The sequence below is a fragment of the Pelobates fuscus genome, chromosome 2 (assembly GCF_036172605.1).
Source record: "Pelobates fuscus isolate aPelFus1 chromosome 2, aPelFus1.pri, whole genome shotgun sequence".
Classification (NCBI taxonomy): Eukaryota; Metazoa; Chordata; class Amphibia; order Anura; family Pelobatidae; genus Pelobates; species Pelobates fuscus.
In genome coordinates, this window is record NC_086318.1 from 408,386,114 (window position 1) to 408,530,292 (window position 144,179).

Sequence of the window (144,179 nt, forward strand, 5' to 3'; positions counted from 1 at the left end):
ACTTCGGAACTTCGGCAACTTCGGAAATTCGGCACTTCAGAAATTCGTCAGTTTCGGAACTTCGGCATTTCAGCACTTCGGAACTTCGGCACTTCGGAACTTCGGAATTTCGGGACTTCTGCACTTCTATTGCAGCCGCTTAGTATTAGTAAACTTTGCCCCTACTCGCTATACCGCGAGTAGGGGCATGTATAGTAAACAGTGAGCAGCCTGTGGCTGATCACTGTTTTGAAAAAAAAAAAAAAATAGGCCCCCCCAGCGGGTGGGGGACCTTAAGTAAAATGATGTAGGGGGACCTATTGTCCTCCCCCCCGGCCCCCACCCCTGAGCGGTGGGTGGGCACCATAAATACTAATAAGGGGGGCCTAATGTCCTCCCCCCTGGCCCCCACCCCTGAGCGGTGGGTGGGGGCCCTAAATACTAATAAGGGGGGACCTAATGTCCTCCCCCCTGGCACCCACCCCTGAGCGGTGGGTGGGCGCTCTAAATACTAATAAGGGGGGGAACCTATTGTCCTCCCCCGGCCCCCACCCCTGAGCGGCGGGTGGGGGCCCTAAATTGGTATAAGGGGGTCCTAATGTCCTCCCCCAGGCCCCCACCCCTGAGCGGCAGGTGGGGGCCCTAAATACTATTCAGGGGGGACCTAATGTCCTCCCCCCTGAGCAGTGGGTGGGGGCCCTAAATTGGAATAAGGGGAGGACCTAATTTACTCCCCCCTGGCCCCCACCCCTGAGCGGTGGGTGGGGGCCCTAAATACTAATAAGGGGGGGACCTAATGTCCTCCCCCCTGGCCCCCACCCCTGAGCTATGGGTGAAAGCCCTAAATTATAATAAGGGGGGGACCTAATGCCCTCCTCCCTGGCCCCCACCTCTGAGCAGTGGGTGGGGGCCCTAAATACTAATAAGGGGGGGGACCTAATGTCCTCCCCCCTGGCCCCCACCCCTGAGCGGTGGGTGGGGGCCCTACAGTAAAATAAGGGGGGGCTAATGTCCTCCCCCTGGCCCCCACCCCTGAACGGTGGGTGGGGGCCCTAAATACTAATAAAGGGGGACCTAATGTCCTCCCCCCTGGCCCCCACCCCTGAGCGGTGGGTGGGGGCCCTATATACCAATAGGGGGGGACCTATTGTCCTCCCCCCGGCCCCCACCCCTGAGCCCTAAAAAAATGTGTCCCCCCCAGGTGACTAGGGGTCCCCAAACCCCTAGTCACCCCCTCCCCCCCAAAAAAAATGATCCCCCTACCTATCACCCTCACCCTAAAAATAATGAGGGGGGACCTTTACTTAACTAAGAACCTGTAAAAAATAAATAATATATAATATACTTAATAATATATAATAACTTACCATTCGATGTTTTCTTTCTTCTAAAATCTTCTTTTTCCAGCCCCAAAAAAGGCCAAATAAAAACCCATAATAACCGACGCAATAAAAATTTTTTTTAAAAACGAGCGCAAAAAAAAATAATCCTTCTTCACCCGTCGAGGGTTTTCTGCGCAGACTGAGCTCTGCAGGGCAGGGGAAGGCTTATAAAGCCTTGGCCTGCCCTGCAATTAGGCTCAGAGCACTCTGATTGGTGGGTTTAAGCCATCCAATCAGAGTGCTCTGACAGGTAAATGAAGAGACTTACCTGTCAGTCTCTTCATTTACCTGTCAGAGACCTCTGATTGGAGGTCAAAGGTGGGTTAATGTAAATGAGGAATGTTATCTTAGACTCACGTTTATCTATTTTGTTGTATCTCAGATCATAGGCGTGTTACCAAAGAAAGGACAAACAACTCTATCTTTTCCTACTATCTCACTTTTGTACAGAAATTATAAAAATTGTTATGTAAGGATCAGTCTACCTTGACACTTACATATCACAACTTTCAGGAATCTTCCTGAATCCACATTATTATTGTTGGCATTTATATAGTGCCAAGACATTCCGCAGCATTTTATCATTTTACAGTAAGGTATATAACAGCGTGTAATTGACAGATAAACTAATGTTAAAAGATGCAAGAGATAAGCACTGTTATAGTGTAATTTAGAAATAAACAAAGATGTTTAAATGTCTATCTGTTCCTGTCCAAATTATAAAAGATTGAATTGCGTATATACGCTGAAGTAATTCAGACTGACACACGGAGTTCAGGTTAAAATAACTTCGAGGAAATTTATTGGCAAGTGAAGCAAGAGCGGGCTCGCAGGCCCTTTTAAGGGGAACTTTGCATCATCATTGATTATCGAGATATCAGTAAATAAACATCGTTAATTGGATTAATTGTTAAGTGTTTGTGTCAGTGACCACCCATCAATATGATTAATTGGCTCAAAAACTAAGTGGTTAGCTAAGTGTCCACCCACCGAGAGGTGGTATTGTTCTGGACACGGGTGTGGACAGAAGGCTCAAGCACCATCTTTCCCAGCATGAGGTTTACTCGGTGGAAAGGGGGGCTTGAGCGTCATTTTACACAGTTAGTGATGTCAGTCTTGTGGTCAGGTGCAAGGTTCTCTTATGAATAGAACATTTCATTAGTACAGTACGGCCTTCAAATTATACTATGTTGCAAATTACAGGAGATTCAGCAATTCCTGGGTTATCCATGTCTTTATAGAAAATACAGTCTCTGTTCATTGTATTAAATGTTGCTGGGAAATTCTGTCATGTAATGTAGTCTAAAATGGAGAATCTGTCAGGTAATGAGGACAAAATGGAGGATCTGTCACTGTGTGAGGTTAAAATGGAGTTAGTACAATAATTCAATACAAGTTCAATAAAGATTTTTAATAATTCTACATCAGCACCATGAGCTTACACTCTACAGAGACAATATGCCTTGAGACTACAAAGGTAGCAGAGGAGAAAACACACAGGATTATGAACTAAAGTGAGAATTCAGAGGGAATTGCAATTTAAAGGCCAGGGCATCCAAAATGGAATAGCTGACTTAGTGAATGATTCCAATTTGTTTATTTTGACCTTTAATTTAATTCACTCTGGATTTACATTGCATTCTAATAAATACACTCTCTGTAAACAATACTGTCCTAGCCAAGGATGACAGAGAATCCACCATCTGCAACAGGTAGTGTTCCATATGGTTCCTAAATGTGGACTAAATATTGTATACTAAAATTCAGACTAATACCAGTAGTACACCATTCTCCTAAAGACTATCACCTGTTCCAAATGTAAGCATTGAAATAAAAACTGATTGACGGATTTTTGATTGATGTGCATTTCACTTCACACCAGGAGAGTATTTTGTATGAAATTCACATATAAACACTATGCTCAAAACCTAGTTAAAGCATTTTTTTAAGCAACCAGAAAATGTCCTGTCATTAAATGAAGAAATAACAGGGTGTTTCTTTAGGCTACTCCTGACCTCTGGTGGTGAGTTTGCTAAACTGCTATTTAAAGTACAAAACATTAAAAGGCAAGCAAGCGTCATTAGAAAACTGATTACATGCAGCAAGCTGCCAAATAATCTGTGGTGAGATTAAACATGATTAAACTTTTCTACAGTGCCAGATACCATGGCCAGAACTGGCACAATGCTGACAAAACCAAAAAGATCAAAACTATACAGTGCATCGCTATTTTCTGACCTCTGGTCCTTTTGGATAGTAACCCATGCTTTGGTTAAAAAAAAAAAAAAAAAAAAAGCTGTGTTTAAAACAGTGTCCTTTGCTAAGGGTAACTGTAGAAATATAGAAATACAGTGTAAAGTCTGAAACACAATGCTTGTCTGTGTTTATTTGCATGTTAAGCTAGGAGTTCTGATATAGCTGTGGGAGCATGATATTGCAAAGTTTCTGTGCCCAAGGCAGACTTCCCAAAGTCCAACTTTATACAGGAGATGCGCAACATTGATCTATCATGAAAACTGATGTTAGATTTTGATTCTACTACAAGTGCCAAATAATAATATAATATTACAAGAGAAACCGCCTGTGAACAGACAGTCAGGGGGAATCCACGTAACAAGTATAACAGCTCAAAGTCAAGGGTCAAAGAGAACATTGAAACTAAAGTTTAAAAAAATAAAAAATTTAAAAAATGTAAAAAAATAAACAGTAAATTGACATTATCAAAAATGCACTCTCTAGCATCAAGAGACCATCACAGGCAAAGGCTCTGTTCATGGCGCTAGTTTAAATATCACGAAGCGGGCATTCTTTAGACATAGGCACAGCGATAAAATATAGTTCAGACGAACGGGAAAAAAAGACTCGTAACAAAGCAGTTTCCATTACACATATTGCCAAAATGGCACACACTGTCTCAACATCTCAAGAGCAGGATCAGCATGTAGCATGACAGTACTCCCACTCAAAAAACGCCCAACGAGCAGTAACCACCTGGACAAAAAGGGGAGCTGTCATGGAAAGCACAATACAATAGGGGTGCATGAACACCCATGGCAAGTAACCAGGACCATTCTCCATAGTCAAACCCTCTGCAGAAAGAATTTTGTATTCTTCCTGGCCGCCCACAGTAAGGGGAGGTAAAGAAGAGGAAAGTACCATGAAATGTTTGCATAGCAATGGTTTGAGTAAAGAAGTATGAAATATGTTAATGAGTCCTAAAAGTTTAAGAAAATGAAGGACTTATATGCAATATGGTTCGGTTCTCCTGCCTTTATCTTATCTGTGCAAACTATGTTTATCTTGTTTTTTTTAAAAGGGTGCCTAGATTGTGTTTCATGTATTTTGTTGAAAAACCTTCAAAATATTGCTGTCCTAACAGTGGCCGTTAGTCTTTCATTGGATGGATCTGGATTTACTAGAACTGGAGTCTGTAATAAACCTTCCATAATTGAGAAACCTGCAAACTTATTAATAGCTTTTAAACCTAGTGGTAAGGCCAGTGAAGGCTGGATGGATCTATCTTGAATCCATCAGCATAGACCACATGACCCAAGACGTGTACCTGGGCCTCAGCAAAAGGAATGTTTTTCTAGCTTACAGTAATGTGTCCATTAGCTAATAATTTGTTCATTGCAAGACATGCATGCTGTGAGTGTCTATGTTTCCCTAGGGAGTAAACTAGAAAGCCAGCTAATAGACAATATTGAAGAAGTGAACGTAATCTGTAAGTATGTTATTATGAAGCCTCGAAACAACGAATGCATTACACAAGTCGAAGGACATGGCCGTATAATCATAATGACTGCTTCTAGTGTTAAATGCTGTCTTCCATTTGTGTGACATGGTAGATTATAAGCACACTTTAGACTGACTTTAGTAAATATCTTAGACTCTTGTGCAATTAAAGGTTCTGCGATAAGTGGTATGAGGTAAGGATGCTTTACTGTTAATTTGTTCAGCCCCCTGTAATCAACACATGGACAGAGATCACCTTCTTTTTTTTTTTTTAGAAACATCCAGGTCATGTAGAAGATGAGGAGTGCCTGATTCATTCATTTTTTAAAGATTCCTGAATGTAGTCCTCCATTATTGGATTCTCTTTGGGTGACAATGGGTATATCCTGCCTTTATAGGGCAAGTTAGCAGTCAGCAATTCAATAGCACAATAATATAGTCTTCTTTTCGAGGGCCCTTTTTATATCAGCATATTGAGGAGAAATACTTGTAGATAAAAGTGGAGTTGATGAAGTGCACACATGGGTTGAACATTGTTTATGACATATAGGAGCACATGACGTAATTTCTCCTTGTATCCAAGGAAGGTGCCTAGTCACATTCCACATACTATTCCCACATACTATTGCTCAAACATAAGATTCCACTGGTCCCAAAACTTCAAAGTTAATTTCTTGTTTTATGTCTCAACTATGCTTTCATAACATAAAGCTTCTATATTTTAAAGCTTCTAATAAAACTAGACGTGTTTCCCTAACACATATTTATAAACACAAACATACATGGACATATATAAAACAGCATTGCAAATATCTGTAAAAACATGAATGGAAACTGAATATACCTTTTGTTTCACTTAAGTGAATGTAAGGGGAAAAAAAGAAGACCTTATTGAGTAGCGAATTGCATAAGGCAGGGCAGTTATCAGCAGAAATGAAGTATTATTCAGTATGGAGGAGGGACAGTGGAGGCACAGTTAAGATACAGAATGCGGCTACATATTTCTACTAGATACAATTGAGAAAGCAAAATAATACAGATAATTATTTAGGCTGAAAGTTATAAAATACATCAAGGTTGCACTGGTAACTGGAGTGTTCCCTTAATATCAGGGCAAAAAAAAAAAAAATGCACAGCATTATGTAGCTGCTAATGTAGGTCAGCTATGGAAAATCTGTATATTTAAAGGATAACATTTAATCATGTAACTGTCATTTTGTTATACTTCGATCATAATCTTTATGGATAGAATGTGGCATCTGCAAGTGAACTACTTCATCTTAAAATGATCACCCCAGATGCATGCAGTCAGTTCCAGGAAGTGAATTTAATTCAGGTCATCATATGCCTCGTTTCCACTGAGCGGATCGGTTCAGGTCGGTTCGGTACGGTACGCTATTTTGAGTGTTTCCATTATGAAAGTGGCCCATACAACCGAACCAAACCGCACCATTCATGGTCCCCCTTTAGATGTAGGGCCATAGGAAATGGTACGGTACGGTTAGGGCGGAGCTACTGGCGTCACACAATACATTCCACTGATTGGCGGATAGAAAAACGTCAATGCTCACGTCAAAGGCAAGCGCGAAATAAACACCACGTCGCCGTTTAGTCCAGATAATAGGAGAAGGATGCCTGCAAACAACAGCAAGCTCTGGTCGGCTCAGGAACTATCCACTTTCCTAACTATAATTGGCGATAGCGTTATTCAGAGTGAGCTTGATGGATCAGTGAGAAATGAAAAGGTGTATAAAGATATTTCTCAGCGGATGGCTGCTGAGGGATTTGAACGGACATCGGGTCAGTGTAGGGCAAAGCTTAAAAAGCTGAAAGGCCAATATAAAAAAATTAAGGATGCCAACAGCCGTAGTGGAAACAGTCGAAGTAGTTGGAAGTGGTACGACGCCATGGACGCCATTTACGGTCATAGGCCGGCAAACCAAGGCAGGGAGGGCGGTCTGGACTCTGCATCTACACTTCTCGAATCCATGATAGAACCCATTGGTAAGATTTATTTTTTTCTTAATTTGCATTGGCTTTCGCTCTGCTAACCATTTATAGATTCACTGAACAAAACCATTAACTATTTGCACCAAAAAACACATTTTATTTGTACAGTGTACTGAACTATTGATCTGTGCATTTTCAGATACAGTTGAAGGACTCTCCAATGATACCTCAAGCTTTTCATATGTTTCTGACGATGGTCCATCAACGTCGTTCAGCAGCACCAGTACGATTACGTCAACACCGACCCAACCACAGACCCAACCGCAGAGTATGCCCAATGCACCCCGGCACACTGGTAAGACATGCTGTTCAGAGTGAACATTGTAATTGTGCATTTTCCTAACTTTTAATTTACAGCAAACTGTGAACTCACTCAAAATGCTTCTATATGTAGTTTGTTTGCATAATTAAATCCATAATCATAATTGTACATTGTCTGTATATACTGCTATTTAAATTCCATTGTATTTTGAGCTTATCTTAAGTATATTGTGTTTAGGGTGTTTATTGTACTTTGTGCTTATACTGTTCTTATGTGTTACATATTTTCCTTATTTACATTATGTTAAATGATAAATATCCACCTGTTTTTTGTACCAATTGCTAAAAAAAAAAAAAGCACTATTATGGTCTTTTGTTTATTCCAGGTGATAGGAGACGGTTTCAGCTGGATTTGCACACAGTCATGGAGGATATGCGGGCAGCAGAGGAAAGGCAGCAGGAAAGGATGGAGAACCTTTCTGAGCGGCGCTTTCAGGCACTGCGTCAAGATGCCCAGGAAGCGAGGCGCCAGGAGGCAGAAATCGCCCGGCAGCAGATGGAGCAGTTGGCTAACTTCAACCAGGCCTTCCTTGGTGTCCTTGGGCAGCTTGTTCAAGTGCTGGGAGGCAGTCGTGATCCCAGGTCACCGCCCAGGCAGTAGTTCGTTTCCACTAGCACATGACCTGTACACTTCTTTATTTTATTTTTTTGATAATTACATTTATTTTTGCTTTTTGTAAATAATGTTTATTTGTAAATATATTTTTTTACTCTGTACTTGTGAGTATATTTTGAAAGATCACTTTTTTATTAGAATAAAAAACAGGAGAGACTTTTTGTGTGTGTCTGATTAAATTTAAAACTTTATTAAAAATTTCTAAAATGTAATAAAACTGTAATAAAACGTTAATAAAACCAGGGTAAGAAATTAAAGGTTGAGGTGCCGCATGAGAGCCTGACGTATTTCACTGCACTCTTCTTCGCTATCCAGTGTAATTACCCGTCCTGGCTCTTCTGCAGACGTATTCCAATCCTGGTGGAAGTCTTCTCCATGTCTTTCACAAAGATTGTGAAGAGCACAGCAAGTAAGCACCATGGATTTGACAAGTGCAATGTCACTGTCATTCCTCTTCATAAGACAACGCCACCTACCCTTAAGTCTTCCGAATGCATTTTCAACTACTACACGAGCCCTGGATGTTTTCTTGTTGTAGGTTTGTTGTTCTAGTGTCAGGCGGCCATTGTCAGGAAATGGTTTCAGGAGCCAATTTTGTAAAGGGTAGGCAGAGTCCCCGAGCACATAATAGCCAACATTCACCCCCCCAATGTTCTTAGTGCAAACAGGATACAGGCCTCCCTGGCCAACCCAATCCCAAAATGTGGACAGTCGTAGAACCCGAGCATCGTGCAAGCTCCCAGGCTTTCCTACGTTCACACTCCAGAATAGTCCTTTTCCATCCACTACTCCTTGGAGGATGATGGAATGCCACCCTTTTCTGTTGAAGTAGTCAGTGTGGTATTCTTGTGGTGCTATTATTGGTATGTGTGACCCATCAATAGCACCAACACACTGTGGAAGGCCCCACCTGTTCTCAAAGTAGTCAGCCATGTCTTTAAGCTTTTGCCAGTCCGGAAAATGAATAATTTCAGGAGCTAGCAATGTGCATACAGCTTTACAAAAGTCCTGCACACACCGGCACACTGATGATTTACTGACACCAAAAAGATGACCTATACTTCTGTATTCACTGTTGGTAGCCAGCTTCCACAGTGCAATGGCAACTCTTTTCCTCACAGGCACACAAGCTCTGAAGTTGGTGGTTTGCTTCTCCATCGCTGGACCTAGCTTTGCACAAAGGTATAAAAATGTTTCCTCCGACATTCTGAAATTGTGCACCCACTGTGTGTGTGTGAATCCAGGGACGGTCACATCCCACCACTCATTGGCGCGGCGGAGAGCCCAAATGACTGGTCGGCGGCGCTGTTTTGACAAAAGGAGAAGCGTCTAAAAAAATAAACAAACAAAAAAGGACAGATGTTACTATATCACTATTAATAGCATCATGTATAAAAGCGATCAACAAAAATAACATAAGGAGTATTTATGTATAAGGTGTAATTCTTGATTTTTACAAATGTGTGCAACATGATGTTGTTAAATACATAATGTATTTCCTTCCCATCTTGTATTCGATTTTTAACATATTCAGTATTATTTTTAATTTTTAATACGTGTAGAACTACATGACAAATGGCATAAAGTTGCTTACCCTATAGCGCTGCCGTCTTTGTCTTTGCCGCACAAAGGTGTACTTCTCCTCCCGGCTCAAGACCCAAGCCATAAGTTTTCTTCTCTTTTCTGCTGTGTTTCTCTTCGCCGCTCGCAACCTTCTCTCATAAAGTGCGGCATGTACTTTGATTTCAAAGAACCAAAAGCCAAATAGAGCAAAGACGAGCTGCTGGATGACCTCCATTATTGTTATTTGTAGCGTCACGTATGTTGTCGACCAAGTGTGTCGTCACACGCATTTGGCGTAAACCACGCAAGCCTCCAGGCGTTCCAACTTGCAGTGGAAACGCTCGCTGGAATAGGCCGGACCATTCAAAACCTTCCAAAATGTACCGACCCGAACCGATCCGCTCAGTGGAAACGAGGCAATAGATACTACATGTAACAGGTGTACATAGCTATATTTATATAAGGGTTTAGTTTTACATATTTTACTGCTAAATAGTGTGTATATAAATATAAATATATATTCAAATTGTTTTACGCACATGACTGCTACCTCTAAATGTGTTTTCAACCATGAATGTGTGGTTTTCATATTTTATATACAAGATATTTAAAAATAAATTTACAGTGCACCTGCTGGTCTATGTAAATTATATTTTTAAGCCGCTCGCTTTTTTCAAAATGTTTTTTTTATTTTTCAGATTAATACATATAAGCCAATGTATGTTAATATTCTACTTAGGGTTGTATTAGCATGGTGTGAGTGTGTGTGTCTGTACCAGGTTTTTTAATACAAGTCTGAGTTTAAATGTGCATTATGTTAGTGTGAGTGGAAGTCAGTGGGTGCAAGGTCAATGCAAGATTCATGTATCATAAGTAATATCAGTGTGAGTGTGTACTTCTACATTATGAGTGTGAGTGCATAGTAATGTGTCTGTATGTCTAATTTCAGGGTAAGTGCACGTTTCTATGACTGCAATGTAAACGTATGCTGGTTCTTTATAAATTAAATGAATAATAAATTAAATGTGCACTAAACTATTTCATAACTATCAGACTTATTTACTAAAGTGACAATTCAACATGAATTTGAAATTTATGCTTTTATTTCAGCTACTCTGGCCTTAGGTTTGAGATTCACTTTAGTATTCTTACCTTAGTAAATAACCCTGTATGTTGGAACAGTGAAAGAGATGTGTTCAGCATGCAAATGCATACATCACCTGCTCCTTATGCAAACGTAACTTGTTTGGTGCATGAAACCGCACTTGGTCAGGGGAATATCTGATAATGGCGTTAGCACCTTCTGTATAAATATAATAACAAACCTGGTGCACTATTTTAACGATACTCTCTCTTCATCTATACACTAAACCCTTTACTACTCTTATTCACTCATCAAAACAAGAAACGAAAAGGAAAAACAACACCCACCCGCTCCAGAAAAATAAAACTAAAAGGTAGTAAAATCAATATCAGTATAAACATACTTCTATTACTAAAATCGATTACATCGACCACTGATTAATAGCATTAAACGATGTTTCCTCTGCATACACTCTATTCAGTATGGCTTAAGTCCCAGTATTCAAATCTAAATGCATATGTAACCAAATATCTGATTATTAAATGGTTAGTGCGCGTCACTGTTTTGAAGTGGTTGTGGTGTTTATAGTCTGTAGGTGCTGCATTTCCTTATGAAAGAAACCAGATGCTCTTAAGTCTGTTTGAGAGGAGACCTGGTGTCTGGTAGGACCCAGGTAAGAGGGCATCGCTTGAAAACCAGGTTACCAGGGAGTGGTAAGTGAATGCAATTAACCATAGCAAGGACAGTCCCCCTCAATGTTGTACCGAGCACTGTAAAATCACTCTTTATGGGCACAACTGGCTTTACCTTAAAAAGTGCAATAATTAGCTTTGCAGAGTTAAGGGACCTACTTACCTTATAGTCAGATGACCTCAGCCTATCCAGTACATCCCTACTAGGAAGCTTTAGGGGGGTTAGTGTGCTTGTCCTCCAATTGCCCCTCTGCATCAATCAGCATCTCCTCATAGCGATGCACTGGCTTAGTGCATTTCTATGGGGAGTGTTTGGTATCTTTATGGAAAACATGAAAACACCTAACTTCGGTCCAGCAAAGATTGCAAGACCACTCCAAGAAGTGCATCTAGTGGCTGTCTCAGTGGCAGCCACTAGGGGTGTCCATAGGGACAAATGTAAACATTGCCTTTATTCAGAAAGGGCAATATACAACTGTCAGTCTGCAGGGACAGGCTATTTGCACCAGAACCACTAAATTAAGCTCACAGTGTCCCTTTAAGCTACAATTTGCAACAAAGAATCCTTACCATTGACCCCCCCAAACCCAGACCTCATTTTGACAGCATTTCCAATGAGAAAGACTAGGGCTGTTGGTGCCTTGAGAACTTGATTGGAAATCAGTGAACAATATCAACATATTACACACCTGAAATTATATCTTATATAACATTTTTGCAGGACACGTGCTCTTCAAAATAATATTCTCACTGTTCTTTTAGCAGTCGAAACATTATTAATGCAGCTCACCCCATTATTAATGCAGGCATGCAGCTCACCCCATTATTAATGTAGTTCACCCCATTATTAATGTAGTTAACCCCATTATTAATGTAGCTCGCCCCATTATTAATGTAGTTCACCCCATTATTAATGCAGGCATGCAGCTCACCCCATTATTAATGCAGCTCACCCCATTATTAATGTAGCTCACCCATTATTAATGCAGGCATGCAGCTCACCCCATTATTAATGTAGGCATGCAGCTCACCCCATTATTAATGTAGTTCATCCTATTATTAATGCAGCTCACCCCATTATTAATGCAGGCATGCAGCTCACCCCATTATTAATGCAGCTCACCCCATTATTAATGCAGGCATGTAGCTCGCCCCATTATTAATGCCGCTCACCCCATTATTAATGTAGCTCACCCCATTATTAATGTAGCTCACCTTGTAACTAACATTCAGTTTTAAAGGATTTATTCTACTAAACATTGTAGGAGAACTTAAATCTGAATCGCAATGTGGACTAAAAATGCTGATTTGAAAAAAAGTTCTGCCCAAAACCTACAACTCAGTTTTCAAATAAATTATTGTGGTGGAATCTCGGTAAAAATAAATTTAGTAGGCCGAGATTACCACGTGGCATGTGTACGTGCATATGCTGACGTATCGATCAGTTGGTTGCACGAGGCAAGATACGATCAGTAGTGTACGGAGCATGTGCAAGAATACAGGATGTAGTATTCCCCTCCTCCATTGTGCTGGACAAGCCATGCGGTCAAGCAGGAAGTTAATTCTTATTTGTATTGATTGGCCAAGAGAATGTGCGGGTGGAGCTTAATATGGGAGGAGTTATGTGCCTATATAAGGAGCCTGCACTATTGTCCGGGGCTCAGAACTTGTGGTATTTTGGTGACGTTAGTCCCGATCAGTGATCCAATAAAGAATCTCTTCCTTCCTGAAGAAACCTGTGTCCATCTCTCTGTGCTTCGCTTCCGTCAGTTTCTCCGGTATCGTTATATTTAGTTTGTGAATAATCCCTAATTATTATTAATAATAAGTAAGCTATATTCTAAACAACTTTTTGAAAGTTTGGTTAGTAAAAGTCAGGTCAACAAGCAATTTAATAAACGCCACAACACATGATCCACTTTGAAATAAACTTTTTTTTTTTTCTAAAGGGTGGCGGACATATTCCCGGAGACCTCCGCCAAAATGGCTCCAGCCGAAAAGCGAACAGGACGTAAAGCGTTCGACGTGATGTGTGTTTTTCGTCTTGTTTAGAACGTACGCCTGCCGCCACGCGCCTTGCTGGGCCCGCCCCCTGTTCTGCCCGTCCGAACGCGCTGATTGGCTAAGCCTTCAGCTCAGCGAGTAGCGCTGTGACCTGTCTCCATAGTGAAGGATTTTCCCGCCAGCGTCAAACCGCGCGTTGCTCGACCAGGAGGAGGGTGAGCGAGCCAGCAGCCATGGCCAAGCAGAGCACGCTCTTCAGCTTCTTCGCCAAATCTCCCCCGATCTCCAGCACCACCAAGAGCAAGTCCAGGGAGGTGTCCGCGTCCCCCACCGAGGCCGACCTGCCCTCCTCCACTGCGGGCAGGAAGTCCAGCAGCTCGTCCCCCAAGGAAGGGGCCAGGGACAGAGTATGTGGGGTTCAAAGCAATGGAGGGAAAGCTCCTCGCTCTGCCACTCCCAGGTACTAACTACCTCGGTATCAGGGGGTAGGATTATCTGGATCCGTCCTTATTGTCCTAACCAGGGATGGGCATGGTGCTCATGGGATATGTAGTCTCCAGGCATCTGGAGTGCCAGGATTTGCAGTCAGTGGTTGGCTAAGGATCATGGGAAATGCAGTCTCCAGGCATCTGGCGTGCCAGGGTTTGCAGTCATTGGTTGGCTGAGGATCATGGGAAATGCAGTCTCCAGGCATCTGGAGTGCCAGGGTAAGCAGTCGTTTGTTGGCTAAGGATCATGGGATATGTAGTCTCCAGGCATGTGGAGTGCCAGGGTTTGCAATCATTGGTTGGCTGAGGATCATGGGAAATGCAGTCTCCAGGCATCTGGAGTGCCAGGGTTAGCAGTCATTGGTTGGCTGAGGAGTATGGGATATGTAGTGGCCAGGCATCTGGGGTGCCAAGCTTTGCTTTCATTGGTTGGCTGAGGATCATTGCATATGTAGTGTCCAGGCATTTGGAGTGCCAGGGTTTGCAGTCATTGGGTGGCTGAGTGTCATGGGGAATGCAGTATCCAGGTATCACAGTGCCATGGTTCGCCCATCACTAATGCGGATACCTGGGTGCAGAATTCAGGCAAAAAATAGCTGGCTTGCAAAGAACACCAACTGTCTCCGCTAAGGTTTTGCAATTTGGGTTTGTTCTCTGCAGTTTGATGTGAGAAAACAATGGACGCTATTCACTGAACACCAAAGTTTTGTGAATTGGAAGCAGACATGCAAAGTTTACACGAAAATAGCTGATTTAAAAGGGGGAAACACAAATCTTACTTGCATTTAGCTCCAATTCAGAGATTAGTGAATAAACTGTTTTGTTTTCTTCCAGTTTCAAGATGATATGGTCTATTCTCTCCATTAATCCTCATGATGCTCTCTGTTAATCTTGGCCTGAATTGGCCAGCTCTCAACAGTCTAATGTTATGGTGCTCTCCTCCAATCCGCATTCCTCAATACACTTTTTAGGTTTCTTCAACTTCTAGGTGGATGGGAGAGTTCTTCTCATCACATCTTTTAGATTACATCTCCAATGAATGGGGCAGTACTCTCAGGGTCACACCTTACTGGTTCTCCAACAGTCATGGCATGAATGGGTTTACACCTTACAGTCACATCTTCTGGATCTCTCCTCCAATTTCTGCTGAATGGCCCTGCCAACAGGGCTTGTACTTTGCCTTCTTACTTGTAGCTTAACTTGTTTGGATGTCACAGTTGAAACCCCTGCTTATAAACTGTTTTTAAATCCCCATTTCCCTTGGTTGGCATGGTAGCTTGTTGTGCTACGGTGCTGCCACATCCAAAAACAGTATGTACTGTATTAGAAATAGTCGATATGAATAAGTAATTTATTTGTATCAGTCCATAAGGAAAGATAATAGTTACAAAATTCACGAGTGTAATAATTGATGCATGGTTAATTCTATTTGTATATATTATTACTGTTTTATTTTTTATAAATTCTTTATAATTTTTCAATATTTGGTTTAGCGAAAACAGGGATTCCCCCCGCCTCCCCTGTTTGGACCGTTGGGGGATTATCCTGGTGCCTACCTCCACAAATGGCTCCTCCATATCCTGGAGTGAGGCACTGTCTTCCTATATCAAGGATCCTGTTTTAGCGCCAGTCTTGCCTGCGGTGGTCAACTTATATCAGACCACACCGACACATGGCTGCCTCTCAATTACATGTTTTAGTTCATGCAGCTATGTGTCGCAGTTTTTACTTTTATCATTATTATTATTAGCCTGTAATAGTTGTGCCTATTTCAAGCCTCCTGATCTTGCGCACTTAAATGGTCACATACTTAGACATGACTGTTTACTCGTGATGGCGACAAAAAGAAAACCAAAAAGGGTACTGAGTGGACTAAATAGATACAGGCTGCAAATAACCGAACACCAAATAGGTGAATAATAAAAAATATTATACAACCTGAAAAAACAATACAACATATTCTTCAGGCAAGGTCTTCTTAATGGCTCAGAGTAACAGAAAGAAGGAAAAAAAATTAATATATATATATATAGTGCAGATGGTATTAAAATGTAACACATTTATTGCATATCATTGCACTTACAAGATATCAGATAAAATAAGGCATATCTCCACAACCAGCGTGGTGTCCGGACTTCAAAGGCTAGCAGGAAGCTCCAGAGTTTCCACATGCAGGGTAGCAAATATACAATAAAATACAAGTAAAAAAAAAAGTATACACAAGTCCTACGTGCACTCAAGGCTGCAAGAGCCAAACAGGACAGCCTGTCAGGAGTCCCAATGAAACTTCAGATATCTATAATACGAAAAAGTGGTGATGGACAATCCTCAATTTATGCATTGCAGCACATAGAGGAAGTGATCTCAGATCACTTCCTCCCAGCACTTATGAATGGGAATCCACACTGCAGTAAAGCAGCCCACAGCTTCCTGTTGCAGCTTCTGTCCTTGAGCTGTACCTGGCCACCCTGGTCCCCACTAAAACCCAGGGAAGCCTCCCACACACTTGGTATACACAGAGCTGCAGAATAACCCTCCTCTCATACAAATACTACAAACACACACACAGTCCACACAAACACAACACCACCAACAATCCACATACATGAACACATTCCCACATGCAGCCTCTCACATGCAATACCCCAAATATACACACACTACCAAATACACAATGTGACATATCCATCCACACACAATTCCACAAGCAGCCCCCATACACAGCTCAAATTCATAGGTATTATATAGGGATCGGCCGATATTCGGTATTTTCAGCAATATTGGTATCGGCCAATAGGGATACCGATATTGCCGATAATACCTCCCAGGACCGCCAGGCTCATTACAAGCCCGGCGGTCCTGGGGGGGCGGGCAGCAAGCGTTTACTCAGCTCCCCAGTGTAAATCTCGCGAGACCCGTGGCCAGCTCTGACGCCCGCGGGTCTCGCGAGATTTACACCGGGGAGCTGGAGGAGCTGCTGGGAGGTGAGTAAACGCTTGCTGTCCACCCCACCCCCCCCCACTCTCCCCCAGCTAAGCAAATGCCACTGGACCACCAGGGATTAACATATCCCCCCTCCCTGGCAAGGCAACAAGCAGGGAGGGGGGACAACAATAAATAAATAATAATAATTAAATATATAAAAATAAAATAAATGTTTTAATAAAAAAATGCCCCCTCACACATACACTATTATTATACACATACACTACACAAACACACTGTGTATATAATTCAGTGTGTTTGTATAGTGTGTGTATATATAATGCAGTGTGTTTGTATAGTGTGTGTATATAATGCACACTACACAAACACACTGTATTATATACACACACACAGCATTATATACACACACTGCATTATATACACACACTGCATTATATACACACACTGCATTATATACACACACACTATACAAACACACACTGCATTATATACACACACACTATACAAACACACACTGCATTATATACACACTGCATTATATACACACTGCATTATATACACACTGCATTATATACACACACTATACAAACACACACTGCATTATATACAAACACACTGCATTATATAAACACTACACAAACACTGCATTATATAAACATTACACAAACACACTGCATTATATAAACACTGCATTATATACACAGTGTGTTTGTGTAGTGTGTTTATATAATTCATTGTGTGTTTGTGTAGTGTGTTTATATAATGCACACTACACACACACACACACTCTGCATTATATACACACACTATACAAACACACACTACATTCACTATACACACACTCTGCATTCCTTATATACACACACTACACAAGCACACACACTTTGCATTTAGTATATACAGCATTCACTTTACACACACTGCATTCACTTTACGCACACTACCCACACACTACACAAACACTCTGCTTTCATTATATACACACTAGACAAATACACACTGCATCCACACTACACAAACACACACTGCATCCACACTACACAAACACACTGCATCCACTACACACACACACTGCACTAACACTGCATCCACTACACACACATACACAGCTCCCCTGTCTAAACACACTGCATCCACTACACGTGGCGTGTATATTTTGTGCATTTACCTTTAGAAATAGTTTATTTTCCAAAATGGTAAATGTACAGAATATCGGCAAATTATATCGGCTATCGGCCTGAAAGTTCACAGAATATCCGTATCGGCTCTAAAAAATCAATATCGGTCGATCCCTAGTATTATACATGTGACCAAAAACTATTAATGAACATATACAATATAATAGCTCACATACGCACAAATACGATACAAAGCAAATGCAGTATAAATAACACAAGCAGTATATGGCAACATGCACACCTCAATTTAAAGAAATAGGACCGACACGCTATGGGACATCACAATCATATTTCGGCAGTGCTGCTAAAAGGTTGCCTACCCCTGCCCTATATGGTGCTTGGTTATATGCAGCCTGTATCTATTTAGTCCACTCGGTACCCTTTTTGGCTTTCTTTGTTTCGCCTTTACTACTTCAAGTGTCTTGATTGGGAACACTTTTTACTCACATAACTCACATTTACTCACATAACACCAGTTATGTGAGTGGATAGATTGCTTTGTGTGGGAGTGGAAAGGTTAAAGGAACAGTACGGTGTAAGGAATACAAATCTGTGTTCCTAACGTTATAGTGTACCTGTCCATACTTAAATCAGTCCTTTCCATCGGAGCATTCTCAAAAACTGCAATGTTTTACATTGTAGTTTTAAGAGGGACAGGGTCACTGCAACTAGATCACTTTATTGAATCACTTTAATTGTTCCTTTAAAGGGACACTATAGTCACCAAAAATAACGTTAACTTAATGGTGTCTCTCTGCTCATTTCTCTGATATTTAGGAGTTAAACCACTTTGTTTATGCAGCCATAGTCACACCCCCTGCATGTGAGTGGCACAGGCTTCCTAAGTACCTTCTGTAATGAGAAATCTAATGTTATTGCATATTGTGTTTTAACAGAGCGGGAGACAAGAATTTCTAAATTGGTCTTCTAGACCTGCAGGAGTCTCCTGTGTGTGATTATAGTTCAATTAACAGAGCAGGTAATAAAAACTTCTAAAGCAAGTTAACATCTGATTGAAAGGGAACCTATTTTTCTTCATGCAGGCTGTCAGTCACAGCCATGGGAGGTGTGACTATGGCTGTATAAATAAAGTAATTTAACTCCTAAATTGAAGAAGAGAATTGAGCAGTGAGACTGCAGGGGCATGATCTGTACACAAACTGCTTCATTAAGCTAAAGTTGTTTTGTTCTTAGTACCCCTTGAATGTGACACTAATGTCTGGCTCCTAATTTTTAGGGACACTAGTCTCGTTTATGTATGTTCATGTGTGTAATGATCCACAATAAAACTCTTTCTGTGTTGAAAATTGTCACTGTTAAATTATAATTTTTTTTTAAATTTTATTTTTTTGCAGTATCGTATGTGAGTTTACTCCTGGAGACCTGGTATGGGCCAAAATGGCAGGTCATCCTTGGTGGCCTTCTTTAGTTTACAATCACCCAAAAAGTGACACTCACCTGAGGGGAAAGGGGAAATCTCTCCATGTTCACGTGCAGTTTTTTGACGAGAACCCAACTAGGGGATGGATCGGTGTAAAATACATGAAGCCTTTTTTAGGTATATTAACTTTAGTTTCGGTTTTATTATAGTAATATTTTGATAATGTAGAAGAAAATGAGAAAACATAGATTGTGTACACTTTTGATGGAAGTAACCTCGTGTATATATTCTATAAAAATCTGTATATAGTTCTGTCTATCATCATTTTCAGTCACCTGAAGTCTTTTATTGTAATGGGTATATCGATTTTCCTGTCATGTATGTATGTATGTATGTATGTATGTATGTATGTATATGTATGTTGTTGTGTTTTTTTTTTTTTTTTGTTTTTTTTTTTAAACTGTTTATGCTTTCTGTAATTTATGTGATATCCGATACCATGAGGGGCACTTTCAAATTCTTCTAGTTGTAAAATCTCTGAGGGTACTAGGTACTGACACTAACCCATCTGGCAAGCACCCAATGTATTGATTTTGCAAGGATGAAATTCTCTGATATATATTAATCAAATCTGCAGTTTGAAATCAAAGTGGAGATGGATGCTCTAGCTGCTTTAACAGTTATCTCACTGACTGAAACACCACTGAGTTGAACAAATATAAATGTCCACATGTTGTAATATAATTGTGAGAAATGCCTGAATTGACTTCACCTATATACAATTTTTCTTTCTTTTTTTTTTTTGTTTGATGTAGCGTTTTTTTTATTTATTTATTTTTTATTCATTGAAGGTTCCACAGCTGTAGAAGTCCAAAAGGGTGGAATGTTTTTCAGTACCAAACCTGAATTGAGAAAATCTATGGTAATGGCTGACGATGCTATGAAAAAAGACAAAGAAAAACGTCTTGAATTGGTGGTGTGTACAGACACTTCGGACTCAGAGGAAGAAATGGAGGTAACCACTTGTAGTGTGAAGGAGTAAAGCATTTCTGAGCAATGGCTGTAAATCTGCTAGTGTTTTCTACGAAATTAGAGAAAATCTAACTGAGTTTTTAGATAGATATATATAATGTGTCTAACTATAAATCTTTGACCAGTGTATTAGATGTATAGAATTGTTAAACTCTATTTTAGATCTTACTCAAATTCTTAAAATACATTTAAAAAAGTATCCTTAAACATACTACATGCCTCTATCTGTAACGTGTATTCCTGACCCTATAGTATTACAAGCACCATCTAGCCCCCTTCCCCCTCCCCCCCCCCCCCTTATTACAGTCAAATCTTAAATGTATTCCAGTCTGCTGCTGCTGGCTCTGCCTCCTTGACTGACATCATCAGAAGTGGTGGTCTGAGCCAATCACAATACTTTCCAATAGAAAAGCATTGGATTGGCTGAGACTTTCAAGGAGACAGATGAGAGGCAGAGCCAGCACAAGCCAAATACAGCCCTGGCCAATCAGCATCTCCTCATAGAGATGCATTGAATCAGTGCACCTCTATGAGATGAAAGTTCATTCAGAGGATGGAGACACTGAATGTTACAGCACTGCACCCAGGACACACCTTTAGTAGTCATCTGAAAAGTAAACTCTCTGGGGAAAAAAAGTGTTTACTGCAAAAAGCATGAAGAAAATGATTCTGCTCACCAGAACAAATACAATAAGCTGTAGTTTTTCTGGTGACTATGGTGTCCCTTTAAATAGAGTTGATGGGAAAGCTTTAATTGGTAGGTAAATTAAGATATGTATGCATTAACAGAGTTGATAACCTGACATTTTGTAATGTAAACAATCTCAAAATGTGGACTATATATAGCTGAAACGTGTAGCTAGCTGCATTTTAGGACATAGGCTAATCATTTATGTTACAATGCATTTTGTATGATTTGTTTTTCCCTGTCTTTGTTTTTATAGGTAGACGATGACTTGTCTGTAAGTGATGAGGAACCAGCAGAAATACAAACAAAGAGACAGGAAAGCAAAAGTAGTGGAAAACCCAAAAGAAGGAGAATTATGGTCCAGTCGGACAGTGACGACGACAAGGACTCTGGCGATGAATTCAAACCTGAAGCGAAGGATATAAGTGCAAGCACTGATGAAGCCAGTAGTGGAGTGGATGAAAATGAGCTCTCCGAACCTAGTACGGACACTGAAGTGGATAGCCCCATTAAAGTTCCATTGAAACGTAAACGAGGGAAAGCTGAAAATGTCTCGAGAAAGAGTTTGCAAAAGGATGTCTCCGAAACGCCGAAAAGAACACCAAATGTTTCTGTTGAGGCAAAGCTGAAGTTGTCCTCTTTTTCTGCTCCTGAAAACTTTGAGTCTCAGGCGAATGCCTCGGTGACTGGTAGTGTTTCTGTGTGGGATCATGAGAAGTTAGACTGGCTTCAAGATGGCAGGAGAAAAGATCTGAAACGAAAAAAACAAAATGATCCAGATTATGACCCATCCACACTGTATGTCCCTGATGATTTCCTTAATAAATGCACTCCGGGGATGAGAAAATGGTGGCAGCTGAAGTCTGAGAACTTTGATTCGGTTATCTTCTATAAGGTTGGCAAGTTTTATGAATTGTACCACATGGACGCTGTTATTGGTGTCAATGAGTTGGGCTTGACATTCATGAAAGGAGCTTGGGCTCACTCTGGATTTCCAGAGATTGCTTTTGGACGTTTTTCTGATGTTCTTGTACAAAAAAGTTTCAAAGTAGCAAGGGTGGAGCAGACGGAAACTCCTGAGATGATGGAAGCACGCTGTAAGTCCATGTCACATCCAAGTAAATTTGACAAGGTGGTAAGAAGAGAAATATGCAGGATAATTACCAAGGGAACACAGACATACAGTGTTTTAGATGGCGAGCCATCAGAAAGCCATAGTAAGTACCTTCTTTGCTTCAAGGAAAAAATAGACTCTTCTGGTCAGCAGAGAGTATATGGTGTTTGTTTTGTTGATACTTCCATGGGAAAATTTCATATTGGGCAGTTTGATGATGATCGGCACTGTTCTAGGTTTCGGACATTGGTAGCCCATTTTCCCCCAGTTCAAATTTTGTTTGAGAAGGGAAACCCTTCTATAGACACTAAGAAAGTCCTTAAAAGCTGTGTGTCTACTTCCATTCAAGAAGGCTTGCAAACAGTATCTCAGTTTTGGGATGCATCCAAAACACTAAAGATTTTAGCTGAAGAAGCATATTTTGCAAAACAAAGTAAGCATGATGACGACAATAGCACATTACCACCAGTTCTTAAATCCATGATATCCGAAAGTGATTCTTTATCACTAACTCCTGGTGAAAAAAGTGAACTTGCACTATCTGCCCTAGGAGCCTGTATATTTTACCTTAAAAAATGCCTTATTGATCAGGAACTGCTGTCCATGGCAAACTTTGAAGAATACATTCCTGTTGATAAAAATATAGAAAAATCACTGAGTTCAAGCAGCTTCTTTGCTAAAACAAGCCAACGTATGGTCCTTGATGGAGTAACACTAGCAAACTTGGAGATTCTTCAAAATGGAACCAACGGATCAGCAGAAGGAACATTGTTAGAGAAATTAGACACATGCTTCACACCATTTGGTAAACGGCTCTTGAAACAGTGGCTTTGTTCACCTCTGTGTAATCCCTCCTCCATTAATGATCGCCTTACTGCAGTGGAAGATCTTATGGCCATTCCAGAAAAGGTCTCAGAAATTAATGAGCTTTTGAAAAAACTCCCTGATCTTGAAAGGCTGCTAAGTAAAATTCATAGTATAGGTTCTTCACTTAAAAGCCAGAACCATCCAGACAGTAGAGCGGTCATGTATGAGGAAACAACTTACAGTAAAAAGAAAATTGCAGATTTCTTATCCACCCTAGAAGGATTTAAGGTGATGCGTGAAGTCATTAATATCATGGATGATGCTCTTGGTGATTTCAAGTCCAATATACTTAGGCAAGTTGTTGGGCTTAAAAATAAAACATCCAAGGGACTCTTTCCTGACTTATCAGCAGAGCTAAAAAGGTGGGACACCTCCTTTGATCACGAGAAAGCCCGAAAGACTGGGGTAATCACTCCTAAAGCTGGCTTTGATTCAGACTATGATGAAGCTTTGAAGGATATAAAAGCAGCTGAACAGAACTTGAATGAGTATTTGGAGAAGCAACGGAAAAGGTTAGGCTGCAAAAGTATAGTTTATTGGGGAACTGCTAAGAATCGCTATCAGATGGAAATACCAGAGAGTTTTACTGAACGCAATTTGCCAGAAGAGTTTGAATTAAAATCTACAAAGAAAGGATACAAGCGGTATTGGACAAAGACCATTGAAAGATTATTTGGAGACCTTGTGAATGCCGAAGAGAGGCGAGATGCTGCCCTCAAAGACTGTATGAGACGTCTGTTTTATAATTTTGATGTAAACTACAAAGAATGGCAAACTGCAGTAGAGTGCTTCGCTGTACTAGGTAAGTGTGTGGTTTTAGTCAATGACTTGACTTTTATTTAAAGTGACACTGTCACAGTCTAGGGACTTTGCCGAATTGGCAAAGTCCCCCAACAGTCACATTGCCGCTGGGAGTCCAGTAGTTAGGGGTGATATTAGTTACCTTAAACTGTCCCTCTCGGATGACGCCATCTTGGTTGCGCCGCTCCCCCAGGAACCGACATACTGTACCGAGTACAGCATTGAGGTATATGGTAGATCCCGTAAGACCGGGGAATCCTCCACAGACACAGCTTGACACATAGGCTCCACTTTGTCAGGCAGAGGAGAAATACAGAGACAGAGTAGTCCCTACTTTGTCTCTGTGTATCTCTTGACTGGGTTGGAATTTCAATGACATTCCAACACCGTCATAATGAGTATCTTGTAAAGATTCAATCTTTATGAAATACTCCTTTTTAACTTTGGGGTGACAGTGCTGCTTTGCTTTAACTATATAAAATAATAATTGTCAAGTAATACATGTCCTTTTAAGGTCCTTTAGTAAGTAGCACCACTTGTCCAATAAAGTACCATATGCGATAAGCAGTTTACAGTACATTTTTTTAAATGCTTATGCAAGAGGTCCGTTAAACTTATTGGCTCTCTATACCTGTACAGTCTTTGGTCAGAGAGTAGGGTTTCTGACCAGAGATGCTTTAAAACTGGTTGGCCCCCATTGACCGAGGGTATGCCAGGAGATGCAGCAATATGTATGTTCATTCTCATTTACTTTATATTGTAGTATCTGTGTTTGCACCCACCATTTTTTTTCCTTGCCCCATTAGAAGTGACCACAGGACTGTATTCATTTGAGGTGTCTATTGCAGGAACTTAAAGCAGATTTTTTTTAAAACTTAATGTATGCACGTACTGATTTGATTGTCTGAATACTTTGCTAACTGTTTTGTTTTTTTGTATTCCCAGATGTCCTCCTGTCTTTGTCCCAGTACAGTAAAGGTGGAGATGGACCAGTATGTAGACCTATTATTTTGTTGCCTGATGACACATCTCCTTTCCTGGAGCTAAGGGGCTCTAGGCACCCCTGCATTACAAAGACTTTTTTTGGGGATGATTTTATCCCGAATGATATTGTAATTGGCTGCAGGGATGAAGAAGACTCTGATAACAGTGAGGCTCACTGTGTGCTTGTAACTGGGCCAAATATGGGGGGCAAGTCAACCCTGTTGAGACAGGTAAACTCACTTTAGGGTCTGTCTGCTGTTCATATATATTGTTTTTCTTTTTCACTATGTCCTACTTCAAACTGTAGTCAACACAGCTGTTCCTGTACATCTATATCTGTATATCGACCCTTCTCCTTCAGCCTCCCAAGTCAAATGTAAAGAAAAAGTGTACAAAAAAATTGTATTTAAACTTGACAAAAAGGTTTTGTCAGTTAATCTTAACTATTGCACAGCTCTAGCACTGAATTTGCTGTATTGGTATTTTAATACCAGAGCAATATTAAAATATTGACTGATAATGGCAATTTTACGTTGTGTTCAGTACTGCCATAATGTTTGCATTTTGTAATGAGCAGCATCGAAAGCACCTTACCTCCTCTACTGGTAATAATCCTTTTAGAGTAAAGCGCACGTATCTCTGTAGTCAGCAATCACTCTCGTCACGGTTTTGCCATGCCTTTTAAATGTAATTGAAATGTTTTTTGTTCTGTATGGGATGTTAACCTGCTGTGGTGGTGTCTACTTGTAGGCTGGACTGCTAGTCGTCATGTCACAGTTAGGATGTTATGTTCCTGCGGAGATATGTCGGCTGACTCCTGTTGACAGAGTGTTCACAAGACTGGGAGCATCAGACAGAATAATGTCAGGTGAGCGATTACAAAGTATAGATGGATGACTACTTCAGGTCCCAACATTAATAGTGACAGTACAATAATATATTGTGATTGACAGGACTCCTAACTTTTGTTTGTAGGTGAAAGCACATTCTTTGTGGAGCTCAGTGAAACATCCAGTATTCTGCAGCATGCAACTGAACATTCCCTTGTACTTCTCGATGAACTTGGTATGTGTGATCACTGCTCTTGAAAAGTGCTTTAAATACTCCTTTTATAGAGGAACTGTTAATTATATTTTTCACTAACGTTTAAAGCAAAGCTCAGTGTATCTTCTGATATAAATTGATGGGAACATAGAAGTGCTGAAGTAGCACAAGTGGAGTGGAATTAAAGCGACACTGTCACTGTATGGGAACTTTGCTGAATGCGGAAAGTCCCCCTCACGGTGACATTGGCACATGTAAAGAAGAGATTACTTACCTGAACCTCGCTGGTGCCACCATCTTTATCATGCTGCTGCTCTTCAACTACTGAATTATGGAGACCATGGGATCCTCTATGGGAGGGACAGCACTTATTTACTGGAATGAAGGAAAACTGCACAATTGCTTGTTCAAAGCAGAGTTTCTCTTTTAGTGTTCTTTCAAGTGGGTAAATAAAGCATTTTCATAGATCATTGAATTGTAGGAACTACACTAATTAAACTGTCTTTTAAGCTGTTAAACCTCGGATGTCTACAAATTCTCTTTAGGCTTTTTAGAACTCGTCATTGCAATTCTATATTTAAATGTTTTTGTTACGTCATTCTATTTCACAGGAAGAGGTACGGCTACGTTTGATGGGACTGCTATTGCAAGTGCAGTGGTTAAAGAGCTTTCTGAAAGTGTTAAATGCCGTACTTTGTTTTCAACTCACTATCATACTCTAGTGGATGATTATTCCTACACCCCATCTGTGCGCCTTGGACATATGGTAAGTTCCATGCATGAAATTTAACTAATCTGTATCCTTTTATTAAAAAAAAAAAAAAAAAAAAAATTCTATTTTGATTTAAAAAGTTTGTTATTTTCAAGGTCCTAGTATAACTCACCTTAAATTATTTTGATAAATATCAGGTTAAAAAAAAAAAACATGTACTAGCATGGCTATGGCTGGTAAGTGTTCATTTATATAGCGCCAGCAAATTCTGTTGCGCTGTACAATGGCTGCGTCAAGATCTGGAAAATGTGTCCAGTATTACATCCGGCTAGTTTCAGGGGTCTGTAAAGCACTGTACAAGCTGTCGTATGTTCATTCATGTCAGGAATGTTCAAGACCTGTCTAACCTGTGCTTGCATTGTGCATATGTTACATGAGCCCCCACCTCCTACCAAGCTGTCAATATACACATGCCTGACTCTTGATTTTGGGGATGGTGCTGTCAGTTTGTAGAAGTTATATTAATATTAGCCTATTGAACATCTCTACTCATGTCATTAACACCTGAAGGACAGCGGACGTACTAGGTAAAATCTACTAGACAAATTTGTTGTTATCTGATCGCCACCATTCCCTTGCCGGCGATCGGTGTTGCGCCTGGTCGAGGGGAAACAGCCCAGACAGTCACCCCTCAGCAAAGTAGGCCCCTGCAGGTCTTTAGATCACTCTGAAAGAGTGACCACATGGCCACAATAGGCATCCATAGTGCTGCCTGAATTGACAGGCAGTATCCCTGCATCTGTAAAATAAAAGTTAATAAATTTAAGTGTAACGTCATACCCAGTACTTTTTTTTTTTTTAATATATACATAAATTATATATAAGTAAAAAAATTAATTAATATAGAATTTTATTGTAACTATTTTTATAATATATTTATATCAAAATGCACTTAGAATTAAATTATATCCATAATTTCATAAATATACACTTAGACTTCAAATATATAAATATTTTATTCTATGTGCATTTATGTAATATTTTTACATAATTAATTTTATTGATTGCAATTTGCGGGACCTGCCTGATAAACCAGGCTCGAAGTCCAGATAATTTAATTTGCTAGCACTGTATTTAACCCTGTAACTTTCCATGACACCCTTAAACCTGTACTCGGGAGACTTTGCTGAACACAACTATTGTTTCAAAACAGTAAAATCTATCACAGCGATGATAGTCTGTGAAAGTAAAGTTTATTTTTTTTGCATTTTTCCACACACAAATGGCACTTTCACTGATATTGTTGTGATGTTTTACTGTTTTGAAACTCTAATATTTCTGCTCAGTGAAGTCTCCAGAGTATAACAATACCCCTCATGTATAGGTTTTAGTGTTTTTGAAAGTTACAGGGTCAAATAGAAGGCTTGATTTTTCTTTTTTTCCCCACATTGAAATTTGCCAGATTGGTTATGTTGCCTATGAGAGCATATGGTAGTCCAAGACTAAGGATTACCCCTGTGATTGCATACCATTTGCAAAAGAAGTTTGTTTTTAGTAGCCACTTAGTCACAAACACTGGCAAAACTTCGCATTCATAATGTTTTTTTGCATTTTTAACACACACACTAACTTTGGCCAGTGTTTGTGACTAAGTGGCTACTAAAAAAGATTGGACATACCCCATATTGAATACCCTGGGTTGTCTACTTAAAAAAAAAAAAAAAAAAAACTTATATATATATATATTTTGAAACGGCAGTGTCCAACTTGTACTTATTGCCCTATAACTTGCACACACAAAAAAAGCTAAGAACATGTTAACATTGAGCATTTCTAAACTCAAGCCAAAATGTAGAAACTATTTAGCATGGGTGTTTTTTGGCAGTTGTAGATGCGTAAAAAGTTAGTTTTTTTTTTTTTTTTTTTAAATAAAATGATATCATGAAAATTGTATATTTAGACCATTTAATGGCGTGTAACAGTATACAATGTGTGTGGGTACAGTTAATGAGTTAGGACAATTACAACTAAACACAAACACCGCAGAAATGTAAAAACAGCTCTGGTCCCAAACGGTAAGAAAACTGAAAAACTGTCTTGTCACTAAGGGAATGTCTGAATATCATAATACATCATGCATTCTACTAGCGTAGATTTTGTGGGAGACGAGAAGCACCCTTAAGACTGGAATCAGAGGCTCATGAGTGGTCTGGCACCTTGTGCATGTCTACTGCTGCTTCATTTTGCATTGAGGTAGCAAGAAGAGCAGGGCACATTGACATTTTTATTGCACTATTGAGAGTACTTTAAAAGGAATACTTGAAACAGAATTACTGCAACCTACTGTAGAGGTTATGGCACCCTCCCAATGTAAGGAGTGAAACTGTTTGAAAATGTTCTGGCTCTTCCTCTGATCCTGCTACAGATTCAAGCTGCACTTATGTATTTGCCCAGCTAAGAAGTCAAATGCTTTGACTATTTGCACTTAGACACTACATAATCACTACCTGGGGCATAAATATTTTCTGCCCTCCCTTCCCCCAATCAATATTACACATGTGTGCACATCTTTCTAATAATGACCTGTGAATATGCATAAGACCCTAACTGGAGCAAAGGGATTTCTGACTTCTGCATATTGCTGACAGAATTAGCATTTTTACAGTAAAGCAAATAGGTTCATTGTCATTTTAGGCTTGCATGGTTGAAAATGAGTGTGAAGATCCGAGCCAGGAGAACATTACTTTCCTCTACAAGTTCATTGGGGGAGCATGCCCTAAAAGTTATGGATTCAATGCAGCGAGGCTTGCAAATATTCCTGATGAGATCATTAAGGCAGGACACAAGAAAGCAAAAGAATTTGAAAGAGTTACAGTTTCCCTGAAGCTATTCAGGTAAGTGTTTTTAACCCCCTCTTAAAAAATTAATAAAATTACTTGTAATCCAACAGTGATAGTTTACAGCTAGGGCTCAAATTTTTTGCTAATGTCTAGTGGAAATTCAACCCTGGTGTCATGGACTCTGCAGGCTTGCTGCAGTGCACAACCTTTAAGGTTGTAAGAGCTTACAAATATTGAAAACTTAAGCTCTGGGTACAATACACAAAATGCAGGTTAATTACTTTTTTTTTTTTTACAATTTATAGAACCAAATTTATAGAAATAACCAACCTACAGCAGATTGTAAACTATAACATTTAGGCCATAGACATGAGGTATTTCCTTTCTATATTCTGATTATGTAGCAACTTTTCTCACACACAATGTGGTGCTAACATCAAAGACAGGTCTGGTACCCTAGACTCCACATATTGGCACTGGATGTGTTCTTTGCCTTAAAGAAGAGCATGGTGCCTGACCTTAGATAGCCGTGATGGCTTACCTTGACACCGTAAGTTTTCTGAACTTCTTTTCCCATGATGCTAAGCTAGCTGAGTATCATGGGAAATGTAGTCCAGAAACAATTTATGGTGTCAAGGTTAGCAATCCACTGCCTTTTAAGATCTGGTGTTACCTGCTGCTGACTCCATTTAGTTCTGAATAGATTTAATAGGGAGTGTGGGTCCACTGGAGGTAGGAGGAGCCTGTGCTTCTGCTCATGGTAATATTTCCTCATTAATGGAGCTGCTATTATATTAACTCTCGTTTAGCATTGAACAGAAGGTTGATTCCAGGGGCCTCCAAACAACTAACTGCTTCAATTAGAAAAAAAATATTCTGCCAGTCAAAATTAAAATGTCTAGACTTTTTGGTAATTGTGTCTTTGTTTAACCCATCAGAGAGATCTACCTTCTACTGGAAAAACCTTTCAATGGCCCGGCTTTACATAAACTGCTGGAGCGAATATAATATGGAAAAGAAAAAAAAACAACTGTTTTTGGTGTTTATTCACAAGGCTGGTTTTCACACGGTATGATCTAATAAACTTTATTTTTTAAAAATGACCATATTTCCATTTTTTTTTTTCTTTCCTAGGAAATTAAAACCCCTTTTAATTCATACCTACCCTCTACATAATGGTTATTGAATACTCCACAATATATTAAGTCTAGATGTTATGGTACATGCATACACTTTCAGGCTGTTGATTATCCACTGTCACCAATACATATAAATGGAAAATAAAAAATAAAAACACAAAAGCTATGAAACTGTGTAGAGCTGTATATAGGTTTGTCTCAGCTTCATAAGAGCAGGAAATTGTTCTAAATTTCCAGCAAGTGTACAAGTTCCAGGCTGTTCAAATAAAAATGAACAGTAACATAGGATTTCAGAAACTTTACAGTAAACTTTTAACCAAAGTTAACACCCGCCAGATCCCAAGGGGAGTGATGGAAGTATCCACACGCAGCATCAGTGCATCTTTACAATGTCTCCTATGGACAATGGTCAATGACCTGGGAGTCCAAGTCTGACCCCCTCCATCTGTTGGAGTAGAACTACCCAAAAGCCAAAGGAAATTACAGCTGGAGGGCCTGACATCCCATGTTCTTGTATACAAGGACTGTTGAAGGGGGTTACAAGTGGAAAGGAGACAACATTCTAACTCTCCAAAAGGATACCAGAAAAATTGCTGGATTAAGATTAGTGTTTTTTCTCTTTCATAGAAAGAACGTAGATACTGGGACATGAGTACAGTTTACAGCAATTCTATGGTGTACTAACAAAACAGGACACGTTCAAGTACAATAAGTTTGCTTGAAATTAAAATTAAAAAAAAAACCTACATGAGATTAAAGCATTAAAATATCTCAATCTGAATACATGTTAAAAAAAAAAAAAAATGCAGAAGTGCTAGCTCACATTTACCATGTTACAAAAAGCAATTGGTACCCATGCCCATAAGGGCAACAGCAATGACCACTGCTGCCTGTCTACAGAATAGTACTACTGCAAATTGGACTGCCTTACAACACTACTTGTGGAAACACCAGCTTACTGTGGTGTCAGTACAAATCTGCAGCTTATTTTCCTCACGTAAGTCCTTAAAGTCTTGAGTCCAGAGTAATGCTTAAAATGCCCAGTTCTTCCTTTTTATCCTGAGTCAATATATTGCCTCTTCCATCTCTACTTCCTTTATATATTTATTTGGCAGTTTTAAGTTTGCTCATATAAACATCTCAGTCTTCCAGAAATGGGCAATTTTTTGTGTTTTTTTTCCACAAAAGAAGAGGTTTATGATGGCAGGACTCCCCCCTTCAAGAAAGAGTTCAGTTGTGTTGCAAAGTATTAGATTCTATAGGTGGAGCAGAGTCATATAGAGTGTCTGTGTCATGTGTGGGTTCTCCAGCTAATGTACAAGGATTAGACAATGTTCCAGCACCACAGTCACAGAAAAACCTTAGAGGATGAGAAATAAAATAATTAGACACATGCTTTACTGCTCTTTACAGAACACATTCTAAAGCTGTAATCTTATGCCTTCAACTAAAACAAATTCAAACACATACCTATCATGTCTAATAAATTCTACGTCATGTCCTTGGTGACACTTCTTAATGCAGTTCACACATATGGCGTTACGGTCTGTGGTATTGCAGGTGTGACATCTAGAAAAACAAAATTAATGCATTTGAATAATAATTATTTTATACTTTCTCCTTTTTACTTAAGTAAAGGAAATTTTCATAAATAAAACTCCACATTTCTAAAGTGGACCTACCGGCCAGTGTACAAAACAAGTTTAATTCTGCTGTCATATGTGTCCCCTAACCCCCTCAAAAAAAAAACACCCACTTGTATTTTGACCAGTAAAGTTGTAGAGGTCCCTGACACTTGCATTTGCCCATAACACTTTTCCCCCTGGTGGCAGCTTACTAAAATCCTGTAATAACAGTGAACTTGTGCATGAATGCTTTTTAGCTGGCATTTTAATCTACACCTGAGCTAATCGATCCATAAAATATTTACTAATGAAGTTGTATTTAACGAATAAGACTCACACAGGTAAACCCTAGATGGATAGATTCGTTCAGGCGTAGATTCAAAAGTATGTGTTTGTTTGTACCAGCTTAAAACACATTTGCACAAGTCTAATAATATCTAGTATTTATATATAGTGCCTTTCTCCAAGTGAGACTCAAAGCACTTCTCAGCGCATGCTCTCTGAATTAACAGAATTGGCAGGTGAATAAGTAGCAGCAGTGGCAAGTGGTTGTGTGTGTATGTATGTATTAGGGTCCTAGACTGAAAAGGTACAACTGCTTGTTCACCACCAGATATGACATGGGGAACAGTAATGAGAAACTGCCTTATTATATTCTAGCCATATTGCAGATAGATACTACACAAATATAATCCTGTTTAACATTAGGCTAAGCGTTTTGAAAACAGATGCATAGGCTGTATATAGCTTCCCACTAAAGTAACACTTGCAAAAAAGTATAAAAGCTATATATAAAATTTATTAAAACCTTTGAATATCAACTATTCAGCAACATGTTACATTTTTTTTTTTTTATATAAACACATTCAGTAAGCAAAGCTGTTTCTTGAAGCTCTTTACTGAGAGAGTGTGTGTGTGAGTGTGTGTGTGTGTGTGTTGATCAGAAGATTCTATCTATACGTAAGGGAAAGATTCAGTGTGATTGTAAAGTGTCACCCTAGTTGTTTGTCACTTTCTTATTCCCTCATCCCAGTATACTCCTCTAGTGTGTTGCAGCCACATGATGCCATTGGCATCCTCAGGCAAGCAGAAATGCTGTTCATGTTATTTGAAGCAATCATTGGTGTCGTAAAAAGTGCAAGGCAATTGGCCACTAAAATAAAAAAATGTAGTGCGTTTAATCGCACACAAAATAAAAATTTACAGTTGGCAGTTTAGATGTGCACGAATCTCTCAAGTGACAGTCTTGTTTTAATAGACTGGAGAGCATGGTTTTAAGATTTCTAATATCTAGCTTTGGTACAGGGTTCACTCAACAAAACCCAGTCTGTAAAATACAGAACAGTTACTGTGCTTTGTGCTTAATATTTCATCTTGTTATGTAAAGATTTGAAAAGCGTGAACGCGTTAGAGAAGATGGTCTACATGACAATCTAGACACAGATTTGTTTGTAGTGATGGTCTAAATTATATTTACCTGTAGAAGTCATGCATTGGATAACTGGTATAACTTGATATCTTATATAGGCATTGGCCTCTATTGACTGCTTTTTCTATGGCATCTTGATTGTTCATTATTTTATTATCTGCAAAAGATATAAACCATTAATCACATATAACAAGATGAAAAGCTTGCATCTAATACTGCAAAATGATGGGTTTTTTTTACATTTTGAGCTGTATTGAAGGCCATTACCTAGATCCCAATCTCTATGAGCAGTCATTTTTCACATTACAAAAGCCAGTGTAACCTAAGACCTGGCTAGGTAGGACCTAAAATTGTAGGCCCTGTGATAGCATGTTTCCTGAAGATCAGCATCATCTAATTTCCATAGAGACTGCTACTGAGGCAAATGCAGCATTTACTCTACTGTATTTATTTAAATCTACTTACAAATGTTTTTGCACAGTTTTCGGTATAATCAGTGGCCACTCCTGCAGCAGTTCGTCTGACACAAAGTTCTAAAATGTATTATACCCGGAACAGGTCCATGAGTAGACTCATGCAGAAATGTCACTTGTGATCTGCAAGGCGGTCTTTTTATAAAGTTACATATAAAAACAAGTTATCTGGTTTCCAAGAGCTACCATAGGTTTTGTGTTTTCTTTTTCAAATATCCATGCATCTTAGACAAGCTGGACATGTCAGTGTGTTCTACTGAAGAATTTCTGTGGGAAAATGCTGGGTCATCTGCCACCATTTTCCATTGTGGTGCTTAGAAATTGTCCATTTAAATAAGCTTGAGCAATTCGAAAGACAATTTGCTCTAATATCATGGAAACCTGCATTGGAAGTTGGGATTCCAAATCCCCTTCAATAATGTTAGATGGATTCTGAGCATTGAGTCTATCAGACGTTACAGTGCTCAAGGCAAACTTAGTGAGAAAGGTATTTTAATTTTTAAAGTGTTTCCCAAGATAAAAGTAATTGTTCAACAGATTGTAAGCATTGGATAATTTGCATCTTGAGTTTAGGCGTTTCCAACACCAGGTGCAAAAGAGAATTTTAATAACTTTCAGCCCCATAGCAATGCCTGGGTCCTGAGTTCCAATACAGTTTGGCACTATAGACTGCACTTCCATTACACAGGCTTTATTTTTCCATAGCTGTCATTTTATTGGAATGATCTGAAGGTTTTAATGAACCTTTAAGATAACACAAGGCTTAGAAATTTCAATGCCAGATCCAGTGGAACCTAGCCAAAGAATGTACGTCCGTATTGGTTGGAGGGAGAATATTTGCTCACCGCGGATGGCTCTCGAAGTCTGAAATGGAGCAAGCAAGCTGTGTGCATCAGTGGGATAAATATCACTAAACTCCCAAATCTGTGTATCAAGATACTGTGTGGGACAGCAAGGGAAGCAGAAAATCTCTGCTGCTATGGCATGTTCTCTGCTAGCCAACGGGTGCAGAGTATGGCATCTCTCAATCACCTCTCCATGCCAAATCAGTGGAGCAGCTGGAGACGAGGGAGAATAAATACAACTTAAATGCTGAGTGTCTGGATATTTTGGGGTGTGTACTGATAGTTTGAGATGTATTATGTAATTGAAAATAGGGTTAATTAGGTATATGTGAAAGTAGCTTAAGATGTGTGTCGGTGTCGCTAGACCTTTTGCTCCCACATTCTGGGAGGAAACACTGAAGGACAATTTATCTTTTTCTTCCAGTATGTGCAGTTTGTTACTAACACAAAATCCACCATCTGCTAATTTCCACATGCAATTAATACAATATTTGCTGTATGCAGATTATTTAAGAAGGATAGGCTTTTATCAGCAGCCACTATGCATGATTATACTGGTCAATTCAGCCAAGGGAATGTAGAATTAATAAATAAATACCTTTCATAGTAACATTGACACCAGATGCTAGAAATAATCCTCCAAAGCGGTTGTTGAAGATCTGATTGCCTTCCAGGGTTGCAGTAGCGTGATTTGTAATTTCAATACCTTTATTGACAGATGGAGGACAAAACAGAACATTACAATGCAACAATAGTATTTCTAGTAACATGCTGTTTAGTATCACGTTTGTGCACATCTTCCTAATAATGAGCAGTGAAAATGCATAAGACCCCAACTGGAGCAAAGGAATTTCTAGCTTCTGCATTTTGCTTTTAGAATTTATTAGGTCCCCCCACTCCCGCTGGGCTGAAGGGGTTAAAACCCCTTCAGCTACTTACCTTAATCCAATGCCAGGCTCCCTCGGCATTGGTGACCTCTCTTCCCCCTGCCGATGTCAGCTCCGAATGTGCATGCGCAGCCAGAGCAGCGCGCGCATTCAAAACGCCCATAGGAAAGCATTACAAAATGCTTTCCTATGGACATCAGCGTCACCTCAGTGTGAATTTCGCATTGAGGATCGCAGAAGCGGACTCTAGTGGCTAACAGGGAGACAGCCACTAGAGGCTGGATTAACCCTCAATGTAAACATAGCAGTTTCTCTGAAACTGCTATGTTTACAGATGTAGGGTAAAAACTAGTAGGACCTGGCACCCAGACCACTATATTGAGCTGAAGTGGTGTGGGTGCCTATAGTGGTCCTTTAAGGACAGAACTTGCATTTTCACAGATTTTAAAAAAAATATTAATCTCCAACCCCGGAAGTCTCCTATGACGGGCTACACTAAGAAATTTGCCTTTGTAACATAACCCCACAATTTGGACATCTGTGATAGTTCGCAAACAAAAAACAAAAAAAACCTAGAATGGGATGGCAGATAAGAACCATTCGGCCCATTTTGTCTGCCCAATATTTAAAAATACTTTTATTAGTCCCTGGCCTTATCGTATAGTTAGGATAACCTTATGCCTATCCCACGCATGCTTCAACTCTTTCACTGTGTTAACCTCTACCACTTCAGCTGGAAGTCTATTCCATGCATCCACTACCCTTCTCAGTAAAGTAATACTTCCTGATATTATTTTTAAATCTTTGCCCCTCTAATTTAAGACTGTCCTCTTGTTGTGGTAGTTTCTTCTTTTAAATATAGTCTCCTCCTTTACTGTGTTGATTCCCTTTATGTATTTAAATGTTTATCATATCCCCCCTGTCTCTTCTTTCCTCCACGCTATACATGTTAAGATCCTTTAACCTTTCCTGGTATTTTTTTTTTTTTTTTTTTATAATATCATCTAGCTTGGCATGACTCCTGATGAGAGCAATACAGTTACTACCATTACACTAAAAGCCATAAACCTTACAATGTCATATTCAAAGATAAACGGTGCTATTTACACACAAAATATATTCTACAAATGCCAGTCTCAGTCTGATCGTTTTGCTACACAATAAGAAAGTTTCTCAGCAGAGGCATGTTTTTAAAACCAGTTTACCAAACATGATCACTTCCATAGAATTATTGTGAGAATGATTGTGGTCCACTGTAACATGCCCCTCAGGCTGTGAAATAAAATCATAAAAAGAAAGGTTTTAAACATGCAGAACTATCAAGCAGCAATACAGCCCTGGTAAAATCTTTCAGAGATAGTGTCCTGCCCGGTAATCAACATATTTCTTTATAAAGCCATTGCATTAAAAATTATATACAACCATTATTATTTAATTCATACTCAAAAAGAAACTAGGGTAATACATTTTAAAGGCATACATAAAATGCCCATTTACTTTAATTTTCTGAGGCCAAAAGGGATACAGAAAGCAAAGTGGTCCACAATGGAACTGTTTAGATCAGGCCTACTAAGGCAGACAAAGGTGGAATAGACATTTTATGAGAAACACGTTCATAAATAGGTAAACTACATGACTAAAATACATTGTAATACCAATATAACAGACTAAAAGGTTTATCATTTATAAGGTTTTACAGTGTCCCTTACTCCACTTGTTTCTGAAAGTGAATAGTGGCAGCAATATGTAAAAATTGCTGCCGCTATAATTAGACCTATATAGCGGGTACACTTTCTACCAAGCTACCTTACACCAGCTTGATTTACAGGATGCGGATTGAAACATCTCTAAATGGTGTGGAAAGGGTCAGTCAGACAGAACCACTAAGATGTGCACCAAGGGGACACTTCAAAAATAATTACATTTTTGTTTACTTAAATGTTTTGTAATTTCTTAATGCATTATGTAATGCAATAAAAGAACGGGTAATTTAGGTTTGTGCAGGCAATCTTTTTAACAGGTTGCACAAGTCACTTGTCAAGTGCAAAGTACCATTCTTTTTACTAAAATGATCAGCAAAATACAGTATGTAAGGCAAATTAAATCAGTTAAAAGTTAAGAGCATCAAAGTAATAGAGCTTACAAAGTATTGTGTGGCTCATATTTTTCACTTGTCATTAATTAAGAGGAATATAAGCCTTCACAAGTATTTATTCTAGGAACACTAGAGTCACCTAAATTACTTTAGCTAAATAAAGCAGTTTTAGTGTATAGATCATTCCCCTGCAATTTCACTGCTCAATTCACTGTCATTTAGGAGTTAAATCACTTTGTTTCTGTTTATGCAGCCCTAGCCACACCTCCCCTGGCTATGATTGACAGAGCCTGCATGAAAAAAAAAAAACTGGTTTCACTTTCAAACAGATGTAATTTACCTTAAATAATTGTATCTCAATCTCTACATTGAACTTAAATCACATACAGGAGGCTCTTGCAGGGTCTAGCAAGCTATTAACATAGCAGGGGATAAGAAAATCTTAATTAAACAGAACTTGCAATAAAGAAAGCCTAAATAGAGCTCTCTTTACAGGAAGTGTTTATGGAAGGCTGTGCAAGTCACATGCAGGGAGCTGTGACTAGGGTTCATAAACAAAGTGATTTAACTCCTAAATGGCAGAGGATTGAGCAGTGAGGCTGCAGGGGTATGTTCTATACACCAAAACTGCTTCATTAAAGGGACACTATAGTCACCTGAACAACTTCAGCTTAATGAGGTTGTTTAGGTGAGTGCTACAGCTACCCGGAGCCTTTTTCTTGTAAGCACTGTATTTTCTGAGAAAATGCAGTGTTTACATTGGAAGCTTGGAACACCTCTTGTTGCAGTCAATCAGACGGCCACCAGAGGGACTTCCGAGTTCAGAGGCCCTAAAAAGGCCTCTCGTCCGATGCATTCTGGGTGAATGCATCAGACGGGCTATCAGCACACAAAGCACTGTGAACGCGCTTTGTGTGCTGACAGCCTGTCAGCACTGCTGTGGGCGTGGCTTCAGCTGACAGCTGAAGCCCGAACCCACAGGGATGCTGTCTGGCCACAATAGTGGTTGAAGGAGGGGGGGGGGACCTACTCTCCTCCCCCCCCCCCGGCCCCCACCCCTGAGCGGTGGGTGGGGGCCCTAAAAATAAGGGGGGCACATACTGCCCCCCCGGCCCCCACCCCTGTGCGGCGGGTGGGGGCCCTAAAATTATCAATAAGGGGGACCTATTGTCCCCCCCCGGCCCCCACCCCTGTGCGTTGGGTGGGGGCCTTAAAATAAAAAATAAGGGGGGGGACATACTGCCCCCCCCGGCCCCCACCCCTGTGCGGCGGGTGGGGGCCCTAAAATTATCAATACGGGGGGACCTATTGCCGCCCCCCCCCCCCGGCCCCCACCCCTGTGCGGCCAGTGGGGGCCTTAAAATAAAAAATAAGGGGGGGACATACTGCCCCCCCCGGCCCCCACCCCTGTGCGGCGGGTGGGGGCCCTAAAATTCACAATAAGGGGGGGGGCCCACTGCCCCCCCCCCCGGCCCCCACCCCTGAGCGGTGGGTGGGGGCCCTAAAATTCACGATAGGGGGGGGACCTACTGTCCCCCCCCGGCCCCCACCCCTGTGCGGCGGGTGGGGGCCCTAAAATTCACAATAAGGGGGGGGGCCTACTGCCCCCCCCCCGGCCCCCACCCCTGAGCGGTGGGTGGGGGCCCTAAAATTAACAATAGGGGGGGGACCTACTGTCCCCCCCCCGGCCCCCACCCCTGAGCGGTGGGTGGGGGCCCTAAATACAAAGGGGGTGGGGACCTTAGTTAACCCTCTCCCCCCCCCCCCCCCCAAAAAAACTTATCTCCCTACCCACCCCCCTCACCCTAAAAATAATAAGGGGGGACCCTTTAACTAAAAACCTGTAAAGAAAAAAAAAAAATAAGATAAAAACAACTTACCATTCGATGTTTTCTTTCTTCTAAAATCTTCTTTCTTCAGCCCCAAAAAAGGCCAAATAAAAATCCATAATAACCGACGCAATAAAAAAAAAAAAAGACCCGAGCGCAAAAAAAAAATAATCCATCTTCACCCATGGAGGGCTCCGCGCAGACTGAGCTCTGCAGGGCGGGGGAAGGCTTATAAAGCCTTGCCCCGCCCTGCAATTAGGCTAAGAACACTCTGATTGGTGGGTTTAAGCCAATCAGAGTGCTCTTTGTCATTTTACAAGCGTGGGAAAGTTCTTTGGAATTTTCCCACGCTTGTAAAATGACACAGAGCAATGTGATTGGATGGCTTGAAATCCATCCAATCACAGTGCTCTGTGTCATTTTACAAGCGTGGGAAAATTCCAAAGAACTTTCCCACGCTTGTAAAATGACAAAGAGCACTGTGATTGGATGGCTTGAAATCCATCCAATCACAGTGCTCTGTGTCATTTTACAAGCGTGGGAAAATTCCAAAGAACTTTCCCACGCTTGTAAAATGACAAAGAGCACTGTGATTGGATGGCTTGAAATCCATCCAATCACAGTGCTCTGTGTCATTTTACAAGCGTGGGAAAATTCCAAAGAACTTTCCCACGCTTGTAAAATGACAAAGAGCACTGTGATTGGATGGCTTGAAATCCATCCAATCACAGTGCTCTGTGTCATTTTACAAGCGTGGGAAAGTTCTTTGGAATTTTCCCACGCTTGTAAAATGACACAGAGCACTGTGATTGGATGGATTTCAAGCCATCCAATCACATTGCTCTGTGTCATTTTACAAGCGTGGGAAAATTCCAAAGAACTTTCCCACGCTTGTAAAATGACAAAGAGCACTCTGATTGGCTTAAACCCACCAATCAGAGTGTTCTTAGCCTAATTGCAGGGCGGGGCAAGGCTTTATAAGCCTTCCCCCGCCCTGCGGAGCTCAGTCTGCGCGGAGCCCTCCATGGGTGAAGATGGATTATTTTTTTTTTGCGCTCGGGTCTTTTTTTTTTTTATTGCGTCGGTTATTATGGATTTTTATTTGGCCTTTTTTGGGGATGAAGAAAGAAGATTTTAGAAGAAAGAAAACATCGAATGGTAAGTTGTTTTTATCTTATTTTTTTCTCTTTACAGGTTTTTAGTTAAAGGGTCCCCCCTCATTATTTTTAGGGTGAGGGGGGTAGGTAGGGAGATAAGTTTTTTTTTTGGGGGGGGGGGGGAGGTTAACTACGGTCCCCACCCCCTTTGTATTTAGGGCCCCCACCCACCGCTCAGGGGTGGGGGCCGGGGGGGGACAATAGGTCCCCCCCTATTGATAATTTTAGGGCCCCCACCCACCGCTCAGGGGTGGGGGCCGGGGGGGGACAATAGGTCCCCCCCTATTGATAATTTTAGGGCCCCCACCCACCGCTCAGGGGTGGGGGCCGGGGGGGGGCAGTAGGTCCCCCCCCTTATTGTGAATTTTAGGGCCCCCACCTGCCGCACAGGGGTGGGGGCCGGGGGGGGACAGTAGGTCCCCCCCCTATTGTGAATTTTAGGGCCCCCACCCACCGCTCAGGGGTGGGGGCCGGGGGGGGGGCAGTAGGTCCCCCCCCTTATTGTGAATTTTAGGGCCCCCACCCGCCGCACAGGGGTGGGGGCCGGGGGGGGACAGTAGGTCCCCCCCCTATTGTGAATTTTAGGGCCCCCACCCACCGCTCAGGGGTGGGGGCCGGGGGGGACAATAGGTCCCCCCCTATTGATAATTTTAGGGCCCCCACCCGCCGCACAGGGGTGGGGGCCGGGGGGGGGACAGTAGGTCCCCCCCCTATTGTGAATTTTAGGGCCCCCACCAGCCGCACAGGGGTGGGGGCCGGGGGTGGACAGTAGGTCCCCCCCCTATTGTGAATTTTAGGGCCCCCACCCGCCGCACAGGGGTGGGGGCCGGGGGGGGACAGTAGGTCCCCCCCCCTATTGATAATTTTAGGGCCCCCACACACCGCTCAGGGGTGGGGGCCGGGGGGGGACAGTAGGTCCCCCCCTATTGTGAATTTTAGGGCCCCCACCCACCGCTCAGGGGTGGGGGCCGGGGGGGGACAGTAGGTCCCCCCCTATTGTGAATTTTAGGGCCCCCACCCACCGCTCAGGGGTGGGGGCCGGGGGGGGACAGTAGGTCCCCCCTTATTGATAATTTTAGAAAGCGAGCTGAGCTGTCAGTCAGACAGCTCAGCTCACGAACGCGCATTCCGCGCACATGCGCGGTAAAGCGCTCAGGTTCTTCATAGGGCGGCTGTCAATGCCGCTCTATGAAGAACGCGATTGGTGCAGCGCGAAGCCGCGCATGCGCACCACATCGCCCTGACGCTTCTCTCAGAGAAGCGTCCTATTGGGCCCCGCGATTTCGTCATTTTGACGAAAAAGGGGGCGCGGCCTGGCTGGGAGCTCGGCGCTGGAACGGAGGTAAGTTTTTAATATAAAAACACCTCGAATTTTTTTTTAATTAAATGTAAGTTCATATAAAAGCAAGAAGGAAGGCTGGGGGACCTGTCTTTCTTGCTTTTATATGTAGACTATAGAGTCCCTTTAAGCTAAAGTTGTTCAGGTGACTATAGTGTCCCTTTAAATATGTGATTGTAGTGATGAAAGAGGACATTTCCAACTCTAGCTCAGGATTAGGGTGTACTTTTCTCGCTGCATGTAATACATTCTCGGCTTTGTCACAGCTCAGTGCAAGTACTAGGATAGAGACTGCAGTGTTTTTGTATATTTTATCACGTACGACATATGGAGGCTCAAGAAAGCAGGGAGACAGGTTACATGCAGTGGAAAATGGTAAAACCTTTCCTATTCCAACAGCTAAATCTCCAGTGATTCTGGGCCATGAAGTAATATATAAATTCTATATTATATTGGTGATCTTTACACCTATACAATATTCTGACAAAGGCAGTTAAGTTATGGTGACCCACAAAACTAGGATGGCAACTCCAAATAAACTTAGCAATCAACATGAACATATTTATGTTAATTGGAATTTGTAAAATGCTAAAATTGTATATAAAACATCTTTTCTTTTTACTTAAAGATAACAAGAAATTATTTGTAAAACTAATCTAACATTACACACGTGCCTAATATTGAAACTTAAAATATGTACAAAAGGAGTTTTAACCTCCCTGGCGGTATGATTATGTCAGGAATTTTGTACCAAAAGCGGTACCATTTTTTTTGCATTTGAATTACCCGCCCAGTTCCGCCCCCATGTCAGGCATGTCAATCAAATTTTAATCAAATCACATAATTACGTTAAAAAGATTATTGAAATATACACGTAGAATTTTAATATATATGCATTTATAGGTATTTAAATTCTACGCGTATACTAATGTAATCTTTTATGTAATTATATGTATATATATATATATATATATATATATATATATATATATATATATATAGAATGTCATTCTAAGTGTATTTTGTTACCGATATATATATATATATATATATATTAATAACAAAATACAGTTAGAATGAAATTACATATGCATATATAATTTATATAAAATTTTGTTTCAATATTTTATTTATTTATTTTATTATTTTATTTATTTATTATTTTAATTATACGTATTTATATATAATATATATATGTACATCTATTATATATATAATATATATACATATTATATATATGTAACGTCATTCTAAGTGTATTTTAATATTAATATATATACTTATATTAATATTAAAATACACTTTGTATGACGTTATATATATAATATGTATATATATTATTATATAATATATATACATATTATATATATATATATAAAAATATATTTAATTTATTTTTACACTTGTCTTTTATTTATTTTTTTATACTTCCCACCAGCAGGGGGACTGTCTGATATTTCAAACAGTCCCCCTGCTGGCAGATCCACAGCCAGCTATAGAGGGCCATGTGATCGCTCTTTGAGAGCGATCACATGGCCCCCGGGGGCCTGATTTGCCGTGGGAGGGCTGCCTGGGCTGTGAGGCAGTCCTCCCGAAGCGGATCGCGGCGGGGGTAAGTACATCTTATCTACCCCGAGCGTGACTCGGGGTTACCGCTTCTGGCAGCGAAAATTAACCCCGAGTCACGCTCGGGAATACCGCCAGGGAGGTTAAATAGTTCTAAAATCAAAATTTTACACTTCACTTATTCTTGTTGATTAAATACGAACCTGCTGCAAATCCATCAAATATCCTGTTTTTTCTCAAAATCGGGTGACTGTTCGTGCTGATGAGCACACCTGCTTGAGCATTTCTGAAGATGTCATTCTCTTCAAGCACTCCTTAAAAAGAAATATGAAGCATGTTTTAAAAGTTTTTATTCAGATTTCACGTTGCCCCCCTATGAGTTATTTACACAACATAATACTAGAGTAGATAGAAATTAAAATGTTTAAATCCGTTCTTGTAGGATTATTCCATCTTTAGTGCAAACGAGCTGTGAATTTGTTCACAACAGGAACATGATAAATGCTACATGGCTACTAGCTACGAAACTTGCTCAATCATATGGAGTTTCAGACGTGATATGAAGGTCTTATATACACTCTGTATTAATTTAAAAAAAAAAACACCACAGCTTAATACTTGGCCAACAAAATCCACCAAACACAGTTGGCTCCAATAGGTTCCAAAATTATAGTTTGTCAAGATCTAATTATACAAAGGTGGTTTTGCCCACAATCAAAACATACCTCTGCCTCCATTAAATATACAGATTCCGCCATCTCTCCCATCGTGAATTTTGTTTCTTCGTAGCGTAGGGTTGCTGTCTGTTTTGATCCATACTCCTGCCATTGCATTGTCAAATATTTCATTGTCTTCTATATATCCAAGGCCTTAAATATTGATAAAATTAAGGTTAACCAAGTTGATGTAAAGACATGGTTCCAAGTAAACACTCAAACAGTGAATGGGTTGCAAAAAAACAAAAAACAAAAGAACTTACCAGAATTATAAACAAGTATTCCACCATTCTGCCCTCCCCAGATTTTATTCCGTCGAATCTTGGGGTTGCTTCCAGTTCTATCAAAACAAATAAATGTAAAATAAAGGAAAATATTTCCTTAATATTATATATATATATATACACATACACACACACACACACACACTTGTGTTTGTGCAAATTTTTGCTCTAAAACAGACTGCACATACAGAGTTTAACCCAGGATCATTCACCAGCTCAGAAAGAGATTTTCAGGCTGGCCAATGTCAATTCTGTGATCATTCAACAGAGCAATCAGCTGACACACTCAGACAATGAAGTGCACATGATCAGCATCTGGCTTTTGCAGCAAAGCATGACACCCAGTATGATAGGAACCTCTGCATCTGGCAAGACCCAGGTAAGAGGGTAATAAACTACTAGCCAGGAAATAAACGTTACTTGCCACTGCAAGCCTGAGGGATCCATGGCATTCAAAAAGAGAATATCTACTCACCAGGGCTACATTTTCACTTGCAAATGGCTAGTGACAATTTTGAGCCCTGCCTCACATCATATCCATTACAGTGGGTTGTAGTGGTTATGATGCTTGCAGTAACCCTGAAGTTTATTTCAGTTTTGTTAACCGCTAAGTTCAAATATTTTGAATCAAATAAACTACTTACCGTATTTGAACCCCAGAATACATATGGTTATAGATGTCATTATCTTCTAGTATTCCATGGCCATTGTCGTAGAAGTAAACACCAACCTGTCAAACAAGGAAACATCAGTCTTGTTAAGATATTGTTGGGCAGGGGTTCCCCACAAAAACAGTGCAGTATACACTACCTACTTGCTTCCCACTGTGTATTCGGTTCCTCCGTAACACTGGAGTGCTCCCTGTTGTCACCCAAACACCAGCCAAAGTATTACTGTACACTTCATTTTCCTCAATTACACCCTGTCCTTTTTCATGCTTTATTAGAAGGAAGAAAAGCACACAAAAAAATATTTTAAACACTAGTGGTCATCTTGTAGATATACATTGTAATATACTTTGGCAAACTAAACAATCTCAAAAGCAGCTTGGTCACCACAGAAAAAATAGCATTTCTTAAACATAAAATCTTGATGAACTGATCATAAACGTTGCGCTGGAATTACATTGAAATTCAAACACAGTCAAAAGATATAAGAGAGTAGGGACTACTTTGTCTTGGGGTAATTCCCAAGTTGACATAATACAATATTGTTGCTACAAAATATCTTTGGAGGCTAATGCAGTAATGTGGGATCCACCAGAGACAGCAGTGTTACCCTCTTACAGATGTGCGAGTACAGTGCTGATCTGGGGTTTCTGGTGGAGGAGCTGAAGATCCAAAATGAAGGCATCCACAGTGGGACATAGTATAACCCCCCTGTGGTGCACACCAGAGACACTGCACTTCAAGCGGCGATGTCACCCCTTTTAAAAAAACATAAAAACAAAAAAAAAAACATAGCAAACTTGATAGTAAATAACATTTAAATTAACCCAGGTAAACACTTACCACATAGATTCCACCATGCTGACCATCATGAATTTTGTTGTGTCTCACAATAGGGCAGCTGTTTGTACGTATTTGTATGCCTGCTAAAGCATTACCTGTGAAATTTTAAAAAGATAGGTAAATAGCCAAGTTTTTTTTTTTTTTTTTACTAAAATCAAACAAATCAAAACAAAAAAAAAAGTACCATAAATGTCATTTTCTTCTATAAGGCCTCTTCCATCACCAAATATGTACACTCCACCTTGATTTCCATTAAAAATTGCATTTCCCCTTGAAGAAAAATTAGAAAAAAAAAAAATTATTAGGCACATATAAAATGGCTTGAAGAGAAAGAGAAAATAAAAAGTAACCAGGGGAGGAGAAAAGAAAAGTCAAAATAAGGTATAAGAAATACTGACATCTTAGCAAAGGTCTACAAATGGGAGGTTCATCCTTAACAGTGAGTTGTTTTGTACTGTGCAGTTAGACAAATACATACATTATACACTTTTAGTACATGCTTACTATTAAGGTAACACATTTAGTTATTTTTGTTTAGCAAATACCTATAAAAACAAATAAAAACTAGAAAAGCTAAAATTTCTGGGGAAATTGTGTGAAGTGTTCTTGCCTCCACCAGTAGTCTACAACTGGAGTGGCCGGAGTAACTGTTATTATTTATTTATATAGCACATTTAATTGCAACGTTGTTGCACAAAGTGCTTCACAGTTACATTAAAACATACATTTATAAAAACATTAGCAGGTGTACAAAAGGCCCTGTCTATGACATCACTTGCTGCTCCAGCCTGGCACAGGTCAGAGTATTTTGGCGGTTGTCATCTTCAAACGGTCGTATTTATACATCCTACAGCGAAGAGCTTTATATTGTGAGAATCACAATACCCAGACCTACAATTTGATGCATTGTATGTCTCTGAGATATTAAAAATGAAGGCACAGTTGCAGTTTAGAAATCACCCTTTAAGTTTTAGCTGGCTAGAGTGGAGTTTCAATGAATGTCAATGGACGGCGTGAGTTGCAAACAAATGGTCATATTGTGAAAACTATCAGGACTATGGCTTAGCCGTGGACATTTCTTAGTGGTGACATGATGCAATAAATATTTCTTAGAACTATCATGATACCACCACTATTGTCCTTTGCTAAAGAACGCCACATGTGCAAACAATGCAAAAATACAGACTGGATAAAAATAATTATCAGTGTTATATGAAATATCATCTTGACCAGTCACACAAAACAATCACAAATGAATGGCAAAAAATTTGAGACGGGCTCTACAAACCACCAAACTAAGCCTCTCTTCACCTCATTGTAAATATCCCACTTTTCCCGCTAATAGCTGGGCAATGACCCTACACTATTATTATTGGTTATTTATATAGCGCCAGCTTATTCCGCAGCGCTTTACAATAAGAGGGGAATTTACCTAATGAGACAAAAAAAAAAAAAAAGTAACAGGAACAATAGGTAATGGAGGACCCTGCTCAAACTAGCTTACAATCTAGAGGAGGTGGGTATAAACACAATAGGAAAGGTATTGAGGGAGAAAGCAAATAGACATGGTGGGAAAGTAGCAGAGCTGGAGGTGAGAGTGGAGTGTGGCCCTATAGGAGAAAGCAAGAGGAAGGTTTAAGAGAGAGCAATTACTCTTGGAGGCTGTTATCAATCCTGAAAAGATGGGTTTTGAGGGACTTTTTAAAGGATTGAAGACTAAGGGAGAGAGTGACAGGGGTAGGCAGGCTGTTGTTCCAAAGAAAATAAGCAGCCTGTGAGAAGTCTTGCAAGCGTGAATTTGCAGTAAGGGTGCGAGCAGCGGACAAGAGAAGGTCACCAGTAGAGCGGAAAGACCGAGAGAGGGCATACCTATGAATCGGTGCAGAAATGTAAGAGGAGCTAGAGTTGGTTAGGGCTTAATAGGCAAGGGTTAGTATTTTAAATTGACACCCGTAGGGTACGGGAAGCCAGTGTAAGGATTGACAGAGAGGGGAGGTGTGAGAGGAGCGACAGTAGAGAAAGATCAGCCTGGCAGCAGCATTCATCACAGATTTTAGGGGAGCAGTACAGCTTCTGGGGAGAACAATTAGGAGGGAATTTCAGTAATCCATGCAAGAGATTACTAGAGTGTGAACAGGCCTCCTTGGCAGCAATTGCATAAGAAAGGGGCATATGCGGGTGTAACGGATCCACTGGCACCCCGACCGGGTACCTCCGTTAATGGATGCTCCTAGCGCTTCCTGAGGACTCCAAGCACTCTGGCAGACACCACAATCACCGAATCCGAGAAACCTTTAAATTCTCCCAAGCATATGAATGCTGTAGACCATTGAATAGGAACCATACGAATAGGCTTGTGCTCCTAGCAGTCAACTGGAACAGCATGCAATAAATCCTTCCCCCAATAATGAGACGACACATCACTTTGAGGGTAAAACAGGAACTCTGGACTGGCACATTCAGCCTGGCTTTTATTTCCATCTTACACATTTAAGTCTGCCCACAGGGGAGGTGTGAAATATCCAATAGCATAGATGTTACCTCCCACACATCTCCTCCCCTTAGATTAACACTTAACCCAATTACACATACAGTTAAAACATACTTTCTACCCAACTTTCATAACTCTAAAACCTCACATTCACATAAAAATGCATATCCACAATCAAACCATTCAGGGAAACAACATATTAAAAAATGGCATGAATCAGACCAGGGGTTCAAAAGTTAGTAATAGTATCTTTTAAAACCCCTGTCAGCATGACTTTCCAGCTCAGACCGATTACCTCCCACAATGCCTCAAATCCCTCCCCTCTGGCCTGGAGATAATTGAGGAAGGAATCTAATTATCTCCAAGGACTGAGGCAAAACTCCATTACCCACATGGCAGACAAAAAGACAGTAAAATACATAAAATACAGAAAGTTACTTTGTATCCATAACACGCAGACATTTCACATATCCCCAGATAGCTGGGATCTGCGCGCACAAAACTACCGAATAGCGCGCAGATCCTACTCACACAGTTCACTCGCCACGGAGCCGAAGTCTTTAACTACACGAATGGGCTCCATGGCATAACTATCTGGGTTAACACATTCACATCAGGTCTGGTCCATAGTCCAAAGGCAAGAGGCGGGCAAGCAGCCCCCTCCAAGGACACGTGGCGAGTTCGGTTTCGCCACACTTCTCCCCTTTACCCCCCAGACTAACAGGGTATCTGACCTCCTGCCGGTCAGTGCCCTGGTTAGTCCAGCAACCCACCCATGAAGCACAAACAGCAGTACCTCCCATCCACAATAACTGGTTACTACACCTGGGTAGAGGAGAACTTTGTCCAGGTCCAGGTGCCTCACCACGGCTGTGTGGGGGACTGGTAGTCTGCCTTGGTGGGTTGCTGAGTGGGCAGAGACCAGCGGTTGTGGGAGGGGGAGACCGACCGTCTCCCCTCTGGGTACACAGCTCTGCTGCTGGAGACCGACTGTCTCCCCTTTGGCTAAACAGCCCTGTCGTGGGGGGGCAGGACCGACCGTCCCTACCCCCTGTGCTGGAAGTGCAGAGACCACTGTCCCATCTGCACAGGTGTGGGGCTTACAGTCTCCCCCTGGTACATTAAGCTGCTGCTGGGGAGAGGTGGTAACCAGCTCCTCTCCCATTAGAACACTCTGCCGCTGGGGAATGGAGACTGGGCTCTCTATTCCCTGTACATTAATGATCCGCCGCTGGGGAGAGGTGGTAACAAGCTCCTCTCCCATACATACTTCCCGTCTCTGCGGAGGGAGACCGACTGTCTCTCCTCCCAGCACAGAGTCCTGCTGAGGGGGAAAGGGGGCTGGGCTCTCCATTCCCTGCTGGATACTCTGCCGCTGGGGAATGGAGACTGGGCTCCCAATTCCCAACAAATCACACTGCCGCTGGGGAGGGAGGACGGCCCCTTCAGCTCCCTGTAACTTGGGCGCAGAGACCACGGTCCCATCTGCGCTGGTGTGGGGCTTACTGTCTCCCCTTGGTGTGCTAAGCTGCCGCTGGGGAGAGGGGGTAACAAACTCCTCTCCCTTACACACTTTCAGCCGCTGGGGAGCAGGGCTGACCCTCTGTACTCCCTGTAGGCAGGGCGCAGAGACCACGGTCCCATCTGCGCTGGTGAGGGGCTTACTGTCTCCCCTTGGTGAGCTGTGCTGCCGCTGGGGAGAGGGAATAACAAACTCCTCTCCCTTACACACCTTCAACCGCTAGGGAGAGGGGATAACAGTCTCCTCTCCCTGCACCGTAGACTGCCGCTGGGGAGCAAGAACGGCACCTTCAGCTCCCTGTAACGCACACTGCCGCTGGGGATCTGGGCCGACTGCCCAGCATCCCTGTAGGGCCGGTAGAGAGACCGCAGTCCCATCTCCACCTGCCATCTGTGGGTCTTCCCAGGACCAATCCGTGAGGCCCCTCAAAATTTGTGAGTAAGGGCCACCTGCTTCCCCACCTGGCAACTCTGGCTGCTGCTGGGGATCTGGGCCGGCTGCCCAGCATCCCGGTGGAGAGACCTTGGTCCCATCTCTACCTGCCTGTTGTGGTTCCTCACAGGACCAGTCTATGAGGACCCCCACTTCGGGTTCCTCCCGCCGCCTCAGGGAAAGACGGCTAACCTCCTCGGATGCAGCCTCTACCCGGCTGCTGTAACGCTCCTGCTGCTGAGCATACTTCCTCTCTTTCGCCAACCGGAATTCTCGGTCCAGCCTTGTGTTTCGCTCGGCCATGACCTGGTTCCAGATCACCCGGCGTGTCTCCATGGGTATATCATCCCCATACTCGGCCACTCGCTGCCTCACCTCGGCCAGCCAATCATCTCCAGAGCCAGAACCTTCCATACTAGTCTGCTCCCAGGGGCGCTGCACGAGTGCTAGCGTTGCCCTCAATTTGTAAATCCAAACAGTGTCTCTGAGCTGCTTTACCTCGCACTAGGACGCCATCCCACCGCTGCCACCAATGTAACGGATCCAATGGTACCCCAACCGGGTACCTCCGTTAATGGATGCTCCTAGCGCTTCCTGAGGACTCCAATTTTTTTAAGCTGGAATCGACAGGTGTTAGCAACAGACTGGACATGAGGAGCAAAGATGAGGCCAGTATCAAAAATTAAAAGACCACTATAGTGGCAGGAAAACATACTAGTTTTCCTGGCACTATAGTGCCCTGAGGGTGCCCCCACCCTCAGGGACCCCCTCCCGCTGGGCTCTGGGGAGAGCTAAGGGGTTAAAACTTACCTTTCTCCAGCGCCGGGCGGGGAGCTCTTCTCCTCCGATCCTCCTCTTCCCATTCGGCTGAATGCGCACACGCGGCAAGAGCTGCGCGCGCATTCAGCCGGTCTCATAGAAAAGCATTATCAATGCTTTCCTATGGACGCTTGCGTGCTCTCACTGATTTTCAGTGAGAATCACGCAAGCGCCTCTAGCGGCTGTCAATGAGACAGCCACTAGAGGCTTTGAGGGCTGGATTAACCCATTTATAAACATAGCAGTTTTTCTGAAACTGCTATGTTCATAAAAAAAAATGGGTTAACCCTAGCTGGACCTGGCACCCAGACCTCTTCATTAAGCTGAAGTGGTCTGGGTGCCTAGAGTGGTCCTTTAAACCAAGACAGCGCGTTTGAAAGGATGGGGGAGGCAGGTACAGTCAACCTGCATGGAGAGTGAAGGAGGAAGATCAGTGTTAGGAGGAGGAAAAATAAAAAACGAATTTTTCAGAAAGCAGGACGACATCCAAGCAGAGATAGAAGAGAGGCAATTGGTGACACGTTGTAGAACAGCAGGGGAGAGGTCAGGGGAGGAGAGGTATATCTGGGTGTTAATCTACCATAGCATTCTGTGGTTCAACTAATGTGTTTATGTACTGTTGCTCACATGTAAATTCACATTTTTTTCTCTTTTTCTATATGGTGAAAGACTGGATTTTCAAGCAATAAGCTCCACAAACATAAAAATGTCCAGGATAAAACCATGACCTGCTTGTGCCAGATGGCTAAAGATATATCGATATTCAGAAGTCTCCTGTACAATGGCTGTTTGTAAATGCTTTCAAAGCAGGCTTCAATTATTTACAAGTTATATTCAGACAAAGTTGTAAATAAGTAGCTTCAGTTTCAATTTAGCCATTTGTGAAAGATTTTCTCCTTATATCTTCTAAAACAAATGCATTTTTTTCTGCTCTTGTCAAGTCATTCGGGAGGACTTTACTTCTGGGAACAGATTTCAAAGTAGTCTAAGACGGAAGATAAAAACAGAGAGCTGGCCATTAGCTGCTGCAGGATGGGCTCTGAATCATTTATTAGCCATCAGTCTTTCCAGCCACTGGCTTTACCCCATGCAGTACCAACTGTACTGCTTATAGTGACTGCTGTAGAAAACGGATCAGTAAAAGGAAAGTCTTAGACTAGCTGGCTGCTGCAAGCCAGCAATAAGCTCTACAGATCAGAATGATTGTGCCGCCTGTGGTTAGCAAAAAGGCAACGCTGATTATAAAAGAAAAGGGAAATATACAGCACTTCCTCTTCCGTGGCTAACAGCCTTACACAAGCCTTGCCTGACTGCAAAGCACATATAGCACATGGTTAGATAGAGAAAGAGGAACAGATAAAGATTGCAGCATTCGAGAATAATGCACGTTTGTTTTAACGGAATACGTGAATGAGTGCTAGGGAATAAAAATATCAATTTGACTAACACACAGCCGCAATGATAAACATAACAGTTTAGCACGAAATGCAGGAAAGGCGTTAAAAATACACCCTGTTGCGTACAGTTAGGGGTAAGAATACATAAACCATGCAGTCAAAGTGCTATCACTCACCTTTTCACATCTTTTGAAAATGAACACCACAGTTACTGCATCATGTCAAACTTTTACAAAATAAATATGTTCAAACACACGATGCAGAATTAGTTGATGCAATTGGAACTGCACTTTTATGTTATTTGTTACAAAGGGCAATAATTTAAGAAGTGCTCTACAGGATCAAGCTCATCTCATCTCTAAATATTATTTTGCTACAAAATACCTGGGCACTGATACTGCATTGTGATGGAATACAGAAATCAGGTTATATTTACCTTATGGTCGGGTCACTATTTGAGGTAATCCAAACACCTGCAAAATTGTTTGCATAGATTTTGTTCTCCAAGAACTGGCCTCTTCCTTTTTCATGGACATAGATGCCTCCCGTCTGTCCGTGGTGAATTTCGCATCTTACCACTGTGGGATTGGCATAGGCTTTCACTTCAAAGCCTGCTATTCTATTTCTGTGTATGTTGCAGCTTTCAAAATAACCCTGCAAACAGAAATAATTTTAAAAACACTCACGAGAGTCCCAGTCAATCTTATATATTAAAATATAAAAAAAAATTATATATCGTTCATCTTATCACCAATACACCTTAAGAAAATCCATGTGCTCTCGTCATTCATTTTCTATATCATACGCTGTGCAGCACTGTGGTTTATTGAATACCAACCAGATTTAAGGTAGAGTGCCGGATTTATGCTTTTTTGTAAAAAAAAAAAAAATATATATATATATATATATAAAAAATTTTTTAATATATATATATTTTATTATTATTATTATTTTTTACATTTTAACAAAGCTCAGGCTTAGAGGGACAGGAGTAAAAATATTTTGTTTGTAAAAAAATAAAAATATAAATAAAAAAGCTCAACAAATGGATTAGTACTTCCATGTAATATATAAACAAAATGGGAAAGGGTGAAGGGGGGGTAATAAAGGAAGAAACAATTCACCATGCCGTGGTCAAATGTGAATACACCAACATCTCGTCCGTGATGTATGTGATTCCTTCTAATTATAGGGTTGCCATGATTTTTAACCCAAATACCAGCAAGCGCATTGTTGGAGATTTCGTTGTCTTCGTATATCCCCTGATTATTAAAAAACAAAAATGACATTTTTTTAATGTTTTTATTATTATTATTATTATTATTAAAAAGGCAAGTAAACTAAATAGATAGTATTATGGCAATACCTGCGCATGATCTGTAATATATAGCCCTACGTTTTCACAGTCACTGATGTTACAGTGTTTGATGGTTGGACAGGCTCCTTGGCCACTGACACAGACAGCAGAACCAACTGGAAGAGAAGAGAGTCAGGAAGCATTCTTGGAATCGGCTTTGTGCAAATACAGTAAGTGCCCATTCGTTATTAAATTCTGAATTATAACGGCTGCATATTGCAGTGTGTTAATTTATTTTTACCAATTTAAATGGTATCACACAAACTTAAACCACAAAGAAGTTAAAATGTAAAGAGAAATGTAAACCACCACATACCTGTGCAGGTACTACGAATGATACAGTGGTCAATGACAGGACTGCAGTTCACTGTTATTTCTAAGCAGTGATGAGCGTTATGGTGCTGGGCTGATTTATCATCAGGGTTAAACTGAAAGAAAAACAAACTCTAAAAATATGAAGCAAACAGACTTAAGGTTTCTGCAATATATGTGAGATAGTTTAGAGTGGTGAAGGAGAAACTTAAATGGACAAGCCAACTACTAACAGTACCAATTTATTATATAGATATATTTTTTATATTAACACAGGAATAAATAAATAAAATAAAATACAATCATACACTATTTTGGTCTGGTCTAGTTTAGTGGGAAATTTGGAAGATTTACAAAGTTTAATAGAAAAAAGAAAACATGTACAATGTCATTTAGATAGTATCATTGTAAAGCAGACAGTTGATATACTGCTGTGTTGCACAAGCAACAGAAAAAATAGCTATATGAAAAGTGCCAAATTTACTGTGGTGGACATCAAACAAATTATATATATTTATTTTGTTATATCCCTCCAGGGTGATATTTTATTCCTCATTTTCCAATTCTCTACCAGAGGCCTGTGAGCCTGAGGGTTCTGTGCTGTATCTTTTCTAGACAGTTTCTTCTGGACCGTGATCTCAGATGTCCCACCTGAAATCTATTGAAGCCACTCCCCCAACTTGGGAGTCACAGCCCTGAGTGCTCCTATCACAGTTTAGTCTTAGCTCTGTCATTCTTAACTACCGTTTGTGGTATCTCCCCTCTAAACATAAGCAGGTCCACCCCATATTCTGAAAAGATACGTCAGAACACAATTCAAGCAACTTGGTAGTTTCTCGCAGTGTATTCTGTTCGTGCCAACATCTTGCAACCGCTCACTATCTGCTGGATTGTCTCAGAAGCCTCTTTGCACAGTCTGGTGTGGTGTGGTGTGGTAAACCACTGCTTCTATTGATCTGGTGCCCATTTCTGTGCTACTATAATTAATGTCTCAGTGCTGTCTTTCAGTCCTGCCTTTTCCAACCACTGGTAGGGTTTTATCATCCCCACTCCCTCTAGCATGTAGGCTCATTGAGCAGTGCCCTCAACCCCTCCGTTTCTGTGCGTCCATTTGTCTGGTTACAATTACGTGTCTGTTAGTCCACTTATAATACAGCGCGACGGAATTTGCTGGTGCTATATAAATAATAAAATAATAATGCAAGCCACATCCACTATCTGCCAGTGGTACACTCCATGAAACCTCCTCCTTTTCTGCATCCTCTATCTGTTGAAGTCTGAGGCATTCCCTTAGCAATTTATCTTTGGAAGCCATCTTTGGGGTGTACTTGTGGATGCCATGTGTTTAATCCAGGACTGTGGCCTTGACACTCATCAGACCCCAACCTTCTTCCTTCTGGTTGGTGTACAGGCTCTGGGTGCTGGATTTCCGGTCGAATCATCTATTCATAGTGAGTAGATTCTGGGTCTTGACATCCATGGTGACCAGGTCTTCTCTTTGGCCAGGTTATTATTTCAGCTGGGTACCTGATGACCAGGAGGGCATGTGTGTTAAAGCCTTGGACCTTGTTCTTGCCATTGTGATGGGACTTCAGGACATGTCTGGCTCTCTGGAGGTACTTGAATGTTGCCATCGTCCTTGCCTCTTCCTCATGCTTGTCATATGTTTGTGGTACGCCAAGACACTTGTAGCAGTTCTCTACATCGCCTATTTGGTGTTCTGGTACTTTAATTCCTTATGACCTGATTTTCCCTCTTTTTGCTATCATATGCCCACACTAATCTAGCCTGAATGACATTCTGATGTCCTTGCTTTATATACTAGCTCAGTGGGTCAGTGAGTCAATGTCCCTTTCATTCTTGGCATACAGCTTGATGACGTCCATGTAAAGCAGGTGGATGATCTGTGGATGATCTCCACTCTTCTTGATGATCTAACTGAGTGGGTTGAAGCCTATGCAGAACAGTATTGGGGATAGCACATCACCTTGGTATATGCAACATTTGATAGAGAGAGAAACACACACACATACAGTTATATACATAGACAGTTGCATTTACAATTATTAAACTCCCACTGAAAATCAGATGTTGAAAATCAGATGTAACCGTAAAATAAGATTTACTGTCAACATTGACATACTTTTAGCTGTTGGCAATAAACAAAATTAAACAAAATCAATTGAAATAGTTCAATGCAACGAACGACTGAAAAAGACCTGGTGGCAACAGGCACGGAGGTTTCAATGAGCACAGTAAGGAATGTAGTAAACGCAAAAGTTTTCCACACCAGAACTCCAAGATGTACATCATTACTGACTCAAAAGCACACGAAGTCGGCTTCAATATGCTCAAAATCACATAAATAAGCCACAGGAGTTTTGGGGTTCTGTTCGGTGGAGCAATGAAACACAAATAGAACTTTTCGGCCCAATGGATCAGCGGTACGTCTGGAGGAAGAAGCATTAAGAATACGCTGAAAAGAACACTCTGCCTACAGTTAAGCATAGCGGTGGCTCGGTGATGCTCTGGGGGTTCTATTGCATCCTCTGGCACTGGATGCATGTGTGGAAGGCAAGATGGATTTATTGAAGTTTCGGGAAATCCTAGGAGAAAACGCCATGCCATCTGTGAGGAAGCTGAAGCTTCACATTGCACTTCCAACAAGACAATGATCCCAAGCATACCTCAAAATGAAACTGTGTAAATCCATTCATCTGGTTGCAGAAGTAGTCCTGGAATATTCAACTGTGGCCATCACAATTGACGTCAACCCTATAGAAAATCTCTGGTGGGATTTAAAGAAGCAAACCCAAGAATAATACTGGAGGCCATTGCTTGTGAGCAGTGGGTTAGATTCCTCAGGAACGTTGTCAAAAGCTTGTGTCTGGCTATGCATCTCATTTGCAGCAGGTCATAACTGCAAAAGTGTGCTTTACTGAGTACTAAAGATGCATGCCATGAAGTTGTTCAATTATTTTGAAACTGGACTTTTTAGTCATAAGTTGCATTAGGGGAAATCACTTGAAGCATTCATTGTGTTGAGCTATTTCAAATGCTTTTGTTTAAATTGTTCATTGCAAGCAGCTGAAATCTGGACAACAGTCATTTTCAATAGGTTGAATATTTTTGATTATAACCGTATTCATATACATGAATATGAAAAAAATATATGCAATTTTTAGAGAACATTACGCTATTCAAAGTGCTTATGGTTAGATGATGTAGCTTACCCTAATTGTCATGTAACCAACATAGGCATCTTCTGACCCCTCCATAAATACAAACGTTGAGTCTCTAGTGTTTTCTATTATGACCTTGTCTGCAACTTTTCCTGGTGCTGTAAAAGAAAACAAAATTCAATTTTTTTTTTGTGATTTACAAATACATCAAAACATAAATAAATAGATTACACAACAAAAGCCAAAAAGTAATGCAGTTGGCAAAACTGTGCAAAATGTCATGATCACATACTTTGTTAAGGTTAACGGAATCCTCCAGGCACATCAACAAGTTGATCTCAATGTAGTTGTCATAGTGCCTGGATTTCCCTTGTGCCATCGTACCTTTCAGACGAATGTGTTCAACTCTTCAAAAAACATTTAATGGAACAGTTTAAGCACCATAAAAACTTTTTCAAAAATAAATTGTTATGGTGCCAGAAGGTCCTTGGGAGTAACTTACCATAAGGGTTTAAAGCAGTCTCGAACAGAGGCAGACTGGAGCTTGGGGATGCGCCTTAATTGTTAAATTGTTCAAAAATGGTTTAACACAGAACTATATAGATGTGCAAGTGGCGACTTCCACAAATTGGCTGGTGTGTATTTCCATCAAGGAGTCAGAGCAATGTTTAGAAAAATGGAAGAAAACGGATCTTGCAGAGGACTAACTGTTCACACAGGACTAAACTTGCTTGGTCAACAAGCTTTGAACTCCTACCGGAATTTGGACCTCTTATGCCCACCACATTGACACTTACTATTCCAACAGTTATGTCAATACATATCAGTTCTAGTAATACATAAGGGAACAGTACCTGCACCAATCATCGTTATAGGAGACTCTATGTAAATCCATTCATCCGTGTAGATTCCAGAATGGACGAAAATGAGTCCATCAAAATGAGCTTCCTGAACGCCACCCAAAGCATCTTCAATTGTATCATAGTACTGGAAGAAATATGCAAAAATCTTAATCTATGAATCATTTGACTTATGACAATTTATATATTTATATATTATATAACACCTTACCAACATATTTTCTCTCCCTTTGTATCTTGTAGGGTTACTGTAAAAATGTTCTGCAAATCCTGGTTTAACATGTGCACCTTTATACTGTCATGAGGGAAAGGGGAAAAAAATTGTACATAATTACCGTATAGCAAACAGTTACAATGCAGCCAGTGCTGGCACCTCTCAAGCACTGGGATTTATATATTTTTGTTCAGAATTTTTTTTATTTTAAATTACCTAGAAAACAGTAATAGGAATTAGGACACGTGTAAGCAACGTTTGGCACTCCAGATATTGTGGACATCTCCCATAATGCTAGCAAAGCATCAAGGGGTATGTAGTCCACAACATCTGGAGTACAAAAGGTTGCCTACCACTGGATTAGGATGTTGCTGCCTACTTAAAGTAGCTATATGATTCTTTCCAAATAGAGACTTATTAGGAGTTGTCCTAACTCCTCAGGTTTTCGATCTTGTTTAACAAATGTACTGGGCATGCACATGACATCATGCACACACCCTTGGAAGGGCAGAAGAAGCGGTTTCAGCGGCTGCCATCTTAGAAACTCCAAGATGGAAACACTGAGGAAGAGGACCTGGTGGGGCCAGCACAATGGAAGAAAATATAACTGGAACCAGTCCCGGGTAACTAAATGTTTAAATTTACAGTAACAAAAGTTTTTTCAAATGTAGCCATATTTTTAAAGGTGAAAAAAGTATTGGATATTTATTTTAACAAAATTAACAATTCTTGTCTGTAGATGATGTGGAAAAGGATTTTTTTTATTTATTTTTTAATAAAGCTGCAGTAGCCCAAAGGATTCTAACACTTTCACATTTCGCTTATGTTCCAAGAAATAGCGTATTCATTATGACGTGATGGATTCCAATCCATTTTAACTAACACCTATAAAAGATATTACACCTTAGGAAATTACATAACACCATAACTGTACTTGGAACACTTGTCCCAAAACATGCTATATATGTGTCTATTCTCTGGCTATAACAACATGGACTTTAAGTCTAAAACCTTCCCTCTGCCATCAGTGTTTGCTTCACTAGTGGAGATTGGGCTGTGGCAGTTTGTTAAAAGTTAAACTGATCTTGTAAAATATATTCATACCAATTGCTGAAAGCTTTCTTTCCAAGGGTTTGGATGCTCATATTCTTCAGGGTTAATTTGAAAAAATTTCCCAGGTTCAGGATGCATCATTGGACGTGTATATTCAAATACTTCCATATACAATCGTTTCCTAAAAAACAACAATCAATAAATAAGTGAACAACACAAAACTTGCATGTTAAATAAAAGTTGTATAAGAATTAGAGAATTACATTCTGTATTCATTTTTGCCCCCTGGATGTTCTTTAAGTATTGCATTTTTTAAGTATCATTTATAACCATTTCCATTTAAAATCATTCAATATAAAGTGTATTTTAAGGAATAACATACACTATGATATCACTGACCCCCTGGACAGTTGCTCTATTACTGTCAGAGTTCACCGAAAATCAATTTAGAATATATTTTGCACACTACGTTAAAGACTTTTCAGATCATCTCTCTTACTAAACAACTATCCCATTTCTAATATGAAATCACATTCCGTCAAGTAATATGAGGAATTTTATATGCTGGGCTTACCACAAAATCGGATCATTTGCAAGTTCGCTGAAACGCTTGCACACACAAGCTGCTCTACAAAGATCCTGCTCCAGCAGGTAAGAAAAGATCTTCAGAACCACCTCATCTGGTAGTTTTTCTTGAAGATATTGCTCTGCAGGGGCTGCTATTAAATAAATAAAAACATACCTTAGAACACAAATTTGCTAACATGCCAAATTACAGTCTTACATTATGTCTGTGCTCTAAACAAACAAAAAAAAAAGAAGGTAAGAATTGTTTTGTAATCTATGCTTGTAATTTGAAATCCATCTTACCAGGCAGATCCTGGGATTTCCCAGACACTCTGGCACGTTTTGCTCTATGGCCAAAGTTTTCAGTTGTTGAGGTGGAAGCACCCTAAAGGAAAAACAAAGAAATAGAAATGGTAAATATATTAATAGCATGTTAATTAGATGGTTAAAAGTCACAACAGGCAGTGTATTGTTTTAAAAACTGTGTTAATAGGCCCTAAAATTATCAATCATAAACCACCAGCCATGCTTTAAATGTCACTGTATGCCTGAAAGGTCCATGTCACACTCACTAGTGGTATATTTCTACTCGCCAGGGCAGAATTTTCACTCACAAATGACTAGTTGCTTGTGAATTAAAAAACCCTGGTAATAGGGTTTAAAGTTACAAACAAAATTAAGAGGATAGGGAGAGAGGCGGGGAGAAAATTCTTCGCTTTGCAGGCTCTGTCTACAAGGGACAAGCTCAATACATCCATTGCTAGTTTGCTGTGCGTACCGACGACAGAGATATTTTCTGCACAAAACGGACATTAGGCAGTCTGGAACAGAGTTTGGGGCTGCCAAAGTCACATTTACCTGGGGTGTAACTAGTCCAACAGCACAAAAGTGCAGATTTCTCTGTACGTGCAGAGTTACAAGAAGAAACGCTGCACACAGATTCCTACAAACAGGAACTCTTCAAATCACAGAAGTGGTCAGAGTGGTGGGAGTAATCCTTTAACAAATGCACAGATCCCCAAAGCAACCCAAAAATCGACAAACATGCATTCCTGACACTATAGTTCTAAAAATACAGTTTAGGTTTCCGGTCTGTCACTGCGTACTTTAAAAAGGTGTTCTACTCACTGTTTTTCCAATGCCAAACCAGTCTCGCCGCAGCTGGCCCTGCTCTGTCTCCGTGGTGGAGATCATCAAATTTGACAATCTCAACCAATCCAATGCTTTCCCATAGGCACCAATCAGCATCTCTTCATAGAGATGCATTGAATCAATGCGACTCTACGGGAAGCGTTTAGTGTCTCCATGCAGAATGTGGAAACACCGTACATCAACTTCCAGTTGACTTTCTCCAAAAAGGCAGTGTTTACATTAAAGAGCCTGCATGGATATGCTATAGATAATAGAACAACTACATTAAGCTGTAGTAGTTCTAGTAATAGTGTCCCTATAAGTATAATTAGCAGAGCAGGAAATATGGACTTATAATCACACACAGCGTGCTACTGCAGGCTCTAGCAAGTAAATAAGAAATGAAGGGAAGCTTTATAAAAAATTAAAAAGGCAGTTTAAAATTGCACCCATATCACTGTAAACTATACACCTCTCAAAAAAAGGTGTTTGTTTTGTTTTTTTAAGATGCACTACTTGAAAACTGTAAACATGAATTCACTTCCCTCAACTCAAAAAAAAAAAAAAAAAACATCCAATCTCCTGCCCTGTGGTAGCAGCAATAGAATGAAATGTAGATCAGATCAACCGCTGGAAACATATCTTTAAACGTGAGCTATGCATTTAACTCTGAATGCGGGTGGGATGAGATATTGCAGTATGTGAAATATGATGGGAAGCAAAGTGATCATATATGCATATAAACATATAGAATAAACGTATATGATCATATAGAAATTATATAGCTTTAGATTTAAAAGAAGCATCCATTGTGTAAGTCTGCAAATAAACAAGGACAGAGAATGCGTACTGTGTTGCAATCAGCGATATCTCAGCGGTACAACATTTATATTGACATCTGGTCAACATTTCATTTTTATTTATTTTAGAGGTACATTTTATAGACCACAGACAAAGAATGCATCTCTCTTCTCTCACCTCCATACTGCTCTTTGTTGGACAAGCGGTTCTTTTAGGGACAAGAGTTTTTCTGCGAAGTTGATATGGACTATTCTGTGCACCAGGACCTGATTCTTCTGCAACCATGTCTGCAGGCACTTCATCTGCAATATAGAAAGTCATTTTATAAAATATTCCAACCGTCAATACTTGGTTGTATATATAATGTACTATGTATGACAGTAAGGTACTACCTACATCACCCATTGTTTCTTATATAGCATGCATTGTGCAAATCAGATCAGGAGTAAAATGTGTACTCCAATGAAATGGTCCATTCGTCAACTATTACACCTCATGCAAACATGTTTGAGAGAGGACATTTTCTTCAAAATATCTTGGTATCCAAACTGGTATCCACAGCATACTTCACTGTGTAGTAATTTCTCACATATCAGAACAGAAATATCACTTGGCACAATGTAGGACTAAAATGTGAATGATATATTAAGTGCTATAGTCTTACACTATAGGGAATGGTTTAAATAATTAAAAAAAAAAAAAAAGTTTGCATTTCAGTAATTAATTTTTTTCCCCATTAATTCCTTAATATTAAATCTGTGCATATTGGGAGCCTGTCGACAACACGCACAACATATCGATGATAGACGACCAATTGCGGCACGGCTAACCCCTCTGTGCTGCAAAAATCCTCCCCTAAGGCCTGCAGTGAAGCAGAATGACACTGGAGGAGGACTGGGCTGCAGAGAGAACTTGGCCTCTGTGTGGGATCGCAGATATGTTTTTTAAACATTTTTTTTTTTTTTTTTTATAAACCAGTGGGACACAGTGCCAGCAAGGGATTCTTCTAACCAAACACCTTTATTAAAACGTTGTTTTTGGTCAGCGTAACCCTTTTGCATTATGGACTTTTTCCCCCCACCTTTATTACTATGCAGTTTCTGCACATGCAAAGTATTTTAAAGATGCAGCTCAAGTTACATAAGGGAGGAAATTATTGTTTTAAATATTTAAATATCCCACGTTTATGAACGTGGTCTAATCTCTGGGCTTATTCTTCAAAATAATCAGTAAATATTTAAATGCTTGAAGGAACAAAAATATCTATAGGCATTTCCTAAGATAATACTCTCTGACAGTGCTTTGAAGCATGGAGGGAATGGCATTCCTGTAATTGGTGACATTATCACCATTTACTCTGCTCTGATTTTGTTTAGCCATTAACCTTAAATGTATAGCAATGCAAGGGTTAGCAATTCTAAACAAAATAAAACCTGGTATAACAGTATGTTGGATGTGATTAAAAACAAAATAAAAAAACACAACATTATGAGCTCACATGTGTGATGACTAAGGTTTTAGTTTATCTATTATTGCCAACAGCAACTGCAGGAGTTAAACTAAAACTTAATGCATGTGTAGCGGATTGGTACCGGGCTGTCCCACGACATGTATGAGAATAAGTGTATTTGGTCATATGGCTGGTTTAATGTGTATGTACATGTATAGAAAGCATGGTATCCGGGTATAATGACAGTTAAATGTATGTAAAGAATTGTATTCCTCTAGTTGTTCGGTAGAATCATTCAAATAAAACAAGGGAATGAAACTACCGAACAACCAGACCACCCAGGAATGAGTGTGCCTCCAATTACCGTTTGCAACAATGTTGCAAACAGGTAATTGGCAATCAGTGCAGTGTGGTCTTTGTCCTCTGGGTGGCCACCATTCGGGAAACAAACACGTGGCGGCGGCCATCTTAAACTACCGAACAGCGGTGTTTTGCCGTCGAGTGTCTGGAACTAAAATCGGACACTTGACTAGGCAAACACCGCTGAGACCTCCATACTTCCAGAAATTCGTATGGAAACTACCGAATGACTCGCCGTTCGGTAGAAAGAGCCCCATAAACAAGGGAATTCATTCAAACCCTCTCCAGGCTCTATAACACAGGCAATTCGCCTGTTTTCATTCCCTTGTTTGTGACCGACCGCAGGGCCAAAATGCATGGAACTGTTTTCGGATACTTTACCCATGCGGTCGGTCAAATCTTTGGAACCCCATATCTCACGAACCATTCATCCGAATGGGCTAATTTTTAAGTATGTTGGTCCCCCAGAATAGAGCTATCTGGGGATGTTGGATTTGTGGATGTACCCCAAGTATTTAGGGTACATCCAAAACTCGGGGAAAACTGTGTACACAATAAGGGGATTATGATGCTAGAGGAGGGGAGGAGATCTGTGGGAGGTTACTACTTAGAGATTGGATAATGTCTTAAGTGTTAGAACCTCCTCCCTTGCATGGGAGAGGGCTTTATAAGGAACTGTGGAATAAAGCTTGTCAGACTACTCCTGAAACTGTGTGTCGTCCAGTTATTGGGATTGCGATGGGGATACTGCTGTATTACTTTACCTGCTGGAAACCTTGCCTGTGGACTTAACATCACCTTGTTCCTGAGCCTCACTGGGATCTCTAGTGGAGAATAGCTGTGCAAGATCGGCTCTCCGCTACATTGGTTGGCAGCGGTGGGATCCAAACTCACAGAGGAACAAGCGTAAATGGAGTACGGATGGAGATTGATTTTTCTGCGCTAAAACGCTCCACGCTAAAGGACCTCCTAGAGGCAAGGGGTATACAAGCCAGCAATAAGAAGAAAGCAGTACTTGTTACAGAACTCATGGCAGAGTACAGAATGGAGGGCGATTCAGTTCCGGCACAGAGGGAGCCGGGAGGAACACCACAAGGATCGGAATTCCAGAGGCAGGTTCAGTTCAGGCTATCCTTTTATGGGGGAAACCCCCCAACAGAAATTGTTACCAGGACAATGGCCGAGGTACAAGAATTCATCCTAAGGACCCAAGCACCAGAACAAAGCTCTGCAATTAATGTGCCACAGGAAGGTAAGCCTAAAATACCATACCAGGCTTTTAAAACATATGTGGAGGCAGAGGAAGATATAGACGCTTTCCTGCAAGACTTTGAAAGACTGTGTGCACTGCATAAAATTAACGCAGAGGACTGGGTACCTATTTTGGCCGGAAGGTTAACCGGGAGGGCAGCAGAGGCATATCGGACTGTACCTAATGACGAAATAAGGAATTACAATAAAGTGAAAGAAATTATACTCGCCAGGTATGCTATAACACCCGAGGCATACCGGCGGAGGTTCCGGGATCTAAAGAAAGCAGAGAAGGACTCGCACGCAGAGTGGGCATGCCGATTACAGGGGGCAGCGCTCGGGTGGGTGCAAGCTAGCAAGGCACGTTCTATGGAGGATGTAATACAGATGTTGCTGATGGAGCAGTTCTATGCGGGAGTAACCAATGAGGTCCAGGAATGGGTAAGGGACAGAAACCCTACTTCCCTTACCGAGGCTGCTAGGAAAGCGGATGACTACCTGGATGCACGCAGGTCACAAAAACCTGCAGCTCCAAAAGCAACCTTCAAAACATTCGGGGGAAACACCTACACCCCAGCTCCACCGAGACCGCTACCACCACCACCACCACCCGCTGCACAGCCCCGGTTCCGACAACCCACCGCTGGCCCCTGTCATCACTGCCAGAAGTGGGGACATTATAAAAGGGAATGCCCACAGCTACGGGACCGTTCCACCTGGATTCGTCCAGGCCCACCTCCACCCAGGGCGGCCGCAGCCCACCACTACCAGGACCTAGTCACCACCCTGTATGGTTCCGCAGTCCCCATTACTACTGTGGAACAATGGGAGGTACTGCACGAGGCAGATCCGGTCCAGGCCAATGTGGATAATCTACGGCACCATCGACAGACAGTATATCTGAATGGTACAGCAGTCCGGGGATTACGAGATTCGGGAGCCACCATCACTTTGGTACAGAGCCACCCGATTTCAGATCAGGCAAAACTGAACAAAACTGTTGCCGTCCGGGTAGCAGTGTACCGGCTACCTACAGCAAGGGTACATTTACATTGGGGAGCGGGGGCAGGGGAAGTGGAGGTGGGGTTGATGCCACATTTACCGGCGGAGGTTTTATTGGGGAACGATCTGGGGAGGCTCACTTCTGCTTTTGAGCCCCAGTCGCCCACCACAGGAGAGGTCAACCATGTAGTCACCCGACAACAGGCCCGCACCCAGGACCACAACACACTGCCGGAGGTCCAGGTAAGCAACCCTACCCCCCCTCTAGAATGTGTCCCCTGGGCTCCACCTAACGAATTTGTAGCTGAAGTCGCAACAGACCCCACGCTTCAGGTGTATAGGGACAAGGTTGGCACGGGTTCCCCCGGGGCGGAGGGAGAGAAGTTTATCTGGGATAAACAACTGTTGTACAGGGAAACAACCAAACAGATTACGGGGTTAGACCCGATAGCGAGGAGACAATTAGTGGTACCACAGCGGTACCGGGCGGAATTACTCCGGATAGCGCATGATATTCCGCTATCCGGACATCTAGGGGTTAGTCGCACCAGATACAGACTAACCCAGAGTTTCTTCTGGCCAGGGATTAGCCAGGAAGTACGCAGATATTGCACGACTTGCGATACCTGCCAGAGAGTGGGAAAAGGGGGGGATCGCAGGAAGGCTAAACTTCACCCCTTACCCATAATAGAGGAACCTTTTAGCCGAATAGCGGTGGATCTGATAGGCCCCCTCAATAAAGTTAGCCCGTCAGGAAAACGGTATATTTTAACGGTCGTAGATTATGCCACCAGGTATCCAGAAGCAGTGGCTCTGACCAACATCCACGCTGAGACGGTCGCGGATGCCCTCATGCGGATATTCTCCCGGATGGGATTACCCAGGGAGATTATCTCGGATCAGGGTACCCAGTTTACCGCAGAATTCACCCAACACCTCTGGAGGATCTGTGGCATTAAGCCTATTATCAGTGCCCCTTACCACCCCCAGACGAACGGGCTCTGCGAACGATTCAATGGTACCTTGAAGCAGATGCTCCGAACCTTCGCAGAGACCCACAAGGACTGGGAACGATTCCTGCCGCACCTCCTATTCGCATACCGGGAGGTGCCGCAGGAATCCACAGGGTTCTCCCCGTTTGAATTATTGTTTGGAAGGAGGGTCCGAGGCCCATTAGATCTTATTAGAGAGCATTGGGAGGGAGACCGGAGCACAGATGGCACTCCCATCCTACCATATGTGTTGGCCTTTCGGGACCGCCTAGAAGCGTTGACCAAGACGGTACGGGAAAACCTTCAGGAGGCCCAGACCCGCCAGCGTACATGGTATGATCGGGGAGCCAGGGACCGTAGCTTTCAGATCGGGCAGAAGGTACTAATTTTAAAACCTGTCCGACATGATAAGTTACAGGCCGCCTGGCAGGGCCCATATAAGGTGGTGGAGCAAAGATGCGATACCACCTATATTATCGGCCCCTGCACAGGGACTGGGGGGCGACGCATGCTCCATGTGAACATGCTGAAGCCCTACCACGAGCGTACTGAGGAGGTAACCGCCATCTGTGCCCCTAACACGGAAGAGTTTGACAGCTTACCCCTCCCCGATTTGCTGGGGGATGGGCAGCTGTCCGGAGATTTAGGGGAAGTTACGCTGGGAGATCGGCTGAGCCCACAGGAGCGGATCGAGGTACAGCAACTATTGGAAGAGAAACGCGACACGTTCTCTAATGTACCTGGATACACGCCTCTGGCAACTCACCGGGTCGAGACCCCAGGGCAACTACCCATGCGCCAGACTCCCTACCGCATCCCAGAAGCGGTGCGGGCAAACATGCGTAAGGAGATCGACGAAATGCTCCAACTGGGGGTGATTGAACCCTCAGACAGTCCTTGGGCATCTCCTGTAGTCCTCGTACCAAAGCGAGACGGTACGACCCGCTTCTGCGTGGACTATAGGAGATTGAACGAGAAGACTGTATCTGACGCCTATCCGATGCCCCGGATAGACGAGTTACTGGACAGAATGGCCAGGGGCCAATACCTCACCACTATTGACTTGTGTAAAGGGTATTGGCAAATCCCCCTGGCCCCAGACGCCATCCCGAAGTCGGCCTTTGTCACCCCATTTGGCTTGTACCAGTTTAAGGTCATGCCATTTGGGATGAAAAACGCCCCAGCCACCTTCCAAAGGATGGTGGATCGACTCCTAGATGGATTCCAGGACTATACATGTGCCTACCTGGACGATATTGCTATTTTTAGCAATACGTGGCAGGAACACTTAGCTCACATCGGAGCTGTACTAGATAGGATAAGGGAAGCAGGTCTAACCTTGAAGCCGGCCAAGTGTAGTATCGGCATGGCTGAGGTACAATACCTGGGACATAGAGTAGGGTGCGGTAAACAAAAACCCGAACCCGCCAAAGTAGAGGCTGTAGCCCAGTGGCCCACCCCTAGGACTAAGACCCAGGTTTTAGCGTTTCTAGGGACAGCAGGGTATTACCGGAAGTTTGTTCCCAATTATAGCGCCCTGGCCAAACCCCTCACTGACCTGACCCGTAAGAACCTTCCCCGCCAAGTAAACTGGACCCCGGAGTGTGAGCAGGCATTCCAACAATTGAAAAATGCACTGATAAATGCCCCTGTCTTGGCAGCTCCCAATCCAACTAAACGTTTTCTTGTTCACACAGACGCTTCTATGTTTGGATTGGGGGCAGTACTGAGTCAAGTCGGGGCCGATGGCGGGGAACATCCAGTGGCTTACATCAGTCGCAAACTGTTACCTCGAGAAGTAAGCTACGCCGCCATCGAAAAGGAATGCCTGGCTGTGGTGTGGGCCCTAAAGAAGCTACAACCCTATTTATATGGACAGCCCTTTTCCTTGCTCACGGATCACAACCCGTTAGTCTGGCTGAACCGGGTGGCTGGAGACAACGCCAGGCTGCTGCGCTGGAGTTTGGCGCTACAGCCTTTTGACTTTAATATCCAGTACCGGCCGGGTAAGCAGAATGGAAATGCTGACGGGTTGTCAAGACAAACTGACTTAGAGAAATGATCCGTGAGCCCCCGGACATCCCCAAGCCGATCCGTGTTGGATCAGACTGTGTATGCCGGCTTGTGGGCAAGGGGGGAGCAGTGTAGCGGATTGGTACCGGGCTGTCCCACGACATGTATGAGAATAAGTGTATTTGGTCATATGGCTGGTTTAATGTGTATGTACATGTATAGAAAGCATGGTATCCGGGTATAATGACAGTTAAATGTATGTAAAGAATTGTATTCCTCTAGTTGTTCGGTAGAATCATTCAAATAAAACAAGGGAATGAAACTACCGAACAACCAGACCACCCAGGAATGAGTGTGCCTCCAATTACCGTTTGCAACAATGTTGCAAACAGGTAATTGGCAATCAGTGCAGTGTGGTCTTTGTCCTCTGGGTGGCCGCCATTCGGGAAACAAACACGTGGCGGCGGCCATCTTAAACTACCGAACAGCGGTGTTTTGCCGTCGAGTGTCTGGAACTAAAATCGGACACTTGACTAGGCAAACACCGCTGAGACCTCCATACTTCCAGAAATTCGTATGGAAACTACCGAATGACTCGCCGTTCGGTAGAAAGAGCCCCATAAACAAGGGAATTCATTCAAACCCTCTCCAGGCTCTATAACACAGGCAATTCGCCTGTTTTCATTCCCTTGTTTGTGACCGACCGCAGGGCCAAAATGCATGGAACTGTTTTCGGATACTTTACCCATGCGGTCGGTCAAATCTTTGGAACCCCATATCTCACGAACCATTCATCCGAATGGGCTAATTTTTAAGTATGTTGGTCCCCCAGAATAGAGCTATCTGGGGATGTTGGATTTGTGGATGTACCCCAAGTATTTAGGGTACATCCAAAACTCGGGGAAAACTGTGTACACAATAAGGGGATTATGATGCTAGAGGAGGGGAGGAGATCTGTGGGAGGTTACTACTTAGAGATTGGATAATGTCTTAAGTGTTAGAACCTCCTCCCTTGCATGGGAGAGGGCTTTATAAGGAACTGTGGAATAAAGCTTGTCAGACTACTCCTGAAACTGTGTGTCGTCCAGTTATTGGGATTGCGATGGGGATACTGCTGTATTACTTTACCTGCTGGAAACCTTGCCTGTGGACTTAACATCACCTTGTTCCTGAGCCTCACTGGGATCTCTAGTGGAGAATAGCTGTGCAAGATCGGCTCTCCGCTACAGCATGTCTGCTATCTATGGATCAATATCTAGACATGCATGTCTATAAATAATGCTGGAATGTGCCCATCCACCAACACAGGGTAACAAGTTTGTGTTCACAAGCAAAGCAATTTTTTGCTGCCCTAGTTTTCGATTTACTCATATGTTACTTGGAGACTAAACAAATTAAGTGAGGCGGGGGTATGTTTTTTTTTGTTTGTATTTTTTTTACTGCTTATGTGACCCAAAAAATGTTTTAAGCAGTTCTGCAATCACAGACAGTTTATGTTGTGCCTCCTTAAAACTCTAATAATGCCATACATTATCCCAAAGTTTATGCATAGCGGGCACCCCTTATTTTTGGGCGTTACCCCTCTTGGGACTTTCATCAAACGAATGTTTGATGTGCTAAAGTCTTTAGCCTGTGTGAAGTGTCCTGGCTTTATGTCACGTGTGTGTGTGTGTGTGTGTGTGTGTGTGTGTGTGTGTGTGTGTGTGTGTGAGAGAGGTGGCTCTATTAGATGTGTGTGTGTGTGAGAGAGGTGGCTCTATTAGATGTGTGTGTGTGTGTGTGTGTGTGTGTGTGTGTGTGTGTGTGTGAGAAAGAGGTGGCTCTATTAGATGTGTGTGTGTGAGAGAGGTGGCTCTATTAGATGTGTGTGTGAGAGAGGTGGCTCTATTAGATGTGTGTGAGAGAGAGAGGTGGCTCTATTAGATGTGTGTGTGTGAGAGAGAGGTGGCTCTATTAGATGTGTGTGTGTGAGAGAGAGGTGGCACTATTAGATGTGTGTGTGAGAGAGGTGGCTCTATTAGATGTGTGTGAGAGAGAGAGAGGTGGCTCTATTAGATGTGTGTGTGAGAGAGAGAGGTGGCTCTATTAGATGTGTGTGTGAGAGAGAGGTGGCTCTATTAGATGTGTGTGTGAGAGAGGTGGCTCTATTAGATGTGTGTGTGAGAGAGGTGGCTCTATTAGATGTGTGTGTGAGAGAGGTGGCTCTATTAGATGTGTGTGTGAGAGAGGTGGCTCTATTAGATGTGTGTGTGAGAGAGGTGGCTCTATTAGATGTGTGTGTGAGAGAGGTGGCTCTATTAGATGTGTGTGTGAGAGAGGTGGCTCTATTAGATGTGTGTGTGAGAGAGGTGGCTCTATTAGATGTGTGTGTGAGAGAGGTGGCTCTATTAGATGTGTGTGTGAGAGAGGTGGCTCTATTAGATGTGTGTGTGAGAGAGGTGGCTCTATTAGATGTGTGTGTGAGAGAGGTGGCTCTATTAGATGTGTGTGTGAGAGAGGTGGCTCTATTAGATGTGTGTGTGAGAGAGGTGGCTCTATTAGATGTGTGTGTGAGAGAGGTGGCTCTATTAGATGTGTGTGTGAGAGAGGTGGCTCTATTAGATGTGTGTGTGAGAGAGGTGGCTCTATTAGATGTGTGTGTGAGAGAGGTGGCTCTATTAGATGTGTGTGTGAGAGAGGTGGCTCTATTAGATGTGTGTGTGTGAGAGGTGTCTCAATTAGATGTGTGTGTGTGTGTGAGAGAGGTGGCTCAATTAGATGTGTGTGTGTGTGAGAGAGGTGGCTCAATTAGATGTGTGTGTGTGAGAGAGGTGGCTCAATTAGATGTGTGTGTGTGAGAGAGGTGGCTCAATTAGATGTGTGTGTGTGAGAGAGGTGGCTCAATTAGATGTGTGTGTGTGAGAGAGGTGGCTCAATTAGATGTGTGTGTGTGAGAGGTGGCTCAATTAGATGTGTGTGTGTGTGAGAGGTGGCTCAATTAGATGTGTGTGTGTGTGAGAGGTGGCTCAATTAGATGTGTGTGTGAGAGAGGTGGCTCAATTAGATGTGTGTGTGTGTGTGTGTGTGTGTGTGAGAGAGGTGGCTCTATTAGATGTGTGTGTGAGGTGGCTCTATTAGGTGTGTGTGACAAACATACTGCACACTGAACCATACACGAACACAACACACAGACCCAAACGCACTGCATACTGCCACACGCAAACTACACATTTACACACAAACAGCACAGATTACTAGCATCAGATGTTCAGTGGATGCCTGTCCCATGCTCACTCTACCCTTTACATTGCGTTAGCAGTCGAGATAGGACATCACGCTGAATCCCTGTGACCACAAATCCTGAGCATTGTGAATAGCAGTTGGTTGCTGCCACTCCCAAAACCTCCCTGCGAGCTGCAGCCGGCCGTACCCACAGCGTCCCGGTACACCTGCCAGCGATACAGTCCCTGCCGGGCACCAATTCCTCCCAAAGCAGCCCTGTTAACCCACAGCTGGGTTTAATGAATACAAATAATCTTTTTGTCCAACACCCCAAACTGCATGTCCCTGGCATCAGGCAATATAAATTCCACATCCCTGAAATGAACACCATCTCACGCACCACACATTTCTCTACACTGGCTCATCTGGTGCCCTAACTATTTAAAGTTAAACCATGGAAGAGACTAATAAATGCACAATTAACTACTACACTACTAATCCAAGGTAATCCCTACATAAATTGTTTTATATACTTTTACTGTAAATGGTTATTTGTAGTCCATAAAACTGATGCATCTAAACTTTATTTTAGAGGTGGTGTTCTTTTAAAAACATACTGAAATAGATGTGGTATCTCAGGATACATTTTTACACAGCATGCCACAAACCAAAAAAATGGAGAGAAATACTAATTATTTATCCGTGAACACAGACATTTTTTGTTACACTGAATTGTCTCTGACAGTATATATCTACTGCATGATTTTGCCCCTTATTTCAACAAGCAGATGTTTTCTAATGGGGTAATGCGCTATAGAAGACATTACACCATGCATTAGAAACTGCAATGCACTGTGTGACTAGCACACTGCAGCGTCTTCACACAAGACAGAATTGGGTCACAGCCTGAGAATGGTGGGAGTTACAACACTCCAAGGCAGCAGCTGTCCCCGTCATGGTGGATTTAATTTAAATTACGATTTTAAACATTAAGACTTATTCTTGCTGGTTGTTACAATGTTTAATATTTGCTACCAGATGAAGATTTAATATTCAGAAAAACTATTAGTTTAACAGTTTATCAGAACTGATTTTATGTACCATTAGAAATACATATATTTGAACTATTTCCAGGTCAACAGGTTAATAATTACTTATATTTGGAGACAAATTTAAATTAAAGTTGTTCATTGTGTGAAAATAAAACCCCACCCCCGAAAGGATTAAAAAGTAGTTTTTTGGGGGTTTTTTTTTTTTACCATTTATCCCACACCATGCGGCTTTCAGTGGCTGGCCCCCACATCCTTGGCTGGGGGTCATCAATAGTAATGATATCAGTATTTTCCATAGGAAAGCATTGGAAAGCTAGTTAGCATGTGCATTAAAATGCTGCTCTGTGCAAATCAGATGATCTCTAAGAGACAGACAATCTGATTGAGAGATTTTTACTCCACCCTGATCACCACCATTAATTCTGCCCTTCTTCCATCACCAATATGTTGTTACAGGAGAAAAGAAAAGGTATGAACCTCTCTCTCTCCCCCCAATTCTCCTGCTGGCATATCAAAAATGGAGAAGGACAGGATTAGGAATATAGGCTACAAATAGCCGATCCTGCCCAAGAGTGCAACGGACACCAATTTTGGGTACAACGGGACATTTTTCAGTGCTGCCCCAAGCTTAAAGCGGTTCGGCCATTTTTTTTGTTTCTTTTATTAGGTTTTCCTTTCCTCATGTCATTTTCTCCTTTAATAATTATATAGTCCCCTCTTTGGCACTTGCCTTAATTTTTATTTACATTTTTCCTGCTACCTGGCTGCCTCCATTTTGTTTTCCTCTGTCCATATCGGCCATTTGCCCTTCTCTCAGTCTTGTCTGATGGATTGTGGGTAAATTAGATTAGCAACTGAAATGGAACTTTGCTTAACCCCTTAAGGACCGGACTGTTTTTGCGATGTTGTACATTTGCGACCAGGCATCTTTTTACACTTTTGTGGTGTTTGTGTTTAGCTGTAATTTTCCGCTCTCTCATTTACTGTTCCAGTTACGAATTATATATTGTTTTTTTCAGGACAAAAGGGGCTTTCTTTACATACCATTATTTATATAATCTCATGTAATTTAATTTTAAAAAAATGAAAAAATATGATGAAAAATTGAAAAAAATACATGTTTATTGACTTTTATGTGAAAAATCTTTTACTCATCTACAAAAGCGAATGAAAAAAACTGCTAAATAGATTCAAAATTTTGTCCAGAGTTTAAAAATACCCAGTGTTTACATGCTTTTTGCTACTTTTTTGCATGTTATAGGGCTATAAGTACAAGTAGGATATTGCGGTTTCAAAACATACATTTTTAAAATGTATCAATAGTGACATTGTAACACTATTATCTGTCATAAATCGCTGAATAACACCCCACATGTACATGTTTTTTTAAAAGTAGACAACCCAGGGTATTCAATATGGGGTATGTCCAGACTTTTTTAGTAGCCACTTAGTCGCAAACACTGGCCAAAGTTAGCGTTCATATTTGTTTGTGTGTGAAAAAAGTAAAAAACTAAATTGAACGCTAATTTTGGCCAGTGTTTGTGACTAAGTGGTTACTAAAAAAGACTGGACATACCCCATTTGCAATACCTTGGGTTGTCTTCTTTTGCAAATGGTATGCCACCATGGGGGTAATTCTCATTCCTGGGCTACCATACGCTCTCAAAGGCAACGTAACCAACCTGGCCATTTTCAATGTAAAAATATTTGACCCATATATTTGACCCTGTAACTTTCAAAAAGGCTATAAAACCTGTACATGGGGGGTACTTTTATACTCAGGAGACTTTGCTGAACACAAATATTAGTGTTTCAAAACTGGAAAATGTATCACAACAATTAGATCATCAGTAAAAGTGCTGTTTGTGTGTGAAAAATGCAAAAAAAGTCACTTTCACTGACAATATCATCGCTGTGATATGTTTTACTGTTTTGAATCACTAATATTTGTGTTCAGCAAAGTCTCCCGAGTAAAACAGTACCCCCCATGTACAGGTTTTAGGGTGTCGTAGAACGTTACAGGGTAAAATACAGTGACAGCAAATTAAATTCTCTGGACTTTCGGCTTGGGTTGGCAGGCAGGTCCCTTAAATTGCAATCAATAAAATAACTTAATTATGTAAAAATATTACATGAATACGCACGTAGAATTTAAATATATATGCATATTTATATATTTGAAGTCTACGTGTATATTTATATAATTATTTATGTAATTTTGTATATGGACATATGAATAGTTCGTATTCTTTTTATTTATTTATATATACATAGATATATATACAATTTCATTGTAAGTGTATTTTGATATAAATATATATATATATTAATACCAAAATACAGTTAGAATAAAATTTCGTATAGATATATAATTTATTTTGTAATTTTTATTATTATTTTTACATGTTTAATTTAATTTAAATTACTTATTATTTGTATTTTATAATAATATATATATATATATATATATATATATACACAATATATAGTTATTATATATATATATTATATATATATGTGTGTAATTTAATTATAAGTGTATTTTTATATTAATATATGTACATATTAATATAAAAATACACTTAGTATGACATATATGATATATAGACATATATTATATAGGTATAATATATGTCTATATATCATATATATATATATATACACACATATATATATACACACACACACACATATATATATACACACACATATAATAATAATTTTTTTTTATTAACTATAACTTTAATTTTTTTTTTATTTTACACTTGCAGGGAGACTGCCTGTCAGCACAGACAGTCCCCCTGCAGGCAGACACATGGACACCTATTGTGACCATGTGGTCGCCCTGTTGGGCGATCACATGGCCACAGGGGTCCTAATACGCCATGGGCAGACTGTCTGGGCTGCAGGCAGTCTCCCCACACCGGGAGCACCGCCGATCGCCGCCGGGGGAACGACGGCGATCGGGTAAGTACCTCTTAAATTTAGGACGGTTCAGGACCGTCGTCGGTCGGCAAGGGAAAAATGCCGATGACGGTCCTGAACCGTTCTGCGTCGTTAAGAGGTTAAATAGCGCAGAGAAGTTCCGTTACTATCCATAGCTTTACATACACAGCCTGGCTGTTTATTACAATCTACACTGACTGTCATTTAAAACACACAATGCTGGTTAAATACTGTAACTCAGCTACGTTAAATGAATGAATGACAAAACCCAGCAAGAGAAAGTTGATGGTATTGTTAGAGTCTGACACATAATCAGCCAACTAGCCAAAACGTTAAACAGAAGAGTATTTACTTTCAGTTACCTGAAATTATAAAACGAAAAAATGTATTGGTGGATTAAAGAGAAAAAAAAAAGCAAAGCAAAAAAAAAAAAAAAAAAGATTTTTTTTGTATGCTATATTAAAGGGACACTATAGTCACCTGAACAACTTTAGCTTAATTAAGCAGTTTTGGTGTATAGAACATGCCCCTGCAGCCTCACGGCTCAATCCTCTGTCATTTAGGAGTTAAATCCCTTTGTTTATGAACCCTAGTCACACCTCCCTGCATGTGACTTGCACAGCCTTCCATAAACACTTCCTGTAAAGAGAGCCCTATTTAGGCTTTCTTTATTGCAAGTTCTGTTTAATTAAGATTTTCTTATCCCCTGCTATGTTAATAGCTTGCTAGACCCTGCAAGAGCCTCCTGTATGTGATTAAAGTTCAATTTAGAGATTGAGATATTTAAGGTAAATTACATCTGTTTGAAAGTTAAACCAGTTTTTTTTTCATGCAGACTCTGTCAATCATAGCCAGGGGTGGTGTGGCTAGGGCTGCATAAACAGAAACAAAGTGATTTAACTCCTAAATGACAGTAAATTGAGCAGTGACATTGCAGGGGAATTATCTATACACTAAAACTGCTTTATTTAGCTAAAGTAATCTAGGTGACTATAGTGTTCCTTTAAGTTGGCATTTAGTGGCAAGACCACATTGGTTTAAATAAGAATTTACACAACAAAAGGAAGTGAGCGGCCTTGACATTCCTTCCACGTTGACAAAACAAACCATGTGATAGAGAAACTACTATAATAATTATGTTAAGGACAGTCACTAGTTTTATGCATAAAAAGAGAACAAGAAACTAAACATTATGGTGCCAGAGAACTCAATAAACCTCCTTCAACTAAGTGGGATAAAAAAAAAAAAAAAAGTAACCAATCAGAAACCAAATGCATTTATTAACACCATAATAGGCTCCTGCTAGAGCCTCTTTTCGAACAGGTAGAGAATGGCTGAAGAGAGAACAAATCCAAAACGGGTAAGCAAAAAGTCCTAAACAAACAGAGCGGTTCCCTTAAACCACAGGGAAATAGAGAGAAATGTGAGAGTATGGGAGGCAGTAATAGGAAGAAAAAAATACAAAATAAAAAAAAAACGAAGTGATACAAAATGCAGACCACAATGAAGCAAATGTATGATCAACTATGATCAGAATAAGGATGGGTCAAATCATACATGGCACACATGAGAGTCAAAACAAACACAAAAACCAAAGAAATAACGTGTCACAAAATAAAGTCCCACAAGAATGACAAAAAAGTCAGGAGCAAGGGAAGGGAAACAGAAGGAATAATATTTACCTGCTCTCTTTATTAAAGGGAAACTCCAGTGCCAGAAAAACGATCCGTTTTTCTGGCACTGGAGGGTCCCTCTTCCTCCCACCCACCAATCCCCGGTTACTGAAGGGGTGAAAACCCCTTCAGTCACTTACCTGGGACAGCGGCGATGTCCCTCGCCGCTGTCTCCGCCTCCGCGACGCTCCTCCTAGTGATTACGTCGGCCGGTGGGCGAGACTAATCTCGCTCACCGGCCGAGGAGACCTAATGCGCATGCGCGGAAATGCCGCGCATTACGTCTCCCCATAGGAAAGCATTGAAAAATCATTTCAATGCTTTCCTATGGGGAATAGAGCGACGCTGGAGGTCCTCACACAGCGTGAGGACGTCCAGCGACGCTCTAGCACAGGAAACCTGTGCTAGAAACAAGGAAGTGACCTCTAATAGACAGACACTAGAGGTGGAGTTAACCCTGCAATGTAAATATTGCAGTTCATGAAAAACTGCAATAATTACAGTTGCAGGGTTAAGGGTAGTGGGAGTTGGCACCCAGACCACTACAATGAGCAGAAGTGGTCTGGGTGCCTGGAGTGTCCCTTTAAAATCTTTACCTTCACCAAGGCTAGGTTGAGAATATATATACACACACACACACACAAAATCATTCAACCCCCACTGAAAACCAGGTCAAAATGTACAGACTTTCAACGGTTTCCAATGAGCAAATCAAAAAAAGGAGAACAGCTAGTAGCCAGGGACAACCAGCGTAGGTGTGTGTCTGGGGAATCCTAAGAAGGGGGGTAACCCTTACATACATATTGGACTAGGAACAGAAAAGAGGGAGACCCTGGGGGAGAAGAGGACAAATATCCTCCCTCCACAGGGTCAACCAAAGTAGGAAACCCCATCCTTATGGTAATGCTAAAACTTAACTTTTAATAGTATAAAATAAAAAAGCAAATACAAACACAAAAAATATATATAAATAAAATAAAAATTGAAAAGGGGGGTGCAGACACTGTCACTTAGGGTGTAGATAGCAGATATATATAATACAACCCACTAAAACCACCTAGTGATACAGATAATATTGCGGCATAGAGCTCACTAAACCTGTTCTAAAGTATACCATGAAAATGGGCAGCCTAATAGGGCTAAAAACAGGACATGGAGGTGAAGAGAGATGTGGCTATAGCGACCACATAGATCAAAAAACTTCCTACAGACCTTCTATACACAGAGGAAGGAGAGGGAAGGGAACCAGTGCGTCCCTGTTGAGCAACTTAACACTGGGGATACTATTGAATAAAGTAGCAGGTAATAATGTTGCAATGTCTAAAGTGCAACAAAAAAATGTAACACAAGTAGCAACCAACACTGCTAATGCAAAAAGCTAATAGAAGCTGGCAAGCGTAGCCAGCAGAATAACTTAAATTGAACCAAAGAAAAAAGTGCAGTAGTACAAAAAAAAAAACCAATGCAGAGGACTCCTAAACCATAACAGAGAAAACTCTCTCCCCCCTTGTTCGTTCTCTCCTGTTAACACTCCAAATTGTTAGCTCTATGTAAAACAACCGCTGTCTAAATCATACAGAAGGCTGCAACCCCTATCCTGCCTGACACGCGTTTCGGCGCTTATAAATGCGCCTTCGTCAGAGGCAAATCAGTGGTGCTTGCGTTACACGGCTCTTTTATATGCATCGAGCTGACAAAAGATTGAATGGGCGAGTAGGACTTGTTCGTGCCAAAACCGGCGTTCGAACTGATACCGCCCCCTTTGAGTGCGTGTCACTAGAGATTGACAGGGTATGCAGATCGATATTAACCCCTAGAGTACTAAGACCCAATGGGTATTAAGCCCTAGTGTAACATCACTGAAGAATACTAAGCAAGTTATTTAAAGGAAAAATGTAACGCCTTGGAGACTTATCTAAGAGCTCAATGTTTGATAACCAGTAGTTTGGAGGCAAAGTTAAAGCCCCACTATACATATAGGGGTTTTGAAATATTTGTACAAAAGACTAATTAATTCCTTATAAGGAAGAGAGCATACATAATTTTCTAAATGTCTTGTCATAATCATTTCCTACTTTGGTTGACCCTGTGGAGGGAGGATATTTGTCCTCTTCTCCCCAATGAGCAAATCAAACAACAGGAATTGAAATAGATCAACACAACAAATGCTTCAAACGATTTCCCCAAATTTAACTGAAAATGCAACTTATAATAACTTCTCCAGTCTCAAAATTATCCCCTAAATAGTATCACTCACAACAGCACAAATATGCTAGCACACTTGATGCAACTAATCAAGGGCTTCATTAGTTGCATCAGGTGTGCTTGAGCTGGAACACTTGAAATACCTTAACTGGCTAGGGGTTTGTTGAGTGTCATGTTTGACTGCATGTTAGAAGTATGGCTAAGTCAAAAGAATGGTCCACAAAGTTAAGAGAATAGCCCTTCACAAACAAGGAACAGGATACAAAAAGATAGCAATGGCACTGATTGTTCTTAGAGACACAGTTGGAAGCACAGTTCGCAAGTTCAAAGTAGAAAGTACAGTGGTCCCACTATCCGGACATGGTAGAAAAAGGAAGCCATCAATGGCTGCAACCAGATTTCTGAGAAGGCAGGTTGTAAACAAATCCTTGAATGACTGCAAAAGACCTGCAACAAGACTTGGTGGCAACAGGCACTAAGGTTTCAGTGAACCCTATGGAAAATCTCTGCTGGGAGTTGAAGAAGGCAGTTGCAGCATGCAAATCTAAGAATATTACTGAACTGGAGGCCACTGCTCATTAGCAATTTAGTGCTCAGATGCTTTCCTGAGCTAAACCATTCTGTGCAGGACCAGCTCATATTGGTTGAAAGCATCAGCGGACAGCTCTCAGCCAATAACCCAGGGGTAAACAGCCTTCTGCACCCCAGATGTTGTGGACTACATCTCCCTTAATGCCCTTAGATTCATGTTCCTAATAAAGCATCAGGAGAGACGTAGTCCACAACAGAGAGCAGAAGGATGCCTAACCCTGAGCTAAGGTATGGTCGTCACCAGTGGGGTACCTCAGGGATCTGTACTTGGACCCATTCTCTTTAATATTTTTATTAGTGATATTGCAGAAGGTCTTGAAGGTAAGGTATGTCTTTTTGCTGATGAGACTAAGATATGTAACAGGGTTGATGTTCCAGGAGGGATAAGCCATATGAAAAATGAGTTAGGCAAACTAGAAAAATGGTCAGCTGTGGCAACTGACATTTAATGTAGATAAGTGCAAGATAATGCATCTTGGACGTAAAAAGCCCAGGGCAGAATACTATATAGAGTCCTAACCTCAACATCTGAGTAAAGGGATTTAGGGGTGATTATTTCTGATGACTTAAAGGTAGGCAGACAATGTAATAGAGCAGCAGGAAAAGCTAGCAGAATGCTTGGTTGTATAGGGAGAGGTATTCGCAGTAGAAAGAGGGAAATGCTCATGCCATTGTACAGAACACTGGTGAAACCTCACTTGGAGTATTGTACACAGTACTGGAGACCGTATCTCCAGAAGGATATTGATACTTTAGAGAGAGTTCAGAGATGGGCTACTAAACTGGTTTATGGATTGCAGGATAAAACTTACAAGAAAAGGTTAAATGAACTTAAAATGTATAGCTTGGAGGATAGACGAGACAGGGGGGATGATAGAAACATTTAAATACATAAAGGGAATAAACAGTAAAGTTGGATACTATATTTAAAAGAAGAAAAACTACCACAACAAGAGGACAGTCTTAAATTAGAGGGGCAAATATTTAAAAATAATATCAGAAAGTATTACTTTACTGAGAGGGTAGTGGATGCATGGAATAGCCTTCCAGCTGAATTGGTAGAGGCTAACACAGTGAAGGCGTTTCTGCATGTGTGGGATAGGCACGAGGCTATCCTAGATATAAGATAAGGCCAGGGACTAATTAAAGTCTTTAGAAAACTGGGTAGACCAGATGGGCCAAATTGTTCTTATCTGCAGTCACATTCTATGTTTCTAAGCCCTGCACTGCTGAGCTTGTCTCAATGCAAAGAGGAGGTGATTCGGCACCCGATGGACCCCAGGTAATTATTTTGACTATCTTCATTAAACAAACAATATATAAAACAAAATAATGTATTTTGAATATTTGTATTGAAAAATACAGTGAAGGTTATTCGGATATAAATAAATTATTAACTGGCAACCGAGTTGTAAATTTAACATTGTATTTCAAAGAACTTTGTCATCTGTGCAAACAATAGGTTTTTAGGAATTCAGAATACACAGGTTTAGAGATCATTGAGATATGCAAGATCCCAATATTCAAGATATGACACAAATGTGGAGTCTTCTCCCTTAAATGATTGCATATGCAGTGTGTATGCATGGAGTAATGTCCTTACATCAGGACAACTTGAAAATATTTAGGTGGTCACAGGGCTTATAAAAAAAAAAAAAAAAAAAGCAAATATGAAAAGGTCGAAAACTCTATTAAATTAACATCTCCTTAGCCAATGTATTTTTCTAAGATTAGATCGACCAGGAAAAGGAGAGAGGGCACTCAGACCTACTGTATAGGGATACTAACAGTTTTAGGTCCTAATTATTGGGGTTATTGCAATATTTAAGTGCTTTGAGTGTTTACGGTTAAAATTTATCTGGGGTCTGCCAGGCGCCAGTCACTTCCGCAACTGGGAGCTAAAAGTTCTCTGCTCTGAGCTAGACCTACTGTGCAGGATTGCTAATGGAATGAGTTTCTGACTCTCCTCTCGATGGAAGAGATGACAGGACCCAGGTAAGTTGTCAAACTGTTTACTTACACTGGCGGAGTAGAGCGCCCTCCTGGCACCATGGTGATTGGAGAGTTATTTTAAAGGGACACTATAGTCACCAGAACAACTACAGCTTATTGAATTTGTTCTGGTGAGTAGAATCATTACCTTCAGGCTTTTTGCTGTAAACACAGACACACAATGCAGTGTTTACATTACAGCCTAGTGATAACTAGGACACTCCTCAGATGGCTGTTAGAGATCCCTCCTGGGTCATGGCTGCCTAAAATCCATCCAAACATTCAGTGTCTCCTCCCTCTGCATGCAGACACTGAACTTTCCTCATAGAGATTAATTTATTCAATTCATCTCTATGAGGAGATGCTGATTGGCCAGGGCTGTGTTTGAATCATGCTGACTCTGCCCCTGATCTGCCTCCTTGTCAGTCTCAGCCAATCCTATGGGGAAGCATTGTGATTGGATCAGGCTACCACTTCTGATGATGTCAGCAGACTGCTTGTTTTTTGTTTTAGGCAAACAGCAAGCAGATCTGGCTTGAATACAGTAAGATGTTGCTATATTTATGGAGGCATGAGCGGCCCAGGGGGCTAGATGGTGGTTTTAACACTATAGGGTCAGGAATACAGGTTTGTGTTCCTGACCCTATAGTGATCCTTTAAAGGCAACACTTAAAGAGACACGTCTCCAGAACAACATGCGTAACATGCACATTGTTGTTCTGGTATGTTTAGCCTCTATTGCTTAAACAAGGTGCACAACCACAAAATGTATATGAAGAGATTTTTATTAAATGGGTCACAGTAATAGGCTCTCATTAACTGTATCAATAAATAAAAAAGACATACAATATCAAAACAAAAAGTACAATGTAACACCTACAAGTTCTAGAGTAGCCTATAGACACACTACACAATGCATAAATCACTGAATACAGGTATCCAAAGTAGCCATATGAGATATCAAAATGTTTTTGTTACAAACCCAAAAACAATTATAAATACAAAGAAAAGAAAAGCATACCAGACCTAGTGAGAAGAAGGACAAGAGTCAACCAATAAGCCCCCAACGTTTTGGCAAAAGTGCCTTTATCAAGGGAGCCTCTATAGCCTGTCTATGCAGGCATTTTAATGTAAAGGCAGTATGCACATTGCTGCCTAGGAACACCTCTAGTGGCAGTCATTCAGACGGCCACTAGAGGTGCTTCCGGGGTCAAAACTGCACAAAGCATTTCTATGAGAAGATGCTGATTGGTACAGCGCGGCACGAAGGCGCATCACTTGACAATTACTTTATTTAAACCAGCAAATACTTTTGGGAAATATACAAACAAATAAATCAAGAAAAACTTTAAAATATTAATAAATAATAAAATTCAGTCAAATCCACCATTGGGCACGCCTCTCATCTAGGGGAATATCTTCAGCCCCATTAATTTCAGACCAGGCCATCACTGTGCAGCTGAACTAACACTGGAGCCTGCATTGCATGATCACACTGATCAGAGTCCCGCTTTTCTACCCCTGTCAGGATATTGCAAAGTAAAGAGCTGCACAGTATGTCACTGTCAGGCATGCCCAATGCACTTTTAAAACAGTCCTAGGGATAGGACACTGATTGGTTAGATCAGTGTCCCCCCTGGAGTGGATGTGGAAAGCATAAGAAAGAAGAAGAGGGTAAATATGGAGAGAAAAAAAAAATCATATTTACCTGCATTTTTCAGTCTGATAAATATTTTAAATGAAATAATTGCTTTAAAGTGATGCATGTCCCTTTAAGTAGAAACACCACAGTAACCCAAAGCACTCCACACAATGGCTACTTCAGGAGTCATCTGACCTATTCAGTAATTACATCAGTATTAAAAGGAAGTATACCAATATACCACCTTTGCAGGCCTAATTAACACATGCATGTTAGTGTGTGTATATATAGCATATGTGTGTGAAGAGGGGGAGGCTATGGCACATACTGCAGCAACCAGTGACCCATGAGACACAGGTGTATAGGTTCTGACAAACTTAAGCAATGCAGAAGACTGCATTTATACCAACTGGATACACAGCTACAAAACAGATCAAGATCATTTATAATTATGTAAGGCAAACCTTATTACAATATTACCCAGAGTTTTATTGTACTTAAAAGAAAATATTTGTATTGTCAAAATAAAAGATGACCTGTATAAGAGCTTATTTGTGTATTATTGTAATGCATACTTATATGTAAATATCTCTATTCTTGCCCTGTTTATGAACTAAAAAGAAACCATACATGTCCTGGCTTACTAACGCTCTAAGAGAGCAGCCATCATCAAGGGCTCTTTGATCAGATAAAAAGTTTATCTAACCAAAAATGTTGATGGTAATTAAGAGCTAGTGTGTGTGTTTGCAATTTTGAGATAATCCATGTTTGCTCAAGATTGGTAGTCTGCAGAGGACCATCCACACACTTGTTTTGTTTTAATCTTCAGTATTACCACAAGAGCATGACCGATCTGCGAGTTTAGGGTTAGTCTGCTCAGATTAGCATACAAACATTAAACAGGACGATTGGACCCGGTGCAAACTGAAATTATTTGTGTGCTTGGAGCTTTTTTTATTTTTGAAACACATTTTATATACTTTGTCCTCATCAATATGCTGTACTTTTTGCATGAGAAAAAAAAAAAAATAAAAGTTCTGCAGAAAGTTGTTTTGTAGAATGCTCCGCCAGGCTGCTTTGCTTATAGCATTGCAGCTCACTCGGTGCTGTCCATAGCTGAGCTGTGTACACACTGATAAGTGTGTCATGGAGGCAAGCTTATGGAACATTACCTTTTTCCCTCCTTTTTAAACCAACAAAGGCTAGAGCATGCAAAAATACAGAATATTAATGATGCCAAAACCCAGTCAAAAGCAGGAAATCTGTGATGGTGCTCAGTGTCCCTTTAAATAAAAATGTTGAGCAGCTTCAATCAAAATGCCTCACTTCTGTGCCTCATATGGATCTGCAATAGATATGCATATTTAAATTTTATAATATTATTTATCTTTGTCCATAGAGGACAGTAAAGTAAAAAAACAACTATTGCATTCTTAAAGGGATTCTCCAACCCTAAATAGTTTATTTTAAAATTGAATAATAATCCGCTAACCAATATAGTGATTGTGAAAAACAAACTTACCCTTTAGATAATAGAGGTGAATCCGGAGGAACCCAGAGATTAAAATTGGTTAGATATCAGGTTGTGGCATGTGGCAGTTCTACTTCAAAACTTAAAGGGACCCTATAGACATCCAGACCACTTCAGCTCACCCCCCTTAGTCCTGCAATGTAAACCATTGCATCTTAAGAGAAACTGCAATGGTTTACATTGCAGGACTAAGACTGCCTCTAGCGGCTATCAGTCAGGTTTTTTTTTTGTTTGTTTTTTTAATCCTTTCCAAGTCGGCTGGGGGATGGGGGGGAGGGGGTTGAGACTATAGTGCAAGAAATACAACTTTGTATTGCTTATACTATAGAATCCCTTTAAACCTGTAAATCTATACTAATGCATGTTGTATCTAATCTGGTGTGTGTGTGGCATAATCCTGCCAAACATTCAAAATTCTTTTAACTTCTGAATGATCCCTAGATTAAATGCAAATATATGCCCAGAAAACACTAAATATATGTTGTATGCCAAAAACGCATTCTAACAATACAGCATTAACGTTTTTTTTCTTTAAATGAACACCTTAAGCACAGATTGTGGTCATGGTTATGGTGCCAGCAGTGCCCTGGTGCCCCTCAATGTACGTTGTCAAACAGTTTTAGAGATCTGACATTGTTATCTGTGTTCTCCAGGGCAAAAGAGCCCAAATCTCCTATGTAGGAACTTCTGTTCGCTCTCACAAGGGTGTCAGCTGATCACTCTCAGCCAATGAGCTATTAAGCCCTCCACTTCTAGACAGAGTTCGGATTAGAGAACTTCCAGCTGTCAGAAGTAATGCATGCAGGGGAGTGGTGCCCACGTAAGAAGGCAGACTGTTCTTAAAAGAGTTTGACCACAATGGGGAGGGGGCAGGTCAACAATATCGTAGTAATGGCGTTTGGAGGCCGTTTTTTTGTTTTTTTTGCTTTGTGATATAAATCACAATTTTTCACATAACACAATATAAAATAATCTGAAAGATTTAACAGACAGATTAAACACATAAGCAACTATATGCTAATGGGCATAAATAGTGAAACAAAAAAATAAAGTATGTGAAGGAATTTGATTAGATCCAGAGCATGGCCAATGTAGCCTAAAGCATTAATAAAAAAATATATTTAGCAAATAGATGGCTGCACTCTCTGTCTTTCAATAATTTTTAATTTTTTTTAAATCACTTTTATTCCATAGTAGTTAAAAACTGGGTCAATATATCAGTCCCACATAGGGACTTTCTTCAGGATCATAGATCCATCTACGATCCTGAAGAAAGTCCCTATATGGGACAAACGTTGATCCGGTTTATAACTACAATGGAATAAAAGTGAAAGACCAAGAGTGCAGCCGTCTATTTGCCAATTGGATGTTGGAGCCCTGGTAGTGCACCCACATAGTTTAGTGGTACGCCATGTTTTGCAGCCTGAGTGCAAGGTATTTTAGTATATATTTTAAAAAGCAAGAAAGTGGGCACTCACATAATCCATAAATAACATCACTGCGTGCCACCATTTTGGACATGAACCCAGTCCTTTCTCATGAAAGCAGAGCGCTTCAGGCACTTGTGGAGGATGCAGAGAGAGGTGGCCGGTGGACCCCTGGTGTCAAACTGTTCTTTATGTAAATACAGGTTTTCACTCTCTTCCTACTGTTACGTTTAACAGGTTCTAGCTTTTTGTTGTTTTTTGCCTACAAATTCTACATACATGTGTGTTAGTTATATCTGCTTCCTGTTAATATTAAATTAATATTTCTTCCCCAATGCAGTAATGCGGTAAAAGTCACAAATGCCAATTTTAATGCATTAAAGGGACTCTCCAGCCAAGCCTTTTTACTCACCTGGTTCCAGCGCTGGGAGCCTCGTGAAGCCGTGCCACCCTATTTCGTTAAAATGACGAAATAGGCGGGCGCGAGCAGGGAGCAATCAGACGCTTCCATTTGGAAGCGTCATTGCTCCCTTGTGCGCATGCGCGGCTTTGCTGAGTGACGGCCACTGGAGGTATTCCTATCAATGTAAACACTGTATTTTCTCTGAAAATACAGTGTTTACATTAGATTGCCTGCAAGGAGCTATAGATCTCACCTGAACAAATACATTAAGCTGTAGCTGTTCAGGTGACTATAGTGTCCCTTTAATGAGAAAGTATCACGGAGAGTGTAATATTGATTTTTCTTTCCTTCTTCTAACCATACATTAACACCTTTGGGGGGACTTGCATCTTTACATGTGACCACAAAAAGCACTAGGTGGAAAAGCATTGAGAGGCTCTAAGCATGGAGGCTAATTTGACCCCAAGTCACATGGAAGCATGTAAGATTACTTTTATAGGAAACACCATCTGTGCCTTTGAGAAGTAAGCAACTGCATAGGGCCTATTTATCCACAAGTTTGCAAGACAGCAGTTTTATTGCAGCTGTCACTCAGCAATTGCCATTTAACCCCTCAAACAAAAGAGGTCAAGAAACTCCTTTTATATCATGATTGCCCTGGCAAATCAGCTCATTAAGCAGGAAAAAAAAAAAACTCCAAACACAAACCAAAAATAAGATTTATTTTTTTAAAGTATAGATTAAACACTTATATAGTGCTATTTGAATTGCTGGGAACCAAGAACTTTAGTTAAGACCACAATTAAAACTAATCTGCTCCATGAACGTGTTCACTATTAGTGGACTATTATGGGGATTTATTCAACAAATCACTGAATTCTGGTGAACTGAAAAATTAACTGCAAAACCTAAACTAAAAGAGGAAAGTTTGAAAACGCACCTGTAATGAACAAACAAGAGCTGGTGTCCCTGTAAAGAGAATAAACGGGAATCTCTCAGATGTAAGTGGTCAGGCTCTTGACAAATAATCCTAAATAGTTTTAACCTTCACTCCACCCTTCTCCCTCATATCTATGGGAAAATGAGGAAAAAAATAATGGACAGCTGCCTGACTCACAATCTCACTGCCTCATGTACAACAACCACCATAGGATTAGAACAGAAACCAGGGAACGGGTGAGAGATTACGGACCACATCCTGGTCACAAGAAAGAGAGGAGACCGGTCATATGTCTTGCTATAGAGGAAGGAGAGGGACATTCAGTAATATTTTTCCGATGAACAAATTTGCTGCAGTATCTTTAGTGATAGCTGCAAACAAGAAAACGCCTGCTTAAAACAAATAATTTCATAGTATTGGCAAGTACAGTATTGTCACATTGGAATCAGTGTAAAAAACGTGTTCCAAGTCAAAGGGAGCACTGCAGTACAAGTTCTTTCCAATCATTTCTATTAGGATTCATAGTACAGTTCAGCTGTATTGGGCTTGGCTTGTTGCAGCGTTTACAATAGCCTGCAGATACCCTTGTGAAGCTCCCAGAAATCAGCAAAGAGATTTGCATATTTCTTTAAAGAATTATCAACATAATATATATTATAATGTTGTGGTTATGGTGCCGGAGTGTTCCCTTAAGTCTCTCCAAACAGAATAATTGTAATGTGTTTCTATGAAGAGAATCCTATTCTTGCAGCTTGACAATGACCTCACATTTGGAGAAGCACCCTCAGAGCTTCTCTATGGAGAAGCATTTGACTGAAATCATCTGTCCGGGTGACGGCAGCAGGAGAAGCAGCACTTGTACACAGCTGACAGACAAATTTTACATTATTTAACTTTTTACAAATGGGTCTAAAGTAAAACTTTTCATGAATACTAATGTTATAAAGTCATAGATACATTTATAATATTAGAGCAGAAAAATGTTGGCACTACATAAGTAACTGCAACTGTAAGACATTAAAGGGACACTATAGTCACCCAGACCACTTCAGCTCAATGAAGTGGTCTGGGTGCCAGGTCCCTCTAGGGTTAACCCTGCCTGATGTAAACATAGCAGTTTCAGAGAAACTGCTATGTTTACATTTGGGGTTAAAGGACCACTATAGTGCCAGGAAAACAAACTAGTTTTCCTGGAACTATAATGCCCTGAGGGTGCCCCAACCCTCATGGTCCCCCTCCCACCGTGCTGAAGATTGAGGAAGGGGTTAAACACTTACCTTTCTCCAGCGCCAGGCTCGCTGGGGACTCTCCTCCCTCTTCTGATGTCATTGGCTGAATGGGCATGCGCGGCAAGAGCTGCGCGCGAATTCAGCCAGTCCATAGGAAAGCATTCTCAATGATTTCCTATGGACGCTGGCGTATTCTCACTGTGAAAATCACAGTGAGAAGCGCGGAAGCGCCTCTAGCGGCTGTCAATGAGACAGCCACTAGAGGCTGGATTAACCCTAATGTAAACATAGCAGTTTCTCTGAAACTGCTATGTTTACAGCACAAAGGGTTAATCCTAGATGGACCTGGCACCCAGATCACTTTATTGATGGTCTGGGTGCCTATAGTGGTCCTTTAAGCCAGCCTCTAGTGGCCGTCTTCCGGACAGCCACTAAAGGCGCATCTGCGACGCTGGAGGCACTTAATGCCTCCATCACGCAGAGCGTCCATAGGAAAGTATTGAAAAATGCTTTCCTATGGACACTTTGAATGCGCGTGTGGCACTGCCGCGCATGCGCATTCCACTCTGCTGACGTCAGACGGGGGAGGAGAGGTAAGGGAGCCCGGCGGTGGAAGAAGGTAAGTAACTGAAGGGGTTTTAACCCCTTCAGCACCACGGGAGGGGGACCCTGAGGGCAGGGGTATAACTTTTATTTATTAAAGCATACAATGTAAATATTTCAGCATTTCAAAAATAGTCTTTAAGAAATATTTACACTGAAATTCGACACAGTCAAAACATACAAGACAAAATAAAGACTGGAGCTAGGAGCAGAAGAAATGTGATGGTAGAAGCCGCAGGGCACATCTTCAAGTTAATAGATCAACTTTACAGTGGACATCCAGGTCACGGCACCCTAAGTGGGGGATGTTGCTTTTTGGAATCTTTGCAAAATATTCAAAGGTGACAAAGACACTTTTTAAAGGGATGGTCCCGGTTGATTGAAATGACTGCCATACAGGAAATGTGACAAAATGTTATCAAATAATCTACTGGTAGTATCCAGGAAGGAACGTGAGATTTTTAGGAATTCAGCTTTCTAAAACTGCTAACAGAACGCTTACGTCTGCATCCACCGCATCTGGTCTTCTCTAGAAGGTGATTGTCTCTTAAAGGCAACGTACAGTCAATGTAGGACCACACTCATTGGCTGTGTGCGCTCAGTTGACGTGCTCAGTGAATGAACGTTGTCCTGCATGGACGTAAAAAAACAATCCAGTTTATCTAGGTGGAGAAGATCAGATGCAGCACTGGTGCCTGGTCGGAGCGAGACAAGTTGTCAAATCGTGCTAAAAACGTTTTGACATCTTACAGGAGTGACAAAGCCAGGGCACTACTGGCACCATTACCACAACAGTGGCTATAGTAGCTATGGTGCATGGAGTCTTTGATTAAACAATCACTTTTGTTTGCATTTATGCCCTGTTCACTGCCAAGGGTTTATTGAATAAAATCAAAATTCAGGCTAAAATAGCACAGCTAGAATAATTTTTTAACTTTGCTAATTTTTGTTATATTTAGGCATAAGCATTAATATTCACCTCCCAGTTCACAATGTAGTGATTATACTCCCTAAATACTTCATGCTATCTACATGAGGAAACCAATTGCAATTTCCTTGTCACCAATGTAAAAGTCAAATTGTTTTACTATGGCATAGAACATTATTTGACAGTGAAGGTTACAACGTGCATGTCAGTGCTAGACATTATGCACAATGCAGACATTTTTTAATTATGATGTCACCATCAAATTCTTGATAAGCACAAATAGGTTTTAATAAATAACCCAAAACATTTGCTAACTTCAATCCTGGTTCTAGAAAGATATGCCAATAATACTATGTTAACCACACATAATTGTGGGTAATAATACAAAGGTAATTGATTAGCGGATGTTTGACCCTTTGACAATATCTTGTTCATCGCACTGGCACTCAAGTGGTTACAGAAAATGTAAACATAATTATCAACCAGGTAAATCATCACTTCTTCACTGCTCTCTGGTTGCTATACACTAGTTAGTGTACACTTCACACAAAGCTGAGTTAAACCTCCCCCTCCCCCGTTGCTATTATCATGGGAATGAACAGACAACACATAACGGTTGATCTGTATACATGTTTCTTAATGTTATTCACTAAGTAACAAATGTGCAACCTTATAACTGGCCCCTTTTTACTCAGAGTAAATGTATGGCTGTAGCTCAATTCCACAAATAAGGATCATAATTTGTGTGTTAATAACGGCGAAGTACGGTTTAGTGAGCTTAAATAAAGATATAACGGAGCCTCCTATCTACTGTCCTTTCTCTGTGTATAATGCCTACTCTAGTCATCTGATGTACTTTTAGGAGCTGTGAGTGAAATGTAACCAAAACGGAGTGTTCAACAACTTGCCCTGATTAAGATGCTGCATTTACCACTGCTTAGTAAGTCTACAGTATGCTCAAGAAGGTGTCTTAGGTCGACCCCAAGTTCTGCGGTGTATGTATACTGTGAATCTGTTTTATATGGTTGTAATCATGTTTGGGCCAGTCTGCTATGTTTAAAATACCGGTATGTGGTTATAGTCCTACTCAATCATTACATATATCACTACAGAAAGGTATAGCTGTGTGGTATAAGTATACCCCACATTTCAGCAGCTGTACAGTGTGTATGAGATATCCTATTATGGATTGCACTTTGTTGATACAACAAGTTCATAACCCCTGCTAAAGTCAGTGTTTACAGATGGTTTCCCTGTTATGTGTTGCTGTGTATTGTTGATATAGTGATCCTAACCTTAGTCCTATTCAGTGTATACAGGCCGTTTCCCAGTTATGGTTTGTCATGGGTTACTGATGACTTGAATAGAGCCACAGCTCAGCGCTATACAGTGTATAGAGAATGTATCCCTAGTATGGGTTCTGTAAGATTTGACATAGCGTGGATATGCGTCTCATTTGGTATATTCAGATGGTTTTCCAGTCATGGTTTGCTGTGTGGTAAAGGCACACATGTAGTAAAGGGACAGACAAGGTGTCAAGTGATCTGGGATGACCGGACTCCATACAATAGCTTGTACAGAAGAACCAGAGAAACAGATATTCCACAGGAACTTTTATTCTGAGTCACCGTTAAAACGGTTTGTGGATGGAAATCTGTGTACCTTTTCTTCTCTATAAGCTAATGGTATGTGAATAAAGCACAGACGGTTTTTTTAAGTTATTATTATAGTGTGAACTGAACCTGGTGGGTCTTATACAGTGCATGTATAATGTTTTACAGTTATTGTTTAGGGATTTAAATGTATCAATAGAACCATACAAAAAAAAAAAATTATATATTTATATATTATAACTGTGTGAGGACCTCCAGCGTCGCTCAAATCCCCATAGGAGAGCATTGAAAATAGTTTTCAATGCTTTCCTATGGGGAGACCTAATGCGCATGCGCAGAATTGCCGCGCATGCGCATTAGGTCTCCTCGGCAGTCTCGTCCACTGACGGAGCCAGTAGGAGGAGCGTCGCGGAGGAGGAGACAGCAGCGAGGGACATCGCCGCTGCCACAGGTAAGTGACTGAAGGGGTTTTCACCCCTTCAGTAACTGGCAATTGGGGGGTGAGAGGGGGAGGGACCCTCCAGTGCAAGGAAATCGGATCGTTTTCCTGGCACTGGAGTTTCCCTTTAATGATATCAACAGGGTCTCGGCTGCTTCCCACAGTGTAAAACAATTGTAAAGGTTCTGTTGCACATATTGACCCATAATATTGTTTCTTTACAAAATGTACATAAAATCTTCCAGCTATAGTTTGCTGACTTATAACAGTGTGGATAAAGACCTAGATTTGTTCCATACAATGTGTTGATATGGGGTAGATTGGGTCCCATGCAATCTGTTAGGGGCATTGTGCATGTTACAATATAAATAGGGCCCCAGCCTGGTACCGAACAGTGCATACATACAAGCTGTTGGGGATGTTGTGTGTTGTCGTTATAGTTTAAACTGCCCCGACCCGGTCACATTTCAACCAGATGTAGTTGGATTATGAATACGGTCCCAGGCCAACACCATGCCAGGGCACAATATTTTCACATGTCATTCATTGCTTACCTAGATTTCAGTAAGGCTTTTGACACTGTTGCACATAAAAGGCTTATCAATAAACTGCAATCTTTGAGTTTGAATTCCAATATTGTTAAATGGGTAAGGCAGTGGCTGAGTGACAGGCAACAGAGGGTTGTAGTTAATGGAGTATATTCGAAGCTTGGGCTTGTCACCAGTGGGGTACCTCAGGGATCTGTACTTAGACCCATTCTCTTTAATATTTGTATTAGTGATATTGCAGAAGGTCTTGATGGTAAGGTGTGTATTTTTGCAGATGATACTAAGATATGTAAAAGGGTTGATGTTCCAGGAGGGATAAGCCAAATGGCAAATGATTTGGGTAAACTAGAAAAATGGTCAGAGTTGTGGCAACTGACATTTAATGTGGATAAGTGCAAGATAATGCATCTTGGACGTAAAAACCCATGGGCAGAGTACAGGATATTTAATAGAGTCCTAACCTCAACATCTGAGGAAAGGGATTTGGGGTGATTATTTCTGATGACTTAAAGGTAGGCAGACAATGTAATAGAGCGGCAGGAAATGCTAGCAGAATGCTTGGTTGTATAGGGAGAGGTATTAGCAGTAGAAAGAGGAAAGTGCTCATGCCATTGTACAGAACACTGGTGAAACCTCACTTGGAGTACTGTACACAGTACTGGAGACCATATCTTCAGAAGGATATTGATACCTTAGAGAGAGTTCAAAGAAGGGCTACTAAACTGGTTCATGGATTGCAGGATAAAACTTACCAGGAAAGGTTAAAGGATCTTAACATGTATAGCTTGGAGGAAAGACGAGACGGGGGGGATATGATAGAAACATTTAAATAAATAAATGGAATCAACACAGTAAAGGAGGAGACTATATTTAAAAGAAGAAAAACTACCACAACAAGAGGACATAGTCTTAAATTAGAGGGACAAAAGGTTTAAAAATAATATCAGGAAGTATTACTTTACTGAGAGGGTAGTGGATGCATGGAATAGCCTTCCAGCTGAAGTAGTAGAGGTTAACACAGTAAAGGAGTTTAAGCATGCGTGGGATAGACATAAGGCTATCCTAACTATAATGTAAGGCCAGGGACTAATGAAAGTATTTAGAAAACTGGGCAGACTAGATGGGCCGAATGGTTCTTATCTGCCGTCACATTCTATGTTTCTAAGTAAAAATCTAGCCTTGGTGAATATGCCATGGACTCAGTGTAGGACTTGAAAATTTTAAGTCCTGCCCATACAATGCATTCAAGGCTGTTTGGGGTACTGTGTGTGGATGTAGTGTGATAGGGCCAAGTCCAGTCCCATAATATGTATACTATGAATAAACCCCAGCCTGGTCCCATACAGTGTATACAGGCTGTAAGGGGTGTTGTATTTTGTTATAGTGTTAGTAATGCCCCAGTGTGGTACCATACAGTGTATACATTCTGTTAGGGATGCTGTGTGTTGTAGTTATAGTGTTCAAAGGGTCCCATGCAGTACATACATTCTGTTAAGGGTGCTGTGTGTTCTTATGGTGTTATTAAGGTGCCATACATTCTGTTATGGTGGCTGTGTTGTTGTTGTTGTTGTTATGGTGTTATTAAGGTCCCATGCATTCTGTTATGGTGGCTGTGTTGTTATGGTGTTATTAAGGTCCCATAATTCTGTTATGGTGGCTGTGTTGTTATGGTGTTATTAAGGTCCCATAATTCTGTTATGGTGGCTGTGTTGTTATGGTGTTATTAAGGTCCCATAATTCTGTTATGGTGGCTGTGTTGTTATGGTGTTATTAAGGTCCCATAATTCTGTTATGGTGGCTGTGTTGTTATGGTGTTATTAAGGTCCCATAATTCTGTTATGGTGGCTGTGTTGTTATGGTGTTATTAAGGTCCCATAATTCTGTTATGGTGGCTGTGTTGTTATGGTGTTATTAAGGTCCCATAATTCTGTTATGGTGGCTGTGTTGTTATGGTGTTATTAAGGTCCCATAATTCTGTTATGGTGGCTGTGTTGTTGTTATGGTGTTAGGTCCCATACAGTGAATACATTATGTTAAGGTGGCTGTGTGTTGTTGTTTTGGTGTTATTAAGGTCTCATACATTCTGGCACGGTGGCCGTGTGTTGTTGTTATGGTGGCAGTAAGGCCCAGCCCGGTCCCATACACTGCATACATTCTGTTATGGTGGCGTGTGTTGTTGCTGTTATGGTTGCCATGTGTTGTTGTTATGGTGGCAGTAAGGCCCCATACAGTGAATACATTCTGTTTTGGTGGCTATGTTGTTGTTGTTATGGTGGCAGTAAGGCCCCATACAGTGAATACATTCTGTTATGGTGGATGTGTTGTTATGGTGGCCGTGTGTGGTTGTTGTTATGGTGGCAGTAAGGCCCTATACAGTGAATACATTCTGTTATGGTGGCCGTGTGTTGTTGTTGTTATGGTGGCAGTAAGGCCCCATACAGTGAATACATTCTGTTATGGTGGATGTGTTGTTGTTATGGTGGCCGTGTGTGGTTGTTATGATGGCAGTAAGGCCCCATACATTCTGTTATGGTGGCTGTGTGTTGTTGTTATGGTGGCAGTAAGGCCCCATACAGTGAATACATTCTGTTATGGTGGATGTGTTGTTGTTATGGTGGCCGTGTGTGGTTGTTGTTATGGTGGCAGTAAGGCCCAACACGGTCCCATACTCTGCACACAGTCCAGTTCCCAGTAATGACCAGCTGGGCCGCAGTCAGTGCAGACAAAGCGCGGCCTGAGGCCCGAGCTGAGCCCGAGCAGCGCACTTTCCTGGCAGCGCCCCCCGAGGTTGAGGAGGAGGAGTCGGCCCCGAGCCGAGCGGCCTGGGAATAAATACCTCACATCACGGGTTACCCCGCTCTCCCCCCTTACCCCGCTCTCCCCCCTTACCCCGCTCTCCCCCCATCCCCCTCTTTGACACCCCCCCCCCCTGCTCCCCCCTTTTTACCCCGCTCCCCCCCCGCTTACCCCGCTCCCCGGCGTTGTTTCTCTCCGGCTGCACCGGGCGCGGCCTGGACACTCGCCTGGGTCTCCTGTTGGCTGCTCTGACCGAGTTCATTTGCTGACTGAGGGCCGCACACCGGGCTCCTGGCTGCTGGGCTCGCCCTGTGTCTGCCGTGCGGGGGAGGCGCCCTGCAGTGGTGCTGGTGGCTGTTTAGTCGGTCGGTTTCCGGTGTCCCCCCCTCCCTGCGGCCGGTACCTGCTGGCGCTCGGCTGTCGTTCTCTCACAGCAGCCCCGATCCGATCCCCTCCCGTGAGCCCCGTCTGTCCGCGGCAGGAGGAGCCATTGACACCGCCAGAGACACAGTCACACAGTGAGGGGGGGGGGAGAGACGCGCAGCCTGGGCCTGGCGCGGACCAATCACAGCCCCCGACACAGCGCGCTGACCGCCGAGCGGCCAATCACGGCGCTCGACACAACTCGCCGCACGTGGGCCGGCCAATAGGAAGCCGTGTCTCTTGACTGGCCGGAGCCTGGTTGAGGGAAGATGGTGTCCGGGGTGGAGCTGCCCTGAACGTTCAGACATGGAGTCTGTGTGCGCGGCGGGGGAACCGAGGGGGGACAGTGTGCGGCTCTCATAGCGGCCCTCACAGACCCCCCCAGGCTCCACCCCAGACCCCGCGCCAGGCTCGGATAGCGCGGTCGTAGCCCGGGAGGGGGGCTCTGTGCAGTGACGCAGTGACCTGGGACATGTCCGCAGAGAGACACCCCACTATAATGACAGACCCCCACACATCCCATTCACCCCACTATAATGACAGACCCCCACACATCCCATTCACCCCACTATAATGACAGACCCCCACACATCCCATTCACCCCACTATAATGACAGACCCCCACACATCCCATTCACCCCACTATAATGACAGACCCCCACACATCCCACTCACCCCACTATAATGACAGACCCCCACTCACCCCACTATAATGACAGACCCCCACTCACCCCACTATAATGACAGACCCCCACTCACCCCACTATAATGACAGACACATCCCACTCACCCCACTATAATGACAGACACATCCCACTCACCCCACTATAATGACAGACCCCTACACATCCCACTCACCCCACTATAATGACAGTCACCCCACTATGACAGACCCCAACACTCATCCCACTCACCCCACTATAATGACAGAATCCCACACATCCCACTCACCCCACTATAATGTCAGACCCCCCACACACCCCACTATAATGACAGTCACCCCACTATAGACAGACCCCCCACACACCCCACTATAATGACAGACCCCCACTCACAGGGTTACAATGACAGACCCCAACACCCCACTCACAGGGTTACAATGACAGACCCCACTCACAGGGTTATAATAACAGACCCGCACTCACAGGGTTATAATGACATACCCCCACTCACAGGGTTATAATGACAGACCCCCACTCACAGGGTTATAATGACAGACCCCCACTCAGAGTTATAATGATAATTACACCAAACCACAGGGAATGTCACAGTATTGGACAAAGTAGACGGACTGTGAAAGCTCTCCAAGTCCCAAAATATTACTGCGCAGTGGTAAACATTCTAATTGCTGCTAATCTGCTAAATAGTAAATTTTTTGGGCCTGTTCTTCATATCTGAGAGTCAAATCGAAGCGTCTAATAGTGTGCTTTCTGCGCACGTGTAAACATTCTAATTGTTTTGCTGCTAATCTGCTGCTTACATTGGAGTTTTAAAAAGTCCTTTTTTTTGGCACTAAATAGTATCGTATCTGAGAGTCAAATCGAAGCGTAACTTTGATTCAAATTGTTTTGTTGCTAATCTGCTAAATAGTCCATTTTGGGGCCTGTTCTTCATATCTGAGAGTCAAATAGAAGCGTCAAATAGTGCGCTTACTGCGCACTTGTAAACATTCTATTTTTTTTGCTGCTAATCTGCTAAATAGTATATTTTGGGGTTTGTTCTTCATATCTGAGAGTCAAATAGTGCGTTTACTGCGCACTTGTAAACATTCTAATTGTTTTGCTGCTAATCTGCTAAATAGTACATTTTGGGGCCTGTTCTTCATATCTGAGAGTCAAATAGTGCGTTTACTGCGCACTTGTAAACAGTCTAATTGTTTTGTTGCTAATATGCTAAATAGTACATTTTGGGGCCTGTTCTTCATATGTGAGAGTCAAATCGAAGCGTCTAATAGTGTGCTTACTGCGCACTTGTAAACATTCTAATTGTTTTGCTGCTAATCTGCTGCTTACATTGGAGTTTTAAAAAGTCACTTTTTATTTTCTTTGGCGCTAAATAGTATATTTGGGGTGTTCACTTCATATCTGAGAGTCAAATTGAAGCGTAACTTTGATTCGAATTTACTACATCGGTCACTTGTAATACTGTTTCACACCTACAACATTTGTTACACAGATCTAAGTGATAGAAAACAGATTGATATTTTCTACACTAGAAACTACCAGATAACCAGCTGCTATATTTAAACCAGTGATCAATAGCTAAGAGGTACTTCAACAATATTGTAATTCTGGGGTAATACCCTTACAAGTCAAACTGAGAGGTCAGTTTATAGGGAAAAGTGTTGCCTGGAGGAAATTCTAAAACAATTTCCATATGTCATTTGCAGACTTTACATGCTGGAAAAACACAGTTGCCAACTGCTGTGGCTTTCTGCAATGTGCATACCGGCAAGGAGGGCATGGTTGAGGAGTGGGTGGAAGATGATGTGGAGGATGAGGTCCTAGACCCGACATGGAATCAAGGTCATGCGAGTGACGTGTGCAGTTTGGAGGAAGAGGCGCTGGTCGCACAGAGGCACCAGCACAGCATAAGAGGGAGCAAGGTGCACAAGCGGAGCGTCCGTCCACTAGCGCTCGTCGGCATGTATAAGCTTGAGAATCACCATGGTAGGCGAAGAAACTGGCATCGAAAGTTGATATGGATGACATCCGCATGCAAATTCGCCGCCGCGGGGATGTGCGATTTGCCGAGGTTCTCTAGAGTCAACAAAGTGCCTACACAACTATAATGTCAACAGCTACTCTGCTGTCCCAATATTTTTGGGGCTAGCCCAATTAAAATATATATATATATAAACAGTGTTGGCTACCTCATCCTCCTCCTCCACCACCACGGTCACCGCCTCCTCAACCTATGGGTCACTTAGTATAAACTAGGTACACATTAGCAGAGGCTTGTGAAGGCCTTTTTTCCATGCATCAGGACTGCAAGAAATGCACCGCAGGCCGCAATTGTTTCTTTTTTTTTATATGTCCCACTATTATAAAAAACAGTGTTGGCTACCTCCTCCTCCACCGCCGCTTCCACCCACACCGCCACGGTCACCGCCTCCTCAACCTATGGGTCACTTAGTATAAACTATGTACACAATAGCAGAGGCTTGTGAAGGCCTTTTCTCCATGCATCAGGAGTTGAGCTCAGTTTGAACAATGAAAGAGAATACCCTGCATTCCAACCCTCTCTCAAATGGATAATTCTGGTGATCCTCCTGACAGCCATGCTTTAGATTTTGATTTATGTTCTTCCAAAGCTAAAATCAAAGATTCCATCTAGTGCTATTTTATGGCTCAGCTGTATTTTTAATTTTTATGTTATTTTAAGTGATTTCCCTATCCACATTTGTTTGCAGGGCACTTGTCCTACTTTTACCCCCATTTTACTTGCTTTTACAGCTCTCTAGCTCTTTCAACAAGTTTTTAGAGGGATTTTTGTGGCCAAAAGTTCGGGTTCCCATTGACTTCAATGGGGTTCGGAGTCAAGTTCGAGTCCGAACCCGGACTTTTTTTCGAAGTTCGGCTGGACCCGAAAATCCAGGTGTCCACTCAACTCTAGCGACTAGCTTTTAGTAGTGGCAACCGGTAACTCTGTATCACTGCTTGTGAAATTTTGCAGTCAGGAAACAGCTGATACTTGCTACAGTATCCAGTTGCATAAGAATAGAGACTAGTTTGTAAACGAGTCTGCCAAAAGGTAATCATAGTCTTTTACCAATAGACAAAACCAGATGTATGTGCACAAAAAAAAAATTCAAAAATCTTCAATGGAAGAAGTCCAAATTTAAAAACACACAAAACAAGTTATCACTCTTCACCAGGGCTGCCATCAGAAATTTTGGGGCCCCTAACACTGCTCAAGGTCTGGGCCTCCAAGCCCACCCGCAAATCACGCCAACAGGAATACACACACAGACACAAACACACGCACTGATACAAAAAGGACACACATCCATACTAACAGACATACGCACATACAGTCATACATACTGACACACACATACTGAAATAGACATACACACCGACACATACTAACATACAGACACACACATTCATACATACCCAAACTTTGGAGACTGCAAAAGTAGTACCTATCCATAAAGGTGGTGACACTACTTTGGTATCTAACTATTGCCCAATGTCATTGCTCCCGGTATTGTCAAAAATCTTGGAAAAATGCATCCACACGCAACTACGTGAATATTATCAACAATCAAACTATCTGACCCCTGATCAATCAGGCTTTCGTCCAAATCACTCAACTTCGACTGCCCTCTTAAAGGTTTGCAATGACATCCAAATTGGCGTGGAACAAGGAGACTTAACTAGAGCAATTTTCCTTGATTTTGCAAAGGACTTTGACACAGTAGACCATGGCATTCTTTTACGAAAACTTAGAAACTCAGGCATTGGTGATCGCCCACTAACCTGGTTTCGATCATATATTTCAGACCAATTGCAATATGTGGCCATTTCTGATAGTGCCTCCCTCCCTCTTCCAGTCATGTGTGGTGTTCCCCAAGGCTCCATACTCGGCCCACTGCTATTCACATTATTTATAAATGATCTGCCTAACATCTGCAAACCCTCAACTGTACATATGTATGCAGACGACACTGTAATTTACGCTAGTAAACTTAATCTACTGCAGCTTTAAGCTGTGCTCCTAAACAAATTCATAGAGGTAGAAAGGTGGATAGCGGTTAACAATCTATTCCTAAACACTGACAAAACAGTTACAATGATCTTTGAAACTGTACCTAAATTAAGTAAACTACAAAATCAACAACTATGTATCAGAACAAATTCAAATAGCACACTGGCAGCAGTCTGTGCTTTCAAATATCTAGGTATGTTGCTAGACCCCAATCTATCCTTTGGCCTTCACATTGAAAAAATCTCTTCAAAACTAGGTGCCCTGTACGAAAACAAATCCTGCCTAAGCCCTACAGTAAGGAAACAGTACAACAAATGCATTGGTTATGGGGATGTCGTGTATGCACCCGCACCGCAAACCCACCTTAATAAACTCAATATGTTATATAATTCATTCTGCCACTATGTACTAGAATGTAATTACTTTACCCACCACTGTGACATGTTAAAAGAGCTAAACTGGCTATCGCTGGAATCCTGATGCACTCTTCAGCTTTCCAGCCTTGTGCATAAGAGCTTTTCTGGGAAGCTCCCACCCTATCTGAGTAGAATGCTCTCCTCGGCTGTTCCCACCTCCTATAATCTCCGATTCAGTACTTGCACGATATTTAGCATACTGCAATACAAAAATAAAGTGGCTTGATCATCATTTTCCTACAGAGCACAGCAATTATGGAATAACCTCAGGGACACAGTCAAATCTTCATTCAATCTAAAAAAAAATTCAGAGATCTATGGCAATATAGCTCAGCAAAGAATTCACCTGTCATGGTTTAATATATTTATCACCTGTTATGTGTTAAATGTATATATGTGTGTGTGTGTGTGTGTATATATATATATATATATATATATATATATATATATATATATATATATAGTTTGTATATTGAATTTTTGTAATATAGTATACTCTTGTAAAAATGAAATGTTTTGTGGACCCAGGACATACTTGAAAACGAGAGAAATCTCAATGTATCTGTAACGGATCACCTGGCACCACGACTGGGTACCTCTGTTGAAGGATGCTCCTAGCGCTGCCTGAGGACTTCAAGCACTCCAGCAGACACTATAACCACCGCAGACTCCTTCAGGTAACAAGCTTTTATAAGAGCTTAGTGATGATTATAGCAAGGGAATATGCAGACCATAGCAATCCCTTGTAGCAGATTCCCCCAATAAGAGACAGTACTCTAAATTGAGGGTGATGTAGAACTGTTTTAATAAGCCTCAAAGGTCTTTCGTTTATGCAAGTTCTTAAACAAAGTTACCACCCACATGGTTTTGTGGAACAGCCAATCAAACACAATACAATACAGTCAGACACTCCCAGTTAGGACACACAAACCTTTCCCTCTGCCTGTGATATAATTACTGTACACAATGGGTTAACTTAATTATCACAGGCAGGAAAATATACAGTTTCACACAATATTCATAACTTCCAAACCATACATGCAATTCTCATAAGTTACATATTCTAAATCAGCATTATCCATATACAAACATATGTCAAAATCATACAATTCCCTCCAGTGGTTTAAAAGTTAGGTGGAAGTCCTATTTGACCGACTGCAAGCATGGCTTTTATGTGGCGAAAGTGACCTCGCCACTGGTTTTTGGAGGGGCCTGTTTGCCAGCCTCTTGCCTTCTGACTATGGTGTCTGGGAGATTGTGCCCTTTAAAAACAGTAATTGGGCTTATGGACTCCTATTGGACTGGTGCTGGCCCTTTAAGCACATTATTTGGGCATATTGGATTTTGAAACACTTTTTCTGCCCCTTTGATTCCATGGGAGAATGTGCCTCTTCCCCTCCCCCGTTTTCCTGTCCCATTGTTCTCCAGCAGGGCGTTGTCCCAGGGACACTGCCAAAGTTGTTTTCGTGGTCTCCAGCCTGCTCTGTAGCCTAAATTTAGAGACCTTAAGTCGGTTGGCCTCTTTCTATACCACGGTGGTCGGTTATAAGCGAGTCTGTGCAGTGGTGGAGTTCCCTTTTTTACTTTGGACTCCCCCTGGACTAAGTTTTCCTTCTTTATTCTCCTCTATTTACATCTCCCTGTCCTTTCGATTTACTTACTGCCTCACAAGTTAGACAACTTTACTGGTGGAGATTTTCACCAATACTTGTATATACAGTTGCAAGAAAAAGTGAACCCTTTGGAATGATATGGATTTCTGCACAAATTGGTCATAAAATGTGATCTGAACATCATCTAAGTCACTCAATAGACAATCACAGTCTGCTTAAACTAATAACACACAAAGAATGAAATGTTGCCATGTTTTTATTGAACACACCATGTAAACATTCACAGTGCAGGTGGGAAAAGTATGTGAACCCCTAGACTCAGACATCTCTAAGAGCTAATTGGAGTGAGATGGTGAGATGTCAGCCAACTGGAGTCCAATCAATGAGATGGGATTGGAGGTGTTGGTTACAGCTGCCCTACCCTATAAAAAAAAAAACACCAGTTCTGGGTTTGCTTTTCACAAGAAGCATTGCCTGATGTGAATGATGCCTCGCACAAAAGAGCTCTCAGAAGACCTACGATTAAGAATTGTTGACTTGCATAAAGCTGGAAAGGGTTATAAAAGTATCTCCAAAAGCCTTGCTGTTCACCAGTCCACGGTAAGACAAATTGTCTATAAATGGAGAAAAATCAGCACTGCTGCTACCCTCCCTAGGAGTGGCCGTCCTGTAAAGATGACTGCAAGAGCACAGCGCAGACTGCTCAATGAGGTGAAGAAGAATCCTAGAGTGTCAGCTAGACTTACAAAAGTCACTGGCAAATGCTAACATCCCTGTTAGCAAATCTACAATACGTAAAACACTAAACAAGAATGGATTTCATGGGAGGATACCACAGAGGAAGCCACTGCTGTCCAAACAAAACATTGCTGCACATTTTCAGTTTGCACAAGAGCACCTGGATGTTCCACAGCAGTACTGGCAAAATATTCTGTGGACAGATGAAACCAAAGTTGAGTTGTTTGGAAGAAACACACAACACTATGTGTGGCAAAAAAGAGGCACAGCACATCAACATCAAAACCTCATCCCAACTGTGAAGTATGGTGGTGGGGGCATCATGGTTTGGGGCTGCTTTGCTGCATCAGGGCCTGGACGGATTGCTATCATCGAAGGAAAAATGAATTCCCAAGTTTATCAAGACATTTTGCAGGAGAACTTAAGGCCATCTGTCTACCAGCTGAAGCTCAACAGAAGATGGGTGTTGCAACAGGACAATGACCCAAAGCATGGAAATAAATCAACAACAGAATGGCTTAAACAGAAGAAAATACGCCTTCTGAAGTGGCCCAGTCAGAGTCCTGACCTCAACCCGATTGAGATGCTGTGGCTTGACCTTAAGAAAGCGATTCACACCAGACATCCCAAGAATATTGCTGAACTGAAACAGTTCTGTAAAGAGGAATGGTCAAGAATTACTCCTGACCGCTGTGCACGTCTGATCTGCAACTACAGGAAACGTTTGGTTGAAGTTATTGCTGCCAAAGGAGGTTCAACCAGTTATTAAATCCAAGGGTTCACATACTTTTTCCACCTGCACTGTGAATGTTTACATGGTGTGTTCAATAAAAACATGGCAACATTTCATTCTTTGTGTGTTATTAGTTTAAGCAGACTGTGATTGTCTATTGTTGTGACTTAGATGATGATCAGATCACATTTTATGACCAATTTGTGCAGAAATCCATATCATTCCAAAGGGTTCACATACTTGTTCTTGCAACTGTATATATATATATATATTTATAATATAGGGAATTTCTGAGTGTAATAGGGGTTACTCATTATCCGACCTGTCCCTCTTTAACCTACTAGGGCATGGCAAGCTGCCTTTTTGGCTATAATTATTTATCTACAGGCTGGATTCCCTTGGGGCACTACTGAAACAGTTCCCTCACTAGCTGCTACTTTGTTTCGACTTTCATCTAAGTGAATAGATTTGTTACACTTTTGGAAACTTTCCTATTCTGCTAAGGTACTATGCCTTGTAGTTACTCCTAGTCAGCTAGATTTTCAGTCTCTAGTGCTATGGTTTTAATTCCCTATTTTTTAGGGTGACTGTGTGTTCTTGGGATTTTATTTTGTTTTTTTCAATAAAGTTTATTATTTTTTAAGCTCTGATATTGATTTATTATTAGGGGGTAGCGGCCTTGAGGAGAATTCCCCCGTTTTTACGAGGAGTTCCCCTCACTATCTTGTGTTCTTTATACTATTTAGGGTTATGCCCTCTACCATTTCTGTACTCCCTCTCAGAGTTTTGCTTTGGCTGGAAGTATTTTGTATATGTTATTTAAAGGGTTACTTTTAACATTATAATCACTACAGCTCATTGTAATGGGGAACACCATTTCTCAACTGTTTGCCCTCTTACCTGGGTGCACACTGGGCACCAGTGCTCCATGCTGTGGTCTGTTAATACGCTTCCGGATTCAGCCGAACTACAGAAGCTGTGGTCGGCGCCTGTCTATGACCTCTCTCAGCCAATGACTGACATTCTGTGCAATGAAAGTTGCACAGAAGTGACGTTAACCAGTCTGGAACTCTAGTCCAGGCTGGCTGATAACACCCCAATGGTGCTGCTAGAGGTGGAGTTGCATCCTCTGCAGCAGAGGGGCTTAAACTCTGTATGTGCATGTGTAAGGATGTACATGCATATGCGACTTTGTGTGATTTTATGTTTATGTGTCTGTATGTATAATTGTATGTCTGTGTTTGTATGTGATGATTAAATGCGGAGGGGGCACGTATCCTTGACTAGCCTAGAGCAGTCAAAAACCTGAGTCAAAAACCTGAGTACAGCACTAAAGATAAGTAACATAAATGCACATGTAATTTAAATTTATTTTCACTTATATTTAGTTGCTCTTATCAAAAATATGTTCCTTAACCTTGGTATTTCACACCATACTTGGAGTAATCTTTTTATTTCTATTTCATTAGTACTCTTTGTTATATATTTCCATATCGTTGTTAATTAACGTTTCGTATATGGTTTCCCTTCTTTCTCACCTTGTCCAGTAATACATTTTAAATCCCACGTTTGTGAAATATATTTTTTAATTGTTTCAAGGTGTTCCTTTCTTAGCTGTTCAACCTATCCAAAATAATGGATTTCAAAGAAATTTATTTCTACACGCAGAGAACATCAATTTATTTGGGAGGGAAAGGAACGTTAATTAAGTTGCAGACCATTTGGTCTGTTTTCTACTTCTTAATGCATCAGCATACTCTTAAATCAAGTTTCAAATTGAAGCAGTCAGATTTATTATCTATTTGGACAATATTCTTGTAATTTCCCAAAATGTGATGACAAATAGAATCGAAATTAACTGGATGTTATTATATCTATTGGCAAATTTAGACTTTACAATCAATGACAAGAAGTATATATAGACTCTCAGCTCAGGAAGTAGAATTCTTAGAATTTATTGTTGACCTTCTCAAGACCCGGAGTATTTACAAAGGAGTCTATAAATTTTAGATAATATGCAAAAATTACAGGTTCCATTGCATCTTCTGTATCGATGAATTTAAAAAGTTTAGTAGATATCAATTCATATGTCTTAGTGATTTAGTCATATATAAATGAATTATAGCAAACTAAAAGAAATAGGTAAAAGTAGTCAAGTTGTGGTGCGGAGCCTGAGCTCCGAGCTGATCGGACGTGTGCTGTAAGAGTTCCCGTTCAGCAGATCGATTTTTGGAGAAAAACACCAGTTATACCAAAGCAACAGCCGCCACATCAGGCTAGATAGACTGGGAAAGCAGTAACAAACCGTCCCAGGAGTCCACGGTGCCAGGAGCCGGTGCCGGGAGCCATGGCAACACGTTGAGGCCTGCAACGGCTAGACTGGAGACGGGCAGCCGACTTTCCCGCCAAATAATACGTCAAGTGGACCCACTCTGCTCCTACCCCCACCCCCTTTGGAACGGCTGGCCTGCAGTCCTTGAGGGCATGGAGAGCTCTAAAAGCCTGAGAGGCTACTCTGCTAAAACCAAGATGGCGGACACACCTAAGCCTGAATCCCGAGACCTGCCACAGCACCACACATCCTCCTGAACATGGTGGTCGTACACTGACCTCATTTAAGGCAATCTTTGAAAAATTCTGGGCCAAGCTGCAGGAGTGCATGGCAATCCCCACCTCCCTGCCTGCGAAGATAGCAAAGAAGGATCGGAGGACATTGATCAGCACATGCCTATGTCACCCACAGTATGCCCTTGTGGGCAGAGGGCCAACAAGGGCTTGTCCCTGAATCACCATCCATGCAAGCGGAGGACCGCCAAACAAAACAGAAACAAGTCCATCATGTTCTCACGCCCACTAGTCGCGTAGAGCACGTGGCCTAGAGGTGTCAGCCCCTACTAATCCCCAGGGCTGGAGGTGAGTCATTCCCAGAAACTGTCTTACCACCTTTCTCAGTGAACTTTGCATGGTCCCGCAGAGCAAGACTACTACAAGCACCATGTATTGTCTGTTGCATAAGGGAAGGGGGATAGCAGCTAGACCAGGCCCAGGTGACCATAGCTACCTGGGCACAGTGCATGATCACAAGCAGATTCTCCGGTTAAGAGATGTCTAATCCATACTCTCCTAAGCGATACTCTAACACCCGGCGGACCATAATCCCTAGTAATAAGAATCTTGTCAATTAATGTAGACTAGTCTGTTTTAATGATATTATAATATCTTAGCCTGATGTCAGGTCACATAGCCAGTATAACACCATACTTTATGATTGTGCTTCACTGACATGACTACCTCTGCTTGTTTCTATCGCAAAAATGTGCATGTTCTTCATTTACCTCACATGTAACTTCTTATGGAATGCCTGAGGATTGCCATTGGGGTACCTCAAGCTGGTATGTAACATTATTATGCATGGAAAAAATCATGAAAAAAAAAAAAGGAGTCAAGTTGTAACTGTATAACTTTTTGTCTATATTTGATTAAAGATTCAATAATGTTAGACAGAGAAGTGTGGAACAGAACTGCAGAATTAATTGGTAGTACTATACCTTGAAAAAACCAAAGAGAACTTCCAATATAAATTCTTGAGAGGTTTTTAAAATCTCTTATTGAATCAAGTTGAAGACAATTTATCTCATACTTCCAGTTTTCACAAAAAGGAAAAAATAATACTTTATGCAATTCTCTTGTTTGCATTAAAAGGAAAAATTAAAAATAATGTCCTCATTTATACAAATAGGTATTTAGAATCAATTTATAATTAGAGTGAATGAATGGCACATGAGAATTGATTATCCTTATATGCAAAATGAGTTATGATTAGACGTAAAAGTGATTATCCTTATATGCAGGTTGCAGCAATAATTAAACTTGATAAGTATCACGTAAAATTTGATTATCCTTATATGCAGGTTGCAGCAATATTTATACTTGATAAGTAGTGATGTCCTGAACTATTCGCTGGCGAATAGTTCCTGGCGAACATAGCATGTTTGCGTTCGCCACCGCGGGCGAACACATGCGATGTTCGATCCGCCCCCTATTCCTCATCATTTAGTAAACTTTGACCCTGTACCTCACAGTCAGCAGACACATTACAGCCAATCAGCAGCAGACCCTCCCTAGCAGACCCTCCCACCTACTGGACAGCATCCATTTTAGGTTCATTCGGAAGCTGCAATCATTTTTTTTGTTTTTTTTTTATTCTAAATGCAAAACATTGGTATATAGGGGAATATTCACTAAATGCCAAACATTGTTATATAGGGGAATATTCACTAAATGCCAAACATTGTTATATAGGGGAATATTCAATAAATGCCAAACATTGTTATATAGGGGAATATTCACTAAATGCAAAACATTGTTATATAGGGGAATATTCCCTAAATGCAAAACATTGTTATATAGGGGAATATTCCCTAAATGCAAAACATTGTTATATAGGGGAATATTCACTAAATGGCAAACATTGTTATACAGGGGAATATTCACTAAATGCAAAACATTGTTATACAGGGGAATATTCACTAAATACCAAACATTGTTATATAGGGGAATATTCACTAAATGCCAAACATTGTTATATAGGGGAATATTCACTAAATGCCAAACATTGTTATATAGGGGAATATTCAATAAATGCCAAACATTGTTATATAGGGGAATATTCACTAAATGCAAAACATTGTTATATAGGGGAATATTCCCTAAATGCCAAACATTGTTATATAGGGGAATATTCCCTAAATGCAAAACATTGTTATATAGGGGAATATTCACTAAATGGCAAACATTGTTATACAGGGGAATATTCACTAAATGCAAAACATTATTATACAGGGGAATATTCACTAAATACCAAACATTGTTATATAGGGGAATATTCACTAAATGCCAAACATTGTTATATAGGGGAATATTCACTAAATGCCAAACATTGTTATATAGGGGAATATTCAATAAATGCCAAACATTGTTATATAGGGGAATATTCACTAAATGCAAAACATTGTTATATAGGGGAATATTCCCTAAATGCAAAACATTGTTATATAGGGGAATATTCCCTAAATGCAAAACATTGTTATATAGGGGAATATTCACTAAATGGCAAACATTGTTATACAGGGGAATATTCACTAAATGCAAAACATTGTTATATAGGGGAATATTCCCTAAATGCAAAACATTGTTATATAGGGGAATATTCCCTAAATGCAAAACATTGTTATATAGGGGAATATTCACTAAATGGCAAACATTGTTATACAGGGGAATATTCACTAAATGCAAAACATTGTTATACAGGGGAATATTCACTAAATACCAAACATTGTTATATAGGGGAATATTCACTAAATGCCAAACATTGTTATATAGGGGAATATTCACTAAATGCCAAACATTGTTATATAGGGGAATATTCAATAAATGCCAAACATTGTTATATAGGGGAATATTCACTAAATGCAAAACATTGTTATATAGGGGAATATTCCCTAAATGCAAAACATTGTTATATAGGGGAATATTCCCTAAATGCAAAACATTGTTATATAGGGGAATATTCACTAAATGGCAAACATTGTTATACAGGGGAATATTCACTAAATGCAAAACATTGTTATACAGGGGAATATTCACTAAATACCAAACATTGTTATATAGGGGAATATTCACTAAATGCCAAACATTGTTATATTCCCCTACATAACAATGTTTGGCATTTAGTGAATATTCTCCTATATTCACTAAATGCAAAAAATTGTTATATAGGGGAATATTCACTAAATGCAAAACATTGTTATACAGGGGAATATTCACTAAATACCAAACATTGTTATATAGGGGAATAAAAATAATGAGGGGGGAAACCTACTGTCCCCCCCCGGCCTCCACCCCTGAGCGGTGGGTGGGGGCCCTAAAAAAAACAATAAGGGGGGGACCTACTGTCATCCCCCCCGCCCCAACCCATGAGCGCTGGGTGGGGGCCATACAAATAATGAGGGGGGGGGACCTACTGTCCTTCCCCTCACCCCCACCCCTGCGCGGCGGGTGGGGGCCATAAAAATAATGAGGGGGGACCTACTGTCCTCCCCCCCGGCCCCCACCCCTGCGCGGTGGGTGGGGGCCATAAATCACAATGGGTGGTACCTACTGTCCCCCCCCCCGGCCCCCACCCCTGAGCGGTGGATGAACACCCTAAAAAAAACAATAAGGGGGGGACCTACTGTCCCCCCGGCCCCCACCCCTGAGCGGTGGGTGGGGTTCCTAAAAAAAACAATAAGGGGGGACCTACTGTCCTCCCCCAGCCCCCACCCCTGAGCGGTGGGTGGGGGCCCTAAATACTAATAAGGGGGGGGGCCTAATGTCCTCCCCCTGGTCCCCACCCCTGAGCGGCAGGTGGGGGCCCTACATACAAATGGGGGGGACCCTAGTCTACCCCTCCCCCCCAAAAAAAATTATCCCCCTACCTACCCCCCTCACCCTAAACATAATGAGGGGGGGACCTTTAGCTAAGAACCTGTAAAAAAAATTAGAAAAAAAACATCTTACCATTCGATGTTTTCTTTCTTCTAAAATCTTATTTTTTCAGCCCCAGAAAAGGGCAAATAAAAAACCATAATAACCGACGCAATTAAAATAAATAAATAAACGAGCACAAAAAATAATAATCCATCTTCACCCATGGAGGGCTCCGCGCAGACTGAGCTCTGCAGCGCGGGGGAAGGCTTATAAAGCCTTGCCACGCCCTGCAATTAGGCTAAGAACACTCTGATAGGCTGGTTTAAGCCAATCAGAGTGCTCTTTGTCATTTTACACAGCGTGGGAAAATTCCAAAGAACTTTCCCACGCTGTGTAAAATGACACAGAGCACTGTGATTGGATGGCTTGAAATCCATCCAATCACAGTGCTCTGTGTCATTTTACACAGCGTGGGAAAATTCCAAAGAACTTTCCCACGCTGTGTAAAATGACACAGAGCACTGTGATTGGATGGATTTCAAGCCATCCAATCACAGTGCTCTGTGTCATTTTACACAGCGTGGGAAAGTTATTTGGAATTTTCCCACGCTGTGTAAAATGACAAAGAGCACTCTGATTGGCTTAAACCAGCCAATCAGAGTGTTCTTAGCCTAATTGCAGGGCGTGGCAAGGCTTTATAAGCCTTCCCCCACCCTGCAGAGCTCAGTCTGTGCGGATAGTCTGTGCGAAGATGGATGATTTTTTTTTTGCGCTCGTTTTTTTTTTTTTTTTTTTTTTAATTGCGTCGGTTATTATGGTTTTTTATTTGCCCTTTTTTGGGGCTGAAAAAAGAAGATTTTAGAAGAAAGAAAACATATTTTTTTTCTAATTTTTTTTACAGGTTCTTAGTTAAAGGTCCCCCCCCTCATTATTTTTAGGTAGGGGGATAATTTTTTTTTGGAGGGAGTGACTAGGGTCCCCCCCATTTGTATTTAGGGCCCCCACCCGCCGCTCAGGGGTGGGGGCCAGGGGGGAGGACATTAGGTCCCCCCCCTTATTAGTATTTAGGGCCCCACCCACCGCTCAGGGGTGGGGGCCAGGGGGGGACAGTAGGTCCCCCCTTATTGTTTATTTTAGGGCCCCCACCCACCACTCAGGGGTGAGGGCCGGGGGGGGACAGTAGGTCCCCCCTTATTGTTTTTTTAGGGCCCTCACCCACCGCACAGGGGTGGGGGCCCGGAGAAGGGGAGGACAGTAGGTCCCCCCCTCATTATCTTTATGGCCCCCACCCGCCGCCCAGGGGTGGAGGCCAGGGGGGGAGGACAGTAGGTCCCCCCCTCATTATCATTATGGCCCCCACCCACTGCCCAGGGGTGGGGGCCGGAGAGGGGGAGGACAGTAGGTCCCCCCTCATTATCTTTATGGCCCCCACCCGCCGCACAGGGGTGGGGGCCAGGGGAGGACAGTAGGTCCCCCCCTTATTGTTTTTTTTAGGGTCCCCACCTGCCGCACAGGGGTGGGGGCCGGAGAAGGGGAGGACAGTAGGTCCCCCCCTCATTATCTTTATGGCCCCCACCCGCCGCCCAGGGGTGGAGGCCGGGGGGGAAGGAGAGTAGGTCTCCCCTCCCTCTTCAATCACGATTGTGGCCAGAAAGAGTCCCTGTGGGTTTTAAAATTCGCCTGCCTATTGAAGTCTATGGTGGTTCGCCCGGTTAGCAAACATTTGCGGAAATTCGCGTTCGCGGTTCGGGAACCGAAAAATTTATGTTCGCGACATCACTATTGATAAGTGGAACACAGAAACTGATTATCCTTATTTGCAGGTTGCAGCAATAATTAAACTTGGTAAGTGGAACAAAGAAAGTGATTATCCTTATATGCTGGTTGTAGCAATAATTAAACTTGATAAGTGGAACATAGAAAGTGATTATCCTTATATGCAGGTCGCAGCAATATGAAGACTAGGCAGAAGTGATACTTAGGGTTTCTCCAGAGCATCCTGTACTTGTAGCAGAGATTGTAGGGATCAGCAACAAATACAATGTTTGAAGTCTCTTTAGATACAGGAGTCCTTGTAGGTAATCGATACTGAAGTAGCAGCGAAACAATGGAGCTCCGCGTGGAGTCCGAGGTCGGTTCAAAATAACTCAGCAATGTGAGTTTCACCCGGCTTCACTATAAAGCAGGTGAATGGAGCGTCATCAGAATGGGAGGAGCTTACTTCAGAATGTAGAGGTAACTTCAGGAGAGCGGAGTCACGGTAATTATATGACAATATTTTAATTTCACTACAATTTAGTGTTTAGTCAATAAACATCATGGTGTCTTCTCCCAGACCCTTTGTGTGTCTCTTTCTCCCCCAACTCCCTTGTGTGTCTCTTTTCCCCCTTCTTCAGCTCTTCTGTGTGCCTCTTCCCCACAGGACTTTAGAGGGTCTCTTTCTCCCCCTCAGCCCATCCGTGTGTCTCTTCCCCAACCCCTTTATGTGTCTCTTTCTCTTCTCAGCCCCTCTGTGTGTCTCTTTGTCATCCCCAGCCCCACTGTGTGTCTTTTGTACCCTCTCGCCCCTCCAAGTGTCTCCTTGATCCCCCAGCCCTCCTGCATGTCTATTTGTCCTCCCCAGCCCCTCTGTGTGTCTCTTTGTACCCTCCCACCCCTACGAGTGTCTCCTTGTCCCCCCACCCCCCCTGCATGTCTATTTGTCCTCCCCAACCTCTCTCTGTGCCTCTTTGTCCTCAACAGCCCCTCTCTATGTTTCTTTGTCCCCTTAGCACTTATGTGTGTTTCTTTGTCCCCCCACCCTTTGTGTGTCTCTTTAGCCCCCAGCACCTTTGTGGGTCTCTTTCTCCCCCCAGACCCTTTGTCTTTCTCTCTTCTCACTCCAACCTTTCTGTGTGTCTCTTTGTCCCCCCAGTCTTTCTGTACACCACCACCAAGCATACTGGGCGCCTCTTCCACCCCCCTCTTAGCTCTGTGCACTTCTCCCCCGTTAGTATCCTGTGTGCCTCTCAACCTCAGCCCACTGTGTGCCTCTTTACCCCCCTTTATTCCTCTGTGTGCCTCCCCCCCAGTCCTCTGTGTGGCCCTCTCCCCTCAGCCCTCTTAGTGCCTCTCCACCGCAGCCCTCTTTGTACCTCTCCCTCATCGTCCCTCATCGTCCTCTTTATGCCTCTCTCCCCAGCCCTTTGTGTGCCTCTTCCCACACGCCCTCTGTGTGCCTTTCTGTCTCCCCACACCCTTTGTGTCTTTTTATCTCTTCTAGCCCTTTGTATGCCTCTTTTTTTTATTTTTTTATTCTTTATTTTTGTAGTGCATAAGCTTTGAACAGATGCATGAGAGGTACCCCAAAGGCAATCCTCCAGCTGATAGTTAACAGTTGAACATAAGGATACATGTTAAGTCCAGCACATTTTTTATATAAGGAGAGAATGGGTGTTGAACATTATATGTGTTCGTCGCTTTGGGTGCTTAGGTATTCTTACAACAAGATGCTATAGCGTTTTACTATCTAGTTATGACATTAATATGCTTTGTCAGGAACTAGTATGTGCTTATAAGCTAAGCGTAGAAGTGATATTGTACAACATATTCAGGTACATGCCTATAGACTATGTGTCGCAGTTGCACGCATTTTTAAAATTTAAGTAGGATGGCTGCATGTTTTCCAACGTGACTATAGTGTGTGTAGAGCATTTTCAGCATTAGTTAGACAGATTGGGAGACCTACTTGAGTGTGTTGTTTAGCAAACTAGCGGGCATATAGGGTAGGGTGACGCTTTTAGGTGAGTTAGTACAGGCTTGTCGTCAGCCTCTTAAGTAAAATTAGAGGGATGCGTCCCGGTTACAGTAGGTAAACATACAGGTGTATGGGTAATAGGCTTTCATTGATGGCTTCAACATTAGTATGAAAGAGATGTTACAGTCAATGATTACTGTGGGTAGGCAAGCTAGGTAGAGCTACAGTGTGTGCTAAAGATCAGTGGGGCAACAATGTGGGAACAACAATTTAGGAACCATGGAAATAAAAGGGATGGCTACTTGCTCTGTAGGCTCTATGGTACAGCAAGTATAGTTCATAAGTCTTTACTTACTCCCATGGGGGCTTTCTCACGAGCCCTGGCCTCCCGGTCGTTTGGCCCAGGTTTCTCCAGGCTCACCCTCCAGCTCTCCGTCCGAGCTTTGAGTCGCGCCTCTGCCATGGCGTACCGTGACTGGGGTGTAGCTCCAGCACTGGGCAATGGGGTAGATCTCCGTGTTGTGGCACTTGTAGTTGCCTCGACCGTTGAGGGTGAAGGTGTGACGCACTGGCTTCTGGTTTTCTGCTCGTTGGCAGCCCTTGTAACTGCACCTTGGTGGTCATCGCGGCAGGCACCACCATTTCTCCACTGCTGAGTTACACTTTGCTGGTCGGATGCTGTCGGGGCCGCTGTGTGTGGAGCAGGTTGTACACGTTGGCGGGCCCCGCACTGGTGTCCGGTGATTCCGGGCATCGGGTCTGGTATCAGTCGGTTCGGGATGGTCTTCCCAGGCCGATGGGCCCCCTTGCAGGAGGTTAGTGGCATTTTTGCCCATTTTAAATGTCACTTTTGTGCCTGTTCTGCCGGAGCTCGTGGAGAGCACGTCTTCTCTGGTCGCTGGTTAAGCTCCGCCCCTTTGTATGCCTCTTTTCACCCAGCCCTCTATGTGCCTCTCCATTTGTCTCATTAACCCCCCAGATCTTTCATGTGTCTCATTAACCTCCCCCAGCCACTCCACATGTCTCTTTAACTTCCTAGCACCTTCATGTGTCTCATTAATACCCGCCGTGCCAGCTCACCTCCATCTTGTAGCATTGCCGAGCAGCAGACCGCAGTAGAGGAGCTTGTTTTCCTCTATCCTAACTTACAGGAAGCAGTTCGGCACTTTCTTCCCTGTGCGCCTCTCTCCCCTCCCTTTAGTCTTCTGTGTGTTTGTCCCCCAGCCTTCTGTGTGTCTCTTCACCTTCCCTTAGTCCTCTGTGTGCCTCTCCCCCCAATCCTCTGTGTGACTTTTTTCTTCCCAAGCCCTCTTTGTACCTCTAATTGGCTTAGAGTGTCAGTATTCAGCCTATCACAGTGCCCATTGCAGGTATGGATCGATATGGCTTCAAAGAAGAATGTGATCTCCTCCTTAGCCTTAGCCATACCCTCATTGGGGCCAGTGCTATAGTATAGTATAGTAAAAAGATTCTTCATTCAGTGTCAAACTATCTGAGAATGGTTTAACACTGAATGGAGGAGACTCCAATCATTATAACCAATTCAAGTAGAGGAAATTTAAATTAAATTAAAGTGTCTCTTTAAGTTAAAAGTGTTGTTTAGTGTCCAATTATGAATTCTATTAACGTGACAAAAGAAATTATATATATTCTTAGAAAATTGTCTTACTTCAATCAATATAGTCCACAGTCGATACATTTGGTATTTTTATTTTGTAAATTTTTTTGCTTTAGTTGTACATTTTTCCTATGATAACAAACTATTTTCAATTGAAGAACGTCTTGCTCTCGTTGTAATGTTCCCCTCTGCTACTTACTCCCTCATTTTGTTTTCATATCTTGTAACTAAAAATGGGGTTTCAAGAAGAAAAAAATAAATCAACTCAGGTGATGTTGTTAAGTAAGACAATGTCTCAGATGTCTGACTGATGCCACTGTACAAGGCTTCACTTCATGTGTTTGGACATTAGTTTGTGGGGCTGGTTCAGATCACTCACAGATCAAATTATATACATCTTCTCCATTGTAATCACCACGTAACAGGTGAATTTATCCCATTTCTTTCACCGCTTTACCAGGGTGTAATAAAAGGAGTATGATGACAGATGATAATGTAGTTACATTCCGTGCATATGATTCCAGAGGGAATCAATCTAGGTGCGTACTTGCCAGATGCTCATATCAGCAACTAAGTCTGTGTAGGACTAATTAGGAGGCATAAAAACTGAGTTTTCTCAGATTCAGATGACATTGACGGGTCCACTGATGGCATTTAATACATATATGTGAGCTCTGACATTTGAGGGCATTAGTGTCATGGCACTCGGAGTTCAGCATAAAACTGATGCCATAAAGCTACTAACTAGACAGACAATGGCCAACAAAACAGACTCCTACACATCCAGCAACCGTATTAGTTCCAGGAAACAATCCCAAGTTTGGGTGCCCTACTGATTGTCCACTTTCGTATTTGTAGAATGCAGCCAATGACTCCTGTAGAAGGTGTCTCCGACTCCGGGTGCTGGTTTTATCTACTAATTTGGAGATCTATAGTTGTTGTATAGCAACAATAGAATTGACAAATGACACTTCCCATCACTTGTAAAAAAAAAAAAAAAGCAATTTGAGACAATGGCAAAAAAAGCTGCTTTCAGTAAGATGACTTTGGAGATCTAAGTCCTACGTGAAGTTGTTTTAAAGGTGCCCTAATTTGCACACCCCATATAAGAGGACAAAAATAAGGCATTCTTGATAGCAGATGGTGTAGGCACTTAAGCACTGGTGCAGCTTCTGACAAAAAGGAGGGGGAGGGGCAGCAAGTACTATTGTTTGAATTGATTGAATGAAGATTTTATCTACACCATCCTCAGTAAGGGGTGTTGGAAGATTTGTAGTAGGTGGAGCAGATCTTTGGGAGATAATTTAGTTTGCCTTCAGGAGTTTACTGAGCTCAAGGGTGCTTAGCAATTAGGCCATTGCAATATAAAGGAAGAGAGATCATGATACAGTTGTCCTTTGAAAGTCACAGATTCTTCTTGATGATCAGCTGACGAAACATTTTTTCAGGAAGTCTTCTCCATTGGTGGTTTATATCATGGTTTTGCTCCAAGTGTTCCATGATCAGTTATCAGGCTGATTGCTGATTCATCTGGCATTGACAAGTGTGGTGAGCAAGTCAGGGACATCCTTGTTGTCTTGGCCTCAGGAATCCTGCAAACTCATATTTGACCACTATTTTCATTGTTGTTAACACAAATTGACATTGTGGCCAGTGAGGGTATATGTTGGTTAGGAGTATCTTGCAGTACACAGAGTAAGTTCATCTTGGAGCTGAGGCCCATTTCATTTTGCAGACATCTGTGTTTTTAGGTCCACAATATCTAAGCATACAAGGGTAAATTTATATTTCCACAAAACCACAATGGTTGTGATAGCTGGCATGTCATTTGACCAAAGTTGGCTTTTTGTAGAATCTAGTTATAATGCTGCTCTCAATGGTTGTCTCTTTCCCTTACCTGTGGAGAGTGGCGAGAAGGAAGATACTGACTTTGATGTTGAGTTGCTTTTCATGAATGACTCTGTATTGGAATGTTTGGCATGGAAGGCAAAGTTGTTAGGGGCTCCTAAAGAACTTCTGACGGATAAATGCACAAGTATATATTCAAATAATGTTCGAACAGCAAATATTTTCAAGTCCTAAAGATGTTAAACTTTGTGTTTACTTAAAGGGAAGCTGTAGAGACTTTAAATGCTTTATCTTATTGAAGTGGTTCTAGTGTCTCCAACATTAAAAAAATGTCACTGTTTTAATGCCAAACAACTCTGCGCAGTTTTGGGTAATAAGGTATGATTAGCCTGAGCATCAATGGATGGCTTTCAGCCTATCAGAGATGCCCATTGTGTTTATTAATTGTTCTGGCTAGAAGAAAGTGTGTAAGCTCTGCCTTAGCCATACATACAGTAGGGGCCAGGCTTGGGAGGCCTGGAACCAGCATTCAGTGTTCAATAGCCTGAAATTTGTTTAACACTGAATGGAGAGACAGCGCTAGGAGACTCCAGGCATTTTAAAGAAATTCATCTAGTGCCTACAGTGTCCCTTTAATTGTGTTTCCTCTGTCAACACGTATCCATCTCTACAATGATGCCAAATACAAAGTTTATAATATAATAACGTTTTTGTGTTTTGTTTTAGTTGAGACACTACAGGAGCCTAAGATACAAGAGTGGATCGTAAAGAACATAATTCTACTTTTTCTGCCTGGAATTCAGTATTAATTAATCCTGCACGCAAACATTCAAAATATGCCTCAACATTTTTGCGGACCACTGAGACCCACCACTAGTGCATCTGGATTTTTCAGGAACAAAGTATGTGTGCCGCCAGTAGAACAATATTGTCATCGCCGTGGGTGGCTAATCTAGGTTTCTCGCAATTGCTACAATTGACCAACTCTACAGGAATTGGGTTCTAAAAGTGATGTTTTGTTTTGTTTCAGCTCTTGACTGTGTTGTGATATCTGCGTCCATTGGCTTGAATTGCATTTTAAAGCATTCAGATACTGAATTAGTTAATTGTATTGACCTGTACAGTCATATAATGCAGTGACATGCAATTTTAGATCATTAGATGCTGATAATTATAAAGGCTTGATGTAAATCTGTTTTACCTAATTTGTTTCATAAAGTAATATATCATGCTAATGGCTATTAGAGTGTAATTGTCTACCTTAGAAAGATTTAATCACCCATAAGGTAAAATTGTCACCAAGGTCTTGTGTGAGATGGCAAATTCTTATCTAGAAATCTCTACAATTACAATCATTTTTACTAATTACAAGTCATCCAGACTAACTATGAATTATGGTAACATTTTATTCAGACAAATCGAACAACGCATGTAAAAAACATAAACTTGTAACCTTTAAATTAAATTGTATATAACAGATGTATATGCACACGTAAATATTTAAATGTGTACAAAAAGGTAAGTAAATCAATACAAGGGAACAGTTTATAAACAATGAAAAGCAATGTTACTGAAATTAATAAACTAGCAGCCCAATTTCGATACATATATCGTTTCCATGCGAGTGTATTTTGCAGTTTTTTTTTAAATTCCTCGTGGCTGTATCATGATGAATGATGTTCATTATTCAGTTTTACAAGGAAATTACTCATATAAAATACTTAGGACTTATTGTCTTGTTTAAATGTGCGATGCATGCTCCTTTGTTTTCTTTTGAAATCTTTGCTTTCTATGGCCTCGATTTAATATTTTTGGATATGTTTTTCAAATGATTTAATATATATATTTTTTTTATATTTATCAAAGTTTGAAAATATATACACATATCTTCACAAAGATAACATGGCACGTCTGTTCCACGTGGAAACAACACAATCTCTCATAGATCTTAAAACAGTAACAACTGCATTCACATGCACATATCAGAAGATAAACAAAAATATAGATGGGCTAGTCCCGTCGCTTCCCGCTTCCATTCCTCCCAACAATCGGGAGGGGAGAATCTGCAAGGGTGGGCAGGGTCCTGAGGTGGTGTCTCCAGTACCAGAACCTTCATCACTGGTGATGCTCATAGTGGTCAGGGGTGGTGGTCAGGGGTGGGCCAACCCCTGACAGACTGCTTGGCCAGTCCACAGCCTTCAAGACCATGCAAAAACCTTAGTCCAGATATCTAAGAAGAGTGCTGGCATGAGGACACTCCGCAAGCAACAAAAGAAAAACGCAGATACCGGATATACCATGGTGGAGATGTTTGCCTCCTCGCAGGCCTCCCAACAGAAGCCGATCAAGCCCGCATGGCTTGACATCCACTGCATCATCTGCAGAGACACATGGAGGAGCCAAATTCTCCATACACTGAAAGAAGTGAAAACAAATCTTTCCCAAAAACATTTACGCAGCTTGGAAGAGGTAACGGCCATTTTAGAGCAAATGGTGTGATCCGTTGTCAAAGCACACATAAGTTATAGTGACCCACTTGAACACCCTAGCCAACCACATGGAAGCTCTAGAGACGATAAACGAGTACATCTTTAACATATTCCATTATTATAATACTAAGGAGGCCATATTGAAGTATAGCCGGGAAACTAACATTTGATACCAAGGCAAAAAAATGTAATTTGCCAAGACCTCTCGCCTCAACTTTGCAATGCCGTAGGTAATGAAATCCAGTCATGGACCAACTCACGGCCCATGGAATCCGCTTTATATGTGGCCCTTCCTTCAAAATTGTAGCCTTCAAATATGGAAAGACCCACACTCTCCTCCACGGGATCTTATCCTATAAACGTTCTGGAGTCGCTATCACAGAGGACATCAGTCTACCGCATCAAAAGACATTAATGCTATCCTTCCTACCATGGGAGTTGTATGAAGTCAGAGATGGACCTTCAAACCCAACTAGAAGGGAAATTTACCATTACAGCAGGGATCATTCCAGATGTTCCATACCATAACTGACCCTGTGGACGATTCTGCAAATCTAAGACTCATGTGGGTTCGCTACGGGACTCCAGATAAGTTCACTCATGTCTTTGAAAGCCCTGTACCCATTACTGACTATGGTTTAACCCATCATTCCACAGGCCTGGAAAGCCTTATAAGAAATCCCTGGTACCAAGCATAATCTAAAAATATCAGGCAGAAAGTGGGTTGGGGGAGGTACTAAATATGGTGGGATTAACTCTTGACATATTTTTATGCTACCAATGCCCCAGTGGGTAAAAATCATATCTACATTGAGCCTTGTGTGCCACCTCCCAATATGAGCAGAAGACCGCCAGTGGGAATATTCCATTCTGGAAATGTATGAGCAGATTGTACTATTTTTAAATGTTATTGTTTTTCTGTCCTTTTTTCTAATGTTGTTTGTTATGCTGGGGAAAAGGAGCAGACCCAAATACCAACATGTCCTAAGTCAAGAGATAGGTGAGCTCATAATGAGTTCTGAAATTCAACCTTCCAAGCTGGAGCAATATAGATACAATATATTTATTTAGTATTTTATTACTTACCATTTAGTTCACGTGTATTATAGCGTATTTTATTTATTTTTTGCATTTATTTGTGCGCCGTACAAATATAGCCAAAAGTAGTAAGTAATAGATTGTCTGCTACGCGGGAAAAGACTAAAAATAGATTGTCTGTTATGCGGGAAAAGATTAAAAACAATACAATAAATAAATATTATCAACGATTAAATTTTACCCAACTAATCAACGATTAAATATTATTAACGATAAAATTTTTCATTAAACTAAGTATGGCAGGAAGACCAGTAATTTTAAGAATGTCAATTGTACACCCAGGCGAAGTTATGCAACCAGCTAACATTACAACCGAGATTTGGAAGCTATCTCTGTTAGCATACCATCTCCCAAATCCAGACACTGCCATGATGTGGTTATCTAGAAGGCGTCTACTCGCTAACACCATGGACTGCGGCAATTTTAATCTGCTATGCCATATGATGACATACAACCAAGGTTTGGATGGAGTGAGATGAAAGTGCCAAACGTGGATTTGTTAAAAGCATCAGAGCAGGATCGTTCTTCACGCGGAGTCATCAGTCTCTTAAACAAATCACAATAATGATGCACTGCTTTGCACAGGATATGCCACAAAATCTGACACAACATGAAGATTGAAGAGTAGAAAACTGTTGTTGATTGGTTAAATTTTTTGAGGGAGGACATTGGTAATTATTTAGATCGTTATCCTGCTGAGCTGGGAGACTTGGATGATAACGGTGAACCCATAGTGGTGGAAATAGACAAATTCAAATATTTCCACAGCAAATACCACAGGGGTGCTTGTAAGGATGGCCATTGGGTCTTTGGTGAAATTTAAAGGATGTCTGGTCGATACTTTTTGTTTGAAGTTCCAGATTGGACAGCTGCAACCTTGGATCAACTTATATCTTACCTGGAACCCATATTATTTCTGACGGGTGGCTGGCATACCAGAACATCGATCAACTCAACAATGGAATTTAAATGCATTCCGTAGTGGTCCATGAACGTAACTTCGTCAGTCCACAGGATGCACAAGTGCACACGCAGAACATTGAGAACTTATGGATGCACGCAAAACACAAACTAAAGCATCATTTCGAAATGAGTCGTGCGTTGTTTCCTTCATATTTACATGAATTTGAGATTCGCTTGTCTATTGGGAAACAAAATGTTTTACGTGATTTTGAGTTTGTGAAACAAAATTTTTCTGTGATTTTGAGTTTGGCAAATAAAACGTTTTCGGTTGCTTAATGCTTGTCATTGCTGAGAATTATCCAGTTTATTGCTTGACGGGATGGTTGTGTACCATAGGATGGACCCGGTTACTGTTGTTAAGAGTTCTCATTAAAACATTTTTTGTCTGTTAATAATAAAATACACTATTTGATTTTAGTAAAATTGAAAAATAATAAAATATGCTAAAATACACTTTTACCTACAACCTCTATCACTGACCTCCATATAGCACAGTGAACCTATACACACATATACACTATACAAACACTACATCATTATATACACACTCTAAATCCACTACAAACACTTCACATTCATTATACACACTGCATCTAATGCACACATCCACTGCACAAACACATACTCTGCATTCACTATACACACACTACATCCACTACACAAACACACACCCAGCATTCAGTACACAAACACACACTGCATTCACTATACACACTCTGCATTCACTACACAAACACACACTGCAGCCACTATACACACACTACATCCACTACACAAACACTCTGCATGCACTATACACACCACATCTAATACACACAAACACTACATCCACTACACAAACACACACTGCATTCACTATACACACACTACATCCACTACACAAACACTCTGCATTCACTATACACATGGCATCTAATACACACAAACACTTCATCCACTACACAAACACACACTCTGCATCTGATATACACCTCATACATTACACAAACGTACAATCTGTATCCACTTTACACCACATCCACTTTACACACGCACTCTGCATCCACTACACACATTCTACATCCACCATACACACACCACAATCAGTACACACACTGCATCCCTGTGGGCAGACTAGAGGGGCAGCCCCTTGGCAACCCTTTGGGGTCAGCCTGGGGGGGGGGGGGGGGGGTAGGGGGGCAGACCTAGAGCTGTGTCAGGGGCCACAAAATTTCTGATGACAACCCTGCACCCCAGGCCGGCCAAGATTAAAATCTTGGATTATACCTACAGTAGGATTTACGGAGCTAGGGCACTGCGCAATCATACAGGTGTTGCTATCCTTATACACAATCTCTTCCCACTGCTGATCATACATTTTCAGGCTGATCAAGCTGGTAGATACATTCTAAGAACCGAAACGTTTTACAGGACACCACTTTCCTAATGTTTATGCCCCAAACAAGGTTTCTGGTATAACGGAAACGGACACTCCCTAGACAATACAATAACAAAATAAGACAAATGAGTAATATTAGCAGGAAAAAAAGATGTATTCTCTCTTTGAAGGAATTTTTATTATTTATTTATAAAAAAAAAAAAAAATGGAAGTTGGTGAAAAATGCTCAGAATACTGCCACTCTGACACTGGTTAGAAAGGAAAGTGGTTTAAAAAGGTACACCTTTGCATCTCTTATTATACTTTGGGAGTGACATATTTGCACACTAATGATGTACCGAACTGTTCGCTGGCGAATAGTTCCCGGCGAACATAGCGTGTTCGCGTTCGCCACGGCGGGCGAACACATGCGCGGTTCGAACCGCCCCCTATTCGTCATCATTGAGTAAACTTAGACCCTGCGCCTCACGGTCAGCAGACACATTCCAGCAAATTAGCAGCAGACCCTCCCTTCCAGACCCTCCCACCTCCTGTACAGCATCCATTTTAGATTTATTCTGAAGCTGCATTCTTAGATAGAGGAGGGAAAGTGTAGCTGCTGCTCATTTGATAGGGAAATTGATAGCTAGGCTAGGGTATTCAGTGTCCACTACAGTCCTGAAGGACTCATCTGATCTCTGCTGTAAGGACAGCACCCCAAAAAGCCCTTTTTAGGGCTAGAACATCAGTCTGCTTTTTTTTTTTTTTCTGTGTAATGTAATTGCAGTTGCCTGCCTGCCTGCCAGCTTCTGTGTCAGGCTCACAGTGGATACTGTGCCCACTTGCCCAGTGCCACCACTCATATCTGGTGTCACAATAGCTTAAGCTTGCATTTAAAAACAAAAAACATTTTTTCACTGTAATAGATTGAATAGCAGTTAGTTGTCTGCAAGCGTCTGTCAGTGTCCTTAAAGCGGGTGTCAGGCCTTCAGCGTGTGCTCTGCCAACCTCTGCAAGTGCACTTTGCCACTCATATCTGGTGTCACTATAGCGTGCCTTTAAAACACCTTAGGATAGGTGTCAATCCATACCTGCCAAGTGACCCTATGTAGGGTGAACAGTCCCTATTCTGCTCTGTGTCAGTGTGTATCAGGGTCCCAGAGGACAGGTGTCAATCCATATCTGCCAAGTGACCCTATGTAGGGGGAACAGTCCCTATTCTGCTCTGTGTCAGTGTGTATCAGGGGCTCTGAGGACAGGTGTCAATCCATATCTGCCAAGTGACCCTATGTAGGGGGAACAGTCTCTATTCTGCTCTGTGTCAGTGTGTATCATGGTCTCTGAGGACAGGTGTCAATCTATATCTGCCAAGTGACCCTATGTAGGGGGAACAGTCTCTATTCTGCTCTGTGTCAGTGTGTTTCATGATTTCTGAGGACAGGTGTTAATCCATATCTGCCAAGTGACCTTATGTAGGGGGAACAGTCTCTATTCTGCTCTGTGTCTCTGAGGACAGGTGTCATGCCATATCTGCCAAGTGACCCTATGTAGGGGGAACAGTCTCTATTCTGCTCTGTGTCAGTGTGTATCATGGTCTCTGAGGACAGGTGTCAATCCATATCTGCCAAGCGACCCTATGTAGGGGGAACAGTCTCTATTCTGCTCTGTGTCAGTGTGTATCATGGTCTCTGAGGACAGGTGTCAATCCATATCTGCCAAGCGACCCTATGTAGGGGGAACAGTCTCTATTCTGCTCTGTGTCAGTGTGTATCATGGTCTCTGAGGACAGGTGTCAATCTATATCTGCCAAGTGACCCTATGTAGGGGGAACAGTCCCTATTCTGCTCTGTGTCAGTGTGTATCAGGGATCCTTAGGATAGGTGTCAATCCATACCTGCCAAGTGACCCTATGTAGGGTGAACAGTCCCTATTCTGCTCTGTGTCAGTGTGTATCATGATCTCTGAGGACAGGTGTCAATCCATATCTGCCAAGTGACCCTATGTAGGGGGAACAGTCCCTATTCTGCTCTGTGTCAGTGTGTATCATGATCTCTGAGGACAGGTGTCAATCCGTATCTGCCAAGTGACCGTATGTAGGGGGAACAGTCCCTATTCTGCTCTGTGTCAGTGTGTATCAGGGGCTCTGAGGACAGGTGTCAATCCATATCTGCCAAGTGACCCTATGTAGGGGGAACAGTCCCTATTCTGCTCTGTGTCAGTGTGTATCATGGTCTCTGTGGACGGGGAACAGTCTCTATTCTGCTCTGTGTCAGTGTGTATCATGGTCTCTGTGGACAGGGAACAGTCTCTATTCTGCTCTGTGTCAGTGTGTATCAGGGGCTTTGAGGACAGGTGTCAATCCATGTCTGCCAAGTGACCCTATGTAGGGGGAACAGTCCCTATTCTGCTCTGTGTCAGTGTGTATCATGATCTCTGAGGACAGGTGTCAATCCGTATCTGCCAAGTGACCCTATGTAGGGGGAACAGTCCCTATTCTGCTCTGTGTCAGTGTGTATCAGGGGCTCTGAGGACAGGTGTCAATCCATATCTGCCAAGTGACCCTATGTAGGGGGAACAGTCTCTATTCTGCTCTGTGTCAGTGTGTATCATGGTCTCTGAGGACAGGTGTCAATCCATATCTGCCAAGTGACCCTATGTAGGGGGAACAGTCCCTATTCTGCTCTGTGTCAGTGTGTATCAGGGATCCTTAGGATAGGTGTCAATCCATATCTGCCAAGTGACCCTATGTAGGGGGAACAGTCCCTATTCTGCTCTGTGTCAGTGTGTATCAGGGTCTCTGAGGACAGGTGTCAATCCATATGTCAAGGTGTCAATATGTCATATGTCCGGTGTCAATCCATATCCATTGTGATTTAGGAATGTTAGGTGATTTCTGCCCTTTATGGATTAAAACCAGACTCTGCATCAACTGTGTAATTTTCCATGGAAGTTTTGCCATGGATCCCCCTCCGGCATGCCACAGTCCAGGTGTTAGTCCCCTTGAAACAACTTTTCCATCACTTTTGTGGCCAGAAAGAGTCCCTGTGAGTTTTAAAATTCGCCTGCCCATTGAAGTCTATGGCAGTTCGCCCGGTTCGCCGGTTCGCGAACGTTTGTGGCAGTTCGCGTTCGCCGTTCGCGAACCGAAAATTTTGTGTTCGCGACATCACTATTGCTCACCAAAGCAAGAACCAAAATGGAACAGCAGAATAAAGTGAAGAAAGACATGCAGTAAGGAATAGTTTGTAGCAAATAAGTGAATAAATTGGTACAAATCAATAAACCACCAAAGACCACCCTAAAAAGTGAGCATGGCATTTTGTTTTATACATTTTATAGCATTCTTACTCCAACACATTCTATAGCTTTGTATGCATCCTTTCTTCATTCCAGAAGGCAGTGCAATAAAAGGCTGCTCTGTGGTATGTATCATTCACATACTGCAGGAAGGAAATCAAATTATCAACGATCGATCGTAAATGAGACATTTTACAAACATCTATTTCTAACGCCATAGTGTACTCCTCACTATATCAGGCCACCCTTGTGAAGGTTTAAAAAGGTTTTAAAGGTATGTTTTACTTACCTTATATCTACTTCTCTTGCTGTGCCCCCACACCCCACGCTTCCTTGGCTAAAATTTTCTTTTCAGTATTGTTATTGTGACAAATCACCGGACCACCAGTTACTTTTCAAATGTTTTCATGTATGTTGACCCAAACAGACTATAGTCACTTCCCTTGGCTCCTATCACTGGTCCCTCCAAACCAGCATGCTAAGGGCAAATTGGAGTCCCCTTCCCTTACTGTTACTGTAACTGGGGTCCAGAAAGTTGCAGGGACTCCAGCAGCATTTATGCTCAACTTCTAGAACTCCGGTCCGGCCACAGCTAGCCTCAACTCCCGGCCAACTTTCACCCTGGTTTTCCGCTATTTCCCAACCAGCTACAAGAGTGCTTCTTGGAGGGAAAGTGCCTCAGACTATGTGGAACAATTGCTCTCTGAGTTCCGGGGGAGCGCCCCTTATTACGTCCATAGGAACTCTCGACTTTTAACCGGCCAAAACCCTAATTGTCCTGGAACCTTTTTGGGCATGATCTTTGTTTTTGGCTGGCAATTTGCCAATTATTCATGGATCCGGATACTATTTTGCCAATATGGGCGTTTGGATCAGAGATGTCTGGGGTTCCTGCATGTCTTTATTAGGTTTTTGGGGTGCTTTTGTGTTGTGTATCCGGTAGATAATTAGTTCAGCGAGCTGCAACTCAATTATCTCCCGGGAAACAGAGGCACAAGGACAAGATCATTGTACTGTGAATAGGGACCTCATGCTGTGGGTCCATGTTTAAATGAGGGTGCTGTGCCTAATAAAATCAGATCTACTCCCAACATGAAGTCTCGACTAATGTATGGGGGGAAAGCTATACAAGCTATACACACTACCTGCACTGGAAGGAGCTATAGCACTACGGGAAAGGAAATCCTTGGCAGTGATACTATAATATCACTCAATTCAATGCTTCCCCATAGACAGGCCCGGACTGTTACCGTGGCAACGCTCAGATCTCGCAAGAGTGAACTCTAGCCTGCAGGTTAGAGTTCACTCTCACCACTGGACCACCAGGGAAGGAAGCATGGCACCCTCCCAGGCAGAACGGCTCCCCCCTCCCAGGCTAAAGGTAAGAAGGGGGTGGGGAATATAACCTTTTTTTATTATTATAATTAATTAAAAAAAATTAAATGTAAATAAAAAAATCACACTCTCACACACATCACCCCCAGACACACACAGCACCCAGACAGACACAGCACCCCCAGACACAGAGCACCCAGACACACACAACCCCCAGACACACACAGCATCCAGACACACACAGCACCCCCAGACACACACAGCACCCTCAGACACACACAGCACCCAGACACACACAGCACTCAGGCACACACAGCACCCTCAGACACACACAGCACCCCCAGACACACACAGCACCCAGACACACACAGCACCCGCAGACACACACTGCACCCGCAGACTCACACTGCACCCCCAGACACACACAGCGCACCCAGACACACACAGCGCACCCAGACACACACAGCACACCCAGACACACACAGCACCCCCAGACACACAGCACCCCCAGACACACACAGCACCCCCAGACACACAGCACCCAAACACACACAGCGCACCCAGACACACACAGCACCCTCAGACACACAGCACACAGCACCCTCACTCACAGACAGCACCCTCGCTCACACACACACACGTATGTATATATATATATATATATACACAGATATATATACACATATATATAATATATAAAATAACCCTCAGTGAGTTAACAGACAAAGAAAATTAGAATGTGACGGCAGATAAAAACACCCTCACACACAGCACCCCTCTTACATACACACACACTGCGCCCCTCACACATACACTACGTCCAAATATATATATATATATATATATACACACACACACACACACACACACACACTACAGCACTACACACATTACGCTCCAGATACACGCTAGATCCCTTACCCTATATGCACTCTTAATCCTCTATAAACACACACACACACACACACAATCTCCTATACACACTCTGGGTCCTTTACACACTAGATCTCCTACACACACACACTGCAACACCTACACACACATTACATTCCTTGTCAGCAAACACATACAACATTCTCTAAACACACCCTCTCTACAACCCCTACACACACTACGTCACCTATACACAAACACTACAGCCCGTATGCACACACTCGCTACATACCCTATAACACTATGCCCCCTATACACACACTCTCTACAGCCCCTAGCCTCACATATTACACCACAAACACAAATGAAATTGACCTATTTACACAATACCACACCACACTCTACACACACGCAATCCCACAAGCAGGCTCCAAACACATGCACCATACACTTTCCTGGCACTTTTGTCCTCTGGTATCTCACTTGTGGAGACACCAGAGACAATTTAAAAGCAAACACAGCGCAAGCATGTTATTAAATTTGCTTGCGCTGCGCAGAACAAATACAGGGCCTTTTTCTAATGCCAGAGCTCTTCAGCGGGGCTCTGCGCATTGAACTAACATGCTCACTTTGAGAGGGGGCGTGCTTGTCATCAGTGATGGCAAAACACACCCTCTCTGGCCCCGCTCTGATTGAAAAATGCCCGGGCCTAATTTTTTTCCCAGTCAGGCCCTGCCCATAGAGAAGGATCGAGAGGCTAGTGCAGAGCCAATCGCTACACAGCAGCTTTCAATGCTCTCTATGGGAAGCGTTGATTGAATAACCAAGTCTTACTCTGTTAATGCGCCTCTAGTGGCTGTCAGGATGACAAAAAATTTTTTACATTGTAGTTAAAACAACATTGAGATGAAGTGATGGGGTGACTTTTGTGTCCCTTTAATACATTTCCTTCCTAACACTTTCTACATAGTATTTTTCATGAGGTACCTACCGCTCAACTTGAGAAAAAGATATGTGTTTAGGAATACATGGTGGATCTTATAACTCTAATTTTATTGGATTTCCTCCTGTCTCTCAAATCAATGTCCTTTACAGGGACATTTGTCTTACTGGTGGTGTTCCACAGCTCTATTCCACCTCTCTTCTAGTATGGGCCATGGTAATATAGTTCATGTGTCTGTGCATGGTATGCCCACCACTCACATCTGGGTCTTTAGCTACTAAAGCATTGTACATTGCTTTGGTGGTTTCTAACTTGTTACTGACTGATGATGTACAAAATGCATTGAATCCCAGCGTTTTTAAATGTGGGTTTACACAAAGATTATCAGCAAACATTAACTAATTATGTTTAATTTTCTGTCATTTGAATTTTTTTACAGTGCCCTAAGACACACACAGAAAGTACTGACATTTCTAATAGACCCAGGAGGACTTTGGTAACAATTCAGAAGTAAACAGTGCAACTCTCGCTCTTTGCGATACTTGTTCCACTGATTTGTTCTTGTGGACAGTACATGAAAAATGGTACCCTGTTGCATGTATTGTTTAACTCACAGGCTGCATGTATAATCACGTGCTGAAGAAGTGATGAATCTAGGAGACACCGTGGGCTTGGGAACCTTATACAATGCTGTACATAGCGCATATATACTTAGAGAACATTTCACTGATGGAAACTACATTAAACTAAAATAATACAAACCCACTCACGTTTTCTCCTCCAGTCAATTCTATAAATAACTTCCAGTCTTTAATTTAAGGTATACTTAAAGCTTCCTAAAATGATGCTTTCTTAAATAGCTGAGATAATGAAAAGGATAATCACTTCATTACTTCTCACCATGGGAGGGCTAAACCCCTCCACCCACCTTTCCCAATTTAACACCCTTCATCCCTCCATACACATTACAAAGAAGCCATATTATTGCCCATTAGCCAAAGGTGGCTAGGTTCAAGGATAATTAACAGTTTACGGAGTCAAAGCACAACATAATATTTGCATACCCTTTCTTGCTCAGCACAGCTGTCTACATCCAACAAATACTGCTACTATCCAACATTGTAAAGAATTGTAGGTTAAATTAACTCTTTGGTATGCAGATTCCTTTGAACGGCAAGTATGTCTGACCTTTAACCCTGTGCGTTGTTCAGTTGAACATTCTACCCAGGGTCCTCAGGTAATGAGTAAATGTTACGGCTACTCTAATATTATGGACTTAAAGGGACACTAGAGTCTCCAGGAAAACTACAGCTTAAAGTAGTTGTTCTGGTAAGTATAGTCAGTCCCTGCAGGCATTTTAATGTAAACACTGTCTTTTCATAGAAAATACAGTGTTAACATTACAACCTAGTAACACCTCTAGTGGCCATTCCTCAAACAGCCATTAGAGGTGCTTCCTGGGTTAGTGCTGCACAGTGTACCATATCTGTCCAGGTAAACATGGTGGGTCTAATCGTACTTGGGTTCTGGAGTTGCATAACTATACCTTTTGTATCTGTCATTTATTCACTATAGGAAACTCAAATAGTCTTACTCAACAGGTCTTGCAAACCTGTAAATTGCTTCTTTGTTATCAATGATTGACCACACAGTGCGAGAGGAAATTTTAAAGAGCTTAGTAAAAGTTTTACTATAATCAGGCAGTGTGAATAGCATGAATAAAGGGGTAATCTGTGATAAAAGGCGCTTAAAAAAGGTGGATTGCAATACAATACACAGTAAAGTGGTAGCAGCTCACACAACAGAAATAGGCACTCAACAACCTATTGACAATTAGATATATACAAAAAACACTATTGTGCAGATTAATGCCTAATAGTGCCAAAGAGTGTGGAGCGCTTGAGCAGTAAACAAAACACTTACTCCTGTGTTATTCAGGAGATATGTAGAAATAGTCCAAACATCCTTGTTTATCCACGGTAGATTAAAAACCTCGGAAATGGAAACAAAAGCAGAAAAGGGAAGCAGTGCTAACCCTAGTGTAGAAATCCTTTAGATAATGGTATAATTAAATGTTGGTGACAATTAGCTTCTCACCTTGTCTGGAGCCAGTAACCAGGCTCCAAGTATGCAGACGTGGTGTCAAATATAGAGTGACACAGCCCTTCTTTACAGCAGCTTAAATATTGCACTAGCCCACTTGATTTAGAAATATAACATTTATTGTGTATACAACTTTAAAACAATAAAATCAATACTCAAGTGTCAGTGCTCCGTCCAAGACGCGTTTCGCCTGTGTAATTCGGCTTTATCAATTGGTACAAACATGCTGCAAGTATGAACTTTAAATATCACCTACTGGTCGTTGATTAGTACATGGCGTCCGTGATACATCCAATCACAGCGCTTATGTTAGTGGGAGTGTAGGGACATAGCTGCTGATGATGATTCCGGTATCGTGACGTCATCACGCACGACGGCTCGTGCGTGTGACGTCACACGCGGAAGTAAACCCTCTTGTGTGCGTCCGGCCCACAATGCTAATAAGTCCGGGAAATGTTGTAACTCCTCCAAATGTCCGAAAATGTCCCATCCTGCTTCCTATCGTGACGTGGGCGTGTCGATCCGCACGATAGGAGTCGCCCATTTTTCTTGAGGGCAATGTGCTGGAAATCAATGTTCATATGTGGTCCAGTATAAATCCAATATTAAAACATGTTTAGATATGGTGAATTCTCAAAGGACATAGTCATAGTAAGAGAGGAGAGATACAAAGAAGAAAGAAGTTGGTATTTTATCCAAAGTAAGGGAATACAAAATCCCCTCTCATATACATATCCCCACTGTGTAAATATATATCATAGTGACATCATTATTCAATTAATACAAAAGTGCATAGTGTGGAACTAGAATGGTGACTTCACATATTTAAAGGCTTATACAAGTAAAAAATATATATATTAAAAATATATAGAAAATATATATAAAAAAATATATAAAAAAATATATAAAAATATATATAAAAGTTAAAAGTTACCATTAATATGGATAAATAAAATTATAAAAAGTGACAAATCTCAAAGTCATCATTCAGTCCGTGGGGTTGCATAGTATCCAAATTAAATATCCATTTCATCTCTGATTGTCCTATGGTCTTAATTAAATCACCCCCTCTCCAATTTGTGGAAACCCTTTGAATACCCATGAATTCCATATAGCTGGGGTCACAATTGTGTTTCTCTTTAAAATGCATAGAGACACTATGTTTTTCAAAACCGTTCTTTATGTTACGTATATGTTCTTGAATACGTGTATTCAATGTTCTAATGGTCCTTCCTACATAGGTTAAATTGCATGGGCAAGTGATTTTATATATAACCCTTGTGGAATGGCAGGTAATGAGTTGTTTTATTTTAAACTTTTTTCTGATGTCCCTGGGATGCGTAAATTCCCTTATTACCCGTCTTGAGCTTTTAGTGTTCCTACAGGCTCCGCATGAGCCACACCCATAAAATCCATTAGCCTCATTAAAAAAGGATGTGTTGGCAGTAGTACTTTGTAATGTTAAGTGGTTATGTACTAAACTGCTACTCAAGTTTCGTGCCCCTCTATAGGTGATCATCGGTGTATCAGGGAGTATAGAGTGAAGAACAGGATCATTTTTTAGAATCGGCCAATATTTTTTAATTATTCTCTTAAGCTGTTTACTGTTGCTATTGAAGTCGCAGATGAAATTAAGTCCCTGGTATTGTGTCTCCATTTTTTTATCCTTATATACAAGTAGGTCGCTCCTATCTTTCAATTCTACCTCACCATAAGCCTTCTCCAACAGTTCATTACTATACCCTTTCTCTTTAAAATCGTGAAGTATTTTAGTAGATTGTTCCTTAAATTTTATGTTATCAGTGCAATTGCGTTTTATTCTTAAAAGTTGGGCTTTGGGGGCGTTCAACAGCCAAGGGGAGAAATGACAGCTGTTCTCCCCTATATAGCTGTTGACGTCCACCTTTTTAAAAAAGGTGCAAGATTTAAGGACATTCTCCTCCACATATATGTTGAGATCCAGGAATTCAACCGAGGTTTTGCTAAAGTGACTAGTGAGTGCAATTCCCCAATCATTAGTATTCAAATGGGATAAGAAAGCAGTGAGAGACGACTCATCGCCCTTCCAAATAAAAAATATATCGTCAATGTAACGACGATAGGTGACGAGGTTTGCGTCCCATCTATGATCACCATAGATAAACTCCTGTTCCCAGTGCGACATGAACAGGTTCGCATAGCTGGGCGCAAACCTCGTCCCCATCGCCGTTCCACATATTTGTAAATAAAATTGGTCGCCAAACCAAAAATAATTGTTCTTTAAAATCCACTCTATCCCCTCAATAATAAAATCAATCTGTTTATTAGAGAATTTCTTAGAGTTTTCCAAAAAGTGTCTCGTTGCTCTGCATCCTTGTGTGTGGGAAATAATAGTGTACAATGAACTAACGTCCGATGTTACCAAATAATAATCAGTATCCCAGGTGACCTGTTGGATAATCTGTAGGATGTTCATGGTGTCTCTCAAGTAACTCTGGCAGGTACTGACAATAGGTTGTAAACACTTGTCAATATACTGTGACAGCCTGTTAGAGATGGATCCTATCCCCGAGACAATTGGTCTCCCGGGTGGTTTATCTTTATCCTTATGCATCTTGGGGAGATAGTAAAAAACTGGGATCTTAGGATGTTGTACTTTTAAAAATTTATATTCTCTTGGATTTAAAATCTCATCCATTTTTCCTCTCTCAATTAAATCATTATAGGTATTTCTAATCTCTATTGTGGGATCCTTGTTCAGGGTTTGATATGTGTGTTGGTCATTCAGTAATCTAGAGATTTCTTGATTATTATCATCTATGTCTAGGATGACAATACCCCCCCCTTGTCGGCCGGTTTTATGACAATTGTTTGGTCCTCTCTTAATTGTTTGAGGGCCTGTCTCTCTTTAAAACTTAAATTCTGTTCGTTGGGTCTGAGTTGTTTTATTTTGTTGACATCACTCATCACCATTTTTTCAAAGGTGGTCATCTCGCCAGAGATGCAACACTTTGGAAAGAAGGTGGATTTTTCTTTCAGATCCGTATGTATAATATCGGTGTCTAACCGAATCCCTGGATTTTCACCAATGGGATTTTTAAGAAAAAATTTTTTGAGACAAAGTTTCCTTTTAAGTAAATATAAGAAAAAAATGACTACAGAGTTAGAAAAAACTAGCTCTGGAGTCAAACGGACTAGATGGGCAACATACATGGGCATAACCCAGAACGATATAAACTGAGAGAAGAAATCCCAAGTATTAGGGTAGATGGAAGGGAGAGCACGGGTCCTGCTTCCAAAGACCACTAATCGAGGGTGTGCCCATACAGGGGGGTACAAAATAAACTAAAGTCCCATGGCTGAATATTACAAGTAAACGTAAATAAATAAAATAAAAAAGTCTTTATTAAGAAGTAAAGTTGCTAAAAACCAAAAAATTGGTACCCAAGAAGGTGCAGAAAAATTGTGAAAAAAAACGGGAAGGGGGGGGGGGGAGAGGGGGGGTATGTATGTGAACACACGTGCTACACACACTAGGTCTCAATCATGAAAGTAAAGGTCACATAGGTATACCCCTTCGAAATAATATACTATGTGTAAAGTATATTGTAGGGGGACCATACAGTAGCCAAGGGCTAAATATAGCAAAATGAAACTCAGCGGTGAACTAGCAATAGTATAAGCAGGCAGAGGATTCCATGTACGTGAATAAAGCTCCACTACGTTAGCACAGCTCAATAGCGTGATACAGTCACCTCTATAGACCATAAGGTGAGCCGACCCCTGGTATGAGCTCCCCACCTAGTACAAATCACAGTAATGGTGAAGATGTCACCTCTATAGTTCTCCTGGGGCAGCAAATAACCAGCGGATGACCTCTACAGTGAGGTATGTAGGTACAGGTAGAGCTGAAAGTCAGTACAGCTATAGAGGCGCCTCTAACTGACCCCCATCTTACAATACACATAGGAAGACAGGCTCCACTTATATAAAGCAAAAAAGCCCTCCTTGTAGTTTAAAGTATGAGGGGTAGATTGCCTAAACTCCTAACTGCATACAATACTCAAAGTGCTTGATAGCCCTATCTGAACAGATATAGGTTTTTTTCACAATTTTTCTGCACCTTCTTGGGTACCAATTTTTTGGTTTTTAGCAACTTTACTTCTTAATAAAGACTTTTTTATTTTATTTATTTACGTTTACTTGTAATATTCAGCCATGGGACTTTAGTTTATTTTGTACCCCCCTGTATGGGCACAAGTTTCCTTTTAAACCTATTCAGATCCAAGTATGTACTGAACCTATCAATGGGTTTCGTGGGGGCAAATTTAAGTCCTTTCTTCAATAGTTCTACCTGTGGTGCTGTCAATTCTCTTTTAGAAAGGTTGAAGATTCCATTCTTTTTTGGTGTTTTTCTTTCCTTTCTTTTGTGAACCCGTATGCCTCCTCTACCTCCCCTTCCTCTAGACTTCGCCTCCGTTTCCCTGGTGTTGGGGATATGTATATGAGAGGGGATTTTGTATTCCCTTACTTTGGATAAAATACCAACTTCTTTCTTCTTTTTATCTCTCCTCTCTTACTATGACTATGTCCTTTGAGAATTCACCATATCTAAACATGTTTTAATATTGGATTTATACTGGACCACATATGAACATTGATTTCCAGCACATTGCCCTCAAGAAAAATGGGCGACTCCTATCGTGCGGATCGACACGCCCACGTCACGATAGGAAGCAGGATGGGACATTTTCGGACATTTGGAGGAGTTACAACATTTCCCGGACTTATTAGCATTGTGGGCCGGACGCACACAAGAGGGTTTACTTCCGCGTGTGACGTCACACGCACGAGCCGTCGTGCGTGATGACGTCACGATACCGGAATCATCATCAGCAGCTATGTCCCTACACTCCCACTAACATGAGCGCCGTGATTGGATGTATCACGGACGCCATGTACCAATCAACGACCAGTAGGTGATATTTAAAGTTCATACTTGCAGCATGTTTGTACCAATTGATAAAGCCGAATTACACAGGCGAAACGCGTCTTGGACGGAGCACTGACACTTGAGTATTGATTTTATTGTTTTAAAGTTGTATACACAATAAATGTTATATTTCTAAATCAAGTGGGCTAGTGCAATATTTAAGCTGCTGTAAAGAAGGGCTGTGTCACTCTATATTTGACACCACGTCTGCATACTTGGAGCCTGGTTACTGGCTCCAGACAAGGTGAGAAGCTAATTGTCACCAACATTTAATTATACCATTATCTAAAGGATTTCTACACTAGGGTTAGCACTGCTTCCCTTTTCTGCTTTTGTTTCCATTTCTGAGGTTTTTAATCTACCGTGGATAAACAAGGATGTTTGGACTATTTCTACATATCTCCTGAATAACACAGGAGTAAGTGTTTTGTTTACTGCTCAAGCGCTCCACACTCTTTGGCACTATTAGGCATTAATCTGCACAATAGTGTTTTTTGTATATATCTAAGTGTGAATAGCATGATATACCTCCTAGGAGCTCAGATGTACTCTATGTGTATCATACATAGAGTACAAGAAATGCATGGAGTGAAAATATCTCTGAGTTCATGTATACTGCATTATATACAGATAAGACAGAGTTATTCACTAATGTGCAACATTAAAATTTTAGGTAAAAAAATAGAATTAAAAAAACAGAAGACATGGCAATCTTGCAGACTTTTTCCAATTCAGCTGTTTGGTTTAAATTTTGACACTCTTTGCATTTACGCAAAGGGTTATTGACACATTTAATAACTCTGTAGGTGTTAAAATACATATACAGGCTATAATATCTCATGTATACACATTGTACTCCAATTGAAGATTACAATGTGCCAGCTTCACCACAACATAGTCTAGTGTCTAAATACAGTGTTCAGTGAATATAAATAGCTGTAAAAAGATAACAGCCCAGTTTCAAATGGCCTGAAAAGTTCTTCAATCTAGTATATCACAGCTCTTCCTGTGACCTTCCTAGCAAGCCTCGCCATTGAACTTGACAAAATTAGTTTGCTCTAAGGATCCAGCACAAACATTTAGGAGCAATACACCACATTCACCCACACTACCCCTGTGACATACAGTTCACAATCTTCCACCCACACTACCCCTGTGACTTACAGTTCACAATCATTCACCCACACTACACCTGTGACATACAGCTCACAATCCTCCACCCACACTACACCTGTGACATACAGTTCACAATCCTTCACCCTGTCACGTTCACAGTAAATGATGTGGAACACAACTGCAGATTTCTTAGGACTTTGATATTTTATTAAGACACTTAGATGGAACTGAGACTTCAGTTCCAGAATTACAGGTACTGTTTCTTTAAATAATAAACGGTTTGCTTCAGTTAGCAATGACAAGGTTCAGAATTCATTAGAGTCCGTTATTCTTGTTAACAGTTCAAATTATAAGAGATTGTATACATTGGAATTATCAGTAGCAAGACAGGTGCAGCAGAACTTAAATAGTACTTGTTTTGAGGGATGCTGTAGCAGGCTTGCTGGACAACTTGATAGCAGACTTTAGTAAGTTGAAATAAAGACTATCTGTAGCAAGACAGGTACAGCTGAACTTGAATAATACTTGATTTGAGGAAAGCTGTAACAGGCTTGCTGGACAACTTGATAGCAGACTTTAGTATGAAGAAATAAAGACTATCTGTAGCAAGACAGGTACAGCTGAACTTGAATAATACTTGATTTGAGGAAAGCTGTAGCAGGCTTGCTGGACAACTTGATAGCAGACTTTAGTAAGTTGAAATAAAGCTTTAGCATTGTTAGCTCTTATCTCAGAGACTGTAAGATACTTAGCTTCCAGAAGTAGAGGGATTGTGTCCCCAGCTCTCCTCTGAGGCGGTTGCTTCAGTGTATGGTTGCAGAGAGTGCAGGCACTTGTCGGTGATGAGGAGAGATGTTGGGGACTTGAATAATCCTCCAGTCCGGTCCAGTAGCATGTGGTCGTCTCAGCGAGGTATGTGAGCCGGTGAGTTAAGTGCGGTACGCGTTTCAATAATTCAGCGTCTATCAGCTGGTGCGGTCGCATTAAATAGCAGACCGCGTCAATAGGGGTGTGGCTAAGCTCCGTCAAACCCGGAAGCATGAGGAGACATCGGGAGGCTTAAGGCCTGACACACCCACACTACCCCTGTGGCAAACAGTTCACAATCCTCCAACCACACGACACCTGTGACATACAGTTCACAATCATTCACCCACACTACACCTGTGACATACAGTTCACAATCATTCACCCACACTACATCTGTGACATACAGTTCACAATCCTCTACCCACATTACCCCTGTGGCAAACAGTTCACAATCCTCCAACCACACTACACCTGTGACATACAGTGTACAATCCTTCACCCACACTACACCTGTGACATACAGTTTACAATCCTTCACCCACACTACATCTGTGACATACCGTTCACAATCAGTCACCCACACTACCCCTGTGACATACAGCTCACAATACTCCACCCACACTACACCTGTGACATACAGTTCACAATCCTTCACCCACACTACCCCTGTGAAATACAGATCACAATCATTCACCCACACTACATCTGTGACATACAGTTCACAATCCTCTACCCACACTACCCCTGTGGCAAACAGTTCACAATCCTCCAACCACACTACACCTGTGACATACAGTTCACAATCATTCACCCACACTTTTCAATTTGAAAATGGAATGTTCTATATTTGACCCTGTAACCAGTGGCGTACATACCAGGGTCGCAGGGGTCGCGGCTGCGACCGGGCCCGGCCCACCAGGGGGCCCGGCCGCCCCTGCGACCCGGTATGTACCCACAGGGCCAGCCTCTTCTGCTGGGGGACCCAGGAGCCGGCCACCTCCGGGCCCCCGAGGCTGGCCCTGCTGTCACCCGGCTGGCGGGCGCGCGAGGGAGCACTGTCCCCTGGGTGCTCCCTCTTCAGCTCCCTCGCGCACCGCACTGAAACCGGAGCCGGAAGATGACGTCATCTTCCGGCTCCGGTATCAGTACGCGGCGCGCGAGGGAGCTGAAGAGGGAGCACCCAGGGGACAGTGCTCCCTCGCGCGCCCGCCAGCCGGGTGACCAGCAACACCACTGGACCCCAGGGAATCCCCCCAGCTCTCACACAGGTAAGGAGGCTGGGGGGATTAAATTAAAAAAAAAAACAGAAAAAACGTGTGTGTGTGTTTAGTGAGTGTGTGTGTGTGATAGTGAGTGTGTTAGTGAGAGTGGTAGTGAGTGAGTGTGTTAGTGAGTGTGTTAGTGAGAGTGTTAGTGAGTGAGTGTGAGTGTGTTAATGTGAGTGTGTTAGTGTTAGTGAGTGTGTTAGTGTTAGTGAGTGTTAGTGAGTGTGTTAGTGAGAGTGTGAGTGAGTGTGTTAGTGAGTGTGTTAGTGTGAGTGAGTGTGTTAGTGAGTGTGTTAGTGAGTGTGTTAATGAGTGTGTTAGTGTTAGTGAGTGTGTTAGTGTTAGTGAGTGTGTTAGTGAGTGTGTTAGTGAGTGTGTTAGTGAGTGTTAGTGAGTGTGTTAGTGTGTGTTAGTTTGTGTGTGTGTTAGTGAGTGAGTGTGTTAGTGAGTGAGTGTGTTAGTGAGTGTGTGTTAGTGAGTGTGTGTTAGTGAGTGTGTGTTAGTGAGTGTGTTAGTTTTAGAGTGTGTTAGTGTTAGTGTGTGTGTCTGTTACTGAGTATGTTTGTGTGCGTCTGTCACTGAGTGTGTGTCTGTCAGTAAATGTGTGCGTCTGTTCATGAGAGTGTGTGTGTGTCTAAAGCACTTACCTTTCTCCAGCGCCGGGCTCCCTTGGCGCTGGGGATCTCTCTGTCCCGATCCGCCTCTCAGCTCCGAATGCACATGCGTGGCAAGAGCCACGCGCGCATTCAAACCGCCCATATAGGAAAGCATTACTCAATGCTTTCCTATGGACGTTCAGCGTCTTCTCACTGTGATTTTCACAGTGAGAATCGCAGAAAATCCTCTAGCGGCTGTCAATGAGACAGCCACTAGAGATGGATTAACCCTCAGTGAAACATAGCAGTTTCTCTGAAACTGCTGTTTTCAGCTGCAGGGTTAAAACTAGAAAGACCTGGCACCCAGACCACTTCATTGAGCTGATTTGATCTGGGTGTCTGTAGTGGTCCTTTAAGTGTATGTGTTTATGCATGCACTGGCGTACATACCGCGGTCGCACGGGTCGCAGCCCTGCGACCAGGTGCCCGCCCGCCATGTGTTGCGGCCCCAGCCCGCGCAGAGTAAGCAGGGGGGGGGGGGCCCACAGATCAGTTTTCGCACCGGGGCCCCATGGGTTGTGTGTACGCCACTGCCTGTAACTTTCCAAAACAACATAAAACCTGTTAATGGGGGGTACTGTTGTACTCGTGAGACTTTGCTGATTACAAATCTGTGCATTTTTTTGCAGTAAAACCTAACAGTGTTATGACATTCACAGTTAAAATGTCAGACGGAAATGCACATTTTAAAAAAAATCTAATTTTCTCACATTTTTTTTTATTTTATTCATAATAAATTATGTTCCATATATGAATAGTTAATGATAGATTAAAGCCCTGTTTCTCCTGAACAAAATGATATATAATAAGTGTGGGTGCATATAATTTGAAAGAGGGGAACTACGGGTGAACAGACATATAGCGCAAATTCCAGTTTTTGTTTACGTTTTGTTTTGATCAGAACGTGCACTATTGACTCCGTCCTGAAGGGGTTAAAAAAACATATATAGCCATCTTGGGGAGGGAAAAAATAAATATAAGAAGCCATATTGGGAATGGCAACTAAGTAATTAAATAATATGTTTATATAAAAACACATTAAATAATGGCATAAAATGAAAGTACTTAAAGGGGTAACATACCTGATTAAAACAACTGAAAAACATTGTAAATAGTGAAAAATGAAGAGAATCATTGTAAAAACTTAAAAGGTATTATACAAATGCAAGACAGATTAATATTATACAGATAAAAGGCAAATTAATATAAAAGTATAGATTTTTTGTATATGATTATAAAAAGTTGTGCAAATCAAAGTTTGCATTAACCCCTTCA

The 144,179-nt window shown here is 41.6% G+C and overlaps 3 protein-coding genes across 6 annotated transcripts; 1 reads left to right on the top strand and 2 right to left on the bottom strand.

The window, feature by feature from the left end:
• Window positions 1-8,295: 8,295 nt before the first annotated feature.
• Window positions 8,296-9,249, bottom strand: LOC134586411 (uncharacterized). The gene has a single exon (XM_063441912.1). It carries the CDS (start codon window positions 9,247-9,249, stop codon window positions 8,296-8,298), a length of 954 nt encoding a protein of 317 aa, XP_063297982.1.
• Window positions 9,250-13,488: 4,239 nt separating this feature from the next.
• MSH6 (mutS homolog 6) lies at window positions 13,489-30,564 on the top strand. The gene is made up of 10 exons (XM_063443934.1): window positions 13,489-13,846; window positions 19,354-19,556; window positions 20,231-20,394; window positions 21,356-23,882; window positions 24,827-25,095; window positions 25,616-25,733; window positions 25,841-25,930; window positions 26,521-26,675; window positions 29,316-29,515; window positions 30,400-30,564. The coding sequence occupies exons 1-10, from the start codon at window positions 13,620-13,622 to the stop codon at window positions 30,467-30,469; spliced, it is 4,023 nt and encodes a 1,340-aa protein (XP_063300004.1). The 5' UTR covers window positions 13,489-13,619; the 3' UTR covers window positions 30,470-30,564.
• FBXO11 (F-box protein 11) lies at window positions 30,493-97,839 on the bottom strand. Of its 4 annotated transcripts, none has more exons than XM_063443937.1 (23): window positions 97,493-97,839; window positions 62,672-62,796; window positions 60,866-60,947; window positions 60,570-60,711; window positions 60,047-60,176; window positions 58,940-59,023; window positions 58,723-58,855; window positions 57,920-58,026; window positions 54,691-54,802; window positions 54,384-54,490; window positions 54,142-54,279; window positions 53,454-53,671; window positions 46,541-46,626; window positions 46,357-46,451; window positions 45,660-45,782; window positions 45,490-45,575; window positions 44,825-44,901; window positions 44,571-44,714; window positions 44,049-44,159; window positions 35,571-35,678; window positions 33,703-33,811; window positions 32,071-32,169; window positions 30,493-31,960 (listed from the first exon to the last, which is right to left on the bottom strand). In XM_063443937.1, the coding sequence occupies exons 1-23, from the start codon at window positions 97,581-97,583 to the stop codon at window positions 31,831-31,833; spliced, it is 2,637 nt and encodes an 878-aa protein (XP_063300007.1). In that variant the 5' UTR covers window positions 97,584-97,839; the 3' UTR covers window positions 30,493-31,830. The 4 variants fall into 4 exon arrangements, 3 of the variants coding, with proteins under 3 accessions (XP_063300007.1, XP_063300005.1, XP_063300008.1); XM_063443935.1 differs by having other exon boundaries at window positions 60,570-60,714; XM_063443938.1 differs by lacking the exon at window positions 97,493-97,839 and adding an exon at window positions 91,500-91,618 and having other exon boundaries at window positions 60,570-60,714.
• Between the last annotated feature and the right edge of the window lie 46,340 nt (window positions 97,840-144,179).

Excerpts from the sequence above, each read along its gene's own strand:
- LOC134586411 (XM_063441912.1), bottom strand. The coding sequence starts at position 9,249 with ATGTCGGAGGAAACATTTTTATACCTTTGTGCAAAGCTAGGTCCAGCG.
- MSH6 (XM_063443934.1), top strand. The coding sequence starts at position 13,620 with ATGGCCAAGCAGAGCACGCTCTTCAGCTTCTTCGCCAAATCTCCCCCG. Across the intron at positions 13,847-19,353 it reads CCTCGCTCTGCCACTCCCAG|TATCGTATGTGAGTTTACTC; the intron begins GTACTAACTACC and ends ATTTTTTTGCAG. Across the intron at positions 25,096-25,615 it reads AGTCAACCCTGTTGAGACAG|GCTGGACTGCTAGTCGTCAT; the intron begins GTAAACTCACTT and ends GTCTACTTGTAG.
- FBXO11 (XM_063443935.1), bottom strand. The coding sequence starts at position 97,583 with ATGAACTCGGTCAGAGCAGCCAACAGGAGACCCAGGCGAGTGTCCAGG. Across the intron at positions 46,452-46,540 it reads AGAAGAAAATGACATTTATG|GTAATGCTTTAGCAGGCATA; the intron begins GTACTTTTTTTT and ends AAAATTTCACAG. Across the intron at positions 44,902-45,489 it reads TATTCTGGGGTTCAAATACG|AACTGGAAGCAACCCCAAGA; the intron begins GTAAGTAGTTTA and ends TTGTTTTGATAG.